Source organism: Schistocerca americana, chromosome 10, assembly GCF_021461395.2.
Source record: "Schistocerca americana isolate TAMUIC-IGC-003095 chromosome 10, iqSchAmer2.1, whole genome shotgun sequence".
NCBI classification, from domain to species: Eukaryota; Metazoa; Arthropoda; class Insecta; order Orthoptera; family Acrididae; genus Schistocerca; species Schistocerca americana.
Genome location: NC_060128.1, coordinates 127,214,275 through 127,358,453, shown reverse-complemented (window position 1 = coordinate 127,358,453; position 144,179 = coordinate 127,214,275). Strand labels below are relative to the sequence as shown.

Genomic DNA, 144,179 nt, shown 5'->3' with positions numbered 1-144,179 from the left:
TCCACTTCGCTTATGAAACGCCAGAGGTACTTATGAGTAACCTTGTGTAGCCATGACATAGGATCATCTGCAACGGAAGCTAGAAACTTCGGGAAACATCACTGGGACTTGCTATTGGCGGAAGACATTGGTAGGAACGAGTACGTTGAAAACCGTGTGGGATGCACTGGTCCATTTCGAACAGGGAGCCGTTTAGGCCAGTGCTGTAATTATTCTCAGATGCGGTATTTATACTTGTGATGCAAAGAGTCTCCCCCATACAGTAGATTTGCTCAGGAGAGTAACACAGTTGAAACAGAGGGCGGAAACAGTCATTTCCCTCCCTCCGTTCCAACTCATAACTGCCCATGGTATGTGTTACAGGCCGCCCGAGAACTATTGCGTTGATACTGTAGATGTCACTGTCTGCATTGTCGTGATTCGTTGCTGAAGTTTATAGCCACCCATTTCCTTTTATTTTGTATTGCCAAATCGGTGCCGAAATGGCTAATTCTACTGAAAAGTGCGTGCAGACATCACATCCCCAGTGTAAGCAAGAAAGGACGAGAGAGACCTGCCGTTGGCGAATTTTTAACTGGATACACAGAAATGTTTGTCGTGATGAAAAAAACACATTTCATGCATTGCATAGCCAGTTCCAGTATTAATAAGCTATTTATGCGGCGGGTGCTAATATCACGCGAATACATAAACAAACAAGAAGAGAAGCATAATTGTTTTACCCGTAAAGGAGTGCATCGTGAGGACTGTGACTGATAAGTGATTATAAATAAAATAGTATTCTGTTATACCCATTTGTTCATTGTAGTATCGAAACGCGTAGATGAATGACAATGTACTGGCAGACGTACAAATCTGTTTTATTCACGTAAGAAAAAGCGTTGCTGTTGCATAAAAACATCTATTTCCACTATTTGTTGCGAAGATAAACATGTTTGTATAGAACTTGACCTGTTATAGAAGTGAACCTGTCACTTACCCAAGTAACAACAAATAATAGATGGAACAGCTTTGAAAATAACAAAAATCATAAATATTCAGTACAAAATCCATAGTAAGTTTGTACATTACAGTCCTTGATTGGCCACAGTTCTGTTGGAGCTGACGTATATTGGTAGTCATCTGGGCAAGTTTGCAAAGGAGCAAGCATAAGGTACTATTTAACGTGGAATCCGAACCACGTTGTTTTGTGATAAGTTTAACCATTTAACAAAGAACAGCCGGAGATCTGTGTGTCCGTAAGTCGTGGAAAATACAATAGGACCAGGAAGGTATCGTGGCGGAAATTTTGGCTTCGTTATCTGAAACGGCGCCACTAAGCTAATATGCAGAGAACCATAATTATTTCGTCCGTTAAGGACTGAATCACTAGTACTCACTCATAATTAAATATATTACTCCGAAGGTATCATTACGCTGAAGAGATGAGTCGGTTTGACATGCTAACATTTGTAGATATTAAAAACCGAAGTTCTCCGTCGTGGTTTGTGTTTGTACGTGAAGACTAATCTCAGGGACTACTATAGGGATTTTGATTCAGGGCACAGGTTCGATTCGCAGTAGTGCGAGGGAGTTTTCCTTAGTGGGAGGACTGAATCGAGCACCACTCAGTCCAGCGATTCCAGCTGAGGACCTGTCTGGTTCAAAGGTAGCGATTCCATGGAAGAGATAAAAAAAAAAAAAAAAAAAAAAAAAAAAAAAAAAAAAAAAAAAAAAAGGTCTGCAGCTAGGGCCTCCCGTCAGGTAGACCGCTTGCCTGGTGCAAGTCTTGTTACTTGCCGCCGCTTCGATGGGGATGAAACAATGATGAGGAAACTACTCTTCCGACTGATGACTAGAAAAACATCATTCTCAATCTGTAGTAGTCGATCACTGAACTTTACGTAAATAAACAAGTAATCTGTATTGGGGACTCAACCACAGCTCCTAAGTCGGGACGGCCGTTTATGTGGCCTTGTGACGTTACTCGCACAACCTTCTCTCCCGTCCCCCTTCTCTTTTCTGCCCCCCTCCACCCCTCTTCCACGGTCCTTTGTTTGTTTGCTTACGTTGCGTGCCGCATCCTGGACCCACGCGTCACCGCGTATACTCCGCGTGCGGTTGACGCAAGCCTAATGAGAGCTACGAGGTGTCTGTCCCAAAGTGGCGACAACAACTGTGCAAATATTTTGGAGCTGTTCGCTGCGCAACTGCTGTAAGTGGAGGCACGGGGCTAAAGGCTTAACTCTATACGTGAATAGTGTTTAAAAGACTGTGTTGGACGACGTAATGTGGAATCAGGTGCTCTAGATCGTGGCTTGTGATTATGTGCAGTTTGAAATTAGAAAAATATTATTTGCTTCAGTCTGTATACGACTTTTATTGTGCCTAATGAACAGCGGTTTTGGAACGAAATACCATTATCAGGCTGATTGAGATGGCCCTCCTTTCTCAAGCTTGCAGAATTTGAAACCTATTATCCCAGACAAGGTCTTAAGCCGTACTCCTAAGGGACGAGAGAGCTAACGTTAACGTGGGCATGGACGGGACATCACAAAAGACAGCGCCGTCGCCATACAGGATGAGAATGTTAACGTGATCTGCACTCTCAGCGCTCTCCAGCGGCCTTTGTCGGCTTTATTTGGCTCGCAAACCATGCTGTTTCTTTATGAAAATGGACGCGCCTAAAATAGCTGCGTTAACTCTGTTAGCCATTGTCGCTGAAGAGCGGAGAAAATTGCGAAGAAGATTTTGGACCCGTCGATGCTTTCTACAGCGAATTATTGGTACAGAAACGCTAGATAGCGCTGTACAACGATCGGAGATACATATTAGTAGTAATTAATCCTTAACCCAACTCAATTTTCATCCCATTTACCTGTTACATTGAATGTATTAGGGCTATTCGGAAAGTAAGGTCCGATCGGTCGCGTAATGGAAACCACTGTGAAAATCAAAAATGTTTTATTTGCAACAATTACCAACACATCCCTGCATAGCCACTGCTACGACTTAGATATTTGTAGTAGTATTGTACTAGCTCTCCAATACCCTCGTCATAGGAGGCAGCCGCCAGTGCTTTCCATCAGTTCCCTACACTAGTGTGTAGTTCGTTGTTTGTGACATAATATTGTCTTTAAGCCAGCGGATCATGTGAGCAGAGATAGTGGAAGCCAGTTACAGGTTGTATTGTGGGTCATCAAACACTTCCCATCGAAAACGCTACAGCAGGATCTTCTTTGCCCCTGCCGAGTGCGGCCGAGGAACGATGAACGTAACACGTGACATGTATGTTGTGTGGGCTGCATAACATCAGGCGACATCTCTCACCACGCCCAGATACTTGGCGGGAGACACTCTTGTTCTAGGCCTCGTTACGTGCTCACTGAGCACTCAGAGCTGAAAAGAGCCACGTGACGCAATCGATGGGCATACTAAGAGACCTGCCCCACACATACACGCAAAGTTTCATCGGATTTTCACTATGGTTTCCATTTCGCGTCCAGTTAGACCTTATTTTCCAAACAGCCTTCTCAGTTAAGGTATAACGTCTACATGTGTAACATCCATATTCTTGATTTTGCACTGTTTGCCAACATACTTAAATAACGTATTTCATTAAATTTTTTCACCATCGATGTTCGTTTGCAGTTTCACTCCAATAGATTTTTTTAAAGCTGCTCACCATCACTGAAAAAGGTATTTCAATCGGCAAGATATAAACATGACCAGACCCAGAGATAGGGTACATATTTTACAGAAAGTTTCATAATAGTACAAATGTCCTAAGTGTAAACTTGCGTTTACTTTCAGAGGCAGACTGGCGGCCACGTTAAGATTTCTGGTGGCTCAGGAAACATTGCACTCATTGACCTTTGCAATAAGAATTACTTTTAATAAATAACATTGACTTTTGAAATAATGGAAATGAAGTCCAATGCTTCTTGACAGAGCGTAGGGGAAAGATGCGGGCCACCCGCACCGCCGTACTAGGCAAGGTCCTAATGGAAGTAGTTCGCTGTTACCTTCCTCTGAACGTAATTGGGATGAATTATGATGATGATGATGATGATGATGATGATGAAGACAACACAACACCCGTTCATCCCAGGGCAGGTGAACATCCCTGACCCGCCGGAAATCGAACCCGGGACCCCATTTCCGGGAAGCGAGAACGCTATCGCGAGACCACGAGCTGCGAACTTTGAGATTATACTTTTAGTAAATGAATAAGAAAAACTCAGTAGCAAAATTTGGAAGCAAGTGGCCGAGAACCAGATTCTTTTCCCTTCGTAACTCGTGAGCTCACGACACTGTCAGCTGCTCTAAGCTTCGGCACAGCAATGTGGTATTCCTATATGGCTTAGTTTCTGTACATACTGTATCTACAAATGTTGCTTGATATTTATTATGCTAATCGTACAAGAAATACGCCCTTTTGACAGATCATCATTGTGCCGTAACACGGAAACGGCATACTATCGTAGCACACCAGCTATAAGCTTAAAAACATCAACTACAGCAAGCCTTCACCTTCCGACATGTAATTTCCTGTAATTTTATAATAGAAAATCGTAGCTGAAACCACGCGTTTTTCCGAGGATCCTCAATTTTCCGATGCTTCGGAACATCTTGTATTCGTACCACATACTGTATGAAAAAGAAAATCCACCAAATACGGTGCTTACCGTCATACAATACGGGGGACTTGTGTTATGCTTATGAAATAAAACGATGTCGTATCTCACGGCCGATTTCGTCCGCACGCGGCAAAAATCTGACAGGTCAGATTGTCTATTTCATCCTCTGCAGAGCAGCGGAACGTGGACTTCACTCTGTGACGTCACCAGTTCCTCGTCCACGTCCGTTATGACGTCCCGTTTGAGTACGGCCTTACGATAGGCGCCACGTTCACGGGGGGACTAGTATTTTGTGTGGTGAGACTACGTTCTTCAATTTTATGGCTGCGTACTTCAATCGGTAAAAACAGAACACCTATAACATCACTTCGTTGTTCGTCCGTCTGTCTGTCCGTCTGGAAGCGTTTTTCTCAGTAACAGGCAGAGATATCAAGTTGAAATTTATGTCAAATACGAAGATCCACGGCCCATTTCGGCTGTAAAAAAAGCTTCTAAGTACCCAAAGATACGACAGTTACGCACATTATTTGACACTCGCAGACTCAATCATCAAACGTGTAGATCAACTATCCACGTATATACATAATGAATGTTCTGCGGAATCCTCATCGGGTTATTCGGACTCGCACTTGTACTTTTTTTTTAGTTTTCGCAATGTTGCAGGCTGAGTTTGAACGGAGAAAATATCTCTACTGTACGCCGAATGCTTCCTGATTTCTGATTGACTCCAACCTTTTTTAAGCACAATGGACAGCCCAGTTGACGAATGGGAGCGCAGTTACTATGTGGAAGCGTTGTAACTCAGTCTTGTTCCAGATGTGGGAGGACAGTTGGTAACATAGACTTTGCCCCATGTCATGGGTTACGTCCCAAATCTCTACTCAGCATCTCTTGGAGTAAGAGCATGTGACACTGCTAAAGGTGAGCCGTACGTCTGTTGAGAACACTAAGCTTGGAAACCCCATTGGTTCAAGAGCACTATATATCCATTGAGTTCATCGTTTCCTTTCTTTTCCTTCATCACCACCACCAACATCATGATCTTCTTCATCACACTCATAAATCTATAAGAGGAGATTGAAAAAGTTTCCCTTTGAGGACATCGCTGTAGCGTATATGCAATGCAGTGCGATGCTGTTTGGGGGTGTGTAAGCACAGACATGTATGAAAAGAATTACTATGGCACTGTTATCTTTTCGACGTGCGTTCAGTGAATCCAAATACGTGAACTATGGTGACGTTATTACCAAATGCGTCCAAACACGACCAACGTCGTGTTACTCTTTTCTCGGCTCCCGAAGGACAAACACCAGTCGACATCCATCAGAGAGTGAAGAACGTCTGTGGAGCACGATGGCTGTCGGAAACAACCGCTGTGGAATGATGCGCTAAACTCCGTGCTGGTCGACATTCGACACAAGACGCTGGTCGATCCCATATCGCAAATGTCGTAACGCAGAAGTTAACGCTAACTAAAGTGGGAGACACTCGAGCATCCGCCCCATTACCCTGATCTCCCCCACACGATTATCAATCCTTATCTCCCTTAAAAAAAGCCTTGAAGGGGGGACGATTCCCTGGGACAAGGATGTGCAGCAGACAGTTACAGATTTATTCACGCAGTAGTACACAGTGGTTCACCGAACTGGTATCTTGAATCTGGTGCGCCGGTGGGATGCTTGCCTCCATGTTCACGGCGATTTTGCCTGATTTTCATACCGGTTCTGGACTGTATGGCCTTCGAAAGGAAACCTTTTGATCGTTCCTTATGCGACACGACAGCATAATCAGAGCTTTCTCCGATACTTCACGGTTACACAACCAACATGTCGGACAAATAAGAAGCCAGGAGTACGTGTATTAGAGAGGCTTGCAGCAGGCAAGGACACTGCATTGATGCGTCAGCCACAAGAGTTAACATGCGCCAAACAAGCTTTCTTTATAACGTTTGATATTGCTTAGATTGAGTCACTTCCTTTTAGAACTTCATAGCTTTCGAGTTTTGCTATTTTGGGTCCAAAGTAACTGATTATGGTCGAAGTAGAGAGGATATAAAATGTAGACTAGCTATGGCAAGGAAAGCGTTTCTGAAGAAGAGGAATTTGTTAACATCGAGTATAAAGCGCTAGGAAGTCTTTTCAGAAAGTATTGTGTGGACTATAGCCATGTATGAAAGTGAAACGTGGACGATAAATAATTTATATGAAAAGAGAATAGAAGCTTTTGAAATGTAGGGCTACAGTGGATTGCTCAAGATTAGATGGGTAGATAACGTTAACTAATGAAAAGGTACTGAATAGAACTGAGACGAAGAGGGATTTGTGCCACAGCTTGAGTAGAAGAAGGCATCGGTTGGTATTTTCTCGTTCTGAGGCATCAAAGGATCACGAATTTAGTACTGGAGGGAAGTGTGGAGGGTAAAAGTCCTATAGGGAGAGCAAGAGATGAATACGCTAAGGAGATTCTGAAGGATGTAGGATGCAGTGGTTACTCGCCCGATGAAGAGGCTTGCACAGGATAAAGTAGCATGGAGAGCTGCATCAAATCAGTGTTAGGACTGAAGAGCACAACAACAACAACAACAACAACAACAACAACAACAGTTTTTGAATAAATTACATTAGGTGACTTTTATAATTTGGGCAGCAAAATAAGTAATAATGGTCGAAAGAGAGAGGAATAAACGTAGACTGGCTGTAGCAGGAAAAACACTTCACTTCAGGAATAGGGGAATTTGTTAACAGCTAATATAAATTTAAGTGTTAGGAAGTTTTTGTGAAGGTATTTGTCGGAGTGTAGTCTTAAACTGAAGAGAAACACATGCCGTAAGTAACTGAGACAAGAATAAAATCGTGGTGCTACAAATGAATGTTGAAGATTAGATTGGCACAGTGTGTGACGAATGAGGAGGTACCGAATCGATTTGGGGAAAAAAGAAATTGACTAAAAGAAACACCCTAAGGCGCGAAGGAGTCGTCAATTTGGTAATGGCTGCAAGTGAGGGGACTAAAAATTGTAATGAGAGGAGCCAAAAGGTTGAATACAATAAGCATTTTCTAGCTGACATTACGATGAATAAATTATTCAGAGATGAAGTCGCTTGCAAAAGATACAGTAGCGTGGTGATCTTTATCAAACCGGTCTTCTGATTGAAGACAACAACTACAAACAACATGGTTTCCTAGAGAATCAGTTGTGCCAGCCAGCTCCGCATATTAGACATCTGGCTGCACTGAGGTGGGTTATCTACACTGTTGCAGTAGCTCCCTTTATGCTTAGAGGTATGAAGATAATTGATCTGTCGTTTAAGCTGGCAAGAAACCTTCCCCTATCGCTAGACAGGGATACGGTGCTTTCATATTTATGACGGATAGCTGGAATGCAGTAACGATCGCCTCCCGACTCACTCATCCCTCATATTGCTGTTGACTTCGCTTCCCCCTGTTTCTTCCACGGCAGTTGGAACTGACAGTTCAATGAGTGCTGCGCCGACTTGGCAGCGCACTTTCCGTCTGACGTCTGCATAAACACTTGCACCGATAGAGCCGAGGAATGACTGAGCTTCTATCGTAAAGAAAACTTTGCCAACCGCGCTCAGTTCTTGTAATGTCTCTTTTAGTGGCCGTCTCGCCGTGCATAACGTTTTCTGCATTGTGTATGAGTGATATGTTAGCAGCTGCGCCACACCTGCTATCGGTACCAGCCGCAGTACCTCACAATAGGAGCTCTCGAACCGCTTGTTATGCCGCGGCTGCAAGCAATGTTTATGGGCAAATCTTCAAACTAAAACTTAATTCGTGCCGTCTGTACTGCCGCATCTGCAGACGTAATGTATTTACGAATAGTTTTCACCATGTGATCTTGCAGTCGTAATGCGGCAGGAAACTGCATATGAACTCATATCGTCTGCAATCGAATTTTCTGAAACTTCTTTAAAGCGTGTACTGATTTATTGGCAATTTTCTGGAAAAAATGATATCCTACACCCACAAAGTAACAGATTTTTTTCTTAAACTAGTGTGACATGATTCAGCTCGTCACTAAGCACGTTGCAATAGAAAACAGTCATTTTTCGAAGATGTGTCATTGTTGCAGGGATTAACACCGCACTGCAAAAGTTTCACCGCAGCTGGAAACTGCCGTCATCTTATCGTCAAACCCACATAAAATTTATAAACTAGACGTGTAAAACCACGTGGAGATGAACCTGCCTGTTGCAAATAAGCCCAACTTCAGTTTTAATATTATTTTCATTTTATTAACACAACTAAACGTAGTTAGTTAAATAAGGCAATGCTGAGGAAGTTAGATTAGAAAATTTGACACCAAAAGCAGTCGACGAGTATTACTGGGCACGCATACAAATGATGATCGTCGAAGTAGAGAGAATATAAAATTGAGACTGAGAATAGCAGGAAATGCGTTTCCGGAAAACAGAATTTTATTAATAGTGAATGTAAGTGTAAGTGATGGAAAGCCTATTCTGAAGGTACCAGTAACCAACTGAGCTCAGGTTCTCTAAAGAGTCGAACCCATACAGTCTGAAATATTCGATTCAGGCGTCTCTACAGTTATGACGTAACATCTCCTGAACTGTATCTGTAGCTCGTGGTCTAGTGGAATGCGTTGCTACTTCTGGATCGCGGGGTCTCGGGTTCGATTCCCGGCGGGTTGGGGATTTTCTCTGCCTGGGGACTGGGAACTGGGTGTTTGTGTTGTCCTCATCATTTCAACACCATTATTCGTGACAGTGGCTAGACTGGATTGGTTAAAGGAACTGGACTGTGTAAGAATTGTGACTTCTCACGGGCGCTGATGACCACGCAGTTGAGCGCCCAACAAACCAATCATCATCATCCTATATTGTGTGTCATACCACGACGTAACTCTACAGGCACATCGAGTGATTTCGTAATTTTGCGTGATATTTTACAGCCCTAAAATTGAGTGTTGGAGAGAGCGGTATAGAATGCAGCGGTTAGCACGATAGCGTGACCTGCAGAAGGTTGTAGGTTCGAATCCTGTCAAGTCTTTTAAAAAAATTTTATTTTTAAATCATTATACGAATGTATGAATGCAGAGTCTCGCGGCGGTAACATTGAATAAAATGTTCTCGGATTTCCAACCGCGCCAATTGCTTAAAACTGCACGAGCTTTCGGCCAAGCACTCGTTGGCCATTGTCAAGTGGTATTACTGCCAGTGAGCTGTTGGTGCGCCCTTATATACGCTAGCTGCCGGCTGTGGCGTCACTGGTGCCCTTGACATTGCCATATATGGGCATGTTTTGAGTCGGCGTTTGATGTGCCCTCTTCTACTACGCGATCGCTGGATCCCACGCAGCGCTGAGCTGCAAGCCACCGTCTCTATTCAGGGTGTTTGCGGTAATTTCTATTAAAATGCTTCAGAGGCCGTTAGTGCGAGCCATGACAGAGGTATCGTCAAATATTATGTGGTGACCGTTTTCTAACGCATGCTCAGGTAACGCAGATTCCTCTGGATAGCGTAGGCGATTATACCTCTCATGTTCTTCCCTGCGTTGTTCCACAGTGCGCACTGTTTGTCCGATGTACTTCTGGCAACACTCATAAGATATTTCGTAGACTCCACCTACTGCGTCTTTAACTGGTCTTAGTAACTGACGGATTTTCGTTGGAGGCCTGAAGATTGATTTGATCTTCTGTCTTTTCAACAGGCGGCTTAGCTTGCCCGACACAGCCACCGAATGGGAGCAAAGTAAGTTTCTTTTCCTACTCTTCGTCGGTGGTTTTATTCTCATATTTCCCAGAAATCAATTCTTTCACTTGATGGGCGCTGTAGCCGTTATTCCTGAAAACCTTGCGTAGGCGGCTCAGTTCGTGGGGCAGGTTATTGTCGTCTGATATTACTCTTGCACGATGCACCAATGTTTGTAATACTGTGCGCTTCTGTGCTGGATGATGATGGCTGGTGGCGTGCAGGTACAGGTCTGTGTGGGTGGGTTTTCTGTAGACGCTGTGGCCAAGGCACCCATTATGTTTACGGTGGACAAGGACGTCGAGGAAGTGAATGCATTATCTTTTTCCACCTCCATGGTGAACTGGATATTACTGTTGATGCCACTGAGGTGCTCCAAAAACTCATCTAGTTTCTCGCGTCCGTGTGGCCAAATAACGAACGTGTCGTCAACGTATCGAAAGAAACACTTCGGCTTCAATGGCGCAGTATCTATGGCAATATCCTCAAACTTCTCCATGAAGAGGTTTGCAACAGCTGGAGCCAACGGGGTAGCGGTGTAGCAATGGGTAGCCCCTGCAACTGCGACTGGTTTAGCTGTTTAATTTGTCTGGAGTGTAGCCTTGTTTGGAAGTGAAACGTGGACGATGAAAAGTTCAGACAAAGAGAGAATAGAAGCTTTTCAGATGTGGTATTGCAGGAGAATGATGAGCTACTGAGTCAACTGGGGATATAGCAAATGTATGGCACTACTTGATCAAAAGAAGGGATCAGTTGATAGGACACATTTTGAAGCTTCAAAGCATTGTGAATTTGTTAATGCAGGGAAGTGTGGGTGTTGGGGGAAAAGCTAAAGAAAGCAGATTCAGATGAATGTAGGGTTCAATAGCGACGCAGAGATGAGCAGGTTTGCACGAGATTGGCATGTACAGCTGCTCTGAACAATAATGATAGTAATAATAATAAAAATAGTAATGTTAATAGTAGAAATAATAATAACAATCGGGTTCTCCTGCGGTGCTTTATGGCCTGTGGAGAGGTGGCTCCTGTACAGTGTCCTCCGCGGCTGTGGCGAGTGTTTTCGTTTGTCGAAGCTACTACGTGTGAGGGGAGGGGAAGCAGCGACGGGACGGAAATAAAACTCTTCAAAAATAAGGCGTCGCGTCACGGTGAAAGCCGCCGGGCCGACCCGACTGAGACAGCCCCGTGCCGTGGTTCTGTTGCTGGCGAGGAAAACAGTAACAGCTCGAGATGAAGCGCTGTCGAGGCAGCGGCTCCCGTGTGAAATAACAGCGCATCTAATGTCATTACGTTTCTGGAAGTTCTGGTGGTCTAATAAGCCTCGTGTCTTAGAGGCCTTTCCAAATGACTATAGCATACTGAGAAGGATGTACACCAATCAGCCAAAACATTATGACCACCGACCTAGTATCTATATAAGCCCGTCCAGGCGATAGTAGCGTCATCTGGCGAGGAATGACCGTTAGTTACACAGCGGCCGGAGGCTCGGCACGAGCGTTTCGGAAACTGCACGACTTGTGGAGTATTTGAGGAGTGCTTTGGTGATTGTCTAAAACACGTGCGACACCTGGGTGAGACCACGACCAGGCGTCGTGGGGTTGGGCGGCTACCCCTCATTACATATGTCTGACGTCGTGGGCTGGGCAGACTGCTAAATCAAGATAGGCGGCGAAATGTGGAGGAGCTATCATCAGACTTTAATGCTGGGCAGAGTAAAAGTGTGTCTGAACACACACTGCACCGAACACTCCTAAAGATGTGCCAATGTTAACACCACTATATCGACAACTCTGACTGAAATGGGCAGCTGACCATCGGTACTGCACGTTGACGCAGTGGCAGAGCGTTGAACAGTCTGATGAATACCGGTACCGTCTTCATCATGCCGACGGGAGTGCGTGAATCCGTCGTCTTCCAGCGGGAGAAATTCGTGTGAGACTAGCAATCCTCCCTCTGCCGTACCCCTCCTCAACCCATGATTCCTTAAAAAAAATCGAATTTCCGTGTACAGAACAACCTCAAACTTATTTGTTTCGGGCTATCCCCAAGTAGACTGACGGAAAATTTTATAAAAGATCTGAAATTCCTTTTGAAGTTTGTTGAACGTCTGTAAGTGCTCTCGTTATTAGGTAAATCACGTAAAAAAAAAGCTAGTGAGAAATAAACTTTTATCCTTGGATCGTGTGTGTGTGTGTGGGGGGGGGGGGGGCGATGAATGCGAGAAGAAGTTTCCTAAAAATCTGGAATTATATCTAAATTTTGTTGGGAGTCGCTAAGTCCCCTCATTCTCAAATACTGGATGAATATAGTCTGGGTAATTTGCACGTCGAGAGCTAAACTGCCTCGAGACATAAACAACGTTTCTAACTTTAATACAGGTATTATTGTGCTACGCCTCTGACGAAATATTACACTTTTCAATGAGTAGATTGTAAGGGCGTTTTATTTTATATTCGGTCAATAATTACGTAAAATGCTAAAAATCAACCTAGGTAGATAGTGCAGTGGTTAGCACACTGTAGGCGTATTCGACTGGACGACGGTTCAAACCCGCCTCTGGCCATCCTGACTTACGTCTCCTGTGATTTCCCTATATCGTTTGACGGCAGTGGTGCCCGAGCGGTTCTAGGCGCTACAGTCTGGAACGGCGCGACTGCTATGGTGGCAGGTGCGAATCCTGCCTCGGGCATGGATGTGTGTGATGACCTTAGGTTAGTTAGGTTTAAGTAGTTCTAAGTTCTAGGGGACTGGTCACCTCAGAAGTTCAGTCCCATACTGCTCGGAGCCATTTGAACCTATATCGTTTGAGGTAATTCCTTTGAGAGGGCACGTGCCGCTTACCTCGTCCATCCTTTCCTAATGCGAGCTTGTGCTCCGTCCCTAATGAAAACCAAAATTTTTGTTGCCCCTGGAAACGGTCAGACAGGCAAACTAGGCAGTACACTGTGCTACGATTTGGTCGTTTAGTAACACAGGTATTTTACATGACGCACTTCTACATTCGGAAGAGTTACGTTAAGCCACTGTGGAAGCGTTATGTTATTGCGGTCGATCTTCAAAAAAATGGTTCAAATGGCTCTAAGCACTATGGGACTTAACATCTGAGGTCATCAGTCCCCTAGACTTAGAACTACTTAAACTGAACTAACCTAAGGACATTACACACATCCATGCCCCAGGCAGGATTCGAACCTGCGACCGTAGCAGCAGCGCGGTTCCGAACTGAAGCGCCTAGAACAGCTCGGCCACGGCGGCCGGCAGCCAACCTTCGCCTCTTCATTCTTGTTCAGGGGTGAGGCAGTCATTTCTTGATTAAGGGAAGCTTTCGCTCATTTTTGCGGTACGTGCACTCGAATTTCATTATCATAGGCTGTTCCAACGGAGATAAGAGACTATTCTGCTGGAAGGAGCGGAATGGAAGAGACGCCCGTGGGAAGGGTTGGCGTTATCACTTGGCGCGCCTTCCTCCCCATCGGCGCCCATACGATGGCGCGCCACGTCCTTTCCCGAAGGCCGAGATGGGACGTTACGGGGTGTGTGGGAGGCGGGGGCGGATAGCGGATACTGCTGACCAGGCGCGGAGCTGCCGCGTCCGCAGGTCCACCACCACGCCTCAGGAGCCATTATTAAAAATTCCTACAGCCCTTTTACTGGCGGGCCGGCCGGCCGGAATAATGCGTGTCTCCGCAGCAGCGCCGCCGGGAATGCGAAGCTACCAGCCGGGGAATGCGCATTCCGGCGGCGGCCCTTTCATTTAGGTCTGCAGCCGTCGTATATCTCCGGCGATGCACGGTCCGGTCACCGGCGACGTAATAAACGGCCAGCGCGCGATTCCGGAGGGGTCACCACCGCGGCGGGCGCTGGATTCACCTCGGTCACACATCCCCGTGACGTCACTGTGACGTGTGCAGAGACAATTTGGACGTCTTTCGACTTCCGTGGTCGTGTCGAGTCTGAGAGCTGGGAGTCATGGGATAGTGATATGCGCATGGCGGTAGTATCGCGTACACAAAGTATAAAAGGCCAATGCACTGGCGGAGCTCTAATTTGTACTCTAATGATTCATGTAAAAAAGTTTCCGACGTCATTATGGCCGCACCATGGGAATCAGCGGACTATGAACGAGGAATGGTAGTTGGAATTAGACACACGCGACACTCCGTTTCGGGAGTCGTAAGAGAATTAAATCCACAGCGTGTGCCGAGAAAACCAGACTCCAGGCACTACCTCTCACCACGGAGAACAAAGTAGCCGACTGCCTTCTCTTAACGACCGAGAGCAGCGGCGTTTGCGTGCAGTTGTCGCTGCTAATAGACAAGCAATACTGCGTGTAATAACTGAATGAAGGAATGTGAGACGTACGACGAACGTATCCATTTGGACAGTTCGGCGATATTTGACGGCCGGCCGTTGTGGCCGAGCGGTTCTAGGCGCTTCAGTCTGGAACCGCGCGACCGCTATGATCACAGGTTCGAATCCTGCCTCGGGCATGGATGTGTGTGGTGTCCTTAGGTTACTTAGGTTTAGTAGTTCTAAGTTCCAGGGGACTGATGATCTCAAATGTTAAGTCCCATAGCGCTCCGAGCCATTTGAACCATTTTTTTGATATTTGACGTTAATGGGCTAAGGCGGTAGGCGACTGACTCGAGTGTCTTTGCTAACAGCACGACATCGCCTGCAGCGCCTCTTCTTGGCTCGTGATCCAATCGGTTGGGCCCTAGACGACTGGGAAACTGTGGGCTGGTCAGATGGGTCCCGATTTTAGTTGGTAAAAGCTGACGGTACGGTTCGAGTGTGGAACCCCCGAAGCCATGGACGCAGGTTGTCATCAACGGACTCTGCAAGCTGATGGTGGCTGCATAATGGTGTGGGCTGTGTTTACAAGGAATGAACGGAGTCCTCTGGCCCAATTGAACCGATTATCGATTTAAAGTGGTTATGTTCTGCCACTTGGGAATTATTGGCAGCCATTCATGGCCTTCATGTTTCCAAACAACGATGGAAATTTTATGGATGACAATGCGCTATATCACTGTGTCACAATTGTTGGCGACTGGTTCGAAGGACATTCTGGACAATTCAAGGACGACTCTAGAGGCAGCATGGCTGAATATTTCTGCAGGAGACTTCTAGCGACTTGTTGAGTCCATGCCACGTCCAGTTGCTGCGCTACGCCGGGAAAAAAGGAGGTCCGGCACGGTAGTAGGAGGTATCCCAAGACCTTTGTCACCTCAGGCTAATGAGTAACTTATTTTCTGAAGTCCTCTTGCAGAAGCCAGTGGACACACAATGGTTCAAATGGCTCTGAGCACTATGGGACTTAACATCTCAGGTCATCAGTCCCCTAGAACTTAGAACTACTTAAACCTAACTAACCTAAGGACAACACACGCAAATTAAATTATTTTTCATGCTAATTACGGGTACTTTGCTAATTTTCTAGTTTATAACGGAGTCACATTCTGACAAAAGTGTACTTGGTAGAAGACGGAAAATTGTCATCTGTAGATTAAGCTCTTACGTAATAAAAACTAATCAAAATTTATTTTTCCTTCGCCTGTTTACTGAATACTGGTTAAAGATTCCTCTGTCAACGGGAAAAGTGAAAAAAAAATGATGCTAACGAGGATTCGCAACAATATGTTTCACTTCTGGTCAGTGTATATTATACAAGATATTAGTTGGAATAGGATCCACAGCAATGAGAAAATTCTTGGATGAAATCTATTCTTAGGACTGAACCATCCTTTAATTTAAAAGTGTTCACTACTTGATACTGTCGGTTGTGGACTCTTTCTGAAGTGTCGCAATACGTATCATAAACCAACTATTGGTTGTTTAGTCGTTCAATATATATTACACACTTTTGGTATTGTAAGCATCGTTTCGACTGCCCCCACAGGCGAAGGAACAGAAAGCTCATCGTTTTCCGAGCAGTCAGATAGGCAAAGGGCAAGAGTTATCGTTTAGACGGGCGTTAAAACCTCAGTCGCCCGCGTAATCTGGTTACGTACGGTGGAACTGGGCCATATTGGGGAACGGGTTCGAATCAAATGAAATTGGATGCGAAATGGATCGTAAAATACGGCGATCAAACACAACGGCACCCTACACCCATTCATGGGCTGTAGTTTATCTCTCTTTTCCACTTGCTGTCCCTTTCTCTCTGTCTGTCTGTCTCTCTCTCTCTCTCTCTCTCTCTCTCTGACAAACGCGCACACACAAACACACACACACACACACACACACACACACACACGTGAGCGCGCTCCACACTCTTTCCTTGTTTTCTACACTCGCGCGCCAACCAGCCCTTTACCGCTCCGGAAACAAACTGAAGTAGATTTGTGTCTTTCCTGCTCGTTTGTCTTCATCACTACTTCCCCGTTTCCTACCTTCCCGCGCGCTCTTAGCTTCTCGCCGTCACGCATTGTTTACTTCTCTGCTCCTGTCTTCGTCTCTTTTACGAGTCGTCCGAGATGCGGAAATGGACGTGTAACTAAACAGGCCCTATACCTTTGACGCTCAGCCTCCACATCTGTAGTCCGCCATGCACCGTAAGAGACACATGAGCGTTGCGCTGTCTTCATTCCATTCAAGATAGCGGTCAGGTCATACTTCGAAGTGACCTGCGTAGTGGTTAAGTTTTTTTCCCTCTCTTTCCATTTCATTTACTCTTTGCTATCTTACGAGGGTTTAATGAAAAGTAATGCCTACACCTTCGTTAATTGAGATTGGATGGGAATATTTTAATAAATCAAACGTAGAAATAATCCTCAGAATGTGATCTTTAATTACCAATATTCACATTTCCACATAATCACCAGCCAATTGCATACATTTCTGCCAACGATAAACAAGTTTTCGGAAGCCGTCACGGGAGAAGTCGACACTTTGTTTCCGCAGCCACAGTCTCATAGTTCTCTCAATGGCTTCATCAGAAGCATAATGATGTCCCCGCAGATCGTCTTTCATTATCGGGAACAGATGGAAGTCAGACGGTGCTAAATCTGGACTGTATGGAGGATGCCGTACGGTGGTGAGATTCACTCTCCTTAAATTTCCTTTCATTTCAACACGCTGTAGCAGAAAATATAAATTCTGTACACTTATAATTTCTTTTTATATCTATTATTATTATTATTATTGTTATTATTGTCATTACTGTTATTAGTGTCACTATTGTTATTATTATCATCATTATTATTGGAAGCAGTAGTAGAGAAGCACTACCAGTAGTAACTTCATTAGTTCTTAGGCAGTATTGTTTTTCCACTTTCTCTCTACAGACACTCAATTCATTTTATTACTATACGTCTTATTACAATTATTGTTACTTCTTAAGTAACTGTAACGTAAAAAAAGATACTGTGTATGTGAAACCCTGGTGTGGTGTAAGAGAAAGCTCTAAAGTGTTCGGGTTAAATGAATAAAAAAATCATCATAGTGATAAGCAGACTGACGTCTCCCTTCTCATTTCCATTCACTGTACTTCTTGCTCACTCCTCGAATCTAGCAACAAATGTTCAGTTCAGTAGCCACATGACATAACTACTTATGTGAGCTGTTTGGAATGTACCAATTAAGCACTAGTGTGGCGATAATTCCATACACAGCGAACACAATAAGGGGCGGCGTTGAATGAGAACGATATTTATCTGCCACAGGCTGGCTACTGGAGAGTATCCACTGGTAGCTGTCGACGATGGTGGAGCCAATAGATAAGGAACAGAAACTTTAATCATTTGTCAGGAGACGTGATACAGTGCACAGAAAGATCCTTCAGTTGTACGCCTCCATATTAGTCTCAAAGTTCTGTCTTAAACCACACAGCAGTCAGACATATGCAGAACAGGGTGCTAAAGTTGTGTCGAATACTTTTAGAGGTGGTAGTATCCATCGAAGCAAGAAAAACAAGTCCGGATCGTATACCATCTGAAGTATGAACACTTTTTCATAGTATGGGGCTCGATGGGGCAGGAACGCCGGTCCCCGGCACGAATCCACCCGGCGGATTTGTGTCGAGGTCCGCCGAGATGGCCATTCTGTGGATGGTTTTTAGTCGGTTTTCCATCTGCCTCGGCAAATGCGGGCTGGTTCCCCTTATTGCGGATATGACCACAGTCCCTGCATTGACGCTCCTTCAGCAGGGTCAACAGAATGATTTGCTTTCTCTAGGTACCTGCTGGTCTGAGACTTAGCTATCTTCTGTAGGTGCGTTGTTCGAGTTCCGCTGTGCTCTGCTCGTAGTTTCAGTCGTGTTATTGTATGCTAAATTACTTGAAACTCTGGGTACATATCTTGGAGTCTTACTACTTACACAAATTCCTCTTTTGTGTTTACTGCCTGTTATCGTGCTGTTTGCACGTACGAACGGATCAGCACGTTTTCCTTTCTCTTTTGAACCAATTGTTAGCAACGGAAGTGTGTTGTTGTGGTTTTCAGTCCAAAGCGTGTTACGATGCAGCTCTCAACGCCTGCCTGTCCTGTGGAAACCTCTTCATCTCTGCGTAACTACATCTACTTGAGCCAGTCAAACATTGGCGTCCCTCTACAGCTTTTACCCCACACAACTCCTTTCATTACCAAACTGAAGATTTATTAGGAAGTGTCCTATCAATCGACCCCATCTTTTACTCAAGTCCTTTCACGAATTTATTTTTCCTGTTCTATTCAGTACCTACTCATGAGTCATTTTAACTACCCATCTAACTATACAACATTCTTCCCCAGAACGACGGTTCGAAAGCTTTTTTCGTCTTGTCTGAAATGCTCGTCGTCTACGATTTACTTTTGTACAAGACTACAATTGAAACACATACCTTCACAAAATGCTTCCAGACACTGAAATTTATTACACACAATTCTGTACGAGTGAGAACAGCAGCCATATACAGGCATCTTAAATAAAACCAGCTTGTCTGCTGTTATTGTACATAATATTTTTAATGGGAGATTCCTTAGCTTTGAAAGAAGCCAAATCATACTGTTAGATATGTTAAAATACGAAAGTGTTCGCTACAACTGTGGTCTGTCATAGTTACAATCAATACAGAGAAACAGAGCAGATTACTTACATATTAAATCGTGACAAACTTGCGACATGGGCGGACCGAACATTCCTTGTCTATGAGTAAATTACGCAATAGAGATTCGTGACGTAAGCAGATTTTTGGGCAGATTTTTCTTGATTATTATTATTATTATTATTATAGTTTTTAAAAACTTTGGGCACGCTTGGGAATTGTGGATCCATGCTTCCTGCTCCATTTATCAATCGCTAACTGCGTCGTTTATTCATAGGCAAGGCATTTTCAGTTCACTTCCATGTCGCAAGTTCAGTGTCATGATTTAACATGTAAGTATTTTGCTCTGTTTCTCACTGTTGATTGTTATCTTAATGGACTACAATTGTAGCGAACACTTTTTCTTATGTAACAGATCTATCCTGATGATGATGTTTCAAAGCTATGAAACCTGTCGTTAAATAAATTATTTTTAACAGCAGCCAAGCGATAATTATTTAGTATGTATGTCTACTTAAAGGAGCGAACAAATTTCTCTTTTTCAGTACCACTTATCTTACCATTGCCGGTCTGTATTTTATATTCTCTCTACTTCAGCCGTCGTCAGTTCTTTTGCTGCCCAATTAGCGAAACTGTCGACAGTTCTCAGTCTCTCTTTTCTCAGTCTAATTACATCAGAACCATCTGATTTAGTTCGATTACATTCCATTACCTTGTACTGATATTCGCCTTATAATTTCTTTTCAAGACATTCTCCATTTCATTTAACTGTTCTTCCAGGTTCTTTCCCGTCTGTGTCGGAATTATGATATGAAGTGGGAACCTAATACTAAACAAAAAGTATCACCTGTTAAGCTATTTGGCAAGCTTTCCCAGCTTCTTATAGACTCAGGTTACCTAGCACTCCGAAATGGAAAATGCTGAAAAACTATTAGGCTACAAGCCTGAGATGGAAGAGAGTACTGTACATTTAGTTGACGAAAAACTATACAACAAGTCGCATCACGCAGCTGACTACAGATCACCCAACCCTCAAGAATAATATGTACCTAGAGCGCTGTTATACAAAAAGACATTATACATACTGTTGACTCTGTTGAACGAGCCTCAACAACTATTCTCATATTCACAACCAGACGCCTCTCAGCCCCCCGTAACAAAAGGTGCTCATACCTCAGGAAGTATGCGCCTTGTTCTCCTTGTTTCGATGAGTGCTACTGCTTCTCAAAATATTCGACACTTGTTTATCAGACTAATGCTGTCGATAAAGCATATGCATATGGAGTCGTAATATCGTCTTTCATTTTTCCCTAAGAGAACCGGATGCGATAACAGAATGTCTAAGATCTGATTTATATCGATGCGTTTCGAAACGGACGCGACAGAATAACATAATGGCCAGTTCGTTACCATTAGCTTGTGATAGTTTCTACGAATTCAACTCGCAGCAAGTGGAAGGAAACAAGAGAGAAAAAAACTTGGAAATACTTGCGTGGTGAGAACCATCGCCTGACAGAGACCATTTCTATTCTTTTCCTTTTGCCTTTTCCCGTCTCTCTGTGGTATTGGCTTTGTCTTATCGATTTTGGCAGTAAGAGTCGTAAATCGTGGTCCGATTAGCAACAGTGAAGCACAGAGAAGATGGTGTTATGTAATGGGGATGTTTCTCGTGGTTACGATGTGGTCCCTCTATTGGGCTTACGAAAACGCTACGTACGGAAGGATATAAACACATTTAACAGAATTTTGTACTTCAGACAGTAGAGCAACATTTTGGAGAAGATGACTGTATCAGCCTGACGATGTACCCCGTCTTAACGCAGCTGGGGCGAAGTTCTGTGGAGAATAGTATCACTGAAATGATGTCACCTGCCCATAGTCGTGAATACCTTTGGGATGAGTTAGAAGGTCGACTTCACTTCAGACCCCAACGTCGAACATAACTCCCTGTTTGTTTATTAAATTATTTTACCAATAAATAAACAGTCACTGCCAATCACTGCCTTCTCTGGTTTCGGTTCTTGAGGAGAAATGGGCTGGCATTCCCCCAGACACATTTAGAAAACTCATTGAACGTTCCACCAGCAGATTTCAAGCCGTCATAAACGTGATAATGATTATGATGATGATGTGTTTGTGGGTCATAAAGGTGAAGGATGGAAACTATCTACACAACTGCCCATTAAAATTTCTACACCACGAAGATAACGTGCAACACACACGAAATTTAACCGATACGAAGAAGATGCTGTGACAAGCAAATGATTAGCTTTTCAGAGCGTTCACACAAGGTTGGCGCCGGTGGCGACACCTACTACGTGCTGACATGAGGAAAGTTTCCAACCGATTTCTCATACACAAACAGCAGTTGACCGGCGTTGCCTGGTGAAACGTTGTGATGCTTCGTCTGAGGAGGAGAAATGCGTACCATCACGTTTCCGACTTTGATAAAGGTCGGATTGTAGCCTATCGCGATTGCGGTTTATCGTATCGCGATGTTGATGCTTGCGTTGGTCGAGATCCAATGACTGTAATACGGAATGCCGTGGTGGATCCCAACGGACTCGTATCACTAGCAGTCGAGATGACAGGCATCTTATCCACTTGGCTGTAACGGATCATGCAGCCACGTCTCGATCCCTGAGTCAACAGATGGGGACGTTAGCAAGACAACAACCATCTGCACGAACAGTTCGACGACGTTTGCAGCAGCATGGACTATCAGCTCGGAGACCCTGGCTGCGGTTACCCTTGACGCTGGATCACAGACAGGAGCGCCTACGATTGTGTACTCAACGACGAACCTGGGTGCCCGAATGGCAAAACTTCATTTTTTTCGGATGAATCTAGGTTCTGTTTACAGCATCATGATGGTCGCATCCGTGTTTGGCGACATCGCGGTGAACGCACATTGGAGGCGTGTATTCGTCACCACCATACTGGCGTATCACCCGGCGTGATGGTATGGGGTGCCATTGGTTACACGTCTCGGTCACCTCCTGTTCGCATTGACGGCACGTTGAACGGTGGACGTTACATTTCAGATGTCCTACGACCCGTGGATCTACCCTTCATTCGATTCCTGCGAAACCCTACATTTCAGCAGGATAATGTACGACCGCATGTTGCAGGTCCTGTACGGGCCTTTCTGGATACAGAAAATTTTCGACTGCTGCCCTCGGCAGCACATTCTTCAGATCTCTCACCAATCGAAAACGTCTGGTCAATGGTGGGCGAGCAACTGGCTCGTCACAATATGCCAGTCCCTACTCTTGATGAACTGTGGTATCGTGTTGAAGCTGCATGGCCAGCTGTACCTGTACACGCCATCCAAGCTCAGTTTGACTCAATGCCCAGGCATATCAAGGCCGTTATTACGGCCAGAGGTGGTTGTTTTGGGTACTGATTTCTCAGGATCTATGCACCCAAATTGCGTTAAAATGTAATCACATGTCAGTTCTAGTATAATATATTTGTCCAATGAATACCCGTTTATAATCTGCATTTCTTCTTGGTGTAGCAATTTTAACGGCCAGTAGTATATTTTGACGTCCGCCTTTAGGTGTCGGGTACTTTTGATCAGGCAGTGTAATTTGAAGACCCAGATGAGAATTATCAAAGAGATGACAAATTTAGAGTAATTATAGTGAGTATAGAGACATTTAAATTTGCAAATGAGCACGGAGAAAGACTAATACATGGCTGTACCTTAGTACACGTACTTGAGAGTGGTCTACAGACTACGGAACTGGTTCACAAAATACAACAAGCAACTTTTGTGTGTGTGTGTGTGTGTGTGTGTGTGTGTGTGTGTGTGTGTGTGTGTAAGCGCGTGAAGATATGAAGGTTGTTCGAGATTTTTCTTTTCTTTCGATGTTTTTTTTCCTGTTACTGCTGATAGCAAAAGATGAGCGCAGAGAAAGAGAGAGAATTATTGTGACGGAGCAGAGCAGTAAAAACTGGCGGACAGATTAAAATATAATAATGGCCGACATCGACGGGCGCTGTGTAGCTGTCAGACGTTGACTGCCGCTCGTAAAATCCTCCAAGCCCACCGCTCTCGTTTCTTTTTTTTTATCTTTTTTTAGCTGATGCCGTAACCGATGCGATCCCATCGCACAACATCCCGATCGGCAATAATGTAGCGGGAACCGTTCGCTATCTGCATATATCCCCGGCTTCCAATCGAACGCAACCGCCCGCGCCCTCGCTCCACCCCGGTAACCCGTTAACTGCGCGCTGTTGGCCGGATCCGTACCCCTGCGGCGCCGGGCCAGTAAAATCGCGCGAGACGCCACAGTAAACGCGGATTAGCCCGGGCTCGGGTAATTGCGTGGAAAAGCGCCATATTTAGGCGTCGGGCCCGCGGGGCGACCCTAAAATTCTGACTGCGCCGGCGCGCGATTTGCGTTGCAAATTAGAGCTTATGAAACGCCGTGATAACGCCGAACCGTAATCGCAGTTGAATTTAATAAGTTTCGGGGCCCATTCGGCGCCCCTGTTTACATTAAACGTGACGCGCAAAGTCGGCCATTTTCGTGACAAAACATTTCGGACCGGGCAATGTTTGCACCGGAAACGAGGCTATTCGCTAAGCGTGTGGAAACAACGCTCTTGAAAAGTGTAGCGATTATTGTAGTGTAAATAACATTTGTCTACTATTTCACGGGTGAACAAAACACGACGAAGCGTAAAACTGCGGCGTATGACATTGTACGTCGAGTGAAATTGTGTGACGTCATGAGGTGACAAATAGCCCCTGTATGTGTGATACCGTCATTGTGTCACGTATTATTGATAACACTTGATTTTCATTTGACAACATCATAAAAAGCACTTCACAACTGTGAGTGGTGACAAAACATAACCGTGCCATCATCAAGCATTGGTAATGGTTTGTCATACTTCAGCAGAATTTGTAGCAACAAGTCACTGTTCAGGTAATGAAATATATTGTAAATGAACTGTTCAAAGTCTCGAACATCTGTGACGTGTATATGCAGACTGAAGCCACAAATGAAAATTTTTACGAAGGTCGAGATTTGGACCCAGGTCTCCTGCTCAGTCGGGAGATGCGCTAACCACTACGCCACCCTGCCACAGCAGGTTCGCACAACTGCACGGACTACCCTGGAGCGCCTCCCTCCTCAATCCAAATTCTCATTCGCGCCTCAAACCATTCGCATTTCCCCTAAACTCTAAAATATGTTTGAAACTTGAAAAGATCTCTGGAGTCATATATAGCTCATTAAATAAAAGCACCTATGCCTGGGGTCCGCAGCTCGTGGTCGTGCGGTAGCATTCTCGCTTCCCGCGCCCGGGTTCGATTCCCGGCGGGGTCAGGGATTTTCTCTGCCTCGTGATGACTGGGTGTTGTGTGACGTCCTTAGGTTAGTTAGGTTCAAGTAGTTCTAAGGTCTATGGCACTGATGACCATAGATGTTAAGTCCCATAGGGCTCAGAGCCATTTGAACCATTTTTGAACCTATGCACGGGTTTCACCTTGGATTTTCCATTTTTTAGATGTTGACATACAGTTGGCAAGCCCTGCAATGCTGTTCGAGTTTAATGAGAATAGCAAATGAGCTGAGGCGTAAAGGGGAATTTGGATTGGAAGAGGGAGGCGTGCTAGTGTTGTCCGTGCAGTTGAGCGCAGGCACTGTGTCAGGATGACGTACTAGCGCAGCCGATCTGGGTTCGAATCCTGCCCTTGGTACAAATTTTCATTCATCGCTTCAGTCTGCATATATACAAATTTATTTAGTCACCCTTTAGCACTTGCGTCCCACCCGGATAGCCGTGCACGTTAGCACGCCACTTCTGGGGTTCGGGGAGAGGCACTGGCCACGGATCGAATCCGGCCGGAAGGTTAAGGACGGGGCCGGCCATCCTGGACGTCGTTTTTAGGTGGTTTCCCACCTACCGGTGTGATACCCAAGTCCCATCTCAGTTACATGATTCGTAAACGTATCGAAAAACCTCTTACACTTTCACATAGGATAACGCTAGACACAGATAGATGGGATAGGCAGATTCCGTCCTAGGGGCAGAAAACTGCCGACCCCTTTAAGATGTCAGGGAAGGTCAGGGAAAAGACAGTTTAGCAGCCCCACTGTTTTCACGTCGTTCCTCTCTGATCACCGGATGGAGGCCGGAAGTTCTGAAACAGGGTCGGGTGTTAACATGCACTGTTACTGCACTCTGTTTCACAAGTAATGAGCGAGGCTGCTGGTGGCAGTAGGCGATACGTGTTATTAAATAATCTAATACATAAAAAAGATAACTAAGCAATATAGTAAAAGTTCATGGTGATCGTGGACTCAATCCAGAAATTTTACTTCCACTATCGAACAAGACAAGCAAACGAAAATTTCGGTGGATGTTTTCGTTCTTGACTTTTGTCAAAGATGTATCTTAACTCAGGATATTAATAAAATAATTTAATTTTAATTGAAAATATGAAAAATGAGAATGACTTGGCAATGAGAGACCCATTCCTTGCTTTTTCTTTTGAAATGCCTCACACGTCGTTTTAGAACATCTGACAGTACATATCACTGCTGATGTAATGTGCTTGATGCTCGAATCTTTTCCTCAGTGTTTTGGGTAATAACTTAGTATCTACGAATGGCCACTGCTCTGTCTTTCATCGGGCTTGCCGCTTTTCCTCGCCTGAAATTCACGACTACAGTTTGCTGTCTTTCGACGATAGGTAGAAACGTAATTTCGACTGAATTCAGCAGCAGTTTGGGTTACTTGTTCCTAAAGCGAATTACATCTCCATCTTCTCATTTAGCGAGTATAGCAATTGTCACTGCTGCTTTTCATTTTATTTCAGATTACAAGTATTCCAGTCCGAACAATTGTCAGGATGTACTGCAGGTAGCAAAGGGAAAGCAAATGTCACCAACGGTTAAAAGGAATAGACTTATTAATTCGAGGATACTGACTTACAATTAGCCCTTAAGGAGCCCTTCGCCAACCGAACAGTCGTGTATAAACCTGTCTACATTTTCTTCTCCAAAGGCTTCTTCCAGTGCATTTAGCAGAAACTATTTAATGAAGTTTCGTCATTCGAAATGTCTCATCAATTTTCTAGCGTATTGTTTTTCTGTTAGTTTTTATTTGAAGCGGTTATAAAACATACCTCTAATCCTAGAAAATATCTCCTTGCGATATTACTTTTTAGACAAGTCGCAGTTACACAGGAGAAGCGTCAAAACTTAGTGTCCGCAACCTCTGATTCCACATACTTTCTTGCATAGTTCGTAGGAATGTTAGCAAGTCTGTACTAGATTATATTCAATGATACACGTAAGAACTCAGTAAATAACTATCTATGTCATCGTGATGACATTACACTACCACTTTAAAAAATACTGAACAACAGTTTACGTTTGACTAGGTGTGAATTTGTAGGTAAGACAGCGAAACGGAACATCTACGTGCAAATCTGTTCTCAAGCTTGGCCTACACAAAAAATAGGCGTACTTGTACCCGACACACAACGATGTACTTGTTCAGTACAATACCTATTTTAAAACGAAGACAAACATGCTTTACCGTGAAGAATGAGTTTTTTGTATGACAGAAGCCACCCCTGAATAACAATGGGAACTCTGCACTATCAATTGCTCTTATTATGGAACCGAGTAAGTCACACAACATTTTCTGCATGCAAACAAGAATACTTGTAGCAGATGGCTCCAATAAAGCGAGACTAATTAAACAGTTATTACTTATAATCTTTCCAGTCCTCTGTTTCTATTTTCTTCTTTTTTTCTCATCCAAAATTTTGCAGCTACGTATTGCTACGGAGTGTATCATGCATACAAGAGGATAAAAAATTATGGAGTTAATGCTATTGTTACAGAGATGAACAGAATATCTGTGTGTTAATAATACTAAATAATTAGAACAGTTAAAAGAAATACTACAGTTAAAGCGCAGAACAATTCTCTCTCCACATGCACTGGACAGAGAGAAGTTGGAAGTTCACGAAAATAAAGCAACAATGCAAGAAAGTAGATTCTCAAGAGAAAGAAATAGTGAAAGTAATTAAAATTTTGTACTCACCACAGACAACGCGGTCGAATGGGCTCATCCAATCTAGGGAGAAACATAAAGTAGAGTAACATGTATTGAGAGTATACACTCAGGATCCCTTAATAGCTAATGCTGCGATTAAAGCGAGACAAATAAAACAGAAAAGAAATCAGACTTCGCGGTGCGCCAGTCTTCCAGTCTCAAAGCAACTCCATTTAAGATAGCAACATTTTTGCACTTTCTGCCATGGAGTTCATACGAGAGCTAGTATGGCATCCTAGCTCGCTCGCACACACACACACACACACACACACACCACACACACACACACACACACACACACACACACACACACACACAGGCGCGCGCGCGTGCTGTGTGAGTCACTATTCAGTTTTTTGAACATGATCAAGGAAACTGGTTCATTTGTGATCCGGATCTTGCACCACCAGGGGACCACACCACCAAAAAAAAAAAAAAAAAAAAAAAAAAAAAGTCTGCAGAAAGTTTGGGCACGAAGCGCACCTCAAGGCTGGAGAATTTGTCAACTAATACAAAATGTTTGTGCGTTCTTTCACTCCAATGCTTGCTCGCTACGAGATACGGAGTACGTCTTTCCCTACTAACAGCCCTTTATGCAAATTCGCATCCCACCAAGTCTAGTGTGTGAACCCACAAACATTTCACAGTGGCTCGATTAAAGCTCAATATTCAGTCCTGTATGCAGCCAGCAACCTATTATACAATGCAGTTTAGTTTAAAATGTCAATAAACCGTTGATAGGAAAAAAAATGTGGTAAGGACTATGGGACCAAACTGCTGAGGTCATTGGTCCCTACGCTTAAGCACTACTTAATCTAACTGAAATTAACTTACGCTAAGGACAACACACACAAACACACACACACACCCATGGCCGAGGGAGGACTCGAACCTCCGAAGAGGGGAGCCGCACGCACCGTAACAAGACCCTTTAGACCGCACGGCTATCCCTCGCGGCCACACCGTTGTTACGGAAGAAGTATTTCAGCAACTCGTTTACATAGTTCTAGGGATGGAGTTCCACATGCCATTAAGGTTTGGACCCGTAAATACTACTGCCGATTGTCTTCTTCATATCTTTCCTGATTTAGGTACGTTGTAAAGGGCGTTAGAAAAATGCTACAGTAATTTATATCACTAGAAACTGCGTTACGTCAAAGATAGGCGAATATTTTTGCTATCAATATGACTGACCACGTATATCTCAATGCTAGTTGCCTGACAGAGCGCGAAGCTAAATTGTAACTGGAATTACGAATTTTCCTTCTGGAAATCTCCTCCTACACAAGAACTCATTTGAGAAAAAAATACGTTTTTCTGTTTCTACATGAAGTAACTTTGCTGACGTATGTCTTCTGGAAAATTCATAATGAAGCCACATCTATACTTGTTTCTAAATTAAAGTCTCTCGCCGCGTTTTGCTGTTAGTATGTGAAGGGTCATTTCATCACATAGTGTAGCGATTTTTATGCTGTTTTAGTAATAGATTGATTCTCGAGGAAAATTTGCGTGTATAATTTATGATTATGTAACGATCAGAGTGTAACATAAAATGGTGTACAAAACATAAGGACGAAAGTAGCTTACGCACGATGCGTCACTGCCAAGTAACGTAGCTAGAGGAAACGTGGACGATATGTAGGAAGGACTGCTGCGTTTAGTACACAAGTAAGTGAAACAAACACTCAAGGAGACTAATATAATAACACCTTTATTCAAACACAATAATTACTCGGAAGTCACCGCGTTTTCTGCCTGTATCTGAAGGCTGAAGTCAGGATATGCTGTAGCGATTTTGATACGCAGAAGGTTTGTGTATACAAGTCTTTACCACTGCGCCACACAGGTCGTCAGGTCATAGATACTTAATACAACCTCTACGAAGATAAGACAAGGCGCTAGTTGAAATACAATAGGTTAATCACTAACGAAACTATCTCCTTTCACGTCGCTAGACTATATACCGTAACATCTACGCAACAGTGAAACACATATCTTCCTCTGAAAAAGAGCATTTGTTCATGAGCATTTGCACTGTGAAACACAACTCTTCCATTGAACAAGTGTTCACATCTCTTAAGGTATGCGTTTTAGAGCGCATGTTTACTTCAATACTTTTTGTTGTTTTGGTTCGTACCATATCCTCCAAATATTTTGAAAGAAAACAGCTTGCAGTAGAAGAGGTATCACAACGATTTTCGCTCCTAAGTTCCGACTCGGTCGTTTCCAGACCAGGTTTCTGTATCTTAAATGACTACATTTACCCTTTTCCAGCATCCGAGAAGGTTTGTAAGGTCACCACGGAATCACCGGCTATACACTGGGATGCCAAAGGTCATGGGATACCTCCTAATATTGAATCTGACCTCCTTTCGCTCAGCGTTGTGCAGCAACACGAAGTGGTATGGAGTCAGTATGTCGTTGGGAGTCCCCTGCAGAAATACTGAGCCATCCTGCTTACATAGCCGTCCACAATTGCGAAAGCGTTGTCGTTGCAAGATTTTCTGCACGAACTGATCTCTCGATTATATTTCCTAAATGTTCTGTGGGATTCATGTCGGGCGATCTAGGTGCCAAAATGATTCGCTCTACTTGTCCAGAATGTTCTGACATAACGCGTTGTGCTCCATAAAAACTCCATTGTTTTTTGGGGGAAAAAATCCATGAATGGCTGCAAATGGCCTCTAACTAGCTGAACATAACCATTTCCAGTCAATTATCGGTTCAGCTGTTCCAGAAGACCCACTCCATACCGTGTAAACACAGCTAATACCGTCATGGACCAACCACCAGCTTGCACTGCATCTTGACAACTCGGATCCATGGCTTCGTGCGGTCAGAGCCACAATCGAACCCTAACATCAGCTCTTACCAACTGTAATCGGGCTTCACCTGACCAGGCCATGGTCGTCAAGGTTCCCACCGATATGGTCGCGAGTCCACGAGAGACACTGCAGGCAACATCGTGCTGTTAGCAAAGCCTCTCACGTCTGTCGTCTATTGCCACAGCCTAACAACGCCAAATTCTGCCGCCTTGTCCTAACGGATAAGTTCATAGTAAGTCCCACAATGATTTATGCGTTTATTTCACGTAATGTTGCCTGTCTGTTAGCACTGACAATTCTACGCAATCGCCGCTGCTCTCGGTCGTTAAGTGAAGGCCATAGACCAACGAGCTGTCCGTGGTGAGAGGTAATGTCTGAAATTTGGTGTTCTCGGTGCACTCTTGACCCAGTGGATCTCGGAAAACACATTACGCTAACGATTTCCGAAATGAACTGCCTCATGCCTCAGGCTCCATCTACCGTTCCCCGTTCAAAGTCTGTTAATTCTGGTGGTGCAGCAATAATGAGGTCGGAAACCTTTTACATGAAATACCTGATTACCAATGCCACTGCACTCCTTGCATATGCAATGTTACCGCCATCTGTACATGTGCATGTCGCTATCCCGTAACTTTTGTTAGCTCAGCGTAAGCCACACAGCCGCAACAGGCTTTCCGAACGATGTTTTTTGTGTGAGGTGCATGGCCCCACCGAAACATTTTTGACTGGTGCGGTTGGCCGACCCACCGCTGCCTTTCCTCCGTACCTCGGCAGAGCTGCATCCTTTAGCGGAGTGCAGCACCGGGTCTGCCGCCGGGAGACAATTTTAAATCATCGCAGGTGGCGCGGGCGAGCCACAGTAAACGTCAGACCGGAGTTGCGTAAATTACGGCGGAGCGCCGCAGCGCGCAGAGCCGCCCGAATTCCACAAAGCTGCTCCGAGACGGCGCCGCCGCCTACGCAAACACATAAATACTGCAGGTGGCCACGTCTGGGACACCTAGGCTGCGAGGCTCTGCCGCACTTGGCCTATCCAATAGGCAGCAGCGACTGCAACAGACTTATCGATAACACGTGCTGGCAGAACGTCTCTGTCCTATCGCTGCTCTCTGATTCTGCTTCTACTTTGGCGAAGTAGAAAACACAAGTCACTCGGCAAACCGACAAAGGCGTCTACGCTACCAATGGCGTTACGTCTCTCCGCTTCAGCGGCACGTGCAGCACATTTATGAGATCGCGACAAGTAGAACTGTGTCGAGAAACATAATTGGAACGGTGCAAGGGCTGGGAGTACGGCTGTGGGCGATGAGGGGCAGGTATATTTTAGAATTACAATGTGACTTTACTGTACCTAAAAATGTGTTGTCTGCTTCACACTCATGTTTAGAAACTAAGTACGAATTCCTTGACATCAGCTGCACCCATGAGCGACTTACGAAGATTTCTACTGGACCGGGACTTTAACTAGGGAAGACAGTAATCACTGAAACATCCAGTTTTCGTTTAAATCGATTTTCTTCCATGCCAGTTTAACCTGACTGTTAAAACCTCTCAAAATAACCGGTTGCCCAAGTAACCGATGTTTAGTTCTTTACCGCTATTAGTTCCTGTAACCAACGTCGAAAATTATCAGAAATTGAACAATTTTGACTCTCTCTCTCTCTCTCTCTCTCTCTCTCTCTCTCTCTCTCTCTCTCTCTCTCTCTCTCTCTCTGTCAGGACATATAGAATCAAAATATTAAATTAAATAGGTAAATAAAAGAAATCATAGTCCGTCGACGGTTCGCTACTTTTCTCACAAAGTGATAAGCGTTGAATACTAAACAAAAAAAAGTTATTTTCGAGTAGCCAGTGGTAAAGGATGAAAACCGAGGTTGATGAACTCTCTTTTTCGTGTTAGTTTGTCTGTTTCCAAAAGGCATATTATGCAGAAACAGGAAGCAGATCAAATGGTTCAAATGGCTCTGAGCACTATGGGACTTAACTGCTGAGGTCATCAGTCGCCTAGGACTTAGAACTAATTAAACCTAACTAACCTAAGGACATCACACACATCCATGCCCGAGGCAGGACTCGAACCTGTGACCGTAGCGGTCGCGCGGTTCCAGACTGAAGCGCCTCGAACCGCCCGGCCACACTGGCTGGCAGCTATTTCCTTTTATATAGTACGAATTAGGTTTTGTTGCGATTTTAATTTATTAGCGTTGCCATAATTTCCATCCTTCATTATTATTTCATAGAAATGGCAAACAAATCTTTAATCTTTTAAGCAAAAGAAGCAATGTACGTCACTTCGTAACAGCATTTCCGTTCTAGGATTGGTGCCATACTGCAGTACAACGGATGTCCGGCGACGACAGTGAGATAATACAGTAGAGACCAGGTGGGGGCAAGTCTTGCACACAGCACGCACACGCGTACCTTTAGCCACGATACAAGTCTACACTGACAGTATTGTCTCACTATTGCTGCACCAATTCTTATACCATGTGTTGATCGCCCGTTTCTTTAGGCATTGTTATTAAAACAGCACTGATGGTTTGTACCATACTGTATTGTAATGCAATACTTCAAACCAACGCAAATTTTACGAATAAAAGTTATTCATTTCTTAAAAAAGTTTATTTAAAAACGAACTGACATTTCAGTCTTTTTACTCGCTTATTGGTAAAAAAAATATAAGAACACCTGTTATAAGCGAGACCAAACAAATACCGAAAAATACCGGTTATTCAGACCTAAAATACCGGTCGATTTTTCCTATCCTTAGCTCGAACCCTCACTCCCCATTATCGCGAACGATCGCCTTCACTACCTTGGGCGCCTCCCCGACCGACCCAGACTTACGTATGGCTCAATAGCCACATCCTCATATCGCACTTCACTGAATTCATCGCCTAATGCTCACAGCATTACTTGGATCCCCGCAGCAGAGAGAATGCGACACCGAAGAGTCGTCACGGATGGCCGAAGCGTTTTAGGCGACCGCTCGTGATCAGCGTGAAATACGGGTTCTCGTACCGGTGACTACTGAGTAGTGACGTCAAAGAATTCGGGATCAGCGAGTTAATTTCGAAGTACTGTATTTCGTACAGGTGTGGATCGTCAATAGTGTCTGATTCTTTGACACGTGTATGTAAAATAGGCCTACTGGGGACAGTCCTGCAGTATGGGCCGGCTTACAATACCCGCCACTACTGTGATTTCTCTTATCCCCTCCAAATGGCAGGAGCAAGCTTGTGGATCTGTGCGCACTGGAGTCGGGTATCATCTTCCTCTCCTCAGTGCTTTGCCTTTCATGAGCGCTTGATGATGTTACTCTAGCTCTTAGAACGCAGTAGATATTTTGAGGTCTGTGATATCCCTTAAAAAGGTAAGTGATTAATTTCGTTGCTATATTTCGGTTATCTATGTTACATACGGAACGGCATCTAAAAAATATCTCATGATATTTTCTCTGAAAAAACGTGTAATATGTCTGGAAGATAGTGCGTGTTTGTCGTGCAGTCCCGACCAACCGATTGTCTTTGAAGGCCGACCGCGTGCTGGATATGCGGACCAGGAGAATTTTTTTATTTGCAGTCTCTGTAAAACAGTGAACTAAACTTTGGTGAAATAGTAATAATAGGTTCCCATACCTCTGTGCCTTATTATTATACATTAAGTATCCGTACAGTGTATGATTAACAACCGATATTATCACAGAAAAAACAAAGTCCGATACTGCGAGACGCTTTCTGCATGCCCTGTAATTACAGTTCTTTTACTTTCGGTATCAGGAAGTGCTATGAATCCAAAATAAAAATCATTACACTGCTCTGTTCACACAACATGTCTTGAGATAAGAGAATAGTATGTTAATATTTCTGTTAACTACCCTCACAACATGTCTTGAGTTAAGAGAATAGTATGTTAATATTTCTGTTAACTACCCTAGTTACATAGCAAAGTCACGAGACGTAAGCTGGACGATGTTGCACGACTCTCCTCTCCTCGTTTTCTCCAGTTTCTGGAAAGCGTTCGACACAGTTCTACCGTGTCAACTAGCCAACAAGATAACACTCAAAACTGCAGAATATACCGCGGATCCAACACGGCCGCGAGAGAGCCCAGGGAACGACAGACACTGGGAGACCACTGTCAGCACTTAACAAAGGCCGAGGAGGACTCGGTGGAAAGCTACTACGTAACGAGATATTTATCAGTTATAGAAGTACACTCTAAGAGGAAAAAAAGCGACGTATCATGAAGAAATTATCCAAATGGATGTAGCGCGCAGACAATTACAATCTCAGAAAAACTGGATGATTTACTGAAGAGAAAGAGCTTCAAAAAATAATGGGTTGGGCGTCTCCAAGCACGTCTTCACTCGTCATCGGGGGTCAGTCAGAAGTGTGCGGTTCATCACTGAAGACAATCCTTCTCCCGTCAAGGCGATTCCAGGACGACGACGTGTCTGGATACGCCTCGGACAGCTGTGGGATACCAACTTGACTGTCGCCCGCCATACCCTGACAACTAAGAGTGTGCCACTTCTTTCCACAGCAGGACCCCTTTGGTTGTCATTCGCGACACCCTTATAGCACAGATTCACCGCCCCGTTCGATTCCAGGCCGGGTCGGAGATTTTCTGCTCCCGGAGACTGGGTGTTTGTGTTGGCCTCATGATTTCATCATCATTCCAGAAAGTGGCGAGACTGGACAGTTAAAAGATTGGGAATTTCTACTGGATCTGATAATAGCACAGTTGAAAGCTCCACAAATCAAATAAATCAAATATCATCACCTACGCCCTGTTTTGTTGCCCTTCACGGCAAACAATCCTGGGCTTACATTTCAGCAAGATTAATTCCCGCTCGCACACGGCGAGATCTCCTACGGCGTTTTTCGAGCTCGCAAAAGCCAATCTTGAGCAGCAACGCCGTCTGATCTCTCCCGAACTGAGAACGTTAGATGTATTATGGACAGGGCCCACCAAGCAGCTCGGGATTTTGACGACGTGACGCTCCAGTTGGACAGAAGCTGGAACGAATTCCCTCAGGAGGGCATCCCACACTTGTACCAACCACTGCCAAACCGAGTAAGTTCTCGCATAAAGGTCGCTAGGTGGGCCAGCGGGTCATTAGCTTGCTCAATTTGTGAAGCTCTTTCTTTTGAATAAATCATGCGATGTTCCTTTGTTTGTCTGTGCATGTACATCACATCTACCGACTTCCGTTCCATAATTCCTTCATGTTGCGTCTTTTTCTCGTCTTAGATTGTTCAAAATGGTTCAAATGTCTCTAAGCATTATGTGCGTTAACATCTGAGGTCATCAGTCCCCTAGACTTAGAACTACTTAAACCTAACTAACCTAAGGGCATCACACACATCCATGCCCGAGGCAGGATTCGAACCTGCGACCGTAGCAGCACCGCGGTCCGGAAATGAAGCGCGTAGGACCGCTCGTCTACAGCGTCTTAGATTGTAAACCAGAAAATGAGCTTTAGCTCGTATAGGACAAGAACAGCAAAACACTATTGCATTCGCCTTAGCTGATGTACAGAAACCGCCAAAAATCTAAATACTGATGCTTCGACTGTTATATAAACTGCGTTCTTCCCAAATGAAAAAAAAAAAAGCAAGACCGACGAGGTCATCAGACACGGAGCAACGGGTAGTGGTGGGCAGTAAAACGGCCGTGCCTTTTCAAAGGAACCGACACAGCATTCGCCTGAAGCGATTTAGGAACATCACTCCCGAATGCGAGTCCTGTGCCCTAACCATACTTTACTTGGTTTGGTGGACCGTAGCATCTACACGAATCCGTGGAGGACGTAAACGATGATTCGACACGCGGAGGTTTCAGTTCTGCTCTTCCCGAGGTCAGCGCCCTGACAACTGGACCAGTTCTCTCCCTGCTGCCGTATACGACACGTTCACGCACGTGTTACCGACAGTAAACGACATTATCTTCCAATCGAATAAAGGTCAGGCGAGGCGGGGGAGCGAAGCGCCTCTGCTGCACCCCCTTCGCCCACGACAGCGCCCTGTTCCCCTCCCACGCTCATAAAATTAGGAGCGCGTAAATTCCGCGAAACATCAGTCAGGGCGCAGGACGGGCCGTAAACTGCGGGCTTTACTGCGACAATGGCCAGCACGGGGTACAAGGCACTAATTCTGCCAGCGCTGCATTTCCATTTTATCTCGCCCCCTGTACACCGCCTCCACCCCCCCAGCCTTCTTGCTTTATGCACGTTCTCTTCTGTTTTCCCTTACTTTCTTTTTCTTTTCTCCTCTTGCAGCCCATCCTCGGACAGCAGGTACATACGGGACCGGCGCGTGCGGAGACTACCTACGGCGAATATTGCGGGTGTCAGCCGAGGCGCAGGAATCCAGCCACCACGAGACTCGAGATTGGGCGTCGCCACACGACGGGTGGCTGCACGGAATCGCTCCTCCCACCAGCAACACTTCAAGTCGGGCTGCCAAGAGGGAACAGTGTTTTCAAGCTCCAAGGCCGATCAAAGCTGTGTGCCAAACAGGGAGACGAAGAGCAGTCGAACGTATTTTACCTTGTGGTTCAGCAGATACTTGTAGTTTCGTTTTTTGCAACGTGTAGTTAGACCAAACAAATAACTGTTCATCACCTGTTTCATGTGGCTCTCAGAGTCGACGAGAAGTTTCTTTTCAGTGACAAACAAAAACTGTCCAGATTCGAGTAGGATACGCGCTCCGAGGCTTCCTTACGAACTTATGTATACAGACAGTTCATCCATCCCAAGAATCGAGAACAGCGACGATTTTTGCCAGTTATCGGCATCGATCCTGGCAAGTTATCGGTCTCGATTATTCCAAGACTTTCGAAAATGTTTAAATGTGAAGTCGGATAAAAGATGAGCAAAACATTTGGTTTCTTTTTCGTGTTATATGACTAAGAATAAACACATTCCTGATTTTTTTCCTTTAATTGTACTGTGATATCTTGCTTCTTGTCAAAGTTCATGGTTCAAGGTCAATGGGAAGAACCCTAAAGGGTTTAGATGAGTTAGTTCCTAAGTATCAACATATGTGACATAAATGGCCTTACCGACCGCATTGATGCACAGGGTGAAAAGTATTTAAACCGCCAAACTCTCGGAGGTTGTAGGGGACATCGAAACAAATGTTTTTCCATAGTGTCATTTTTTCCTATGAGGAGTATTTAAACCGGTAGAGGAAGATTTCTCTGGCGGCAAATTAATTAAACCAACAAAAAATTTTCCATTTTTTTATGACCAAGACACAACACATAAACACAACCCAATTTCAATTACAGTAGATTTTCAAAAATGCCTCCATTGCCACGTAAACAAAGGTTACACCGTGGGATCATGTTCTGTCTGACACGGGCAAAAACCCCAGGAGTATGCTGAATTGTTCCTGCTGCTGCTGCTAACCAGGCAACCAGATCCTCTTCTGATGCAACAGGAGTTGCGTCAACAAGGTTGCGCATCTCTCCCCACACAAAAAAGTCCAGAAGGGACATATCTAGGGATCGAGCAGGCCACGGTACAGGACCACCTCTGTCAATCCACGTTTCTGGAACCGTCCGTCCAGGAATCGACGCACACGACGACTGAAACTGTTTTCATTTTTATCTAGACAATCGATTACGGTCACAGGAAGACCAACGTCGACCCATAAAAGACGTAATTAACTGCGCATTTCCTAAATTCCTGAAATGTACATGTAAATAACACTTTTGTTGTGCGAGAATGGTCAGATTTTGACCGAAATCTACTGAGTGTTAAAAAAAAAAAAAGTGTCGCGTAACCTACGTGGCATGGCATTGGTCAAACGCACAAGAAAATGTCCTATCATGAAATGTACGAAAACTAATACATGTTGAGATACGGGGCAATCTGTCCTCTCAATCCCAGCTGGCTATTACGTCAAAGTAGACAGTATAGGCAGTGCTGCTTGTGCTTACCACGCAAACCTGGACACATCCTTTGTAGTGAATCACGCACTCTCTCAAATACACCTTGCTCCATTCGTATTGAGTCTAGGGCACTGGTAACGCGCTACTGTAACGAACGTCTTCATATTGTAGATAGGTTGGACGTACACCAATGTCCTTAAATCTCCCCATAGCCAGGAATCCAAAGGATTCATGTCTAGGGAACGAGGAGGACATGCTACCGAACCTCTTCGATCAACCTATCGTCCATAAAACGTTGCGGTGAGGTCTTTTCGAACGATCTAGAGAAAATTGGCTGACACCCAGTCGAGTGCACACTGGGTGTCTTACATAAAACCGGTAAATCATCTCTAGTCGAATTGCTCGTGTAGTGGCGATACTGTCTCGAAAGTTGGCTACACTGCATTTTGGCGGAAACTTGAGTGCAGGTGTGTTTCGTGCGTCAGTTGTTGCGAGAACCTCGTACTGTTGAGTTGTTATACAAATGGGGCAGTATGCATTAAAAGAGCGAATTGATATTGTTGAGTGTTACATAAAGACAGGCTCCATCAAGCAATGTAAAGGAATGTTTCAAGCGAAATATCCGCGTAGGAAACTCCCCACGACCAGAAACTGAAAGCTGTAGGTTCAAAAATGGTTCAAATGGCTCTGAGCACTATGGGACTCAACTGCTGAGGTCATTAGTCCCCTAGAACTTAGAACTAGTTAAACCTAACTAACCTAAGGACATCACAAACATCCAGGCCCGAGGCAGGATTCGAACCTGCGACCGTAGCGGTCTTGCGGTTCCAGACTGCAGCGCCTTTAACCGCACGGCCACTTCGGCCGGCAAAGCTGTAGGATCCGTTCAGAATGTTGAGAGGAACAGGCGACCAATAGTGAGGACACCTGAAACTACAGACAGAATTGGCGTGGACATTACGAGAAGTCCTTGCAAGTCTGTAAGGAGGTTTATACACCACGTAGATGGATCTCGTACACCGTGTCATCACATACTAAGATATATGAAATTAAAGACCTATCGTGGAGTGTGGTGCAGGAGTTGAAATTTCAGGATCAGGAAAAAAGGAGTTAATTATTATAACTGGATGTTAATATCAACTGCTAACGGTTCCTTGCACCCCTTGCTGTACTTCACGTCAGGTGAGGCCTGGTTTCATTTGTCTGATTAAGTAAACTCCGAGAATTACAAATACTGGTCGCAGAACAACCCACATATTCTGCATGCAGAACCTCTCCACTCAGAGAAGAGAGGTGTTTGGTGTTCGTTGTACAGCATGCACATTACTGGCCCCGTATTTTTCAATTATACCTTACACACTGCCAGATATATAGCCATCTTTGACTCCTCCTACGCACAATTAACAGATGCAGAGAAGCTGTATGCAGTATTCCAACAAAATGGAGCAACTACTCAGGCATCCAACCACAGTACGGCCCACTTCACCACACTGTTCGCTGAAGAAAGACTTTCCAGTAGAGCCCTCTGTCCTCCAGGTTTCCGGACTTAACATCGAGTGGTTTTTATTTATGGGGCACACTAAAAAGCGATGTGTGTGCCAACAATCCTCGTACAATAGACGATCTTAAATGGAACATTACTAGAACTAAAATCACGCCTGGTGTGGTTACGTCACCACACGAAATCAGCGATGCCTGGATGCCCACGGCCACCACTTCCAGTGGCTCTTGGAAACTGGGAACTACATGCTTTCTACCGTTACTTTCATCTCTTCTTTTTAGTTAGTTCATTGTTGCTTATATCTCGGGCTTGAGGTCTGATAGTTTCATGTGGGACGCTCTGTACCAGTCATCTCTCTGCCATGGTAACGTCCGTCAGTAGCACTGGTAATTCAGCTCGCAGAAATCTGTGATACACAGCACTTGTCAATCTGTTTGCTGAAGTGTTGGCTCGATGGGTCTCTTACCGACAAATCCTGCCCATACGCTGATACTCAAGAGATCCTGATACCAACCATCGATAGAGGATTTGGATCTGCCTAAAAGTGCGTATTGTTGTAATTTACTAAGACATCACTTGTGACTCCTAGCTCACAATACACGTTACTTGTCACAGATCACAGGTAAAAATGGGACGTAACTCAATAATTATTGGCTTCCGGATACACGATTATTGGAACTTTGTTTCATGTTTTGACCAGCGCTGCCTTCCGTAGGACTGTATGACACATTGCAAACAGCCAGCATTTCAGCATTGTCCACACACACACACACACACACACACACACACACACACACACACACACACACAAACACAATCATACAAAGTGAAAGGCTTTCACGGTCGGCGTCTTCTTCAATTAAGACTTCTGGACTGCTTCTTGACGTTTCGTGTCCAACTGCGGGAGATATCCTTCCGATGTAAAAGGCCTACCACCACTATGGCTTGAGGAGCTCTCGCATTTATAAAGCACACAGAGGGCATTACGATACGCCACGTGATGCTGATTGTGATGATGATGATGATGATGATGATGATGATGATGATTCATTTGTCGGGCGCTCAACTGCGCGGTCATCGGCACCCGCACACATTTCCAATCAGTATACAATCCAGTTCAGTCATGTTCATGAATGATGATGGGATAAAGAGAACAATACAAACACCTAGTTCCCGGGCAGAGAAAATCTCCAACCCGTTCGGGAATTGAACCCGGGACCCCGTGATCTAGAGGTGGTAACGCTAGCCACTAGACCACGAGCTGCATAAGTTGCCGATTGTGTGACCATCTCTGGATGGCGTCATCATTCTCGATTAAAGTTAATCGATTGTTATTCTGTTGGTGCAAAGTCGACGCCCAATTTTTACCTAACTTTACACCTTCTTTTCTTCTATTAAAATTATTGTGGTGTTTACGAATCTCTATTGCTTCTCTGCTACATGTGGGCGTCACAGTGTGGCGTCCTTACCAAAACGCTCGTGTCAGTGAATTTTATTTAGTGTTTCGCATCGAAGAATCAGCCATAGCATATTTCGAGATGGGAACCATGGAATAAAATTCATTTAGCAAGGACATCGCACTATCATGCTCGCATATACAGAGAAGCAACAGGGATTCATAAATACCATAATAATTTTAATAGAAAAGGAGGTGGTCTGAAATTAGATAATATATGGACAGCCCCTCAACTCTTAGTAGTAGTAGCCGCTTTACCTTGGAAGATGTCTCCCGGAGTTGGTGACGAAACGTCACGAAGCGGATTTATACGATGACCACGGCTTCTTGGCCAGGAAGTTTTAACTGAGGAAGACACTGTAGAGCGTTTGCTGGTTTTGGGACTAAGCTAAGCCAATCGCCATAATTCAGAGCGCGGCCTTCTTTCCAATGCAGCGAGGCACCTTCACATTCTCGTGGTGGCTATGTAACGTTTCCGTCGACGCAAGCTCCAATGCGGCAGAGTTTTATGAGGGCTACTGTACACCAGGAACCGGCGGCGGATGGGGACAAAAAACAGCGCAGCGACTGCCGACTCCTCCTATACAATCCTGCTCGGGATGACCGCCGCAGACCAGAAAGCGTTTACGAGCGTTTTATCTCCCCTTGTTTCATCTCGCTGCCAATTACAGCTTCCGCTACGCGCGTTCTTAAGTTATTTTAAAAATCATTTTTCAAATTTTGCGCCTTATCGCCGCGCGTAAAGTTACTGTGGCGTCGTAATTGCCTCTTATACTCACAACGAGGCTCTTTGATAGCGGTAATGGCTGTCACAGCCCGTTGACCTTCCGCAGTGTCTGGCCCGCGACGAATTGTGCAGTGCTAAACGTGGACGCACGAGTCCCCCTTAACTCGTCACTCAAAGTGATCGACAAGCAGTTTCTGCTGTAAAGACTCGGCTCAGGTGATCGAATGAAACAAGGAAGCTGCTGACAAGTGTATGACAGAACCTTCAGCTTGAAAAGGTGTGGGTCAGAAATACGATATAGTCTCAGATGATCCAGGAAAATGTCCGTGTCTGTATTCCAGTTTTCGATCATAATCTTATATAGTAGATAATTCATTTTCCTCCACGACGATCATCTTCAAGAAGTCCGCTCCCGGTAGCTGAGTGGTCAGCGCGACAGAATGTCAATCCTAAGGGCCGGGGTTCGATTCCTGGCTGGGTGGAGATTTTCTCCGTTCAGGGACTGGGTGTTGTGTTGTCCTAATCATCCCCATCGACGCGCTAGTCGCCGAAGTGGCGTCAGATCGAAAGACTTGCACCCGGCGAACAGTCTACCCGACGGGAGGCCCTAGTCGCACGACATTTACATTTACCTTCAAGACGTAAACATAAACACTACTTGGCGATTATGCCTTGCACTTGTCACGTGAGCTACCTTCAATTGCATGTACCACATGAACGCTGATGACCAATGCTGTCTAAGGGCAAAACCTGTAAACCTCAATACAACTATCGAGAACTCAATACCGATCTGTGTACTCTATCAGAATGTGCGCAGGATATAACGTCAAAGCTCAGCCTACCCAAAACCCATGTTATACCGGTTGGCCATTCTAGGCTAATTATCCCGAAATATCGGGAATTCTACCATATTTAATCCTAAATGGCACAATCATCCACTTCTCTCCCTCAGAAAAGACTCTAGAAGTAATAACAGATGAAAATCTAAATTGGACTGAGCACGTAACTGTAATGTGTAAGAAGGTATCAGCATCTCTCCGTGCCCTATGAATAGATAAAAACCTGTTCCCTCTTGACCTGAAAAAAAAAACCTTGTAAAAACACTGATACTTCCAATTATTGAGTACAACGATATCATCCCGAAAGACCTTTCTAAGGAAAGTTCACTGCGCCTGGAACTGGTTATGAGTGCCTTTGTTCATCTCTTTGATCATATGCACAGCTATTCTGGTTGCATGCAGAGCAGCGCAGAGATTTCTATACCCTCTGTCTTCTCTACTGTCTTATCAGCGCACACTATCCCCAGTATCTCTCCTCGACCTTAGCGTCTTTGTCTCAGCAACACAGCAGAAACACCCGTTTCCATCGGAGCAAAATCCTTTCCGTCCTACTCCATCGTTCAGCGATGTTCTCGAAGTCATTCTCAGTAACAGGAAAATGACTCTGGAACAACCTCCCGCACTATATTAGAGAACTAAATAGCATCTCCTGTATCAGAGGGCAGTTACTAATATCTACTAAATCAGCAGTAAGATTACCATTGTCCTTGCATCCACCCATTAGGCTTGTACATCCCTGTTTCCTACCTGATCTTCCTCATTTTCCAGTATTCTTAGACGATGTAGTCTCCTTAAGTTTCTTTTCCCAGAATTCGTTATACTAGGAAACATCTATTTTGCAGACCTATAAATTCTTCTTGGATCTGTCACACTGATATTAATTTCACAACTGTTGTCATTATTATTATTATTATTATTATTATTATTATTATTATTATCACTATTGTCAGCGGCTGCAGTAGTACAGTTAATGTCAGTATTGACTTCGTTAGATCATTAGTCAGTACATTTACTCCCACTGCCACTTCAGTCACTCACATCACTTTAATACTGATGAAACAGTATAGTAAAATAGTAAACATGCTTCAGCCAGGAGTGCCCCTTTCCCTGCGATAGTCTGTTCTTTATGGCCTCGTTGTGCCTTCTGTCACGTGTTATTTTGCTTCCACGTTAGCAGAATTCCTTCACTTCGTCTGCTTTGTGGTCCGAAATTTTTATGTTGAGTTACCGGTAATCTCATTTCTCCTACTCCCCATTACTTTCATCTTTCTTTTGTTTGCCTGGGACGCATTGCAAATCAGATTCAAGGAAAAGAAAGGAAAGTTCCATGAATATCCGTATGATCGGACACGCGTGTCTGTTTAGTTAGCAGCCGAACGGAGTGGCCGAGCGGTTAAAGGCGCTACAGTCTGGAACCGCACGACCGCTACGTTCGCAGGTTCGAATCCTGCCTCGGGCATGGATGTTTGTGATGTCCTTAGGTTAGTTAGGTTTAAGTAGTTCTAAGTTCTAGGGGACTGATGACCTCAGCAGTTAAGTCCCATAGTGCTCAGAGCCATTTGAACCATTTTGTTTAGTTAGCAGGAGTACGTGGAAATTCTCAACAAACTACGGTGGGAGACGTTGCAAGAAAGAGGATGCGAAAAATCCCTATGCTTGGTGCTCTGCAGCTTCCAAATATTTGTTAATGGATATATCGTAAAAATGCACGAGCAGGATTCAAAATATAGCTACGTAGACTTCCGCAGCCAGAGTCAGTTGATTAGAAGACCCAGGAGAAACCACTGCAACCATAGCCGAGACGATGGTTTCTCCAGTGTAGCTGTTTTACAGCGTGAGGCGGTACCATACTCAAAACATTTACCTGAGCTTTTAAAATGTTTAACAGGCAAACCAGTATTCGGGTGGGTAACTGCTGCCACTGACAATAGGTTGTTCACCCGAGTCTCTGTCTGGCTACTAAACATTCTAAACGCAGCTCATGGTGTTTAAAACATGTCTAATAAAAGCGGCACCTATAATCATTCTTCCCGTGTGTCACCTGCGAATGAAATAGGAAAAGGTGGTATCGGTGAGGGAGGTCGGGGTGGTAGTGGGAGGTGGGGGAGAGGGGGGTGGTTGATACCGGTGCAGAATATGCCCATATCACACACCGTACGGTAGCTTATACAATTATTCAAGGGCGTGCTGAATCGCAACGCCTCAGAATTTTATATATTAAATCACCTAAAGCATTTTACATAAAGAAACTGGGTTAACACTACACATGTTTATCCTTCATGTCTACATATTCATTCCCAACATAGTCGCCCTGGTAACGAACGCATTTCTCCCAACAAGACACGAGTTTGTTGAAACCGTCACTGTAGAATGTTCAACTTTGTTGACGGAACCACAACCTCATCTATGTTTGCACCGTTCACCATTATCAAAGTGAAGTCGTCGAAGGTGTTCTTCAAGTTTTGGAAACAGATGGAAATCGGATGTGATCAAGTCGGGACCGTGTGGAAGATGATCGATGACAGTGACCACGAACAATCCAAAGTCGACATTACTGATATCGATACAATCTTCACCGTACACAACACTCATTATTCTATGGATATCAATAGGAGGAACGTTTTCTGAGGCTACAAACTCTAGTACAGCACGCTTTTTCTGACGCACCGACGTACTTACGTTATACACCGCCACGTTGCACGGTACAATTGAGGCAATACGTGAACAGGTGCACAGTATCATATAAACGATCCGCATTCACTTCTTTGGGCAGTCACACAATGTACGGGTAATATCATGAATCATATGGGGAATGGAAAATGACATTACAAAGAGGGAGAGTTCTGAACTTAATCCATTCACTACCGGATTCTTTTCAGAGTGGAAGGTAGTAATGAACAGTGGATTTAATTAACGTCTTAGTCAGAAGTCAACCCTCTCCACTTAGTTTTCAACGTGAGAGGACGTGAGACGTACAGGGAACACATGCGGCGTTTCAGAAAGCGGCTGAGTAAAAACTGCATGACATTCAGCAAAATGACACACGTCAGTTGATAACTGATCTCTCTAAGGTTTTAACTCAATATGGACTGCATTTGCAATGCGGGAAAATATCCCTTTACTATTGGGACACTGATGCATAGCAATAACATGCAACAAATTCCCACTGGTTCTCTCATGTTTTATTATGGGAGCCAGTAATAACAGTAGAGGAGAGTCCCGACTTGATCCCATCCGCTTTTCATCTGTTTCCAAAACTTGAAGAACACCTTCGACGACTTAACTTTGATAATAACAGTAGAGAAAGAGTTAAGCCATTATAAAGGGAAGTGATAAGGTAAGAGAACTTCAGTAAGTGGACATGTGTAGTTCCGTTAAAAATGTGTGCTGCAGGCTGGAACCAAGAAAAGAACTACAGGTAGAGGTAAACACGTTTCAAGGGCTACAGTAAATTAATCTGTCATCGGAGAGATACAAACAGTGACAATGCTACAGAATAGTCGGATTAACAAAAAAAGAAGTTTTATAATACCTACATTAGGAAAACATGTGCATTTAAAAAATTTGAAATACGTGAGAGTTAAAAGCAAATGAAACCGTTAGAAACAGTAACTTTACCATCTATTTTTTGTTACCACTTTGGATGCACGAAAATATTCACTTCAATAAATAACATACGGAACGTAGCTCTACATACCATAAGGATTTATAGTAATTTACTAGTAGGCTTAGAGAATTGTCCTGCAGTATATCGAACGCCGTTGTAACGTCTCGAATATGCGTCTGCGTGATAGGTAGCAGACCTCACGCATTTATGTTTACTGAGGAAATACAACCAAAAATTTTAAACAGGATATCTTAAACATAAAATAACCATTCCTTTTAGTTACATTAAACCATGGGTGTCGACCCTTTTAGCTTACCTGGGCCACACTGGAAGAAGACGAGCATTTTTCGGTCACACGGTTACACATAATAACCGCTGAGGGATTGGGGTGGGGAGGAGACGGAATGGAATCGTAACTTTACGTAAACGGATTTTTTTTTATTTTTTATTTTTTTTTTATTATGATCGTGTGATAGATACTCGCTTGGGCCGCACTGATGCCTGCTTAGGGGCCGCATGCTGCCCGCGAGCATCGGGTTGGACACCCCTGCATTAAACTGAAGGTATGAATGTGATAAAGAGATTATATATTCTGAAACCAGCAATAATCCAATAAAAGACACAGTAAAGGTACCGATAGTTATCTGGAAAACAGTTTGTTTTGTCCCATGTATCTAAGTCGATACATCTACAGAACCACATCACTGCATCGGCATGGTGAAGAAATGAAAAGAGACATTGAGCAACAGTAGGCTAAACGTTGACAGAAAAAAAAATAAAGAGGGAACACAAGATCGCAAGTGCAGCATTAAAAGACTAAAGACATCTTAAATCACACAGGTGTGCACTTAACTCGGGACATAGAAAAGATTAAAAACTGTGCGGCTGAAGTTGTGACAAGGGAAATCGCGTATTTATATTGACTGGTGAACGAAGTTTTATGTCTGTTGTTATTGCAGTATATTAAGTGCTGCATGCTAAATAGATTTAGAATAATTTACACCTGACAAGTCGACTAGATCAGTACCTTTCAAGCTTTTATCACACGAGCAACACAGGTAGTACGCAAACTCTCAAGGCCTTGAGGTTAGCACACTACGAGAGAAAACTTAGCTCGAAACATCCATCTCACCTAGAAAAAGCTCGAATAATATTACATCTGAATCTGATTCCCCTACGCCGTTTCGATTTCCCAGGTGTAACTGTCTGCAAACACGGTGCAAGGCAGCATACTGCGTTACGTTCTAGGTTATACCTCGTAAATCTACGTGATGCAATGTCTCACATTTTAAGAATACCACAATTTTAAAGGCGTTATCACTTGCAGTCTTAGCACCATGATTTATTTTAAATGCTGTATTATACCGCTTCGACAGTTTTCGTCGAATTACTTTCTAGTTCATTGGTTCTCAACCTTTCTTAGACCATTACCGCTGAGTACAATCACACAACAGCTAGTACCACTGCCCCCCCCCCCCCCTCCAAAACACTCCACGCTGTCTGTTGTCCCCCTCTCCCACAGTATCAGCAACTTTAGCACCTAACTGTAGGATAAAATACTTTTCTTCGAACACTTTTGTTTTTAAAATGAGAAAAGGTGTATGATATTTAGTTTGTGTGTGTGTGTGTGTGTGTGTGTGTGTGTGTGTGTGTGTGTGAGATTGAATGACCAAGGAATTCGTGGTGCATCGCAAGTGCTACCCACAACTCCTTCTCAGAAAAGAAAACTACTACCCAAAGTGAGGGTACAAAAGATACATCCCCTGTATTACTTCTCTCCATTGCTACACTTGCATGACCCTCACATTGCAACTTCACTTAAAATCAAAGAACTTCAGATGTGAGCATTATACTTGCTGTTCGTAGATCACTTCATTGCTAAACCCCTCAATTCTCATTGGCAGACATTGGACGACTTCAGGCTGTTGATGCTTTGTGCCTAACCACTCTAACAATAATAGTAGTGATAATAATAATAATAATAATAATAATAATAATAAAACTGTGTACTGTACTGTAGTAGCTCTTATGTAATTACTACTATTAATTAGTTTGTTTATTTCTGGACTACTGCGAGTACTATCTACAGCTTGGATAAGACATTTTCTCGAGATATTTAGTATTTGTTACGTCTATGACGTACGGGACAAAGCAGAACACGTGTGTAGGGGGTGGACTATGTGAGGAACTATAACCTCCACCAGATTACTGGTACTTATTGAGAAAAATTAATATTAGTGTTACAAAATAGTGATAATAATAATGATCTTTTGAAAATAATTTAGCTTTGTGACTGAAACAGCATCGAATCGTTTAGATTTTACCCCTCATCAAATTTATTTTACCCTCAGTATGTAACTACCCCGAAGTTGGGAACCACTGTACTACTCGTAGTTACTGGCAAAGATTACGGAGACACATGTTATACATGGGCTACGATCTCAAGGAGATGTCTGTTTAGTAAGAAACAAACGTCTCTCAGAACTTAAAAGTTGTCATGTAGAAGCAGGCACAGAAATACGCCACGCTGCTTGACAAGTGGACCGAGAAGGTTGGGGGGTTAGGAAACGTAATTAATGTCCATGGATTCATAGAGCACGTGATGTTCTTTCAGTGATCTAGCGATCTTGATGGCAACAGGAGTACTTCAGCACTCGCAGACAGTTCATGGAGACACGATTGATGTCTAGACGAGCATGGGCTTGCTGAAAAATGGCAACGTGATAATGTCGCATGAGAGGTAAGATATGACGACGCAGCATGTCCGTGACGTCAGAGTTCCCTCAGTCACTACCAACTGTGACCTGAAGTCGTATCAGATGGGTCCCCAAACCACGATGTTAGGAGTAACACTGCCGTGCCCCTCCTAAACAATGGAAGAACCGGACGTATCCCAAAGTCTCCACCATACTGGCCGAGGATGGTCAATGGGCAGTGTAGAGTCATGATTCGTCGCTGTGTTCAATGCGACGCCATTCATCAGCAGTCCACGTGTCCAGATGACGGCACCACAGCAAACGCAGCCATTTGTGTTGTGGTGTTAGTGGCGGCCAACACATGGTACGCTAATTCCGTAGTTCGACTGCTGCTAGCCACCGACCAATGGTGTGGGATGACAGACTATGTTGCCAGGATTCCTACTTATCCTTAAGGCAGGCGCAGATGTGAAGGCGTTACGATGTGCCTGGTGCGCCACCCTCGTGGTTGTCAGAGGTGGTCGTCCGGAACCTCCACGTCGATTATGTCTACCCTTACGTTCCCATACCGTTCAATTTCGGTCGACTGCCACATCCGAATGCGAATGCCCCACGAATCTGTGTAATGGACGATTCGACCAGCCGGCCAAATGGAGAGCAACAATGAGACACCTCTCCAACTCCGTCACGTTCTGATAATGCTATCTCACACGAGTGCACTGCTTTTTCTGAGCGATCATTCACCATTTGAAGTGTTGACGCCGTTATATACACTATCGGGTCTAGCAACAACACTAAACACGGACAGCACTATTGCACTCTGGTACCGCTCTACGTGTCACAGATAACAACAGCTCTAATCATTTACATATTCGCCGATGGTGTGTACATCCGACAGTATCTTCTGTGTGTTTCATGGTTTATTTTCTGAAGCAATATAAAACTTTTAAGCAGGAAAGTTTTACGCGCATTCAGGTGGAGGGGGCTCCAATTCATGCTAGATCATCCAGATTTAGATGATAGACGTGACTGGAACCTTGAATGTTTTCTCCTATCAGCCAGTTCGTTTCAAAACCGCGCCGACTCCGCTGAAAAAATGACACTCATTCGCAAAATAGACCCCTGGAGTTAAACAATGCTATATCCTTTCTTCCAGACCATTGCTAGTCCAGCAAGGTAAGGAGGAGAATTTCTGTGAAGTTTGTAAGTTAGGAGAAGAGATGCAGGCCGAAGTAAGGCTTTGAGGGCAGGTCCTGAATCGTGCCTAAAATGGTTCAAATGGCTCTGAGCACTATGGGACTCAACATCTTAGGTCGTAAGTCCCCTAGAACTTAGAACTTCTTAAACCTAACTAACCTAAGGACATCACACACACCCATGCCCGAGGCAGGATTCGAACCTGCGACCGTAGCAGTCCTGCGGTTCCGGACTGCAGCGCCAGAACCGCTAGACCACCGCGGCCGGCAATCGTGCCTAGATACAAGCTTAATACAAGAATATATCAGAGCACTTTTCATTACATACCTTGGGAAAGACAGAGAGGAGAAGGTATTCTCTGATTAGTTCGCTGATATTATGGAACGGCAGATGCTATTACTACTTCTTGCAACTTTTGTTTTAATTTGTTATATTACTTATTATTTTTCTCAATAACTGGGATAATTCACTGTGCCTAACGGGTTATTTTGGTTTTGTTTTCAGGCGGGAACATGAATTTTCCTTTGACAGACTGCACATACAGATGACAGGAAGTATCTAAAGAGCATAGCTATATTAGACGTAAGTATCAGGTAAAGATTTTTCTTTCACATGCATAATAATCAAGGAATAAGAATATCTTAGGAAATCAACTTGGGAGGAAAATTTCTTGAGTCAGCTGCTAACACTAAAAAAGTCATTTTGTGTGGCCGTAAGGTAAATTTCAATAAAAATAATTAAAAATAAAGTAACAACCAAAAAAATGATTCGCACAATGGGAAAGAGGACTTGTTTTCTTATCCAGTTCTCAGTTGTGATGTGCCTGGAAATCTCTTAACCGTTTGCTTCTGTAACGTGCCTAATTTTAAATGTACGATCTCTACGGAGTAGATAAAATGGAGACCGAAGAATACTCGTATTTTCTGCCCTGAAATATAGTTGAGTGTCTGCAATTAGAATTTTCTGAAAACGTCTAACTCTCTGTCCCCAATCGAACTAGCCTATGTACATTCGACACTATCTCCTTTCAGTCAGACCTGGTACGTAGTAGATACACTTCAGCAGAAATCAAGTGTGAGCCGAGAAAGTATTTTGTATGAAATATTTTCGGAGACAGTTCCACAGTATCCCACTAGTTGTGATTTTAACACGCCTGTGGGGATCGTGAGGCATTCAGTCTACACTAAGAAGCCAAAACATTATGACCGAGTTCGGATGTCACCTAAAGGTATCGCGGGCATTTGACGCGCTAAAAAAAGTACGCTCAAAAGAAAGAAAAGAACGACGCGCCACGAACGAATTATCCAAATGGGATGTAGATCGACAGACAAAGAAATGACTACATTTTCTGAAAAATTGGATGATTTCTTCAAGAGAAAGAGCTTCACAGATTGAACAAGTCAGTAACACGTTGGTCCACCTCTGGAGCTTATGCAAGCCGTTATGCTGCTTGGCATTGACTGACAGTTGCTGGATGCCCTCCTGAAGGATATCGTGCCAAATACTGTCCAATTGGAGCGTTAGATCTCCAAAATTCCGAGGTGGTTGGAGAGCCCTGCCCATAATGCTTCACACGTTTTCGGTAGAAGAAACATCCGCCAACCTTGATATCCAAGGTAGGGTTTGGTAAGCAGGAAGGCAAACAGTAGAAACTTTCGAGGGTGGGCATTATTTTGCTGATATACAGGACCAGGATGAAACTTCCGAGACTCGAACTCGGGACTTTGCCTTTCGCGGCCAAGTGCTCTACCGTTTGAGCTATCCAAGCATGACCCATGACCCGTCCTCACAGCCTCAGTTCAGCCAGTACCTCGTCTCCTACCTTCAAAACTTCAAAAAAGCTTTTCGCAACCAGGAGCGATGGGCTGGGGGCCTTTTCTTTTCATAATAGGACCCCTTTAGTTGTCATCAGCGGGACCCTTACTTCACACAGGAACGTCGACGATATTCTACAATCCATTTTGTTGCTGATCATGGCAAGCCATCTCTGACTTACATTTCAATAAGATCATTTTCTACTGCTTGTCTTCGCGCTTGCCAAACCCTACCTTGGCCAGTCAGCTAGCCGGGTCTCTCTCCAATTAAGAATATTTGGAGCATTGTGGATAACGCCCTCAAACCAGATCGGGATTTTGACGATCTAACGCGCAAAGTGGACAGAGTTTGGCACGTGGACATCCAAGAGCTCTGTCAACCAATGCCAAGCCGAATGACTTCTTGCATAAGAGTCAGAGTTGGACTAACGCGTTATTTTCTGAAATTGTAAACATTTGTTTTTCTGCAGATATATATCACATTTAAAGCTTTTCGCCCCACTCGCGTAATTTCTTCCTGGTGTCTCGTTTGTTTTATGTTGTCGCAGCGTGTATTTTCGATCGGGGAAAATGATAGAACAAGAAACGATTGACTTTAGTTCTGTGTAACTGCGTGTCCTCAGAAAGTGCAGAAAATTACTCTACTTGGAAGAATAAAGCCGTATTAGTGAGGCATATCGCTGGCGCGTCTGTTTCTATTGAAATAGTATAGCATAATTACGTTTAGTTAGACTTGCCTTCGATTTTCGAAGTGAGGCTAACAACCCGCCGCCATTAAAGAGCGGTACAGAATTTTATGTTGGTTTGGAGTGGAGAGCTAGAACTGTCAACAATGAATCGAGCAAGAAAATACCTTAAAAGTGACCGGACATTTAAACCGGATTCTAGCACATTTAAGTCTCTTGCTGATACACGGAAAAGGTCGGTTCTTTCGATAAATTAAAACTAGTATAACTGGAGTTGTGAATAAGTCCTTTTCGTGATTTTGTTTTCGCTGAAGACTGAGACACATTTCGGTGATTGCAGATGTCGCGCCCTCATTGAGAGGACAGCAGGGAGAACGTCGACTAAAGGGCCACTGCGAGCCCGTATCTGCACTGATAGCCGCCGACCCGGAGATGGCGTCCACTACACGGGCCCTAATGACTACGTGCGGAGGCGTCCTAATCTCTACGACCCAGTCAACGCGCGGCACTCCATCTTCACGCAGGTATTATGTTCTACCCGACTTCACAACTTGTTTCACACACGTTCAGCTGTTTCAGACTTAAAGGGTTTGGGGCGCCGTTAGAAGTTGATATAATTATCATATTTTTATTCACTGTGGCCTAATAACTTTTATTATTTGAAACTAACTCGCCCCTTGGACAGCAAATATGTGTACTGTGCGCGCGCGCGCGCGCGCGCGCGCGTGTGTGTGTGAGTGTGTGTGTGTGTGTGTGTGTGTGTGTGTGTGAGAGAGAGAGAGAGAGAGAGAGAGAGAGAGAGAGAGAGAGAGAGAAGATTGCACATGTGCAAGTATCTTGGTTTGACGACCTTAAGGAATTGCAAGAAGACTTGTACAAAATTTCCACTTGGTGTAATGAATGACAGCTCTGTTTAAATGTGAACAGATGTAAGAGACCTCCTTTAACAGAGAGGAAGACTCGGCCAATATCTGCGTACGAGATCATTGATGTAAATCAGGAGTATGTTACATCTTGTATATATTTAGAAGTAATAATTAGAATGGGACGATGACGCAAATCAGTGTTAAGCCTAGTTTACAAGACGACAACGGGTTGCCCCATTCGTTACGTGGAATGAGTTGCACGCAAATGGTTTCATATTTAACTGTAGACACGGCGAAACCAGTATATACACTTCAGTTTCGTCGTTTTGTCGGTTCCTGAGTCGTGTCTGAAATGAAAGTTTTAACAGCTCCAAGTCGCACGAGTTGTAATGGAGTTAAAGCTTGTTGCGTGGAATCACTGCATAAGAAAAAATAAGAAACGTGTTTCGATTCGTGACTGAATGAAGAAAAGACGTCAGCTCACTTGCTCAGCATCCTTGCTGAAATAATTTGTGATGGAAGACCCAAGGTATTTTTTTTTTTTTTACGTATCTTAGTATGTCACCAGAACTATTAACATTTATCCTAAACAGAGTTCATTATGCGATGAGTAATAAAGATATTGTAATGCATGAAGCACTGTCACCAGAATTGAAATTACATATCACATTGCCGGCCGGGGTGGCCGAGCGGTTCTAGACGCTACAGTCTGGAACCGCGCGACCGCTACGTCGCTGGTTCGAATCCTGCCTCGGGCATGGATGTGTATGATATCCTTAGGTTAGTTAGGCTCAAGTAGTTCTTAGTTCTAGGGGACTGATGACCCCAGAAGTTAAGTCCCATAGTGCTCAGAGCCATTTGAACCATTTGAACATATCACATTGCATGCATTACAATCGAGAACGCTCGGCATGCTACAAGATGCGGTTTTAATTGATGACGCTTTTTCATTAACACCAATATTATTAACAGTAATACTTCTTAACATTAACACAGCAGTAATTATTCGAAGCAGGCCGCATTAAGAAGAGAATGGTTTGCTAATTACTCTCTTGAAGAAATGGCAATATTTCAAAACTCAAACACATGTGAATGGGGAGCACTGCTGCGATGTTTGAAATGGATGAATATTGGAAAAATATAAAAAGTAGGCCAACTCGAATTACGGGATTTTAGTCTTTTAGGCAAGAGCATTTCTACAGCTAGAATTACATTTGCTTCTATTTATCTTACTTCAGTTGTATATGTGCTCCTAATTGAATAAATTTTGCCCTGCAGCACAGATATTGTCGAACTACCTATGTTCGGATCGCACATGACGGTCCCAGCAGCAGCAATGTCACTTATTTTTGTAAACAGCATCGCTGAAATCCCACAAACACCGATGCAAAGCATTGATATCCAAAAAGCGAACATTATTCTCCGTTCCCCACTTCATACTTCAGTTTGTCTACACTCTACGAACACACACAACCTCAAAACTCGTGCAAGTAGTGTCGCCAAAGTTGGGAACACGACGAAACTATTTAGTTTCACCGATGAGTTACGCAAACACGAGGCGCCCATCCGCAGTAGTCGGTAGCGCAGTTTCGTGTAAACTAGGCCTTAGGAAATGTTCTGGCGTTACCACAAGCGCCGGAACGAAGATGAAGAACGCAAGAGAAGAGAAGGCGGTGAAAGGACGTCGGCCAATGGTGCGCTTACTAGGACTGTACCACGACAGGAGCGACTTCTACAAGAGGAGAATATAAGCCGGCGCTCCTGCCAGCTTCGGCCGCGCAGTATTAGCACGGCCCTGCAGAAGGTGCTACGATAGCAGTGACGTGTGATCCATATCAATTGTTTGCATGAACACTGCATATAGCATAGGATATTTATCTGCATGTAGCCCATCGCTTGCGACCAGTTGTTGTAAATACAAGTAATGTCATTCTTCTCATTTGAAATAAAACATATTAATGCGATTTTGCTTGAATTCTTGTATAGCATTCCGATAACGCAGCATTCCTTAGGCACCCTATACGAGACGAGTGAGCAGGACCCCACAGGAAACGCGAGTGGAAAATATAAATTTGTTGAAAGGGTTTCGGGAACTAAAGGAAATCGCAAACGAAACGCCAGTGTGAGCAGTTTTAGAGTATTGTTCCAGTGTACGGGGACCCTAACTGTACGGTGGCTTGCAACTGCTATATATTGGAGTCGTTGTACGTCTGTAAAACGATTCTATCTCTCTACCTGTCCCCCTCCCCCTCGTTCTCCACTAGCCCTCGCATGTCATGGGCTCAGTTTATTTTGCATAGAAACAAAATAGGAAAACTTACTTACTGGGCGAACCACATACAGCTCATGTGCAGAATAGTTCTGAATCACAAGACGATACTGAAACATCAAAAGTCAAGCCTCACAGTTGTCACTTTCATAGACTTCAAAAGCCTCTCGACTCTATCGACTGAATCACTCTCTTTAATATACTTCATGAATAAGAAGTGTATAGCGAAACAACGATGTTAGTCCAACAGAACTTGACAGACACATACTATAAATAAAAATTCATGGTCGAAATCTCCCAACCTTTTCAAATTAGACATGGGCTGTCCCTATTCCTGTTCAGCCTAGTACCCGGTACGATCATTAAATCTGGGGAGTAAGAAATACCTGGAATAACTGTAGCAGCATAAACTAATCAGAATTAAGTGCCTTGGTTTTGCTGACGACCTGGTAATAATTACCCGGACTCCTCAGGAAGCCAGCCACGCCATCGAGAAGCTTCATGATACCGCCATCATGGCCGGACTCGAAATCTGTTACGAAAAAACACAATACATAGACTCCAAGAGCCCAAACCTGGCATCACTTGCTACTTAGCAGCGCAACATCACATGAAGTTAAACAATTCAAGTATCTAGGTGAAATTATTGGAAACTCTAGCGACAAAAGAGTAGCTAACGAAACAAGCGCAGAAAAAATGCGTAAAACCCACACAATTACCTAGAATATATGCAACAAGAAATCGCTGTCCATCAAAGCCTAACTTCTACCACACAGTCGTTGTGAAAGAAGCTTTCTACGTAACGGAGACTTTCTCATTAACTGTCAACGTCGAGGACATCGAAAAAATGGAAATAGTGAGAAACATCATGGCCCAAAACGCAGCATGGTGTGTGGATGCGCAAAAGCTCAGAAGAACTCTATCCGCGTAGTTCACCTCACTCGCAAAGGATCAGACGTATGAAATTCTATGGTCATGTAGCACGAAGGGACGACTCTCATTTGAGCAGGAAAATCGTCCACATCATCAATGGAACCCGACAATTCAAGCTAAGTCGGCTGATACACACCATCTGTGACCTCACAGGAATCGGTACTGAAACAGTGACAGGTACACGGGCAGAAAATTAATACACTTAAATTCATAGCGAAGAACCCAACAGGAGGAAATTTAAACCCAGAAACTCAAGGACGCAAGAAACAAGAGAGGATCAAAATGACAGGATGTGGAAATTTTGGAAAGATAAGAAGAACAAGAAAGCCAGAACAAAGAAATGTTTCTATGTGTAAAAAACGTGATTGTAAATCCTCGTCCGGACATCCTGATTCGTGTTTTACGTCTTTGCCTAAATCATTGTAACCCACTGATGGGATGGTTTTACTTTGAGGTATATTGTAGGAGGTGGCATTGTTTTCAAAAGGTATTTTAGCTTTTCAGATGCAGCTTTGAGAACGTAATGTACCAGTAATATCACCCCCCCACCCCCCCCCCCCCCCCCCACCACACACACACACACACACACAAACCCGATTTTTTAAGGAATCAAACTTCCAATATTTACAATTATTAATCTACAAATGACATAAAGACTGATGCAATGTTGTCCAGTACACCATCCTCAGATACGAACAGAAATATTTGCATGTATACGCGTTACTCCTTGAATAAACAAGCGGTCGTTTTACAAGTGTTCTACAACTGCAGTTGTTTGGATAGATATTTCATTATTTGGAGCGTGAATAACAGGTAACGAGCAACATGCTTTTTAAGACAGGTCTGCCATTTATCCTTATAATGTTGCTAACTAACCAAAAAAGTAGTCCTGTAACATCCAGTTAAGTGACTGTCTCAATAGAAAATAAAATTCACTATTTTCTCTATATGAAAAAAAAGAGCACAGATTTTCTGAAACACATTGTTGAACAAACCTCCTGTATCAGCATTCTCTTTAGAGTATTTCAAGAGTGATGTCACATCCCCAATTTATACAACAGCATCTTTTCAATTAGTTATTCATCCAGGAACGAAGTTACTCTTACAATAAAATAAAATAAAAATATAGTACTTTATAGAGATGAGAAGAAAACAGTGATTTTTTCCTAATTTCAACAAAAACTTTATTTCAGTCCTTAGGAAATGCTACTGCTCATAGTCTAGAAGAGCAAGTGAGATACTGTCGTTGTGAGAAATTGGTGTTATGTCTTCTTCTTAGTCACCTCTATAGTTACTCCTAATTTACACTGCGTTTTATCGATGCATCAATTCCTCGTCTAGGATCAATTGCAAGCAGTATCCATGTTTGTTCACTACGATTCTGATATGGTTTGAACATGGTGCATCATCCACTGTAGATGTTGAAAAATAGGGGTACTATACTATCTACATTAAAAAAAGGAATAATATACATTTTAACCACTAACTGATCGATTAGCAGTTGAAGATAGGAAAATCCACTTACAATATAGTACTTGAGAGCGACGATGCAATGAAGTACGGCACGAAAGACGGCGAATTTCCATCGTTAAACGTCCGTACATTGCAGTTAATTCTGATGTTTCCACAGTTAGTTGGAGAGAAAAGATGGTTTCTCCCTGAGCTCATATTTCGTGGTAACTGCTTATTCTGTCTATGCGTTTTGTTTGATGTTAGGGACTAGCCTCGGGGAAATTCTGTCTGGATTAATTCTTGTGGTCCTGTGACAGTTCGTGCAGCGACAGTAAGTCCTGTCGACAATAAAATGCAGGGCGTGGTCCCGTTTTTCTAGGCCGAAGACGTTAGTCACCGTGATATTCGTCATGGGCTTGTTACATTCTGTCACGAATGTGTTTTGCATGCTGACAGCGTCCGGAAGTGAAGGTTAGTTAATCCCAGCGAATGGTGAACAGATGTTCTTCGCACGGACACTGTTAAGCGTACTGCAACAAGAAGCTGTGTGCCAATAAATGTAATTGTACAACACGTCATCAGAAGAGCATCTTGATATGAAACACACTTCTGCGTCCAGTACGTGAACGTCCGTGATAAATGACATTTTTATTTATATTAAAAATTTCATTGATTTATTTAGTTATTTTATAACAAAAAATTTGAACGATTCTAATCGAGAAAGTTTATTTCCGTTATCGGTTGCTCGATTGAGGTTCCACAGGTATTACGACAATGCAAGTCTACGCGGAAAGAGATTGATATACAAATCCTCGTCGGACATCATGGTCATCCTTATTCTAGTTTTCCGTCTTTTCCTAAAACATTCCAACCCACTGACGGAGTATTTTCATTCATTCATTCATATCATTTATGCCCTTATGGACAGTATTTGAACTCAAATATCTCATGATGACACAATTTTCACATCTCCATCCTTTGACTATGCTCTTGTTTCCTTTGTTCCGTTCATAATGCTCCCGTCTTACTCTTCTCATTTACCATAAATTATGCGTTCCTAATTTTGTTCCTAAATTCCTTTCTGTCTTTTACCATTTGTTTGTTGATCCCCAGCTGCCTTATGTCTTCCTCTACTTCATGATACGAATTTGTTTTAAGGCTTGAATGTTTTACAACATCAAAGATTCTCTTTGTAAATCTGGTGTTGTCCATTCTCTGTATGTGTCCGTAGAAATTTAGTCTGCGTTTTCTGATCATCTGTTGGTATAACTCATTGATAGGTATTTTCATCCATATACCATACCATCTTTGTGTATTGGTCCGAATATTTTCCTGAGAATTTTGCGTCCTATTTTTTCTGATGGGGTATTTTATCTTTTATAATATGGTTTCCTAACAGAATGTACTACTAATGCTGTCCCTGATACTTTAACAATAGAACTCCCACGTATGAAACATTATGCATGTACAGTCAATTGTGCATATAGATACAGTCTGAAAAATGTACAGTAAATAAATAACAAATTAAACCATCATACCTCATGCTGAGGTTTTGGTGCATGAACAACAAAACTGTAGTAAGCGATAAACTTTTCTCCTTTCACTGTTTCGCAGGTGGTATCAGCGAGAAAAGATTCGGAATGCTTTGAAATTAAGTGTGAAGTTTGTTGGAAGTCACCACGTGCTGTCGCTCTCAAATGATGGATATAGTCTGGGGAACATGTGCGCCATGAGTTACGCTGTCTCACATGTACACCGTTTCTGACGTTAATACGTGTATTATTGTCTTATATTTTTAACTTAAAAGTACACGTCTTAATAAATATATTATGACGGCATTTTAAATTTATGCAATTGTTATGTGAAACTCTAACCAAACACCAACCGAACAGGCCTCAGAAGACCCAGCGGTACCGCCCGACCGCCGTGTCATCCTCAGGCGATTAGTCTCACTGAACGCGGATATGGAGGGGCATAGGTCAGCACTCCGATCGGCCGTTGGCATTTTTCGCGACCGGAGCCGCTACTTCTCATTGAAGTAGCTCTTCAATTGGCCACGCAAGGGCTGAGTGCACTCCACTTGCCAACAGCGGTAGACAGACTCAGACGGTCACCCATCCAAATGCTATCCAAGCCCGAAAGCGCTTAACGTTAGTGATATGACGGGAATCAGTGTTACACTGCGGCAAGGCTGTTGGTAATTATTATATGAGACAATGAAAAATTCAAATTTTGTTGCCCCTGGAAGCCGTTAGATGTGCAATCGGAAAGTGAGGCCTGATGATTGGTCTAACCGTTTAGCAATCCCCAAAATTAGACTCGTTATTTAATAAATGATCGTGTTACTTTAGAGTTGCTCAGTAGCCTAAATTGTGGTCGTAAATACAAATAAATATGTATGAAAACAGTCCAGGCTTGAAATGAAGTTATTTCTAAAATACTGCAAGATTGTGGAAGCAAGTAAACATAATATACGAAGATGTTCTACATAAGTAGTCTCTTCAGCCCCCTCCCCCCCCCCCCCCCCCTTTGAGTGGCTGTGAAAATTTCTCAGCTGTTTTCTACACTTTGCACTGCACATGCAGAATGTATGTAGGCTACAGAAGATAGGTGGGTAAATATACGCAGCATTAACTTGAGCAATACGACACTTTTTTTGTTTTTCTTCCCATTTCCCGCAAAGTTGTTCTTCTAACTCCCAGAAACGCAATAATGTTGTTTGCAAATCTCATCAACCACACACAGCATCACATACTTGCTCCCTCCTTCCATCCGTTATCCCACCCCCAGTATTATTCCTTTTTGTTTCTCTAATGTTTGGTGTGTATTGGTAACTCTATCGCGGATGTCTCGTCCGTGCACATAGCTGCCATTCCTCCGCTCAAATGTTGTTCGCCGAATGCGGGCTCGGACGCGGATTTAGGTAATACAGGAACTGGACGACAGAAGGGCGAGTATTTATGTAGCTCGGCAGAATGAACACGGCCCTGTCGACAGAGCATATCTCGTGGTAGGACGCCAGCTGTGGTCGGCCATTAGTTTTCGAGAGCGGCAGCGTCCACAAGAATGCGCCAGCGACCGGCGGACACCACCTAGTAAACTCTCGTCGCAGTTTACGGTGGCACGGGTCCGCCTTCTGATGCGCCGAGCTACGAGCCAGAAGTCACGCAAACCGTATCCAAATTATTCTCCACCGAAATAAACAGCCGCTACAGGGTGGTATTCGAGAGTTTACTGGGCCTTTGTGTCCGAACCGAGAGGGAGAGACAAACAGAGGAACATGGGTTTCAGTTATCCGCGATTCAGTCAGCAAGTTGAGTCCTGACGTAAACATTTATAGGGAAGGTTTTTGTGTGTGTGTGTGTGTGTGTGTGTGTGTGTGTGTGGCGGCGATGAGTCGATGCAGGGCGCTTGTATGTGTAACCTGACATGAACAATATTTTGTTAGCTTGTTGTTTCATGGTTCACCATATAGTGATGCAGCATCTCTCAGTTGTCACATCTACCGGGTGTTGCAGTTGCAGTCATGGACGTCCAGTGTGGGATATAATCATCGTATGGCAGCGAAACTTGGTAGATATGCTAATTCTTTAATGCGGAACCTAATTACGATGGCAAAAAAATTAGTTCAAATTTTGGCCACTAGGTGCAAATCCGAGGCCGTAAAGCATCTTGTCTACCTTACTGGTGTGCACTTTGAACAAATTGTGTAAGCCACGATTAATAATAAAATCAACGTTGTGCCTTTCTCAGTTGTTTCTCTTTTTCTGCCCACGTCCCGTTCCTAATCCACAACACCTCTTTTTTGCTTTCACAGCGCCAGTGCCAACCTGGTGGCCAAAATTGTAAATAATTTTTTTTTCAGCGTAACTCGTTGTGCATTAACGCGTTGGAATATCTAAGAAGTTTCGTTGCCATACGATAGTTACAGTCCACAATGGATCACTATGAGTAGCTGCATTTTATTTATAACCACTGGGTATTTTATGGAGCGCACACACACACACACACACACACACACACACACACATATATATATATATATATATATATATATATAACTGGAGAATAATGACAGTTGCTGGTTGCCTATGTAATAATGGCTTCCAAGGGTACCAGAAATTTTATGTCACTACCTCATATAGTTATTGACTGAATTTAATATCCTGTCGTAGTCTTCTCATTTACAGGCATAATCTTCCGCTAAAAGTTTAAAACAGTGAGACCAGTACTGCAGTTAGAATCTGTGTAAAGATCTTTGAGGCAGCGAAACTCACGGCGCGCATATCGCCGAAGCTATATTCATCCACTGTTTGAAACTGTGAAACTGAGAGCGTTTAGTAACTTCTAACGAACTTCACGCGTAATCTGGAAGGTTTTTTGAACCTTTCTCATTTACACCACTCACAAAATAAAGAGAAAGTTCATCGCTTCCCATATTTTCGCTGTTCATGCAGTTAACCTTAAGCGCCAGCCATTATGTTTTAATTTATTGCTTCATTAGCACTAGTTCAACTCGCAACACATTTTGCATGCAATCTCCAGATATATCACCAAATACATTATGTCTATAGCTTTGCTTGCACAATTTTTTTTTGTTTTTTTTTGTGAAGTTCGAGGCCTTACTGTGAAAACTTGCAAAAAATATATGACTCGAAGTATAATACATCAGTGGCTACCACTTACACTGATCTTTCGGGTAGCGTAGGAATCCCGCTGCGGAACAACTTGGAGTCTTTTGAGTACATCCATGTATGAATCGACCCAATTTAGCACTTGTTCATTTGACCGGATATGCTTGTGAGCCAGGCCCTAGCGTCACTGATCGAAAAACGTAGTAGTCTGAGAGATTAATGTCTGAAGAATACAGCGGGTCGGGGCTTCACTTCGCATTTCAACATTTCCAAGTATTATTTGACGGGTTTTACGAAATGGGAGTCGAGCAGTGTCAAGCTGCTAAATCAGCTTTTCATGTCTGTCGCTGTATTGCAGCCGTTTGTCTTTCAGGACTCCCCCCCAAAACGCGTCAATTGCAGTCGATAACGATGTCCTGTGGTTCTTTCCGTCGGTTTCAGTAGCTCCGAAAACCTTCTCTCTTGCACCGCCATGCCAGTCTACGACGTCAAAAATCACCGTTCTTGAAGCTTTGAAACCATTCTCTGCACGTTCTTTCACTAATAGGTGCCTCAACCATAAATCTCACCCAGCAATTTATGAGCCCTAGCCGCAGATTCGTTCACCTAAAAGCAGAAAATTAAGACGACCCGCAAATGACGAAAACTGGGCTCGTAATTTGACAATAACTTCTGGATGCAATCTAAAATCGACAAATAGGTTTATGGCATTTTGTTTACAAATACCTAAGCTTATTGAGGGCCACTTACGACCTACCATCTGCACCATCACTTGCCGCTACTGCCATCTATCGCAAAATGGCCGAAGCAAAGCTGTGGATCTAATACTTGCAAAATTATATTATTATAGTACACGTACTTCAGGAGATATGTCGTCGCAAGTAATGAGATACCTAAGAAATTAGTTTTTCTTGAAAAGGGAGCGCAATTTACGCAGATTATACTCGTCCACTTTTCCTTCTGACGTTTTCATCGCTTTGTGGCTGAATAATCCTAAACTAATAAAACCAACATAATTTGGCTTTTGCGTCTTCATTCATTAAGGTTCAACATGACTTTCACAAAATATTTATCACCCATTTGTAATCTGACGTTCGGAGCTATTTGATACATGGCAGTTACATCCTTGAAAAAATCGGCGGTAGGGCTTACTGACTAATGCTACAACAGACCCTCTGTTCCGCATGAATGGCAACCCACCTGGTGAGGACGCTTCAGACGTTTCATGAACAGTTTATGATGCCGAAACAAGATTTTCGGCAATTGATGGAGCGCTTAAGGGGGCCGAGTATTTAATCGCAATAGAGCAGCCCTCTCAATGGCCCGTCCGCCTTCCTCAGAGATAGGAACGCAAACGAAAGTAATTTAAAAAATTTAAAAAATCGCTTCGTAAGAGTTCGCACCTTTTTATCTGCCAATATAAAATGTCACTGTGTACCCGCCAGGACAGCCGAGAGTGCTAATGCGCTGCTTCCTGGACTCGGGTAGGCGCACCGGCCCAGGATCGAATCCGCCCGGCGGATTACCGACGTCGGTCGGTGTGCTGGCCAGCCTGGATGTGGTTTTTAGGCGGTTTCCCACATCCCACTAGATGAATACCGGGCTGGTCCCCACGTTCCGCCTCAGTTACACGACATCTGAACACGTTCGCAATATTCCATGAATTTCACTAGACGCAGACAGCTGGGGTACACTAATTCCGTCCCGGGGGGGTATGGAGTGGCGGCAGGAAAGGCATCCGGCCACCCCTTCACACTAGCCTTGCCAAAATCCGTTCCTAACAATGCCGACCCTGCATCAGTGAGGGACATGGCACCAGTGAAAGAAAGAGAGATAAAATGTCACTGTGTGTTTCAAAAAGGAACACGCCATTCGTCTTCAAAAGCTTGGTAGCTCTTTCACTTATATCCTGTTTACTCACTGCTTTCAACACGATACTGGAAAATTGACGAAGGGCGAAATTGTATATCCGTGCAAAAACAAACAAAAAATTAACTTTTCTTACGATTTTAAATCATTCAAATAATTCAAAAAACTGTGGGCCCATGTCAAAAAAACAATTTCCAGTGTTAACAATCGACTGCCTGTAATGACATTTCGGCAGGAGAAATGTAACCCACAGCACCATACTCAGGAATGACAAGCGTCGTCCTTGAGCAATTTTACGTTTAAAATCGACATATCAACATATGAAAGAAGGAGAAAAGGAAAAGTCCGCTTTATAAATCGTTTGCTACGGTCGCAGGTTCGAATCCTGCCTCGGGCATGGATGTGTGTGATGTCCTTAGGTTACTTCGGTTTAAGTAGTTCTAGGTTCTAGGGGACTGATGACCACAGCTGTTAAGTCCCATAGTGCTCAGAGCCATTTGAACCATTTATAAATCGTTACCTTCTTAATAATGTTTAACAGAAGACTAAGACCACAAAAAAGGGAAAAAATGCTCCGTTTCGTTCTACTGTCGACGCAGTGTTCTCGTAATTCTAGATTTTAGCGCAACAGAAATGGAAACATTGGTTTCAACTATAATTCCAATGAGATACTCATTGCTAAATTTTCCCAATAATACCACTGAAAGACGTGACTTTACCTACGAAACTTTGATACGTTTGGATATGGTCAGCTTTACTTCGAATAGTGTTTCTAGAGGGACTGTTATTATTCGTTACTCGAAACGATAGATGTGTCTTCTCATGTCTGTGTGTAATTAGTGTATTTTGTAAGTATTATCACATGCGCTTATTAAGCAGTACGACAAAATGAAATGAGATTTTGTCGGGAAGTTTTATGGCCACAAGTCTACCAACGTCCGTTATGAAAAGAAGTACGTCTATGTTCACCTGCAGGCATAAATATATTAGACATAATTACAGCTGAAATGCAAGTTGTAGCATAAGCACATTCTCACGGGCAATCGAAGAAGCAGTGAACGAATGAGCAGGTAGGATATAACGCTTTCTGACAAAAAATGAATTAGGCATTGGAGAACTAAAAGGAGAAAGCATCGAGGATATACGAGTTTAGCAGAACGAAATAGCATTGAAGCGTGAGAAAAAGGGGAATGGTGGTTTGCTAAACAACGAAATCTGAGGACATGGGGCAAAAGTAATTAGAGAACCCTCTTTGCCAAGAAGCAAAATTATGTAGAGCGGCCGCGGCTATTAAGACATCAAAAGTAAAATAACCACAATGGATAAAGTTCTCCATTGCAGAACTCGTAAGATCTCTTCATAACGAATAAATAACAGCGAGCCAAACTTTGCGAGTAAACCATTAAACGTCACCACGTAAAACAAGTTTAAAAATCGATAGTTGCTTAAAATTGAGATGATTAGACTGCGTGATTAGAGCCAAACGTTTTTAGTTTGACAGCCAATGGCACGAGGATAGTAGACTGAAATATTACTTTAGCAGCAGTCATAAACGGTAACAGCCTCACCGATAAGATGTATTCAGCGAAAAACACACACACACACACACACACACACACACACACACACACACACACACACACACACACACACACGTACGTGTATGTCAAGCTAAGCGCTGGATGATAAAACGGACTAGTAACAACAAAGCAATACCTAATGCATGTATGCGAAACAGTACTTAGATGTACCACGTGGGAACAGCAGCGATCATATAAGAATTTCCGATAGTAACAGTTGCCGGCATCCGTCACAGGTGTCTCCAATTAAGTTTACATACACTATGTGATCAAAGGTATCCGGATAATTGGCTGAAAATAACTTACAAGTTCGTGGCGCCCTCCATCGGTAATGCTGGAATTCAATATGGTGTTGGCCCTCCCTTAACCTTGGTGACTGATTCCACTCTCGCAGGCATACAATCAATCAGGTGGTGGAAGGTTTCTTGGGGAATGGCAGCCCATTCTTCAGGGTGTGCTGCACTAATGAGAGGTATCGACGTCGGTCGGTGAGGCTTCGCACGAAGTCGGCGTTCCAAAACATTCCATAGGTGTTATATAGGATTCAGGTCACGACTCTGTGCAGGCCAGTCCATTACAGGGACGCTACTGTCCTGTAACCACTCCGACGCAGGCCGTGCATTATGAACAGGTGCTCGACCGTATTGAAAGATGCAGTCGCCATCCCCGAAATGCTCTTCAACAGTGGGAAGGAAGAAGGTGCTTAAAACATCAATGGAGGCTTGTGCTGTGTTAGTGTCACGCAAAAATGTTAACGCTCCTTACACCGAGAGAGGCGTCATTTGGCATTTACAGGTGCGATGTGTGGCCTATGAGTAGCCGCTCGACCACGAAATCCAAGTTTTCTCACCTCCCGCTTAACTGTCATAGTACTTGTAGTGGATCCTGATACAGTTTGGAATTCCTGTGTGATGATCTGGATAGATGTCTGCCTATTACATATTACGACCCTCTTCAACTGCCGGCGGTCTCTGTCAGTCAACAGACGAGGTCGGTCTGTAGGTTTTTGTACTGTACGTGTGCCTTCACGTTTCCACTTCAGTAACACATCGGAAAGAGTGGACGTAGGGATGTTTAGGAGTGTGGAAATCTCGCGTACAGACGTATGACATAAGTGACACCCAATCACTTGACCACGCTTGAAATTCGTGAGTTCGGCGGAGCGCCGCATTGTGCTCTTCGCGATGTCTAATGACTACTGAGGTCGCTGATATGGAGTACCTGGCAGTAGGTGGAAGAAAAATGCACCTAATATGAAAAACGTGCGTTTTGGGGGGTGTCCGGACACTTTTGATCACATGGTGTATTCTAAATAAAACCATTATTTACATAACGAACAAACAAAAAATTTAAAAAATGGAATAAATGTGTTGTCAGAAACTTAGCAACAAGTTCCTCACAGTGTACCTCTGACGCACAATGCTGCATAAAATTGGAAAGTTAACGGTGGGTACTTGGGAGATGAAGATACAGGATGATACTAAATGTAAGATAAATTCTGAGCAGAGAAATGAGGTAGTACGAGTAAATATGGCCGTGCCAGAAAGAATAGGGGATGATAGAAATACAGAGAACTCACACTAAATGAAGAAATAGGTTACTGGGATGTGAACTGAGACATAAAAACTTATTGCCAGGAAGAGCAATGCAGGGCGAGAATTACTGGCGCGAACTAAGATTTCACTGTCAAATGGAGAGTATTGAGGAGCTAGGGTGTAGTTGGTACACAGAGAGCAAGAGAAGAGGAACAGATGGGGACGCAACGAAGTAGTTGAAAAACCTGTGGCGCCTTTTGCTTTAGTTGAAAAACCTCTCACGCCTTTTGTTTTTAATGTTGATTTAAATGTCTATTATGTTCTGCAGTTTGATTATGAAAATGCAACAATAAATTGGGGCTCAGTACGCTAATTCAGGTGCAACATCAATTAAGTCGTAATGTGTGATTGCTTGAGATAATCGAACTGTATTGTTGTGAATACGTTCTACTTCAGTAATGCTTCTGCGTTTTTTAGTCTCGCGAGGAAGTATCGAGAGACACGTGCGGTATTAGCTGGCAAAACATTTTCCCAGCCGCGACTGCCATTGAGAGGTTACAAGTGATTCTTTAGGCGGAGGGGCTGCCCACGGCGAAGATGTTTTATTTTCTACATCGCGCGTGGCCGCGTTGTCAAACACCGTTCCTCTTCCCTTGTGATCCCCATGGTTCATGCTGTTTATTATTCCTTGGGTGCGCTATTAATCTTCCGGATAACACGCGAGGTTAGCAGTTAATGTCCTCTCCCCATCCGTTCTGCACGGCGTGAAGTAAGCAGTTTGCGTTATCCGAGTATTTTCGCCGCTATAACGAGTCTCCCTGCTTTATACTTCCTGCCTCCCCATCCTTCTGTGGTGTCACTTACACACAAAATGCGGTGAAACTGCCAAATCTGTACCGTCTCAGATATGTGCGATACCCGAATACGCCGCGTCATCACGATAATACAAAAGAGAATTTTTCTCAATTCCGAAGTTTTGTTTAGGACCCTGCAGTACGTAGAACAATTGGATACTCGATAAATGTAGAAGAAATGCATTTTGTGGTTGTTACAAATGAAGGATGCACGATGTGTGAACCTCATAGTGAACACGCGGGATAAAGATTTTAAAAAAAGATAATGATGTCACGTCATAGTAAGAGACGCAGAAACGTGCACTATTTTCCAGAGAACCACAGGTCGTAAATCTGACACTGTACGGCTAGAGACACAAATCGGTTACCGGTGTGGTTGATAGACAAAAATTAAAAATTTACTGATTTACTGAGAATTGTCTGGCCAAAGGATTTGCTGAGCTGAGGACGAGGTGTGAACACAATAATATCTTTGTAAACATTAAAAATTATCTTTTTATTGTTATCTACAGCTTTTAACCTTTTTTTTACTGCTAATTTTTTAGCAAAACTTGTTGCATGTTGCAAACTTCAAGTTACAAAGAATGCGTGATTCTGCTTTCACCATATCGATATAAAATTTGTTTCTGGCGTCAGACCATAAATAATTCACGTGACTGAAGACGCTTCCTACACAGCCATCGCTATATGGAATCACCATTATCCTTTTGATGATTTAGTGATCCGAATGGAATTCTAAAAATACCGAACCACCCATACTTCGTTAACTAACACCGAATAGGTGGCTGAAATAACGGGAAGTTCGATAAAAGAACGAACACATAGCACCTTGGGTTTATCAGCTAGAATCCAGTGCGCGGAAGTCAACATCCGTAGAGAGCTCGTAGCTGAAACCTTTCAGGCGCTTTTCTCACGGGCCACGTTTCAATTGCACTCAGTTTCGAGCTTCAGACTTTCCAGAAACATATCTTCTGATTCTACATAAATTTCTAATGCTAGTAAACGTCTGTTGTTAATGAAAGCTTTTTTTCCCGTGCATCAGTCTGCTGTTCTCCCGAAGTACACTCCATAAACAGCAAAATTCTCCCAACTATTGCAAGGGACTTCATCAGTTTTGCTCTACGGTAAAGCACTGATTTTACATATCCTGTCTTTTACTCTCCACTGATTTCGTCTTCGTTTACTTAGAGTAGCTATGTCGTGTAGCGAATGATATAGAAATAGCTTGATACTACTCGCGCTAGTCTGGATATTGGAGACGTGTCATCTGCTCGTTTGACCAAAAATTAACCAACGCAGTTTAGGACTAGAAGCGGCTGGTAGCAAGAATGATTTTCCGAGCACAGCGTAATCTTGTTTAACCTGACTAGGAGGGACCTTAGATCATCGGAATTAACGAATATCCGAATAATTCTGACATTAGAAAAAAAAGATATTAGTATGACACATGTTAAATGCCATAAACACACACGTTTTATTTACTATTCACATTAACACATAAATTGTACACTATTACCGGAAACTGGAAAAGATCATAGTGATGTTTGCACACTGAAATAATCAGTATGTTATTTTGTGTCGGATTTTTACGTCGTTTATGTACAGAACGATCAATAGTTGTACCGGAGTCACTTCTTCATGGCTTTCCAAATAAACTATTATTTTGTTCAGTTGCATTGTTGCCTATGTATGTGCCATAACGTCTTCCGATGTTAGCGTCAACTTCGTTAGCTAATCCTTCCTCACCCATCATCAGTCTCTGCAGCCGAGCGTGCCGAGATGTCTTCGTGATCATTTCGGAGCCAGCCGTTTACTGTGTCTGTGCATACTGGAATGTTTGCAAAAGCTCCATGGGTTGACGTTGTCAGCAGTGTCTTTATTCAGTGGACCAACTGTGTTAGTGCAGTCACAAATGGCTGGCCGTACTGCATCTAACTTTTCGTCTTTCCGCGTTTATGTCATTTTATAATGCTCAGGGTATAATAGCTGCAACAGTCGAAGACGACAGTCATTAAATTTAAAATAATCCAATCGCCGTACGCTGAACCATACACTATCGGTCAACTAGTGCAATATAGGACTGCACAAAAACGTTAACTGACAGCGTATCAGGTTCATTATATGGCGATTGGCTTAGTTTAAATTTAATGATTGTCGTCTTCGACTGTGGCAGCCATTACTACCTGAGCGTCAAGTGCATCGCGATCATATGAAAGAGAGATGCGGATTAATGAACACCGGACAGACGAGGTATTAACCCAAACTAACATTCGTGAGAACAGGTCTCGGAACGCCCAACGTTACTGACCGACCGCCGTGTCATCCTCAGATCATAGGCGTCACCTGATGCAGATATGGAAGGGCATGTGGTCAGTAAATCACTCTGCCAGTCGTTGTTAATTTAAGAGACCGGAGCCGCTACTTCTCCATCAAGTAGCTTCTCAATTTGCCTCACAAGGGCTGAGTGCACCCCAACTGTCAACAGCGTTCGGCAGACGGGATGGTTACCCACCCAAGTGTTAGCCAAGTGCTACAGCTCTACGGATCTGACGGGAACCGGTGTTACAACTGGGGTAATGCCACTGGCATAGACGAAGTACTATTCCAATAAAAATTAATCGTCTGATGTGTAGAAGCAGGTGAAAGTCTCACTTTATGTTTTGATGCCTCTAAAAGCACTAGTCGACGATTGAAGACTCACAGTTCACTGTACTGGCATTAAAATCTTTCATTTCTGAAGCCTGGTGTAAAACATTGTTATTTAGAGATCCAGATGACGTCTGCACAAAGCGACTAACACGTTCATTTGTAGTGCAGGGTCATATAGAGAGGCATCTACTGCAATAAACTATTTTTAAACGTGCAGAGGCGAAGCTTATTGAAATGGAGGTAGAGTGACGAGGCAGTCCATCGCGTGCTAATATGGTACACATTGTTACGGCACGTCCAAGAACTTGGGTGCGGCTATTGTATGTAGACCGCACGGAGTAATTAATTTCCCACCGTTCGATGTCTGGTACATGAAAGGGCTTATCGTCTTCCTGCACTAGTCGAATGGGTAAGATTTATTGCAGCACGAGCTGCTGTAATGGCGCATGAGAATTCGTTATGTGATCGAGAGCCATTATGCCGTCATTACAATATTTACTATTATTGTTATTACTCATAATGCACGAAGCTGCAGCGCTACTTTAGTATTAGTGTAACTACTTCCTCATTTTCCGTTTCTACAGTTACAGTAATCAAGACCGGAGTAACCAATAAAATTACATATAGAACAAAAAAAAAAAAAAAAGGACAAAGGCTTCCTCTCTCTGCGGTGTGAACTATGCAAGTTTTAACATTGTGTTGTTTACATAGGCTGGGCATCAGGTCAGACAAATGACATCGGAACCTGTTTCAATTTCTTAAGAAGTCACCAGCTGATCTGTTTAAGATCACAGAACTGGGATAGTAAAATAATAGGAAATTAAATTACAAAATCAATTTAACTTCACACAACAACACGCACTTGAATACGTTTCACAGTCACTCGTCCATACACTGCTGAAAAGACACTTCGCAATGTACACATCTGACTAGTGAAGAAGAGAACAGTTGGTCATTAAATCGACGCGACAAAAGTTACTTAGTGAGTGACCAATTATTATTACTATTTTGTATAGAGATGGTTAACCTCCTCATCCATGTGAATTACGTTTCTTTACGAAAACACCTGCGTGTTAGCGCTACGGAGATTATGGCGTACCAGGACTCGAAATGTGTCATTTATCTAATTTTAAAATGCAACATGTTTCGGTCACACATGATCGCGTTACCAAATTCTTCAGGTTTAAGAACTTGATAATGGCATCGTGTCTTCCCGAAAAACGTTCTGTTTTTAAATTAAATAAATTACACACCTGGAAAAATGGTCCGTGCCGATATCCTGATGCAGCTGCACTATGCCTTCGCAACAAATAACCTGTGTGTTTGTCGCGTAGTTTTCCACTGCAAACACATCACTCGATAAAAACTCTCATTCTTTCAGAAAAACAACTCGTTTGGGTAAGAAGACGTAACCGTACCTGCAGCCGACATCTCACGCACGTTCTGGAACGACGAATCTGGTTATAACACCGTCGTCATCATCATCTTCACTTTCAGCGACCAGGCGTGATGGGTTTTCTGTCATCATGGGTCAGCCATTCATGCTAACTCTTGTGAGTATTACGATACTTCTTTTTCCATGAAGTACTTACACCGAGACTTCAGAAAGTGTGTTATATATGTCGTCTCAAGTTTCCTGCTATTAATTGTAAGATTGTAATTTCCGCATCGTCATACCATTTAACTCTATATTCATCTAATATACCGTTTATTGGTTCAACTATTAGCTCTTTCCTAATACCTTAAATTCTGTACAATACAACAACAGTCATGGTTCTATAAAATTTTAGTTTAGTGTCTTTCATCAGATTTTTTCTTAGTTCATTTACCATATTGGAATTTTACAAGTTCTTTTTTACCTATGTCTTGATCTCCTAGATACCTTGTTTGATTTTCAGGATAGTTAAAATTACTGTGCATACAAGTTTTTAATATGTCTATGTTCCTCCAAAAACCGATGCAATATTCCATAAATTTTTAAAACTCTTTACTTCTTCTATTAACCAGTCATAAATGACAATTTTAATACTTGTTCTGTTCCTTTAAATGTCGTTACTTCTGTCTAATAAGTAGAGGTAGTAAGCTCCGTTTGTGGACAACTTTCCTGAGTTTATCTTCTTAATAATGTATAATTAACTGAACATCAGCAAAAGTTTTTGTTTAGTTTGACGTTTTAAACCAGGGAGAAATAAAAGTCGCATCTTTCTCGAGAGGTCATCATTATAAATTCAAAAATGCGAGCCCAGAATAAATCCTTATAATTCAGCTACAATTCTTTTTTAAGTTTGCCTGGCATCTTTGTGGTTAAATTATTTTCTTGTAGGATGAGTCCACAGCTTTTTTAAAAAATTTTAAAGGATTTAATCTTGGTTTCAGCTGTTATTTTATTCTGCGATTGTAGTTTCGGCATTAAGCCATTTTAGAGCATAAATGGTTCAAATGGCTCTGAGCACTATGGGACTTAACATCTATGGTCATCAGTCCCCTAGAACTTAGAACTACTTAAACCTACCTAACCTAAGGACAGCACACAACACCCAGCCATCAAGAGGCAGAGAAAATCCCTGTCCCCGCCGGGAATCGAACCCGGGAACCCGGGCGTGGGAAGCGAGAACGCTACCGCACGACCACGAGATGCGGGCTTAGAGCATAAAATTTTGGTAGACAGGCATATATTACGTTCTATCTCCGACTATCTCTCTAAATCATATGTTTGAAAATACCTTATTGCCGAAATTGCAATCGCAAAATAAAATTCTATCAACTGAAAGCAAGATCAAATTCTATATAAAGTTTTGTGATAAGAGATACGGCAAAGGTCAAATGCGTTTCAGCCCGCGCATCAACAGGCCACAACGGAGTTTTTTGTTGTATAATTCTGCCTGCATAATATGACCCAGCGCGAATGTGACGGAAACAATCATATAGCGTAGTTCGATCCGGGATAACAGAAAAATTCGAGACTTACGGTTCTTGCTGAGACCTACGATTTTCGGGCCGACACCCGGAATGGCCAGTTGTCGGTGCCAATTAAACATGACGAACGCACTCTACCTGTGCGTGGTTATTTCCCCTCATTAATGGCGCCTACCTGACTGGTATACGGTGACCCGTGCACTAAATTTTTGAACTTCGAGCACGGGAAAAGAAAAAAAAGGACGAATTATGGGAACACGGCCCCACCGGGGACGCCGAAGAGTGGAGACCTCCAAGGAGCCCTGCAATAATTCCTGATAAATCTTGACCATTCGGAATTCTAAGACGCAGCAGAAGTGGAGATTACGAAGGGCGGTGCGGTGGATGAAGTGGGTTTTATCGCCATCGCCCCGGACGGGGGCGGCTGGACCGGTAGTTACGGGCACTGCGGAGACGACAACTGACCAAACTATATCTGCCCTTCGCGGATCAAACACGCGTAATTAATAGCGTCGTACAAGGTTCGTCGTGGCAGTAACGGTCGTCGGATTTCCACCACGAATTTTCTGCGGTACTGATCTACGGATGGGAAAAACCGACCGGTTAATACCGATACCGCTATTTTAGTTCTCAATAACCGGTATTTTTCGGGATTTGTTTAGTCTCGATTATAACCGGTGCTTTTTTTAGTTTTTACTAATAACCGAGTATAAAAACGAAATATCAATTAGCCATAGCAGCAGTGAAATATCTTTTTTTTAAACAAACATTTTTTTTTATAAAAAAAGGAGCGTCTTTTATTTGTAAAACTGGCACTCGTTTGAAATATTGCATTCTTATAAAAAATAGGAAAGTGATCAGTGTTAGGAAAATAACAATGCCGACAGAAACGAGTAGCATGGCATCGCTGAGACAGTAATGTCATCGTTGCGGTGTATCCCGACTTACGGCACGTACGTGCGTGTTGCGTACAAGACAAGCCTCCATCTTGTCTACACGATCGTTTCTCACGGTCGTTGTCGGACATTTGTTGTCCTGGAGAATCGCACCAACCCTAGTGCGCAAATGCTTTTACGACCTAACGTAGCAATGAAGCACGATGTTCATTCGCTTTAAATATATAGTCCACAATCATCATACGCAAGTCTTAAGTTGTGAAAGAAATTTCTAGGAGTCAACGTCTGGATCAAGGTATTATACGGAAGCGCATCGTGACCCAGGAAAGTAAGGGATCAAAGAATTTGAGGCGTAAAGACATAATGAAATAATTCCCATGGTACCAGCAACAGCCGGCCAGTTTGGCCGAGCGGTTCTAGGCGCTTCAGTCTGGAACCGCGCGACCGCTACGGTCGCAGGTTCGAATCCTGCCTCGGGCATGGATGTGTGTGATGTCCTTAGGTTGGTTAGGTTTAAGTAGTTCTATGTTCTAGGGGACTGACGACCTCACATGTTACGCCCCATAGTGCTCAGAGCCATTTGAACCATTTTTGAACCAGCAACAGCCGTAGAGAACAAAAACCGTGGGGGAAGGAAGAAATTTAAATATATCTGAGAAAAAATCGTGGATGTAGGGTTGCAAGTGCTGCCCTGAGACGAAGAGGTTGGCAAAAGGGGGAGATAACACTGCTTCCATGAAACCAGTCAGAAGTCTGATTGCCAAAATAATTTTGATCGCGACTATGTTATGACTATGATTTCTGCAGCGTACTGTTGCCTAATTGACACACAAAATTACGTCTCCCTGTATGATAAAGGGAAGGATTTTATGGTTTAACGTAACGTCGATGACTTTATTGTTCGAGACGGAGCGTTAGCTTTGATTGGGAAAGGCGTATCCTTTCCAACGGATCCGCCAATGGGCTTGCCTTAAGCGATTTAGAGAAATCACGGGAAACCTATGGAGATGTATTGTCCAGGAACAGGGATGGCTGGTAGTGTAATTCTATCAGTACTCTGGACAACAGATGACATTTCATTTCAGTCTGTTTTACGAGCTGACAGTAATGTGAATGTACATCTTAAGATGACACGGCTGTAACGGGAATGACCCGTTATCTTAATGTTCTTATTTATATTCTATTTTGATCGCTATTAGAGGCTAGGCACTAAGATTTGAGTGGGTTTTTTTTCATCGTAAATAGGTGGTTGAGGCGACATTTTAATGCTGGTTCCAACCGCCACGATCTCGTATTCACAATGGATCAAAGGAAGCGGGAAGCCCAAAGCCTAAATCTGGGTGGGCGAACGGAGATTCAACCGTTATTCTCCAGAACACCAGTTCTCTGTCTTAACGCAGCACTGCTTCCCTTTAAGTCACACCAAGGGCAGTGTTATTAGTTACACGAAACCTTTATCGAATAACATTTCACCTAAATATAATTTTCATACCTATGAAGTGTGGACAGCAACACAGAACCGGCAAGATGTACAGCAGCAGATTACGAATGATCGTGAAGAACAATGAATTAATTACTCAATCCTGAAACGCCTGTTGTGATCAATCCGAAGGCTGGTTTGATGCATCCTATCCATTTCTGAGTATCTACTGCAACACATATTCTTACAAAACTGCTTGCTATATCCATCTGTTGGTCTCCTCTACAATTTTTACGTCCCACTCTTCCACATAGTATTTAACTTATGATCCCTTGATGTGACCGAATGTGTCCAATGGAGCCCTTCGTGTAGTCAGGTCGAGTCACAAATTTATTCTCTCCCCAACTCTATTCAGTACCTCCTAATTAATTACGTGATCTATCCATCTAATCTAAACATTCATCTGCAGAACCACGTTTCGAAAACAATTCTGCACTCGTCTAAACTGTTACCGTCCACACTTCACTTCCACATGGGCTACAGTCCACACAAATACCATCAGAGAGAGTTCCTAACACTAAAATTTATATTTGATGTTAACAATTTTCCTCAGAAACTTTTTTCTTGCCTTTGCCAGTCAATAATTTTGTATCTTCCCTACTTCGACCATCATTAGTTATTTTGCTTCCCAAATAGCACAACTCATCTACTGCTTTAAGTATCTCCTCCCCAACCTAATTCCCTGAACATCACCCGATTTAATTCGAATACATTCCATTGTACGTGTTTTGCTTTTACTGATGTTCATCTTATATTCTCCTTTCAAGACACTGTCAATTCCACTCAGTTGCTCTTCCAGGTCATTTCCTGTCTCTAACAAAATTGCAGCGTTGTCGAAAAAACTGAAAGTTTTTATTTCTTTCCATGAACTTTAATTCTTACCCCAATTTCTCTTTGGTTTCCTTCACTGCTTATTCACTGCACACATCGAATAACATCAATGATAGGCTTCTACCCTGCCTCACTCCCTTGTCAACCACCGTTTACCTTTCATGCCGCTTTACTCTTGTAACTGCAGTCTGGTTTCTGCACAAGTTGTAAATAACCTTTCGCCCCTTCTGTTTTAAGCCTGCTCCCTTCCGAATTTCAAAGAGAGCACTCCAGTCAACATAGTCAAAAGCTTTCTATACGTCTACAAATGGTATAAACATAGATTTGCCTTTCCTTAACCTATCTCGTAAGAGAAGTTGTAGGTTCATATTGCCTCGCCTGTTTCTACATCTCTCCGAAATTCAAACTGGTCTTCCCCGAGTTTAGCTTCTACCAGCTTTTCCAGTCTTTTATAAATAATTCATCTTAGTTTTTTGATCCCAAGGCTTGTTTCTGAAATAATTAAAATTTCAATTCTACCAGTCCATGGGGGATGGACCTATAATAGAAATGAATAAAAATGGAAATACGGTTTGCTGGAGGTGGCTCCCTTCGTATATTTTTTTTTGTTTTCCCAGTACCTGTGAAACTATTCCCATTTAAAATACCAAAAAGAACCATCTTTACTGTTGCTGACAAGAAGAAATTTTCTACCGAATGCTGATGTAAAACTGAAGTACTTTTGATTTTCTAATCGCAGTTGCCTTAAAAGGGTCCTGTAGCCACCTTTCATTAGTCCGGTAGCCCATTTTCGTTATCATTTCCCTTTCTTTTCCTTGTTTCTCTTTTCTCTTTACTCTCATAGTGGCGTGATTGAATAAATGTGGTTGTGTGTCACGTTGCTAGACGGTGGCGTAGTCTGCTGCAGAAAGTCTGCGATAGTCGTACAGATTCAGCAGTTGTACAGAATAGCTAACTCGCGTAGTGGTCAAGTAGGCAAAGAGGTTTTCGCTACTTGTGAGAAATCCACCTGCGTTAAGTTGGTGGCGGAAATGGCATCTTTGGGTTTTCCGGGCCACGCGGAGCGTGGAAGAAGCTGGAGAAGAAGCGGGAAGGCAGTCTGCCGCCGGTACGGGAAGCGTCCACAGTTGTGCTCCAGTCGAAGAAGGGTGAGTTAGACTGACCGCGTGGCGCGTTGTTACTTGGCGAGGGGAGAGCTGTTAGCTTTTGGTCTCGCTTTTCAACTCTGAAAGATTGCTTTTGGTCTCGCTTTTCAACTCTGAAAGATTGCTTTCCCTTGTCGCAGCAAGGAATGCAAAACTTTGGCAGATGTTTCACTTAGTAAATTTCTATAGCAAACTTGGAGTCACCGGAAGAGCACCACACAAAGGTGTCGATAAGAAGTGAGCACTCGCTTCTGTATGAATGTCTGTTTGCCTTCAGCTGTGCCTGTATAAGCTTTCACTTTTCTAAATATTAATAGCTTTGCCTTTTCGTAAATTTTCCTTGCTTTATGTGTCTTTCGTCCGTGTGGAGCCGACCACGTGGTTGAACATTAAAGTTTTGATGGGCTACCGTCATTACTAACTGTCCGGTCTCATGTTTGTTTTAAAGAACGTTAACCGCTCATGATTGTGTGATGTGATATTGTTGCAACTTGGACACGATACTACGAAGTGCGTCTCCACAAACCACGTAGGCACGCGGGTGTACTGCGAAACGTGTACCGCTTTACGAGTTATTGCGATCAGGCAACAGCAGTGGTATGAATGATTCACACCAATGATTTTAGGTGTAGATTATGACGGTGAATGTATCGATGCTTTTCTTTAATGTCTTAGGAATAAATGATTTTATCCACAATTTTCTCTTGTGTTGCGAGGTTACGTTTTTGCACTTAAGCCACTCACCTCATAACTTTCCCGTTAGCACATCAAACGCGTTTCCTTACGCACAGGTCCAGTGATTAGTTTCCTCTTTTATTTTAAAACAAGTGTTTTAGATTACGTCTTATTTTCAGGTGTGTTCTGGGAGCTAATCTTATGCAGTGTTCATGCATTTTCTATTTTATTTTAAATGTTTGATTGTCGTGAACAGTGCGCGGGCAATACTATTAATTACATTGTATCCGCTATGAGCGACATCACAACGTATGCATTTTTGTGAGTTTTTGGTCTGTGATCAAATTAATTTATTTTCCGACTCGACCAAACCTTCGATTAGTTGTATGGTTAGAGTCGGTGGCGACCCTAATCTTCTCACGTTAACTTCCCAAGCAATAAGTATTTACATTCCCAATAATAACGTAATAATCCGTAGAAACAGGTTAGTTACAGCCGTTCATAAAACATGTTTTCTATTAATTGATCTTCGAATTCTTAGTCCATTAATGTGTGAGTACAATTGCTTCCTTCATGCTTTAACCTACACTCTACATGCTTCTGCTGCAACCAAGTATGAGTTTTACACAGAGCTTCCGGTTCCAGATTGTGTTATAACACGTTAAGCTTTTTCAGGTTATATTTGAAACACCGACAAACAGGCAAACTGTTAAGACTACAATATTTGTTTGCCTTCATTAGCCGTGTCATCGCATATCGTATTCGAATCAGTAACTCTATGCCTGGTATACGACCACCTTAGCGGCAGTTAAACTGTCAATTTGAAAAATCTGGCGAACGGCTGCAATCCTCCCCAGCGTTGTGGCCCATGAAAGGAAGTACACCTTTTAAAAGTACATGTGGTATTTGTCTTACGCTTCTTATATCACTGTGCACGTAGCGCTTCGCTCCTTGTTATCGAAAGTTACGGTTAATCGAAAAGTAATAATATCCCACACGTGACTTCCTGGTGGGAGACGATTCAAGCTGCCGTTTATGCATATTTCATGAGTTCCTGAGGCTCTACTAATACGAAAAGATTCGTGAGGTCATACAATTTCGTAGACACTCCTTTTATTCATGTTTAAGCGTTACATTTAGGTATGTTTATACGCGTTTTCAATCGAAATATTCGTCATAGCCTGGTTTTCAACTTTTAACAAACGTCATTTTTTGAATCTGTAATACATAGTGATTCTGAACTCAAAGTACACAAATTAAATTAAATTCTACAACTTTTAAGAAAATGTTCGTAACTAATGTTTACTTCCTGGCAATGAATTTTTTTTTAAAAGTAAGGAAACATGAGTTTCCCGTACAAAAATATGGTAGAAAACCAACGAAATTATAAAGTACACCAAGCTTCAGAAAAACTTCTGTATATGAAACTCACCTAATGCTGAACACTTCGAGGAACGACTCCTATAAAATTTTATTTTCTATGTACCAGTGTTTACGTGGTACAATTTGGTAGCTGAGCCGTCATTAGGTTTCATCAACATTTTCACGCGTTTCGTGTTCCGAACATCAAAGTTAGCTTTCAGTCTTAGGTAACTTTTAAAATTATTAATGCTACAGAACTTTTACAGAAAGAATAAGTGCCCTTTGAAAGACATGCGAGCGACATTACAGTTACTGTTATTACCAACAAAAAATTTTGCAGTGTGCTATTCCTGGCCCTGTGAGTAAGATTTTGATTGTCCATGATTTTTGTAAAATGCTGGAATAGTTCCTTCGAAAAGCGAAGCACCGATTTTCTTGTTTATCCATCACAATCTGACCTCTTAATCCGTCTCTGGTGATATCGTCATCGATGGGACGACAAACCCTTATCTTCCTTACTTCAGTTTCTTTTCGTTCCTTATAAACGACACCTCGCTTGAAACAAACCTTTTTACTGCGTGCATTTCTCTTTCCTGCTCCAAGATAGTGCATAATTATGGAAGGTGGAGATCAATTTCTTTTCCTCTAAATATCTTGTTTATAAAAATTAGCCAATGGGCCAAGGACAGTTGTAGCTAATCATAACTAACCGCCCGGTCTTCGCATGTGAGATAACTTATTGTATGCATACCCAACGAAACCTTAGAGAGAAGTATACGTGCTGTGAAGGATACGGCGGAGGTACCGTCTAATTTTGTGTGCACGGACCGCTGGTTCGCAAATTTCGTAAGAGCAGGTGTAACCTCGGATCTTTATGAATGTGCACCCGTTAAATTACGCACAAAATTTAATTCATTCAGCGGAACGGATTTCGTGTTTAGTTTATGAGGCAGTTAAAGACGTCGAGAGACTCCCGCTTTAATTCTCGGTTAATGAAGCGCCTCGGTAGATATACTCCTATTTCGGAAGCGTGGGTCGCACAAATTCCTGCTACTTTCATGACTCCCTCAAGACTGTTCCCGTCTCTGACACAAATTCCTGGAAAATGGAGACATCCTTATCTTCCAGTGCTCGTAAGCGGTGTTCTTTCAATTATCTTCAGTTGCTCGACGTGACCAGTGCGGCAATTATAAGATGTTACATCAAAATTTGTGCGATAATAGTAATTACTTTCTAAATACTACTTACAAGTACTCCCTGCAACTATTTACTATGTTGCGACACGAAAAATAAAAATGGTAAACAGCTTCTAGTCTTCTGTATTAAGTTTTTGGCAATGCGTCTGCGCAAATAAACATGTAAACTCGCGAGTTCGTCTGAGGTAGAAGCGAATACGAGATTTTTGACAGAGCTTTTCGCTGCCTTCGTCCTGAAGCGTCTTCATCGACGATACCACTATTCATAAAAGTTCACACTATTCTCAATGCTGATAGAGGTCAAACACTCTCTACTTAACTCCCCTGCCGTGTAAACTCGCTTTCACTTTCTTTACAGCTTCGTTCAGAAGGTGCACAATAGTCAGTGCGGCACATATAGAACTGTCCAATTTAGGAAAACAACAATCACAGACGAGGGAAGCGAACCAAAGTTTGAAGCTGAATGATGTAATATCTCTCATCTGTAATACACGACACAGTCGCGATGCTCACATAACCCACCACAGAAAACAACTATGAAGTACAAAATGCTGGAGGCGTTCGCCTGAGAATAAGATACTGCACACTGTATGCCACCCTATGGAACTACAAACAACATAACGAGTATCAATTTATAATGGTCTTTAATACAGTACGCAAATTTATTTTATTGGTTTACTGGAATATTTTACTTATGACACTTTGCACCTTTTCGCACACGTAAATAATATGTTTCGCCCATATATCCGTTTCCAAAAAGTGTAAATGTGGTCCCTTACACAGTGTCATATACCGTTATCAGTTGCCACATTGAAGTACTGTTGTCGTGAGAAGTTTTAGTTTACTATCTTTTCAGTTTTGATTTAGAAGGACGTTTTTCATTTTTATTTTGGAATTTAGGTATGTACTAACAAGTTGTGTGTGATTTTATTAATGTGAGGTACCTGCAGAGAGACACTACCTTTCAAATCCCACATATTTTAATGTCCAAAAACTTAAGTTTACAAACACATAATAACTATAAATCATTCTTATATTTGGGAAAATATCTGCAGTATTTATAGCGATTTTCTTGGGCGATTTGTGGACATACATGAGAAATCAGGAAGTCTAAGACTTCCAGAAACATCAATCTGGTGAATACTTAATCACTACTATATAAAGCTTTATAATTATTTTCGTTAGCTGTTCAAATAACGTACACTTCTTTTAACAGTAACGACAGTATGGTGTTATACATTCATAATTCTAAATGTGTTTTAGAAGTAAATGATTTAGATACCTCCTGCTGTTCTTTTTACCAGCAGTTTTGTTTGCCGTTTTGTCCATGAGGATAATAAGGTAATCTGGTATCAACTGCACATTATCAGCATTAGCCTTTTCGTCCATAAATTAATTCAGTTGATTCGACGACAATCCACGTGCAAAATTTTGGCAAGACACCTTTTTCATTATAGCGGTTTAGTTGCACAGGTAAATTAAATTGTGTTATGCAGACGTTTATATAAAAGAAATCTTGAACATGTGAGACTCTAATTTAATTTTTAAAGTAATTTATTTCAATTGACCTTCGGGCATTAGATTGTAGGTCTGAAACTAACTTGCTCTCCATTCGAACTGTCTCTGCTAGCAGACCTCTTAATTAAATAACTATACTAATAAAATTTTAACAACAATTACATGCTGCTGCTGATCGAAAATTGTATTTACTATAATTTTACGGTAATATTTCGTGTGTTTCACAACTAATGTAATATATAATCAAGTTAATTGTTATTAAGATTCTCATTGAATTACGTCGATTAGGTACTGAAACTGGCAGAACTGGCCTAGTAACAGAATGCTAAATAAGAGTTCCACAAAATACAACAGAGTTACATAAACCAATATAAAAAAAAAGAAAACTGATTATTTTGCTGTGTGACGACCACATTATAGGTTCATACAATGTTGACTTCAACTTAACCGGCTTGTATCTCATAGAGCAATATCAAATTGCTGATAAGTAATAGTTGAAAATTTCCGTAGCGTCCTCCTCGATTATACGAAACAACCAATTTCTCAAGTTTTCGAAATTGCCAAATTCTTCTTCTGCTATAGTTTTAAAAATTGTGAAACGCTATGCGCACCGTGGGTATTATCAAAACACACAGAATATTTCACAAAGCTCTGGAGGAAAGTTCACGTAAGAATTTCGTAGATGAACGAGAGAAATGTTCATTACTGTTTGTGACAAGTATGCCAAAAGGAAGCAGAAGGAGAATAACGGATCACGAAGTAAACAGAAGGTAGGAAATTCACATCGCAGGAAGAAAATACTAATTAATGATCAGCGCCCTATAGGGCCAACTGAGAAACAAATAGATTCATAGAAATAAAAATCGTTACTTGACCAGGATTAAGCAACAGGTATCTCCTCATAGGGACGGGGGGGGGGAGATTACTATTTTATTTTTTTCTCTAGGAAATCAGTCTAATGGAACCCAGTAAATAACTGCCTTTCTCTCTGCCGAGGACTATTTCACTTTTCAAACAGCAAACTTTGTCTTATTTATGGCGGTCCTCACTGTATTGATTACTTGAAATTATGATCAATAGCTTTTACTTAGAAAATGTGGGTATTATTTTGCAAAACTGTTTCAATATCGTATGGGAATGGAATCACAGACGAGCAAACGAGAAAGAAAAATGTTAGCAATATCATGAAGAAGAAATGCTGTCGGAAAGAGAGTTTCTGCGAAAATAGATAAAGCTGAGCTAAATCTATGATTTAAAACTTTACATTTGGCTGTTTTGCGATCTATACTCACACAATGTTTTGTACAGTGGTCTCTACTACTGATACAATAACTCAAACAGTTCCTTCACTATGCGACAAGCACACGTACCAACCACGTTTGGTAATTATTCCATATTAAAATGGAAAATTTTGTACAAACATTCTAGGTGATTTCCGGAGCCTTAACTGCACAAATCATAAAAGTCCCAGAAAATAAAAATCAATTTTTTTTCATTTAGATCCCAAATACTGTGGTTTCTCCATCAGTGTCCTACTGAGGGGCGCAAATCGAAATTATATTCTATTTTAAGCAGTAGCAGAAATGCGAAATTTAGTATGGGCTCTCGCGGACTTCATGGTCAACGATTTGAGCTCAAATGTTCGTTTCTTTTACACTGTACGACGTAGGACACTTGGAATCTTCATGGCCGAGAAATTTGATCCCGTGACGTACCACATGCAAACAACAATATAGCAAATTGTTACTATTTTGGTATTTTTCCGTACTGTTGATAGCATGCGTATTGTTGATAGAGTAATTTATCGCCTCAAGCATTAACACTGATGGGATAACCATTACAGAGTCATGTGTTAGTACTGCTGCGTGCTATCACTGCATGTAGATAGTGAGAATTGCTTCTCATTATAATGACAATATGCGTTGCAGTACACGCGTCACAAAATCAGATATTTCTAGTTTTTTAATTTAACAAGCAGCTTTTACAATGCAAATTCATGATTGTGGTTAAACAAATCGATTGGAAACAACTGCATACTCAAGTGAATTACATTACTTACGTCTGATCATTAACTTTCATAATGAGACTTCGGTCCACATTTACGACCTAGGTGCTCAAAAGTAGCAGAAAGCGTGAAAAAATCGTTACCGGTAATCTAAATATACTGTTGATTAGCGCGCATTTCCGTTCTACAGAAAGGAACATTAAAAAATAGTACTGCTGTAGTATTATGCCGGCACTAGCGGGGACAGAAGACAGTCTGTGTAAGTATTCGCAGTGATACATTTCCACTTACATTCCGCCCTGATCAATATTTATGACTTGTGAGCAAGGATGCTACCGTAAGCGTGGAATATGTGACCTATGGTGTCAGAATAGTGTACTGCGCAATTCTCCAATATCACATCGGAATAATCACGTGACGTGAACATAAAGCTGTTTGCTTATATTTTGCATTAATACTGCAACTTTGATCTTACACTAACTTGCTGCGATTTCACACATTCATTAATTTTTAACAGCAATGAAGAATCATTGTTACTGAGATAAGTGAAAATAATAAGTTATCTCTCATAAAGAAATAGCGTCAAGGTCCGATTACAATTATCATATTAGTAAAAGGTACTATGTTGAAAAATACTGCAGCCAATAATTAATGCCGTACGGTAAATTTATATGACGCTATGCACATACTTATGCGAAAGTACTACATAAATTCGACAGTGAGCTACCAGTCGCCCCCCTGAATGTATACACATTTCGAGCAGTTACTATCTAGAGATGAGAATTACATCTGACATTCTGTGTCATTACCTCTGGAATATACAGTCTAACCACTGAGCGTATTTCAAAATAGACACAATAGAAATTTGCAATAATGGTTCTATGAAGCGTAGGCCTAGCAGTAACACAAGTTTTAGTTTCTCTGAGGATAAATTAAGATTAACCAGAAAATTAAAACGGAAGAATTTTGTCCCTAAAAAATTTTAAAGTGTACACATTTCTAATTCGCTGCATGTCATAGCTCCAGATTTGTTGTTCTTCGGGGCATTTTCATGCTGACGTCATTTTGACATATTGAATAATCATTTCGCAACGTCATCGAAGCGTAATTCATTAAAGCGAAGACTCGACAAAACGAACAAGTGAACTAAAAAAACTTGAAAAAAAAACAGGTTTGGCTGTGTGTCCATTCTTATCCTACAATAAAACAGTTAGCGATAATAGAGAAAATAACGCAAATGCCTTACCGTGCATTTTTGTCTCGAAAGTCTCAAGCGAAGTTCATTCCAGATACAGAACTAAATGATGATGCTTACGAAACTCGTGTACCAAATCTACTGTACTGAAGAACGGTATGTGTCTGTACTGGCGACGTAATGACATGCATAGTCTGCATAGCGCTTACTGTCCAACATCACGGCGTAGAACAGTGAGGTGAATTTAGACTGAATGTATCTTGCCGACAAAAATTCTATTTTGCAAGTCTGAATGCTCGCTCCATAGACATTCTTGATGAATTGGTCGCAGGCAGAGATACGTCGATGGATCGTCACTTTCATTTGTCATAACCGTAGCTACAGATTTGAAAGGGAACTGTCAACCTTTTGCTGATTGTTGGTAATTTTAAGTACCATTTATTTTGATCTTCGTTTATTCTGACTTAATACGTAACGCCACATCCTCGGCTGACGATACGTTTACGTACATGTTTATCTTGAGTTGAAAACACTTCACTGCCTCCTAGAACTCGATCGCTGTTCAGAAAGTAAGTTTGTATAATCTTTGGGGATAGCTGACGATTTGGTTTGGAGAGACCGTACTTATTGTGTTTACTGTGCTACAACTGCTAGCAATTTTTTATGCCTACTAGCACAAATCTGATGAAATCTAAGTAATATATTCTCCTCATGCACCTCGTTTGTTAAATATGTAGTTTTTACTTATAAGACTGAAAGGAAACCGAGTGGTACGTTACAGAACCGTATGGCTGTGTGTGTATTTTTCGTGTACTGTTACACAATCGAACTCTTAGTGTGTTACTTTCTCTGACGTCTTTCTGCTACTTTTTGGTTTTGTCGGTCTAGTTGCATAAAGGCCACACTCCTTTTAGTGTCAGCTCGGTTCTCATTATTGTAAACGTTGCTTCACAGAAAAATACCATTTTTAGTGAGTCTACAGTACGAACAGATGACGAAATTGTAGCTCTTCTCGAAGATTTGCCGGATGATACATTACAGAGATAGAGTACGATGATGATGAACTGATGCTAAAAAAACCTGCAGCTGTAGCTTTTTAAGCGACTTTTGAAACATCTATAGATTTTGATGCAATTTTTGACAGAGCTTACTAGAATGGGCACGAGAGGAGCTCGAAATCAGTATACCTGAGACTAGAGAAACGCGAAAAGCAGAAGGTAAATGGTTGCTTACATAAATAGTGGTGCAAAGTACGAAGATGCCCGAAATCGAAATCGACAGAACGTGGAGGAAACTTGGACGACTCAACCATTTGCTACAAAGTTTAACTCTCAAACACAAGGCGGCAGTAATCAGCCAGTATGCATAATTTTGACTCTTAAACACCGTACTATTCGGATTATAAGACAAACTATACTCCTAGAAAATAATTATTAGTTGGGCTACGTGATTTAATCACTGAACTCTCTGGATTATCTTGTGCTTTATCTGTTTTATTCTGAGCTTAGTCAGCCGGGGCTTCCCAAAATCTAATCGTTATATCCTCAAATTTTTATAGGTGTGTGGTGAAGTTCAGAACTGACTGCATGCACAGTTTCTGTTAAGTTAAAAGTGAGCCTCGTATTTCTGCAGTGCGCTTAAGAAACAGTTGGCATCTTTTTCCATCTGCATCAGCCGGCACGTCTGTTTACATTGAGGCGGGTGGCAGCTTCGGAAACATTCAGTGCCACCTATCGGCGAAAAATATAATAATGAACTAAGGAGGAGCCGCCTTTTTGCAAGAACATAATTTTTATTTTGTTTAATCTCCAGACGTATTTCACGTCACTTCTGGCATTTTCGGTGTGTTCTTTTTTGTTGTCATTTGTACCCTGTGGCCGCCAACAGAACTCAACTGTAAGTCTAAAATAATACAGCGTGTCAACATTGCTTTAGTCCACATGTCCAGAGTTGAACCTGGTTTTTATTTGCTTGCTAAATGTAACTGCTTTTGCGTTTGGAATTATGTCTTTTCGCGTTCATTGCCGAATTAGATGTTACATAGTTGCTGTGGCTTAGTATACAAACTTTTCGCTGCACATTTAAGTTTCGTGTTGTTGCTTTTTTCACCGCTTTGACGTTCGCAGGCGACAAAGCCTTCAGCTATGTTAGTAATAATTTTCAACGACGTTTAAAAATTTCTCCCCTGTTTTCTAGTCAGGTGTTTGAGCAGAGCGAAAACAGAAATTACGCAATGGATTTTTGTCCGAATTTTCAAAGCCAAACGAAGAGTGGGAAATGGTCAAATGAGACATTAAACCGACCAGCGTGAGGTTTAGTTTTCCAAACAAAGGATTTAACTGCTTGAATACTGTCAGGCTAACTAAGAAAAACTTAAACAGTATTTGAAGAAAAACCGAAATATTTTGCGTACGGCTATGAAAATGACATGTCATAAAATCAAATCACAGCTTAACTGAAACTTTTCTGCGTCCTCTTAATAATACCATAATACCGATAGATTTTTGAACGTATTATATTTCATGCTTCCTGAACAAAACTTGAAAAAGAAACTGAAAACAAATAGGTCAAATATTTTGTGAAATGATTTGTCTAAAAGTAAGGAATAAAACAGTTAGACGAATATTCGATGCACATTTGACTGGTGCATGAAATCACGTACAGCGTGTGAAGAGCCGAATGAGGATTTAAAGTTGAATGTTGAACACAGAGACCTCGTATTTTGAAAAGTAGTAGACGGAATATTTGTCTGATGAAATTTCACTCGGTGGTCTCCTTATGTCGCTAACGTATGAGCATCCAAGCTCATGTGTATGATTCCAGGCATCTTTCGAATCGGTGTCAGATGCTTCTCTGATCTACGTATTTAATTCGTTACTTTTGCACAAAACATTTTGCCTTTTTTCAGTTTTTATATTTGAACAGGTGAATATTATTAGAGGCTCATATAATATTTCTCTCTGGTATTCTGGTTGTGGTGCAAGCGGTTGCTTTTGCGTTTTCCAGCAATAGATGATACAATATCATTATTATTATTATTATTATTATTATTATTATTATTAGTGTGAAGAGGCACTTATGTCCTTCAAACAAGGCGATTGTTTAAACGCTTTATTTGTTCATCATAAATACGACGGATCGCGACCTATATGAAAATCAGTAGTTTCAGCGAAATTGATGTTTTGTTTCCTGCGAAGAAGAAAGCGACAACGAAAACTACACAAGACCGAGAACTTTTTTAATTTATTTCCACCGACTTCCAATTACAACAAGAATCCAGAGCCGCCAACAACGAGGAACATGACACGTTTCTTTTGTTGTGCCCACGTACACGTATCCACAGTTGAATGGTATCCTGTAAATTACTGTCATTCCCAAAGGCCTGTTTGGGTTCTCCAAGAAATTAATACGATCATTGCGTCAGAGGTGTGGCATTTTCGGTCGTGATATTTTGTATTTTTCAGATGCAATATCGGACCGTGGTATAGTCATTTGCTTCAGTGAGCTTCGTTATTGATTGAACAGAGAACAGTGTGAAATGCTGCCGTGCCTTTGTGCTTCGGCAGTGCAGCGCACGCCACTGTGCTAGGCGGTGACACAATGGCTCGCTTTGGAAGCCGCGCACGGCCCGCCCACACTTAACCGGCGCCGACTCACAATGGTGACAGGCGCGAACACGGAATAATGGCCTGTTTGACTGCTACAGTGTTTCCAAGCACACTCCCCTGTGTCGCGATGTATGTACACAGAGCACTTGTTAACTCGTTCTCCTCCGTGAACCCCCCGCGTGCAGCGTAAACCGAAACCTCGGTACAGTGTAAGCAGTTACTGCTTCAGTAACCTCTGCGAAATCTTTTACGCTTCTACGAACATCAAAAATTCACCTGTCGCTTTAATTGTTGATGGTGATCTGAGCTTTTGACAGCATCAATCATTGCCGTCGTCAGGGACCGAACGTAAGCAGTATAGGAACTACAAAATTTAACTATGGCCAAATATGGCATTAGCGCAAACAATGTAACTCGCAGTCACTTTATTTCAACTGCGGTATATAATACCGCACTTTTACCTACGCTGATGTGCACACTACATACAGTAGGAAGTACGTTATCTGGAACAGTTAGAGACTAAATCTGTGAAGAGAGGTGCTTAATAACTTTCTCCCATCCTCGCTAAACAATGAAGTGCAAAGACGTATCGCAACTTCCCCGATGAACCCTCCCACATAGCAGGAGTTAGGAATAGAGTTAAGCGAGAAAACAATTAGAATTAGGCAAAGACAGACAACAAAGTGGCATGAGCCAGGACAAAACTATCAAACAAAGTAGGCAGGACTCCTCCAAGAAATAAATAAATAGTGTCACAACAGCATTAACTAACCCAGGCTCAGAAGTCCTTGAGTCCTCAACAGCCACCACAATCCGCGAGGGTGTGGCATTCCTTAAAAGAAAAATCATAGTATCCATAGTTACTACAACGGCCAACTGACAGACTATGTAAGCGTTAACTGATCTTTCCTCGCCGAAAGTGTAAATCTACTCAGCGCAGTCAGAGGCCCACAACCGTCCATACAGCTGACAGATCGGTTTTCACGCGCAAAATTAGACCGCACGACACAGAGCCAACGTATCTCCATTGCTGTATATAGAACAAATGTACTTCAGTATAAGCCAGTTTTCTGACAAACTAAATTGTAACAATTTTCATGTTTTCAATCAACTTTTATTACATGTACAAATTTCTAGTATCAGAGGCCCACAACCGTCCATACAGCTGACAGATCGGTTTTCACCCGCAAAATTAGACCGCACGACACAGAGCCAACGTATCTCCATTGCTATATATAGAACAAATGTACTTCAGTATAAGCCAGTTTTCTGACAAACTAAATTGTAACAATTTTCATGTTTTCAATCAACTTTTATTACATATACAAATTTCTAGTATGAACATCTTATTTCTTTGCAAGTTTTCTTCTGTCCATTTTGCATTTTATAAAATACTAAGAAATATATGTACAGGGCGAGTAAAAATTATGTGAACAGTCCTACTTTCGTTTCGTTTTCTATTCCAGGCTGTTAGTGCACATAGCAGACTCAAAATTATGTGAGCAGTCTTAATTTTCTTTCTGTCTCTATTCCAAGTTGTTAGTATCCATGGCTGACAGGCTCACACTGGAGCAGACAAGATGAACGTGGTGCAGTCGGCGATAGAGGGGCGTCGAAGGTTTGCAGAAAGATTTCCATATAGATGGCCACCAACTCGTTTGCCAGTTTATCACATTTACCAGAAGTCTGTAGCAACCGGTTCGGTAGCAGACAATTATGACTGAAATGAGGTGCGACCTAGAACTGGCAGAAGTAAACATTGCTACAGTGCAGGAGGCAATAGTACAGAGTCCATCAAAATCAACGAGACGTTTTAGTCGGGAAGCAGGGATTATTCCACATGCTTTCTCTCAAACAGTGTCCACATAATTTTAACTCATCCTATAAGAACTTTAAACAAAATACTGATAACAGTAGCAGAAGGTTTACTTGCGGAAGAATAGACCGAATTTAGAAAGGTACGATCAACGACTAACGCAGTTTTTATTTTGAGACAGCTTATTGACAAGCAGCGAGAGTTTAATAACAAAGGGACCCGTATTGTGTTCATAGATTTTGAGAAGGCCTTTGATTATTTGTAGTTCTGAAGAAGATATTTGGTAAGTTTTCCTTGGTTATCTCGTAAATGCGGCAACTGGTTAAGTCCTTCCTATTTATTCAATCCAAACTGAGAATCCCTCCTCCCAATAACACGTCACCTGGTAATTTACTGAAAAGAACCGCGACTCTATGATGGGCTAGATCTAAAAGTGCCTGCTAAATTGGAGACCTAAAAGTGTCTCTTAATTCTTGGTGAGGTTTTAGAGCGGTTTCCCTGACATACAAGGCGACTGCCGCAATTATGATTTCCCCATCAGAACCAAAATTAAATCACATCAAATAGACAATAAATTGAAAATTTTTATTTCTCCACATTTATAAAAAAATGGCTGAAAAAAGCATAAGCTCTATTAGAATGAAGAGCAGCTAAATTTGATCATCCTAAATCATCAAAGGGTTATAACAATAATACCGCTGTTAATTAATTAACCCGCTCTCTCTATTCGGGAGTGAGAATGAAAGATTTATATACTAATATATCCAATCCCACGGTTCCGAACAAGCTTTTTCGGGAGGTTTCCCTTGGTGTCTTGTGCATTTGGTGCAGCGCAGCTTGGAGAAATCGTAAATACATCATATTAATAATTCGACTTAAGTTGCTTTTTGATGGTAATTTCGCGTGTTTTTCCTATCATCAGTAATACGTATCTCCATAAGAGAAGAGAAATATTTCTTACAATATGTTATTTATAGCATACATGGTATCTGTGAGAAACCCTTATTTGAAGCAAAAACTTCTTGTGGACATATGCCTTATTCCGAATAATTTTCGAGATAGTAAAATTTAGTGTACATTTTGTTTTTCTCGGGCTGGTCGTGCGCACGTATATGTCTTAAGCAACCAACATCTTTGATGTTGGATTCTGGCCCAGCCGACCTCGCTGCATTCAACCTCTTAGCTCGGGTTGTCTTTCTGCCATTAAGGTACACCGTTGAATGCGCAGTCGTGTGTTGAAAGAAAAATTGTTCGAGAACTGAGAAAGTGTGAAAAGATTAGCATCGGGCTAGATGCCATTCATCTAACTAACGACAAATATGCATATATGCTGTATGTTACAGATTCGGCGATGGTAGTGCTCCTGCTGATGTCTAAGAATACTGTCCGCGCTTTCAGACACGTTGAATTCCTGATCGTAGAGTGCTTACCGCAGTTTTCAATTCACACTCTGCAAAACGCTTGTTGTAAAGTTCACCAACTGTTACACATAGAGCAAACATGGCACTGTATTTATTAATACAGAAAATAAATAACAATGGACGTTAAATGTGTTCTGTCTCGGAAAAGCCGGCCGGGTTGGCAGAGCGTTTCTAGACGCTAATGTCTGGAACCGCGCGACGGCTACGGTCGCAGGTTCGAATCCTGCCTCGGGCATGGATGTGTGTGATGTCCTTAGGTTAGTTAGGTTTTAGTAGTTCTAACGTTCTTGGGGACTGATGACCTCCGAAGTTAAGTCCCGTAGTGCTTAGAGCCATTTGAACCATTTTTTTGGTCTCGGAAAATATATGGAAATGGCATATGTGTATATGAAGTTCTTCACTTAAAATGATAGTTCCTGTCATATCCCTGAATATTTACCAATCCTTCAGAGACACCCGGTGTAGAGTTTTATGAGTACATGGTTTTCTATATTATCGAAATTTGAGTTCCGTTATATGTACTGGTTTTTATCGTGTGCTGAAGACGGTATTCCGTAATAATCATACAATAATATGATTATATGATCTACATATGCATTTGTGCATTTATATGCCATCACCGTACGACACTCACTTTTTACGATAATACATATTTGTCAGTGATTACTGCTGTCCATGCAAGGTCATTATTTGTTAACATCACAAAATGTTCAAATGTGTCTGAATTCCTAAGGGACCAAATTTCTGAGGTCATCGCTCCCTAGACTTGCACACTACTTAAACTAACTTACGCTAAGAACAACACACACACCCATGCCCGAGGGAGGAGTCGAACCTCCGGCGGGAGGGGCTGCGCAGTCCGTGACATTACGCCTCGAACCCCACGGCCACTCCACGCGGCGTTAATATCACAAACTATGCTAAAGAATACTAGTCAAATTTTCTAGCATTTTTTTTGATTGGTGCTGTTGTTTAACATAGTGTCACAATGTTTCATCAAGTAACTGTAAATTTCTAGTTCCTTCAAGAAGTCATTACCATAAAAAAAGCATCTTACGTGAAATAAATTATTATAAATATGTCTTTGCTGTTCCCCTAGTTACGAGGTGAATGATAAAAATAACTCGGCATGAAATGCCAGCCATTCATCACTGCAGTCCGAATCCCCTATCTTTATTTAAACTGTTCACGCACATTACGATTTCCTCAGCCTGTTTCATGACGTAGTACTAGTAGTTTGAAGTGAAGATAAAAATTCCTATCTGCTCAAAACAGATTTTCTGCTGGTGCTAACGAACAGGTGCTAAATCTTAAGGGAGCTTATGATTGTTGAAACAGTTTCACTTTTGCGTTTTTAAAGATGTTTCTAGGAAAAAAGTCAGTTATTTTCCGGAATACAAAAATGTGCTAGGAAAACTAGGGAAATGAGAAAATTTGGCAATCTGAAATCAAGATCTCTCTTAATGAGTGAAATATAAGTATCAGCACTCAAAATTGTCTTTGTTATCTATACGTTTATCGACCTTTCTACTGCAAACACTTTTTTGAATTCGCCTCGGCGACATTACACCCCCCCCCCCCCTGCAGATTCCAGCGTTTGTATCTCAGTTTGCTCAGCTTTTTCATTTTTTGACTTCGTATAACTGATGTTAGAGATCAGATTTCCTTTCTTGGTTTTCCATTTTAACTTTTGTGTAATGCAGAAATGGAATAGGAACAGAAATACATTTGACATCTATTACATTATTTGATTTGTGTGTTATATATCTTAATGGAACGGGATATGTCTGTGTTCCTGATACAGAACCAAATTCTCTATTTCATCTTGTGTTTAATAACATCTACTGCTATATTTTAGATATTGCTGATCGTACTAGCATGCGCTAAAGAAATATAACTCGTGAAACGTCATTGGTTAGAAAGCTCTGAGAGCATTTCCAGAGCTATCCTTCTAGTAAAAACTGTGTAAATAAATTGGATGTTTATGCTACGGCAATTCATTTTTCTGTCGAAAATTGCAGCTTTCGCTGTAATTACTTAACAAACCAGATCTCACATAATTTTTTCAGTTGCCAAACCTACTGACACAACACCACTTAATTGCTATGAAAGTATACATGTTATCGCGTAGAATAATTAAGAGGAATAACGTGGGGGACCAGTAGAAAGACGAATAAGTATCAAGTGTAAAAAATATCTTTTACGAGTTGGAAGATGTATCAGTGTAAATTAGGGTGACTAAGATTGTGGCAAAAACTGAACTGGCCTTTTACTCAAACCAATAACTTACCGTTTGCTTTACTGCACACCAAGTGTTTCGAAATACAGATCCATTTGGCGTGTCCCTAAACTCATATATAAAAATACTACACTACTGGAAAGGACCTTCGGGCTATCTACGGTAGCGTATGTAGTATTTTGGTGTTTTTGATTTACTACACAGAAATATTGCATTCCAAGATGTAATTGTAATTTTAAAGTAATTAAAATTATGTTGTTGGTAATAACAAGCTCGTGTGAAACATTTTTCGCTTACAGTTACATAAAAAAATTACTTTAGCTTATTACTACCAACTATTTAATTTTAATTGCTTATAAATTAGATTTCTATCTCTTAATATGTATCTGTCCTGTGTGGTAAATAAAAATAGCATTAATGAATTATTACTGCAGTTTTCGACTAAAAAGTGCATTTTATTTTCAGAAAAATTGCCTACTACTTGAGTAAAAAAACCACCTCTCTTTCAAACACTGACCCATTTTACACTCTGACTCATTATAGTACTAAATAAATATCAGTTTTTCGGATGTGGGGTAGCGATGGTAATACTTTCTTAGTAATAATTATTTGCATTCAACTACGTTAATAGTACTTCCTAAAATTATACTGTATCAAGTAGGCCTACTATTGAAGTGGTTGAATGCAAATATAACTGCTCCTCTAGAGGTTAGTACTTAATTGCATAGAGTAATAAACGAGAAAGTATTCAACCCATAAACGACAGACTGTGCCAAGAAATTAATTTGTCCGTTGGAAATTGGGAGAATTGATCCATTTTTCGAGACTGCTTCTTGAAATTCAGCGGGAAAACTAGGACCACATGAATTCGAAAAATGGAACTTTGTGTCTTTCAATAACAGCTGTACCATATCAGTGACGTGATAACTGTGAAAATCCATCATATACTGGTTATCAGAAAACTTTCCGATTTTGTTTCAAAGATGTTTTTCTTTTCGCAGTTAGTTCACAATATATGTAAACAAGAGAGGAGAGAGTAAAGTATAATTGTGTGCTACCATGTAAATGTTTCGGTGAACCGTAAATCTTGAGATTTTTGAATCCTTAAGAGTTATATCCTAAAATTTTACTGATGTGTAATACTTCTTTAAGAGACAAACTTTTTAAAAAAAAAAAAAAAGAAATAAAGAGCATTGACGTTTTATCGCTTTTTTAGTAACACTTAATGTGAGTTGATGTTTGCTAGGAGATGATATTCTTCCCAATGATGACTATGATACTTTTATCTACTTATTACGCAAATTGTGCGGTAAAGTAAGCTTTACAGCGAATGTTCCATCGCATAACGACAGTAATTTGGAAAACGTCCTGTAGGTAATAGTGCTTACTAGAACACTGAGAAGTAATGTTTTATTGGTTAAATATACTTTTAGTAATGAATATGTTCAAACTACATACTTTTAAACAGTATATATATATATATATATATATATATATATATATATATTACGTGGTGCAATGTCTGGAACTTGAGCGCTGTTGGAGTCACATGTAAGTTTTAAATCGGTGCCGCCCGCGGTGGCCGTGCGGTTCTGGCGCTGCAGTCCGGAGCCGCGGGACTGCTGCGGTCGCAGGTTCGAATCCTGCCTCGGGCATGGGTGTGTGTGATGTCCTTAGGTTAGTTCGGTTTAAGTAGTTCTAAGTTCTAGGGGACTTATGACCTAAGATGTTGAGTCCCATAGTGCTCAGAGCCATTTGAACTATTTTTTGAATCGGTTTTTGGTGCCTGCTGAACAGAGGCATAATACTAATCTGCATTCCACTTGGGAATTTCTGTGTTAATTATGCGCAATATGCGTTACATCTTTAGAAATACTGTTCGAAGCTAGAACCCAATTAAATATTACATTTTAAATAGGCTCCAGGTACCAGCTAAACGGCGATGCTAAAAGAATCTGCCTTTCTCCCGAAAAAATTCTGAGCTAGCTATATTGGTATCCGTTGTATGTTTGCAAATACTACGAACAGATAGTTACTGAATAAATATGAGCGTTCTGTAGGCGATATTGCTCGAAATGCAAGTTTCGAGTGGTTGTGCAACTATTTCTGGAGACAGCTAATGAGGAGGTACTTGGATATGCAAAGGATTGTTTTGAAATGCATTGTAAACAGAGTAGAAGGAATGAATATCCTTTTTGACCAACAGAAAATTTCAGGCGTGGCTTCCCTTACACGGCTGAAACCCAAAGTAACTTATTTTGATTACGATCGTAGATACGAGAATTGTTGAATCTTTATAACGAGGATTTGACAACACAGTCTGGGCCTCTTTCAAAGATGTACTCTTGTTTTTGTATTACTGAATGACTTTGTTAACTACATTGTAGCCAGCTGTGGAAAATGTCGCTGCCTGTTACAACTTCATGTTCTGTAACAAACAAATCATACTGCCTTATGAATATATAATTTATGGAGAATTGAAACCCAGCTACTGAACTATTTTTCCGGTAAAACAAGGCTTCTGTAATTTCCAACAGAATTCCGTCAAAATCTTTTGTTGCTGAGTTTGCGGCAATGAATCAACGGTTCAAGAACCGCATTCAAATGAAACTTATGATGTGATTTCAGTCCAAATACTCATACAGCCTCAATCTGAACGAAGCCCTACTGTATATAGGTCACATTCATCATCATTAGTTGTGATGAAAAAAAATCGTTTACCGGAACACTGAAATTTATGATACATACATTTTTGCTGTATAATTCGCCATTCTGCAGAATTTTTTTTGTCAATTTTCATTTTTCCTTACCCAAATTTTGCCATATACAGAAATGTAATTTCGTGACGGTACGACGAAAGAAACACCTGCTTTACGTAAGGGATAACTCGTTTACATTTAGCGACACACTGCTGGCACTTCTTCGGTGATTTATTAAAAAATGTTTTGACATAATTAGTAGATAATAAACACTACCGGATTATCTGTTTTCACGTCTGCATTATAACTCCAACAGAAAATACGGTGTTCTAATGAACTTCAAGCTTTGTACGTCAGTTGGTCCCAAACCAGTGTTTTTCTAATCCAGCTCTTCAAATTTAACTGTATAAATTTAAAATAAGGAAAATTTTTTGTACTCCTTATGAATCTGCAAGATATTAAGACTTGTGTTTTGCATAAGACAGATCATAACATTCACCTTAATACTATATGCCAACATGAAATATATTGCAATTCTATTGGAAGTGCTCAGGAATATTTACCTGAATTTTTTTTTACCAGTTAAACAATTTTTAAGATATATTTTAAAGTGACAGACTTTGTCAATGCAATATTTGTGTTCAAACAATAAATATGGCTGCATTGTGTGTTACTTTATCAAAGACAAACTGAAATGCACTGCTGCAAACAGGACTGATACAATAGTCAACAATACGGGACATATAAGAAAGATGTTCCTGCCACAGTGGTTCCGCTCTGCTTTGCTAACACTGACAGGGCATTTGAGGTAAAAATAAAATAAAATTTCCGGGTATATTAAATAGATCTTACTATTTCTTTTCTGCTGCGATTTGTAAGTGGCATTACGAAGGAACAAAGTACCTGAAATTGGAATAATTCTTTAATATGCCTGTGTCTGTAGGGACCGTTAAAATGGCCAATCATCGATTGTTCCATATGTTCATTATTAGGGGATTAGCATATTAGTTTTAGAGCTTATTATACGTATGCGTGTTAACAGTTACAAGGTACGAAAAGAAGAAGCTATTACTCATTATGCTTCGAGCACTACTGAACAGAATGCAACGGGCGAATTAAGGCAGTGACCTTTCTGTAAGAGAAACGTCGACACCGAGAATAGTGAGCCATGAAAAATTAACAACTCATTTCGATAGAGAATTATGGAAGTTGCTAGACTAGGTCACATTATGATACTCATAAACCAGTTTGAGTTTTGTCACAAAGTTACCACTGTGAACGTGCACGGTCCGTCATGTGGTTTAACAGTTTGATGAAAGAACAAGCTTCATGCTACGGTACTGGAAATTTATCGCAGTACGAAAAAGATCTTTAACGTTTTTTATGCAGAAACCATGTCTTAATCTTATACAGTATATCTTTCTGGAGATCTACCAATTATGGTAGAGCAGAATTAAGAGAAAACTCCATTTCTTGACTGAAAGAATAGTATTTGAACTTAGCGTGTAGTTCTGTAGTTTTTAGCATCATCTTGCAAAACAATTTGCACTATTTATTGCCAAAAATGTGTAATAACGCACGTAAATACGTAACGTTTTAATACAAAGAAGAACTGGATATTTTATTTAAAGAAAACTACCTTTCAGCAAAGACGAGAATTTAAATGTGAATGTCTCGAAATGTGTAGGAGAAAAGTAAGGACGGAATGTTGCAAATAGAACTGACAGAAAGAGGCGTCGCCAATGATTACTCTACAAAGAGCAGTGTAAACAAAGAAGATGAACATAATTAAAAGATAGTTATTCAGTAACCATGTTCTGGAATATATTGGAAACACTGAAAGATACGTAAAGAAAGGTACTGAGAACGAGAAAGATTAACATAAATTTAAAATAACTCGATAATAATAGACAGACAGGATGGTGAAGCAGAAGGTACAGATTGGCACTTTGTATTAAGAGAAATTAATGATATATTTGTACCAACAAGCGTACGGACTGTATCACATGCTAGGTAAATATTTGATATTTCGTGTAATAAAAGCTATAATAAATAATTCACCCGATACAACATAGTTTTATATGGACATAAGTGTTAGTTTGCTGTTAACAGAATCATGGCTTTTTGCAGCTGCTGATAGCGTGTGCAATGGGAAAATTTAAAATTTTTCAGAACAATTATTCCTGGACATCGTATCATAACAGGCAAAGTGAAAAGATTTTCTGGAGGTGAGCAGTAAACGTGCGTATTATATAGATCATTATCGTGCAATTTATTGTAAGGATACAGAAACAGTTTGGAAGTGGTGAGAAACAAACAGTTCTGTAATATTCAAATTTTACTGTGCAAGTAATTTTTCGGTGTTTTCGGAATTAGATCGTTATCTCGCTGCTGCACACAGAGTGGGATATTTTCTGTATTCCCTAAGAGCGATGCCCCTACATGATCACGATCGTTCCTTCTGGGCAATGAAGTGAAATGAGTTTGTCCATGAAAGCAACAATGTGGAAGTAATTTCCGTAGCTTCGTAATGAGGATGGTTCTCTCATTGCCTTGATTCTGTGGGCAAAAAATGAAAATGAGACGGCGATACAAGAGAAGCATATGAATGTCGATTGCTTCTTCCGTCCCCGTTTGGTAGAATAACTTCATTTATAAACATAAATAACTATAATCTAATTTCCAGGTCTCCTTGGTGTAGAAATTACACGCCGCTTAGTGAGTTTCGATGGCCGTGTGAACAATGGAGCCGATTTGAAGTCTTTTCCCCGTATTTATGTATGGTTTTTAGCTAAGACATTTCTCGCATACTAGATTTTTATAAACAAGTGCGCACTAAAATTATTGTAGATGGATTTTCTATTTAACCTGGTCGGAATTTATGTGCCGTATGACCGTGAGGGCAATTATTTTTGGATTCTAGATATACATACAATTCGGGACGTAGTAGATAGCGTGACTGATTTTCTACTGACTGATAACGCGTACAATTTAGGTGACTGCCTTACCATTTAAAAGAAGAAATATCAAGTGGGATGGGAAAATAACGTGATATAAACAGCAGTCTGGTTAGCAGATTTAATGGTGGAGTATTTTACTAATGTCTCCGGAATTTATATGACTGGTCAGTAAAGGAGTTGATTTCTATAACCTTGTAATGCTGATGTAATGTAATTTCTCTAACTTCCAATAACAAATTTATAAACGGATGGGCATATGTTATGTATTATATTGATATCGAACCTCACAATTTAATGGTTGACCAGTATATTTCTTTTTATTGTATCTTGTAGCAATGGAGAAGTAGCTTTGTGTTATAGTTTTTCCACGTATAATTTAAGATGGTACCGTCCGTGGTATGAGAAACAAAACAGAAATGGGATAAACTATGGTGTGAAATAATGTAATGTCCTTATTAAATAACCAAGACATTTACCTTTGTATAGTGAGGACGGAAGTCAGATATTTACCGCTGTATTGTGATCACTGAAGTGAGTCTGTATTGTCATAATCAGCGTTACGCTACTTTCAGTATTTAACAGGTTTATTGGTTAAGAAATGTATCATTTCATAGGGAATTCAGACGGCCAACAGCAAAGTGAAATTTATGCTATGTTTGTTAACTCAGAGTTCAGAGAAGTGCCTACTTATGATACTCATAGTTGAGAATTATGCCTGTCATTACTGATCCACTGGCTATGGAAAGTCATATAGTATACCAGATGCCGACAACAGCATACAAAATTTAGTAAATGGGCTTATACATTGTATATTTATGTCTGATTACGAAATTACAGAGAAGGTTGAGACATTTTATATATATTACAGATTAATAATAAATGTCGCAAAGCAGAAATTTATTGTTAACAGTTCACACAGAATATAGAGACGTGTATTTATTGTTTACATGGTTGAGGTTTTTCCTAGATTTTTATGAATCCAATGTGGAAAAAATTGCACTTACACTGAATATATGTTGATGTCAGTTTCTGTAATATTTCTTATGTACAGAATATAGTTAACCGTTTTCTAAAATATGTTCAACGTTGAGGTGTATTTCACAACTTTAGAGACTGGAGAGCATTCCATGTGCCTCTTAGCAGACAGAAATATTTGTGTACGGACTTTGAACCAATACAAATTGTTTGAAACGTAATAGCGTTCCACAGCTTCCAGATTTTATGTCATTTTATTCGTGCTTACAGTTAGTTTCAACGGTTAAGCTAGTATTACATAGTTAAATTACTTCTCTCAGAACAAAGGTAAGTTCTCACTAATATCTAAAACCGTGCAAAATTATTTACTAACAGAGATCAAACGTGAACTATAAATGAACTACAAGAAATAAAAAGACGATATAAAAACAGTCAGTTGTGGAACGATGTTACGCTTCAGAAAACATACGCCCATCTGTTGATACACAGTTTCTACATAAATTTAACGAGTGATACTGTTCGGTGCATGGCAGAGGGTACTTGATATCAAAGTCAGGAATTTTTAGTCATATTAAATCCGCGTATTTAGTGAGGGAAAATGATTATGTCTGCACTCGCGATAATTTCTCTTACATTGTTCTCAGGATCCGTACGTGAAGTGTGTGATTGTGGGAGTAGAATGTTTGCAAGGTTTAGAGATGACCAATTGATTGTTGTTACCGTGAACGGATTTTCTACGTTTGGAGGGTAACAATTATCATGCTGTGTCCCGAAAACAGAGTTCGCGTGTGATTCTATTACCGAGCGCTACCGTTTGCCGCAAGGGCGGCAGTTCTTGTACGTCAACTTTTCGTGATGTTCTTAAACCTGTTGAAGCGCTTGTCTGTCGGGAGAAACCGGTGATGGTGAATCATTTTAAGGAAGTCTTTTCCTGCGTAGGCGTTTATCTTATTTTGAAACAAAGATTTTATTTCATAATTTAACGATTAGCTCATTTCGTCTCCGTCGGCATTATCAAACTACATCACAATAAAAACTGTTACGTGTACAGTATGATACATTCGACACACCCGTGTCCGTACAGTCATAACGGCTATGTGCACCTATGTGTGGAATATATCATTCTGTATACGTAACAGTTTTTGCTGTGTTGTAGTATAATAATGCCCAAAGCGGCGAAATTAAGTAGTTGATAAATTATGTAATGAAGTTGTTATCACTGAAGAAAAAATAGTAAACAATGATACTTTTTGAATGAATGATTTATTTCAGCGTAACAGCTTTCATGCTCGGACCAATCTTCAGAAGGCAGCGAGAATTTCTAGCACAAATTTCTCATTTTGTCTTGAGGAGAGATTATGCTTTATACAATACAGCACAGAAGGATGCATCATTGATACGTGGCATGCTGTCTCGCTAATGCTGAGCACGACACGAAAGAAACGCAAGCTGTAATCTATACGGCAGCAAAATCATTTCACAGAGACAAATGTGAAATTTGTGCGAGAAGTCAGGTCGAGGCCCGAAACTTGTCGCGATGAAATAAATCACTCCTTCATAAAATTTAGATGCTTGCAGTTTTGGTCTTCTGTGATATTTATGAAAACAGCCGGCGTGTTCCGGAATCATCATGCACAAAACATCTTGTTTCTTTCAATGCGAAAGAACAGCACTATGGAGGAAAATGACTTCCTTCAAGAAATTCACGGCAGCTGTGGCAACGGGCATACAGAAAGACTAACAGAGAATCAAACTGTGCACGACTTACGACTGTTTTATCCGAGATCCATCCCTGACATAATATTTGCATTTGCTATGAATACAAACGGCGTGTATTGTAGTCTTCTATTGAAAACCAGTTTATTTGCAAATATCACTATGTTGATACAATTACTGGATTACTAGTTTCGGCAAAATGTATTGCCACCCTCAGATCCATAAAACTGGGCAGTGGTAGTTACATCATACAATGCTTACACCACTCTGGTACATGGGACTATACAATATGCATAAAAATGTTTCGGCATTACAATGACATGCGAGGTGTGCTATCATGAAGTATGTAGAACTATAATAGTACTTCTGACATGTCATTCTAATGCCTCGAGTTTTTTATGCATGTTGTACAGCTCTCAAATGACAGAATGGTGTGAACGTTTTATCTTGTAACTACGACTGCCCGGTTTTATGGATGTGATGACGGCAAATGGCTATATGTTTCCGTAGCTAGTAATCTAGTAATTGTGTAAACTTAGCAATGTTGGCAAATAAATTGGTTTTCAAAAGAAGAGTTCAGTACGAAATTATATACCGTTTGCTGCACTGAATGCTTATGTCGGATTACCCTAACAAACGGCTTTCTTGTACGAAACTGTTGAGGTTTCCAGAAAAACTTGTCGACATACTGCATTTTCGCTTTTCGTTGTCAGTGTAAAAATCCGCTACAGCTATAAAGATTATTCATGTCCACACAGGAGAACACTGCTCGGTTTCAAGACATGTGTCCCATCTTGAGACTCGTGTTAAGCTACCAGTCCACAAGGATGGATAATTAAGCTTAAAATAGGTTAAAATATGTAAAAAATAATGGTGTACCACTGATTCATTATTTTAACATATTTTAACCTGTTATAACGTTAGCTGGGCATCGTTGTGGACTCACATTTCAGTATGCACCTGAAGATGGGATACATGTCCTGAAACGAGGTAGGTAAATAATTTTTACAACTGTAGCGGATTTGATGATTGACAATAAGTAACAGGTGGGGATGTCCCGTGGAGAGAAACGTGCGGATTTTCGCTTTTGTCTCCGGATCTTCGGTACTCGTTTGTTTGTCGGCACTGCGCCACCAGCAATGGATGGTGAGCCTTTGACAGTGTCAGCCACTCGGGCTGGGAAAACATTACAAACAAACGTCGGCAGAAGATCGTGAGACGAAAGACGACAGGTTTTAGGTTTCCCTCGTGTTTGGCAGGGCGGAAGCACTGTGCGGCAGGTGGCGGAAGCGGCCAGCGCGCGGCCAGCTGGAGTTGGTGCTCACCAGTTATGGACATCCAGGGGTAGCGCGGGATGTCCGGCAGGGGCTGCGTGGCCGCCGCCGCCGCCGCCCCCGGCTGCGAGCAGGACGTGCCCAGCGGGTCGGCGCCCGCCCCCGCAGCCGCCGCCGCCGCCTGGTGGTAGAACTGCGCCGCCGCCGCCATGGAGGCGGACGCCGTGGCCGCCGCGGCCGACGCCGACACGACCGCCCCCGAGGGGCTGGAGGCGGCCGCCACGGCCCCGGCGCCGTTGTGTTGCCCGGCGCCCGAGCCGCCCCCGGCGCCGCCCCCAGCTGCAGAGGCGTGGTGGTTGTGGTGGTGCGACGCGGCGGCCGCCGCCGCCAGCGAGTTGTAGCCCGCCATGGCGTCCGCCGCGCTGCTCGGGGGCGGCGCGCCGCCTCCGCCGCCGGAGCCGCCGCCGCCCGCGCCGCCCCCGCCGCCGGTGCCGCCCCCGGAGCCGGCGGTGTAGCGGCAGCTCTTCTCGGCGGCGGCGGCCGCCACCGCGTCTACGGCCGCCGCCGCCGCCAGCGCGGCCGACGGCGACGTGAAGGCGCCGGGCGGCACCATGCCGCCCCCGGCGAACGCCTGGTGGTGATGGTGGTGCACGGCGGCCGCGCTCACGTACGGGTACATGCGGCCCGCCGCGGCCGCCGCCGCGGACGACACGGCCGACGCCGTCGGGGGCGGCGGCGGCGACGACGAGCCGCCGGAGCTGGGAGAGTTGTTGCTGGCGACGGCTCCCGAGTAGTCGGGCGACGGCGAGAAGAGCGTGGACGCGCCCGGCGGCGCCAGCAGGTGCTGGTGGTGCTGCTGGTGCTGGTACAGCTGGTGGTGGTACTTGGGCAGCATGCTGTCGAGCAGGAACTTGGAGCTCATCGTCTGTGGTGCTGGTTTTGCTGCGGAGCGGGGCTGGAGCGCCTACGCGGACGCCATGGCCGGCGCAGACTGCAGGGCCGCTACTGCGACGCGACGCGACGTCACCGTCAGCTGAGGCCACGCCCACCGCTCAGCTGGCCCGCGCGCCACGCGCTGACGGACTGACAGCGCCCGGGACCCAGGCGCCGACTCCGTACCCGCTGCTGCTCCCACTAAATCTAGCCCCGAAACTGAGCCGTTCGAAAATCTTCGTACCTAGCAACACTACGGAACTCTCCCACGAGCTGGTTACAAGCTTCTTTGCAAATCTCCACAAATCTACAACAACCTCTCAGTGCCACTCTCTCTCCCACACTCCTCCTATACAGTTTCTAACACAGCCGCAACAGTCCACCACACCTCTCGATGCCCACTACGGTTCCTCTTCACTTCCTGTCACCTCCTTTCGGCTAACAGTTTCTCAAGCAACGACTCCACTGCCAGTCCTCCGAAATCTTCCACGACAGTCAAAAAAGTTGTAAGCGGCCTCTTCTGTCCGCAGTTCCACGGCAGCGAAGACACTCACACACACGCTCGCGCACAGAGGGCACACCGCCTCGCGAGTCGAGGACAATAATAATAAAAAAATTACGAGGCGCAATCGCGTGTGGCTGGGGCGCGCCGGTTTCCCGCGGCGGGGCCGAGCTTCGCTGCCGACTCTTCCCGCACTGTGCTCGCTGTAGGCGCCGGCGGTCGCGAAGCGCCGCAGGAAATCCAGTGACGGCCCGTTTACGAGGCGGTCGCGTGTGCGCTGGCTGCCGGCCGCTATGACTGCTCTATAACGCCCAGTTTTAACGTTCGGCCGCTGCCGTGGCCGGGCTCATACAAGCGCCACTACCAACTAAATGTAACCCCTTACAATAATGGTCTGCACGAGCTGTTGGGAAGCTAAAACCCGCCCCCTTTCGGGTCCTCCCCTACGGCGTACCTTGGCCGCCCCCCTCTCTCGGCGCCTCTCTGCTCCCAGCCTCTCTCTCTCCCGCTCTCTCCTCTTCTCCCTCTCCCACTCCTCCTCCTCCTCTTCTTCCAGTTACCTGTCCGGTTGCCTGCGCCCCTTACCACTCCTCCGACGCCGCGCTCACCGCATCACCTGCACAGTAGCTCCTCAGGCGCGCGGGTTGGTGCGCACCGCACACGGCCCAGTCTAAAGGGGCAGCAAACAACCCTTTTGGGTGCTGGACTGCTGGATATAAAAAAAAAAGAAGAGCAACCACCGTCCGGCCACCGGTTTACCCCCTCCCCGCGACTACCCCTTCCCTCCCCGACCGCCGGTCGAATGCGCATATGCCGATGCGCACACTCGGCCGACGCCTGCGCCGAGTACGTCACACACTCTATGTCGCACACGCAACCCACGTGTCCTCCACACTTCACCACACGCCGTCAACTAATGGCCACAATAGGCTGCCGGACGAACACTCGCCAGAGAACAGACAGCAGCCCACGTGGGCTCGCCGTCGACTTCTGTGCCGTCTGCACAGTAGGCGTCGACGGGTCTTCCCCCTGCGCTAGTTCGGGACTTCCCCGCCCGAGCGCGCGCGCCGAGTCCCGCTGCTGGAAACGGGTGACTGGCAAGGCGCAATAAAAATTTTTAGTGCGCAGTTACAGGGCGCAGTAAAAGCCGGCCGAAAGCGCGCATAAAAGCCCGGCCGGGCCGTATGAATGGGCGGCACGCGAACGCACGCCGCTCCGGCCAACAGCTGATGCCCGCCGCCGGTCACCTGTTCCCTCCACCTCCACAAAAACGCCCTCTGTGTGCGTCCCGTGTTAGAGCACGACTCACGCCCTTTCTGGATACGAAACCTGCTGTGGGAACTGTCTACTGATTGTATCGTAGGGGCTCTTCACACATACAAACTAGAGATGGATAGGTGTCGACGATCACCAGACAAAGACTTTGCGAGTGACTAGTGCTCGTTTCGCGCGTTAGCGCGGAGGTTATGTGTAGAACCTTGTGCGGCTAGTGGTAGGCGATATTCTGCTGTTCCTGTCGCGCCGCACTTGATGCCGACTAGAAGGGGGAGAGGGGCGGGGCGGGGGGGAAAGAGGGGAGGGGAAGTGGAAATAGGGTGGGAGGTGGAGGGAGGGTGAGGAGAGGGGGAAGGGCTGACACGAGGGAGGGTAGGCCGACAGACGGCACAAATTGCCCCCACCGCGCAGCCTGACAAGAGAGGACGCAGGCAGGCCTCTCTCCCCCTCCCCCTTCTCTCTCCACGCTCTCTGTCGCCATGTCTGGCTCTGCCCCACCAGCTCGGCTCTCTCCCGCGGCACGCAGCATCCCGGACCTCCGAGAAAAGGGACACTGGAGCCGAAAAACAATGTGCGGAGGAACGAAGCACGACGCTAAAGGAGAGATTGCGATAGGGAAGGATAATGAAAAAGGGGAAAAAAAGAAAGAGAAACGGGCCAGGTTCGGAATAGAAGACGGTGGACGTACAACGTCGTCCACGGGTTTCCAGCGCCAAACCGAACTTGCCGCCGCTAGGCAGCGCTGAAGTCGTCCGATGGCGCTGCCACCTGTCGGTTGAAGAGAGAACTACCACCTGCGCCGGTACTGTGCGGCATGAGATTCGGACGGTCCTCTCCCTTTCTATCCCCCATCACGCTTCCCCCTCCACACTGTTTTTTTCCAGCGTGTTTCCAGACTCAGGCTTTTGCTTTCCACCCTCTCCGCACGAGTGCAGCATAATCGCTGTAGGAGGGTGTCTCGGTTTTCAGGGGTGGGGGTGTGGAGAGATGTGCAAAGTAGGAGAGGTCAGATTATTGAACACGTCGAGAGGCAGTCCGGAATCGATTCTTGCCTGTAAAACCAGCGGCAGTGCGTAATTGGAAACTACCATCGCAATTAGTAGCTTTCGATTTTCCTTGTAGACGGTATTCTGCAAGGTGAACACGGACTGCAAAGAGACAAAATTTCCGTAGTCTTTCATGGATATTTTCGCAGTATTTTGATATAAGATCGCCCTTCGACACTGGTGGCTCGTTACAATTTTACGATTTATCCCGTTAGGTACCGAATTTATCATTTTGCGCGCAAAATACTTCCACAGCTCTGGAAGAGCTGGTAATATTCAGTCGCCAGAACACACCCGGGAGGTACAGCACTCGATGCAGCCACAAAAAAAGAGTAATTCGTGTTATTAAATAAAATCAAAAACTAATCTAGCGGTACTTGGAATGATGCGATTCGCATAAAACAGTAAATCTACATCTTCCATTCGGCTCTCATCAGCTGACAGCAACGCCAGACGGATTCGGTTAGGGAAGTAGCATAGACAGTCCGAGCTGAGTAAATGAAGTCTAGTGCAGTCATTCACTGAAACAAATACTTTATTTCACCATTCAACCTTTGCTTTCATTATACGAAATGTTAAAAATACTTTTGTTGTTATATTAAATGATAATGTAGTGGTCATAGAACATAAGTTTGACTGATGTTTTGAAATTAGGAACACTGCTGATGAAGAAGCTGGGAGAGGAAAAAAAGTGATAGAGTCACTGGTGCAAATCAGTAGCAGACTGGATTTGGGGAATGTCGTAGCGGTTTACAAGAAAGTTGCAGTATTGTTGTAAACACGTAGTGCATCATTGACAACAAGTAATTCCAAACAGGCGCAGGGCTTTTCATCTCTTCTCCACTCGCGATGTTGCACCTAGAAGTCTATCAATAACTTAAAAAGTGACAATTTGGTGGTCTTACCGTTATGAGAAGAGCATGAGTCGACCGTCGGAGCCTGATTCGTTACGTAAACGGTATTTGCTTGTCACTTACCTCAATACAGCTGCCAGCAAAACCTGAAAAAAATAGAAAAAAATAATTACACGTCTTTCTAACAAGTTTCTTTCCTGCTATTAAATATGCTAGCAACTCAACATTTTCACCATGGTTACTAGATCTCTGTACGACGCCACAGACTGAATAATTATCATTTACTAAAGGGTCCGCCCCGATAACTGAGTGGTCAGCGTGACGGATTGCCGTCCCAAGGGGCCCGAGTTCGATTCCCAGCTGCATCGGGGATTTTCTCCGCTCAGAGACTGGGTGTTGTGTTGCCTTCATCACCATTTCATCCCGATCCGGAGCGCAGGTCCCCCAATGTGGGGTCGAATTCAGTAAGACCTGCACCAAGGCGGCCGAACCTGCCCCGTAAGGGGCCTCCCAGGCAATGACGCCGAACGCTCATTTCTAGTTCCATCTATTAAAGGAACATGGGAAACGTTTATTCCCAAAATAATGTACAGGTAATTTAAATAACTTGTGTATGCGCGATGTTGAACAGTTTTAATAACAATTAGGAACTGCTTCATGCAGTACACAGCTGTACAGATTTTTCTATTGACAATCGGTTTCTATCACAATATGACCAAACTTCGGGTTTCCATTTATGGAATATTTATAATGCACAGTTAAATACGTGTTTTATGGCTCGAGTTTGGTCAGATTGTGACAGCAATCTACAGAATGTTGAAAAACAAGTTCACATATTTGTACGGGAGGCGGAACTGCTCAGAGCTAGACGAAAGTTCCTATAATTGTACGCGCGGCTGCCTGTAGGTGCTAAGATGTGCGTCAATCGGTTCACTCGTTTGCATCTCTTTTATGTAGAAGCAGACACTGCAGGCAATGCTTCATGTGGTTACCACACACCCTGATACATTCTGCAGACATTCCTCGCAGTGATTCATTCACTTTTTCAAATACACTCCTGGAAATGGAAAAAAGAGCACATTGACACCGGTGTGTCAGACCCACCATACTTGCTCCGGACACTGCGAGAGGGCTGTACAAGCAATGATCACACGCACGGCACAGCGGACACACCAGGAACCGCGGTGTTGGCCGTCGAATGGCGCTAGCTGCGCAGCATTTGTGCACCGCCGCCGTCAGTGTCAGTCAGTTTGCCGTGGCATACGGAGCTCCATCGCAGTCTTTAACACTGGTAGCATGCCGCGACAGCGTGGACGTGAACCGTATGTGCAGTTGACGGACTTTGAGCGAGGGCGTATAGTGGGCATGCGGGAGGCCGGGTGGACGTACCGCCGAACTGCTCAACACGTGGGGCGTGAGGTCTCCACAGTACATCGATGTTGTCGCCAGTGGTCGGCGGAAGGTGCGCGTGCCCGTCGACCTGGGACCGGACCGCAGCGACGCACGGATGCACGCCAAGACCGTAGGATCCTACGCAGTGCCGTAGGGGACCGCACCGCCACTTCCCAGCAAATTAGGGACACTGTTGCTCCTGGGGTATCGGCGAGGACCATTCGCAACCGTTTCCATGAAGCTGGGCTACGGTCCCGCACACCGTTAGGCCGTCTTCCGCTCACGCCCCAACATCGTGCAGCCCGCCTCCAGTGGTGTCGCGACAGGCGTGAATGGAGGGACGAATGGAGACGTGTCGTCTTCAGCGATGAGAGTCGCTTCTGCCTTGGTGCCAATGATGGTCGTATGCGTGTTTGGCGCCGTGCAGGTGAGCGCCACAATCAGGACTGCATACGACCGAGGCACACAGGGCCAACACCCGGCATCATGGTGTGGGGAGCGATCTCCTACACTGGCCGTACACCACTGGTGATCGTCGAGGGGACACTGAATAGTGCACGGTACATCCAAACCGTCATCGAACCCATCGTTCTACCATTCCTAGACCGGCAAGGGAACTTGCTGTTCCAACAGGACAATGCACGTCCGCATGTATCCCGTGCCACCCAACGTGCTCTAGAAGGTGTAAGTCAACTACCCTGGCCAGCAAGATCTCCGGATCTGTCCCCCATTGAACATGTTTGGGACTGGATGAAGCGTCGTCTCACGCGGTCTGCACGTCCAGCACGAACGCTGGTCCAACTGAGGCGCCAGGTGGAAATGGCATGGCAAGCCGTTCCACAGGACTACATCCAGCATCTCTACGATCGTCTCCATGGGAGAATAGCAGCCTGCATTGCTGCGAAAGGTGGATATACACTGTACTAGTGCCGACATTGTGCATGCTCTGTTGCCTGTGTCTATGTGCCTGTGGTTCTGTCAGTGTGATCATGTGATGTATCTGACCCCAGGAATGTGTCAATAAAGTTTCCCCTTCCTGGGACAATGAATTCACGGTGTTCTTATTTCAATTTCCAGGAGTGTACATCTGGCACAGCCCAGACTGCGTCTCATACATTGTCCACACGTTCTTGTAACGTCTGCAGACTGTCGGTGGATTGGGCATACACCAATGTCTGTAAACGCCCCACTAACCAGAAATTCAACTGCGGCGAACTGGAAGGCCGTGCTACAGGGTCTCCACGACCAATCCATCGCCCATGACTCGTTCCGGTGAGGTACTGCCGCACGAGCCGTAGAAAAATGGGGACTCGCCCCGTCGTGCGTAAACCGCTGTCGTTGTCTTTCTGCAAGGGTAACGTTCTCTGATAGTTCTGGAAATTCATTACACAGAGATTGCTGACACACAGCACTTGTTAACCTGCCTGGTAAACTATTCGACCCTTCGAGTCTGTCACCGACAACTACTGTCCATGCAGTCATACTGAAGTTGTTCTAATGACTCACCTCCATGACTGCTCTGCCCACACATGTCATGGTAATACGTTATGTCATCTCTTTTGACGGCCTACCGCTCCCAATACTACGTTTTTCTTGTCACAACGGTCGGTATCTCAGCAAGTATTGCTTTGTGGTCATTTATTAAACGAACTTTTCTTCTAGTTTTGGCCAGTGCTACTTATTGCAGAAACTCGTGCCTCTTTTCTAAACAGTCTGTATTGTATCAAATGGCTCTGAGCACTGTGGGACTTAACTGCAGAGGTCATCAGTTCCCTAGAACTTAGAACTACTTAAACCTAACAAACCTAAGGACATCACACACATCCATGCCCGAGGCAGGATTCGAACCTGCGACCGTAGCGGTCGCGCGGTTCCAGACTGTAGCGCCTAAAACCACTCGGCCACCCCGGCCGGCAAATTAAAATAAATATAGCTGTGTGTTGCAGGACTCAGTTCTTAGCAACTAAAATATCAAATTTCTTGCTACTTAAAGTAGAAACAAATTCTACGAAGAAAATGAAATAAGGTGAATTCATATGGCCATGCGCAGGTGTCCAAACTGGCGGACACTGCTGTCCATACAGAATGGAACTACCAGACACTGGGAACACCAATTGTGCTGAACATATTCTATGGAAGTAAGATAAAAAAAGAGTCCATCAGGGTCCTTCTCCAGTTTTGGAACGGTTAGTTGTGCTGTGCCGTGATCACTGTGTTTCACGTATACACAAAAACGTAGGTGTGAACATTTGAGGGATTCAATAGAACCTCTTCAGCTGTACCACTTCACAAACAAACGTTCCCTCAGGATATTAGGACTATTCAAAAAGAAACAAGCTGGAAGCTGTAAAATGAAAAGATAATGAAGGGACTACCTATGGAAGAAATTATGACCCCTATAAGAGCAGTAAAGCCCCAAATTTGCTGCTAGAGGGACATGGATGAACACAAACATGAAAACAAAGGGTGCAAGTGGATGTGTCGACCATCTACTGCCCTCAGTTGTGCTAAAAACAAATAAATGGGGTCTTAAAAAGAAGATCAAAGGGTTGTATAGTGTTTCCTAGCAGCAGAAGGAGTATGGGGAATGGAAATTCGTTGAAGAATGGCGCAAGTGTATGAGGAGCACTGCATGTCTCTTGCAAGGGTCAAGGTACGGCACGAACACTTCGTGGAAGGACGGATGTCACTGGTCGATGACATGTGAGCTGGAATGCCACACCACACTACTGTGCCATTGTCCAGCAGGTACATGCCATCACTACTGATGACAGGCGAGTTACGGTGGCAAACTGTGTCCCACAGATCAGAGCGAGTGTTGGAACTGCAACACATGTTCAGTGCTCTCTGTTCAGGTGTGCCTTTATTTGATGAATTTCTGTCCCTCACACTACTCCTAGTGTCACAAAATACACTATCCTCTTCGCTTTTGTTTTGGAGCCTCCATTCCTCTGCTTTCAGGTCTACTGAGTGCAGTGCATGGCTGATGTATGAAAATGTGTGGCTACGCGACCACATCCATCTGGTGTGGAACCTGGGGCCTCAGTGCTTTTGGAAGGACCACATCTTCTTCCACAGGCGATGGCATTACGATGCCTTCACACGTTTTCATTTTACAGCCTCCAGATAATTTATTTTTGAATGACAATAATACATTACATCAGGGTATCGGCGAGATGGTGACCTCTTCAATAACTCCATTTCACTTACGAAACTTCCTTTAAGACAGGATGGAAAGGTAAACGTTAATCTTGGTCTGGTACACTGACCAGCCTATCTGTGATTTTAGGCGATTTTTCACGGTAGTTTTGGCAGACGCTGGGCTAGTCCCTAGTCTCTGCTTCAGAAAATATGCGACACTAGCATTTAAAATATCAGAACACACAACTCTAAGTTTACACGGATCGCAGACAGGTGGCGCAAATGACTTTCCTCCCTTAGGAGTAACTGTCGACTGAGGGAATGGAGTGGGCACCGGGACATAAAATTAAAATAGATTTTCCAAATCATAAAGACAGAGCATCCCATACGATGGAAAAGACGCTAGGATGGAGAGAAGGGTAAGTTTATATCGCAAACTTTTTGGAGATGCATACTTGCAGTAAGGTACTACATTCAGTCACCTATGCCATCATCACAAATCCACACATCTGCGGAACTATACATCACACCGTTCAAAACCAAGCGAGGTGGCGCAGTGGTTAGACACTGGACTCGCATTCGGGAGGACGACGGTTCAATACGGCATCCGGCCATCCTGATTTAGGTTTTCCGTGATTTCCCTAAATCACTCCAGGCAAACGCCGGGATGGTTCCTCTGAAAGGGCACGGCCGACTTCCTTTCCCATCCTTCTCTAATCCGATGAGACCGATGACCTCGCTGTCTGGTCTCCTTCCCCAAACAACCCAACCCCCCAACCCAACACCGTTCAAAGCGACAATACACGCGGCAATGCACCTGACGGAACTAGAGCACACACCTTCTCACTTCTCGAGCTCAGGCTGATACCCGAAGTAGAAAGCTCCGTAATATTTAACGACGCATGGGAGGTTTATCGAAAGGTGAGATTGGACGCCACAGTAAGGAGCGCGTTCATTGTTATCGACAAAAACGTAGTGGTGTCTAACGAATGCAAAATTTAGTCTGAGTGCGAAGTTATCTGGACGCGAGTATCAGGGCTAAGTCAATTTAAAGTTAATCATGGGATGTTTTCACGGCCGGGAGAGCGGTGTGCTGACCACATGCCTCTCCATATCCGCATCCGATGACGCCTGTGAGATGAGGATGACACGGCGGCCGGTCAGTACCCCTGGGCCTTCCGAGGCCTGTTCGGACCGAGACGGAATGTTTTTACTCGCCATCTGATCCAGCCGTAACAGTTGTACACTCTTTCAAAGGAAGTCTACAATCAGAAGCGGGGAAATACAGATCGTGAAATATTAGTTGAAGGTGACTGACTGCTACCGAGGATAGACTGGAACGTCTATGGATTCACTGCAGCCGGCCGGGGTGGCTGCGCGGTTCTGGACGCTACAGCCCGCAACCGCGCGATCGCTACGGTCGCAGGTTCGAATCCTGCCTCGGGCACGGATGTGTGTGATGTCCTTAGGTTAGTTAGGTTTACGTAGTTCTAAGTTCTAGGGGACTGATGACCTCAGATGTTGTCCCATAGTGCTCCGAGCCATTTGAACCATTTTTCACTGCAGGTGGTTCGCACGAACAGTTTTGTGAAGTACAACACGTTTGCCGAAAAACGTCTTGAAGACCTAGTTAGACAACCCACACATAAAGGAAAGATTTTGGATTTTGTAGCTACATACCGACCTGACCTGGTGACCAGTGTTAGTATAAAGACAGGGACTTGTGATCGCGATGCCTTCGTAGCGACAGTGGTTACCGGAATTAAGGAATCCATCAAGGAGACTACGACAGTATTTATCTTAGAACGACCAGATAAGCAATTGTTAACGTCCCACTTAGAGAACGAATGGACATCATTTAGTTCCAACACGATGGGCGCAGGGGAATTGTGGGGAAAGTTTGAACTCGTTGTAAATCGCGTCATGGGTGAGTGTGTGCTAAGCAAATTGATTAAGGACGGAAAGAGCCCACCGTGGTTTAATAATAAAGTTCGGAAATTCCTGAGGAAATGAAGATTTTTGCTCTCTTGATTCAAAAAATGACGCCCAAATGTTGACAGGTGAAAGTTTGTAGAGATTCTTGCCTCTGTAGGAAGATCACTGCACGAAGCATACGCGGTCATACCTTTGCGAGAACCCGAGAAAATTGTGGTCATACGTGAAATAGACAAGCGAGTCGCAGGCTTCTACCTACGCCCTCATCTACCAGTCGGGCTAACAGATGATAGCGAAAGCACCGCTGAAGTTTTAAATTTCGTGTTTAAGAACTCATTCACTCAGAAGGATCGCACAAACATAGTGTAGCACGGACTCCCGTATGGAGGACATACAGTAGTAATAGACATGCAGGACGTGGAGAAACAACTGAAGGGGTTGAAAACAAGTAAGTCGCCATGTCCGGATGAATACCAGTTCAGTTTTACAGACAGTACATGCCGCATTGGCCACTGACTTAGCTGCCGTTTATCGCGCACCTCTCGCCCCACGCTAAAGGCCGGTTCCCACTAGGGCTGCCGCGCGTCAAAACGGCGCGTCAGCGGCGTGGTTGCCATGGAAATGGCGTCAGCGGCAAGGCGCGGCGGGCTCTGCGTCGCGGTTTGACCATGTCGAACCGCTTCCGCTGCCGCGTGCCGCGCACCAGGTGCGCGCCGCCAATCACAGAACGCGCTGAGCGTGACGTCAGGTACGGACTCCCGGGCCACACGAACTTTCGCCGAACCGCTGGCGTGGACGCGGCGGCAGCTATGAAATACTTATCATCCGATTCCAAGGAAACTATTCGGTAGAAAAATTTGATTCTTGGGCATGTTACAGCCTGATATCTTCTCTCGATAAAGGACCGAATTTCTTTTCGTTATTCGTCGTGGTTACTTGCTGTATCGCATTTACGTAAACCTTTACACGAAATTTTAATGAGTGTGCAGAGGTAAAAACACATTGCGTGGACTTTGCGTACAGTCCATTTTAGGTAATACATTATTGCGTATGAAATTTAGTCAACATATCGAAATTGTTTTTAAAGCTGAGAGCAGATCGATAGCTATCACCGTTCTCGAGATATTGTCTGATATGTCGGCGGACGGGCTATGCCGTGACCGCGCGCGGGTTGCTCGGCGACGCGACCGGTACTTCGTCCTGCTCGTCGTAAACCATGTGGTTGTATCAACCGCAAATTTCGTAAACGGTTCAAGAAATCGAATTTTTTTTTTTTTTTTATAGTTTTGCAAACGATAACTTGTGAAAAGTCATGTATTTCGTCGCATGATAAATATCCTAAATCTGTTTATCTACCAAGATATGAAAGTAACTGCAGTTTTTCAGAAGGGATAGATGAATTTTTTTAAACGGCATTAATAGCATGTCGAATGAGAAGTTAAACCGAAACTAATTTGCTGGTATGTCATAAGATGTAATTTACTAAATATGTAGAGCTATTGATTATTTCCTTTCTTTTTTCTTTATCCAGTGTACTTTACTGATTCAAGACGCGTTTCGCCTTTTACTTTAAGGCATCTTCGGTGGAATCTAGAATGATTCAGTTTTGTTTTGATATGTGATACTTGGAGATTATAAAACAGTTCACATCTTTTTTTACGTGAATGACTGATTACTTTCAGTGAATCGAATTTTTGGCGGACATATACGTTTCCCCTCACCTGGTCACATGCTGGAGGTTGAACTAAAACTTAGATTATGGAACATAAGCACATTTTCATGTTCGCTCTTTTTTTCTTCTGTCACTAGCAGTAGACGTTTTACTGAAAACTCTGATTTGACGTCGTAACTGCAGTGTGTTCACCTCATGTCCCTTCCTGTCTGGTTTGTTTATGTACATGTTGCCAAACCGCAGAATTATATGCTGAAAACTAATGTTTGTTTATTTTCGTTCTCCTTATATCTGTATGTGTGTGTGGCTAGCCGGTGATAGTTATAGAAAGTTGAAAGTGAATCCAGTAGTTGTCAGACAGTGGTTGAAAGATTTGGTGTTCAGCTGATTTCAGTTTTGGTTTAAATGTTTTGTGGAGGAGTGCATGGAAGAGTAAATTCACTGCTTACATTAACAGATAAAATAGTAGAATAGTATTTCAACAGATGATTATTATCAGAATAGTATCAACCAACCCCTTTGTCCTCACTCTTTGACGCCCCATAATACGTCCTGTCAACTAACCCCTATTGTTGTCAAAGTTGTGCCATAATTTCCTCTTCCTCCTCTATTTAATTCCGTACCTCTTCTTTAGTCACACGATCCTCGTATCTAATGTTCAGCATTCTTATGAATCACCACGTTTTGAAAGCGTCTATTGTCTTTTTGACAGAACTGTTCATCATCCACGTTTCACTTACGTACAAGGCTGCACTCCACACAAATACCTTTGTAAAATAGTATCCAACCATTAGAATTTATATTCGGCATGAACAAATTTTCTTTTTCAGAACGCTTTTCTTGCTATTGACAGTCTTCAGTCAGGTTTGCGTCTGCATCAGGAAATGCCTTACAATTTAAAATCTGGTTTCGAAAACTGTTCGAAATATATATTATTCTTTCGTGATTCTTAAGCAAGGTGCTGGCGATGATTACATTATGCTCTGTGGGAAATTCTATCAGGTGGCTTCCACTTTCATCCCTTCCCCCTAGCCTTTGTGTTCTTACTGTTCCGTGTACCTGCCACCGTATCACATTTTAAATTTTTGTCTCGCTTAACTATCTGAATAATTTCTTTTGTCGTACATTGTTTCAATGTGTTAGGAGATAGTGAACAATCGTGAATGGTAGTCATGAAATCTGTTCATGGTGAAATGAGAAAACATGAATAATGAAATATGTGAAAGAGTACACTGCACAGAAAATGAAAAATTGGTATGTCTTCACCCAACTTCGTCTTTCCTTCATGTAGGTGTAAGATACAGTTAATCAAACGCACCGCGCGTTTCAGTGGGTCCCGCCCCGTACCTCAGTGGCTGTCCGTCATTGGCTACCGCTAACGTCTGCCGCTTCCAGATGGGAACGCCAATTCCGCGAGCCGCCGCGTCAACGCGGAAAACGCTTGCCGCTGCCGTTGCCGCACGCCGCGCTGCCGCGCTCTAGTGGGAACCGGCCTTAAGTCTCAAACGACTGCAACGCACCGCTTGAGACTCCCGTATAAGATGAGTAAAAGAACGGACCCGCTTAATTACAGACTAATACCGTTAACGTCGGTTTGCTGCTGAATTCGTGAATATATTCTCAATCCGAATATAATAAATTTCCTTGAGACAGGAAAAATACTGTCCATAAATCGGAGAGGATCAAATGTACGAGTAAGTCAGCTTGCCCTTTTCTCACATGACCTTCTACGGACCATAGATGAAGGGTAACAGGCAGATTCTTATACCGAGATTTGTGGACGGCGTTTGATACGGTAGCCCGTTACGCACTGTTTTCGAAAATATGAACATAGAAGAGGTTCCCAGATACGCGAGTGCCTCGAAGGCATCTTCAATAATACAATCCAGTACGTCGTCCTCGACGGCGAGTGTTCAGACGAGAAAAGGGTGTATTCAGGAGTGTCCAGGGAAGTGTAATGGGACTGTTCTTATCCCCTATATACATAAATGACCTGACGGACAGGGTGACCAGGAATCTGTGGCTGTTTGCTCATGATGATGATGATGAAGATGATCTGATGTACGCGAAGGTTTCATCATTGAGCGATTCTAGGAGGATACAAGACGACATAGAATTTCTAGTTGGTGTGATGACTAGCAGCCTGCTCTAAATCAAAAAAAAAAAAATGCACAGTATTGTACAAATTATTGGGAACAAGCTCACATTTTACAAGGAATTTAAGTTCATGAGCTGTAACTAGTTATGTCCGGCCAGTTGTTGAACTTTTTGGAAGAGTATTGTTTACTTGGCTACGAACAATAATTGTAGGTCCCATACAGTCCAGTTGAGTGCTTGTATGTGTAGCTACCGTGTATGTATTTATGTATTATCAACAGGAAAACGTGGTGTCGATTTTAAAATGTGCTTATCGCCTAAACAGCTACCAAAAATAATTGCTCTTCATAAACAAACATCTGTGACTGTAAGAGACATTGCATCTGTTGTTGCCGGCCGTGGTGCCCGAGCGGTTCTAGGCGCTTCAGTCCGGCGCTGCTACGGTCGCAGGTTCGAATCCTGCCTTGGGCATGGATGTGTGTGATCTCCTTGGGATGGTTAAGTTTAAGTAGTTCTAAGTCTAGGGGACTGATGACCTCAGCTGTTGAGTCCCATAGTGCTCAGAGCCATTTTGAACCTCTGTTGTTGGTTTGCGAAAACAGTGTTTCAAAACTTCTCAGGGCATATAGAGATATTGCCGCATTGACTCGAAAGAGAATGGCGTATGTGGACGAAAACGAAAAACTACCCTCAGAACCGAGAAAACTCTACTTAGAAACAAATCAATTGATCCTTACAAGACAAGCAAGAACCCGCAGAGAGGATTATTGGCTACCGGGGTGGAAATAGTCTCTGCAACGCTACGGCGTTGCCTATTTGTGTGCGGAAGGCACGAAAACCAATGAAGAAGCAGTGGTTAACATCCGCCGCTAAGAAAACCGTTTGGCATGGGCCAAAATATATAATCTTGTACTTCCAAAGACTGAAAACTTGTAATTTTTAGCAATGCATCACATTTTATTGCTCGAGGATCCAGAGCCAGGGTTGTCAGGCGAAGCACCCATGAGGCAGTGAGGGCTGAGTCTCTTGAAAAGTCTCTATAATACCCTGCCAAATATTTTTTTGTGATTCTTTCACTGCAACTGGCCGTGGGTACTAGTTCCAGTTGATGATATGATGAATTCAGCCAAATTCGAGGAACGGTGGAGGAACATTTCAGCACGACCTGTCCTGTGTCACACTTCTAAAGCAGTCAAAATGTTCAAGGAAGAAAACGACATAAATTTGCTTCAGTGGTCAGTTAATTAAGCAGACTTAAATCCAATCGAGAATCTTTGAGTACGGTGAAAAAGAGTCTTGGTAAAATGGACTGTTCAGCAAAAGAATGCATGTCAGTAAATGTGATGGAAGTGTGATTTCATAACGACGAATTAGGAAACATTTGCTGTAACCTGATCGAATCTATGCCACAATGTGTTCTGAAGCTCAAAAAGCAAAAGAACACATCAGTTCTTACTATTCAGTAAGTTACTGACTATATTGTACTTTTAGTAACAAATGTGCACAATTAAAGGTTAATGCTCTTGTCCCAATTTGATTCGCCCCACTACTGTAACTTAATGAAGGTGAGTAAGAAAAACGATCCCATACTATTCGAATACAATATTACTGTACCGCTAGACAGGGTCGTACAGATTAAACACCTGTGAGTGACGTTGCTAAGAGACATGAGATGGGATGAGCATGTAACGATAGCAGTAGGGAAGATGAATGGTCCTCTTAAGTTTACTGGAGAACTTCAGGAAAGTTTAGCTCATCCTTAGAGGAGACAGCGTACAAAACTCTAGCCTCACCCATCCTTAAGTACTGCTCAGGAATGTGGGATCCCCACGAGGTCGAATTGAAGGAAGACATCGAAGTAATTCAAAGGTACGCTCCTTGATTTGTTACCGATAGGTTCGGTCAGCACGCAGACTGCTTGTGCATAGTTGAAAGTCATGGAACTCTTGGTTGAGTATGAGTTAGACAACGACTTGTCGCACCTGTAACACTGCGAGAGAAAATTAAAAATTTTCATTTTTCTCATATTTTTTTGAAAATTTTTTCGGTTCGTATATTGTGAATTATATAGTACTATATTCTTTTGTGATGCCGAACAAGTAAATAATACTTATGTCCCAAATGAGACAAACGTTCTCCGTTACGGAACGATTTATTAAATAATTCAATGAGTAAGTACAATTAGGATCTAAAAGCAACACCAAAAACGGATGTATAGGGTGCAATGTGCACAAATGCAGATGTTTTTATATGTGGTAACTTAATATGTATACACAGCAGTGTTTCCTTGTTTTTTCTCTTCGTCGATCACTCTTCTCACAAACATGCCGTAAACTTTTAGACATGATGTTTTCTGCGCGGTCGTAACTGCAGCACTAAATACACTACGTCTGTCAGTAGAGACTAACGTCTTGTGTCATGTATTAGTATTTCAACGCCTGACCTCCTTTCCAGGTGAAAATAAACATTAATGGTTTGCTCTTTCCACGTGTCTTTGGAGGTACAGATCAACGTAAAAACACTCGACGTTTAATAATTTGTAATAATTGTTAGTCCGTAAATGACGTAAATACTGATGTAATGTTGTTCAGTACACCGTCCATAGTGAACAGCAGAAATATTGGCACTTATGCCTACTACACCTTGTGTTGATCATGTAGGCCATACATACAGGTGGCACATCGCATCAAATGACTACCAAGAGGAACTCCTCTACAGAACACATGGAATATCATAAAATAGAGACTTTCAACTTAAACTTCAATTTCTGGGCTTCATCATTCACATTTTATACTTCTGAAGGACGTCTATTGAGAACTGAAGCTGTAGAACAGTGCATACCTTTTTGTACAGTGGTTAAAGAAGTATTTCTCAAATGAAAATTGTTTTCTGTCTAGTGACCACCGAGTAAATGTGACACTTGCTTGCGAGTTAGTCCATTTTGTTAAACGTAAATGCATTTGAGGGGTGATATGAACAGTAATCAGAGAATTCCGAGACCTTGAACTAAGCCCTGTACGGAGTTCGTGATTGCTCCAATCGCCATTATAAACTAAAAATACTCTTTTTCGTGTACAAAGAGTTTCTCCAAAATTTAATATGATAAGAAATAACTGAATAACCTAGTTTTCCCGCTTCAGTGTCAAATACCCAAGACTTATTGTTGGAGAGAAGATAACAGCGCTTATTTTCTGAAAAAGATGAAGAATATGTTGTTTCCAAGATCAATATGTTTTTACGATGTTCAGCTACCATGGTTAACGTCGCTTTTGCGACAGTACTGTCAGACACTGAGTACCCTTTGCTCTTTTTTCAGATAGTCTAGAATATGACAGCTGTAAGCAATGACCTGATGTTACTAATTACCACAGTTGCTACATCACTTCTATCAAATTCCGCATATTAACACAGAAACTTGTGTGACCCTCTAAAATAGTCTGGCATGTTTATTGGCACATCAGTGACGTGCATTAAACAGTGTAGCTAAGACAGAACCCTGAGGCACTCTTCTGTACGGCAACTTGGTCGGATTCGTATCTGTTCCCTGACGTTCAAGAACAACTATCTGGTACTGCTCCGTTTTATACGAAACGAAACCACCAGCGAGCTTTACCCCTATTTCCAAAATGCTCCAGCTTACTTTTAATTAAACAATAAGTGAGTACATCGTTTAAAATGTTACCTTTGATACTGTAAAACTGTTCTTCTGGTTAATTATACTTTTTATGAATTCATGGCTCGTATTTTTGACTCATAGTATTTGTGGCTTTTAATGTTTTGCATTTCATACCTCCAAGTACATGGCCAATAAAACATAAAAAACGAACAAACACTTGAGCCACCTCTAGCTTGCCACTAACACCTTTAGAACTGATACACTGCTTTGGTAAAAGGGTTATTGTTTACTGACACTAAATCCTATTTTGTAAGCTCTTAGTTTGAAAGGTACGGTTTTACGCTTTTTATTGGTAACGTATAAATACTACTGCTAATTTTCGTCCCAAGTTTGTTCTTTTTTACGGGGTAGGAAGATGGCACGATCCATAAACTGTACATCAAATAATATAATAACTATTCGTTTAGCGAAATAAACAGCATTAGTAGTAACGTTGGTTCTGACCACGGCTTTATATCGGGAATATTGTTCCTTTATTAGTAATTTAGAAATAATTGTTAAACTGATCACATCAGTACGTAATTGATTTAGCCATTCCATAGTCAATAAATACGATATCCGATCTATATTCTTTTGACCATCATATTTATTATTGGTTTGATGCGGCATAACACGAATTCTTCTCCTGTGTCAACGACTACAACACAGAGCAGCATCAACACTAAACGTGCTCAGTTATTTATTATGGCGGGCGACAGTCAGGTTGGTTCAAAATCGTTCGAATGGTTCTGAGCACTATGGGACATAACATCTGAGGTCATCAGTCCCCTAGAACTTAGAACTACTTAAACCTAACTAACCTAAGGACATCACACACATCCACGCCCGAGGCAGGATTCGAACCTGCGACCGTAGCAGCAGCACGGTTCCGGACTGAAGCGCCTAGAACCACTCTGTCACAGCGGCCGGCAGTCAGGTTGGTATCCCACTACCGTCCAGGGCGTCTCCTGAGACGTCTTCCCTGGTCGTCGGGGTTAAATTCGAATTGGGGCTCATCACTGAAGGCAAGTCTACTCCATGCCATGGGATTTCAGGCCGAAAAAGTGTCTCGAGAGGTCACGACTTGGGCAGCGGTGGATACCAACATGACTGTCGCTCGCCGTACGGCCCGACAACTATGACTGATGGGCAGGATTGCCGTTTCCTTTCACACCAGGACCCCTTGGGTTGTCATCCACGGGACGCTTACAGCACAGCGGGCCGTCGACGATATTCTCATCCACCTTTTGTTGCTCTTCATGGCAAACCATCCTCTGCTTATCTTTCAGCAAGGTAATGCCTACCTGCAGGCGGCAAGTTTTTACTGTATGTATTCCAGCTTACCAATTCCTACCTTCACCAGTAAGGTCGCCAGACCTCTCACCCAATGGAAACGTTTGGAGCATTATGGACAAAGCCCTTCAAACAGCTCGGGATTCTGACGATCTAAGGCTCCAGTTGTGCCCTCAGGAGCACATCCAACAACTGAATCAATCAGTTCCAAGCCTAATAACTGCTTGCCTAAGGTCCAGATGGAGCCCAACGCGTTATTGACTTGTCCAATTTGCAGAGCCCGTTCTCTTGAATAAATCAACAAATTTTTCTGAAATTGTAATCATCTGATAATCTGCATATGTACGACACATCTTTCGATTTTGGTCCTGTTCGGATAATTTCTCCGTGGTGTCCCTTATTTTTCTTTTTCTGTGTGAGAGTGTTGATAAAATTTACTAAGTCATCATTTTGCGACACCTCTAATTAAATCCACTTGACTGCATGTGTACCGAGCTGAGTGTCACTAGAGTCACTCAGTACAGCTCTTTCTGACATCCAGTAGGAAATGTCGAAGGCTCAGCAATAACCTCACACACTTTCGGTATTGCAGTGCCTGTGTTATTCTGATGGCGGTGTACTGTGGCGACCACAGCTTTTACGAAACACATCAGATGAATTCGAAATTGCGAATAATGACTATCGTCAGCTGTAGAATGGAATGACGTCAATGAAAATTCGTGCCGGATCGGGACTCTGACCCGGATTTCCCACTTATCGCTATAAGTGGGGAATCAGAGTTCGAGTCCAGGCCAGGCAAAAATTTTCATTGACGTCATTCCATTCTACAGCTGACGATAGTCATTATTCGCAATTTCGAATTCATCTAATGTGTCTCATACAATTTGATAAAATGTGTAAAAATGTACTATGAGGGGCGTTCAGAAAGTAATGCAACACTTTCTTCCGGCCAGTTTCAACTGCAAAAATATGGTATTTGTTTTGGGCCATCGTGGAATATTCCTGCTTCACCCCTGTGGATTCATGAAGCTTCAACAGATGGCTTTACTATATGTACCCCTCAAAATGACTTCTGCAACGGAGGTGCGTTCGAAGCTGGGAGCTGTCATTGAGTTTCTTTTGAAGAAAAACCAGAGCATCGCAGCTATTTATTGGCGCTTGCAGGAAGTCTACGGAGATCTGGAGGTGAACAAAAGCAAGGTGAGCCGTTGGGCGAGGCGTCTATCATGATCGCAAAAGAATCGCGCAAACTTTTCCGATATGTCGCATGCTGGCCAGCCGCACACCGTTGAGACTTCTGCTGCAGTGATGGAGCGTGCGGACACACTCATTCGCGGTGATCGACGGATCACAGCCAAACACTTCGCTGCTAAATTGGACGCCTCTGCTGGTAGCGCTGACACACTTGTCCAGCAGTTTGAGTACTCAAAGGTGTGTGCCTGGGTTTCTAACGGACGATCATGGTGACATATTTTGGCGGAGATTCTCGAAGGCGATGAAACATGGGTTCACCACGTCCAAACGGAAACATACCAGCAATCCATGGAATGGCGCTACACCATCTCTATTCCGAAGAAAAAGTTCAAAGCTGCACCCTCAGCAGGTACCGTCATGGCAGCGGTCATCAGGGATTGTGAAGGAGCTATTCTGTTTCATGTCTTTCCTCATAGGGCAACTATCAACTCTGAACTGTATTGCGCTACATTCAGAAAACTGAAGAAACGACTTCAGTGTTTTTGTTACTCAACAAATGCGAACGAGTTTCTCCTTCTGGTTGACAAGCTCGCAAAACAACAATGGACTCTTCTTCCCCATCCACCGTAGAGCCTGGATCTAGCGCTTTCCAACTTTCATTAGTTTGGCCCAATAAAAAATGCTTTCCTCGGCAAGCAGTACTAGATGATGGGGAGGTTATTCATGCAGCGACCAGCAGAGTGGTACCATGCGGCCACGCAGTAATGTGGCGTAAGACAATCACGCTGAACGGGGATTGTATTGAAAAATACGGTTTTGTAGGAAAAAGTGTGGGGAATACACTATAGTGTATTGGAATTCTGAATAAAAGCAATCGGCTTAAAAAAAAAAGTGTTGCATCACTTACTGAATGCCCCTCGTAAATGCAGCTTATGGCTTTTTTAGGTAGATGACTTCAAATGTAGACGCAATTTCGAAAATGAACCAGATTAGTTATCGTTTATTAGTTGTTGAGGTAAATCTGCCATCAACCCGAAAAGTGGTTTTCACGTCGCAGAGCTTGATCAGACACGGTCCTGGTGGAGGTGGCGTGCCGTCGCCTTCTTCCGATCTCTGAACTGACTTATCCAGACAGTTTAAGGTGCACCCTGAACCGAGGTGCAACCCACCATTTGTCACACCAAGAAAGTTTGTAATAGGTGAAAGTAATGATAAAGAAAGCTCCTAGGACTGACGAGGAATCGAACCACAAACCACTGCAATTCAACTAGCGAGTCACAAAGCCAATGAACCGAAAGAAATTTCTCTTGAATCCTACTGCTTTAATACAGCCGACATTATCTATTATAACGAAGGTCGCTGGAAGGTGTGTGTGCAGGAGTATCCCTTCGTCTCAGAATCTGTATCGACTCTCTAGCAGCAATGATGATGTTCACTATGTTCAGCGTATAAATTCGGTAATGAGAGAAACTAATGAAACTTTCTGGCACATTAAAAGTGTGTGCCGGACGGAGTCTCGAACTCGGGACCTTTGCCTTTTGCGGGCAAATGCTCTACCAACTGAGGTACCCAAGCACGACTCACGACCCGCCCTCACAGCTTCAATTCTGCCGGTACCTCGTCTCCTACCTTCCAAACTTCACAGAAGCTCTTATGCGAATTTTGCAGAACTAGCACTCCTGGAAGAAAGGATTAGCCACAGCCTGGAGAATGTTTCCAGAATGAGATTTTCACTCTGCAGCGGAATGTGCGCTGATATGAACCTTCCTGGCACATGAAAACTGTGTGCCGGACGGAGAGTGGAACTCAGAGAAACTAATACTTGCGTAACAAACCGAGCGTAAGCGATGCATGGAAATGATGGTAGGAAGAAACACGACAGCAACAGGAAACACACTCCATGATCTGCAACCCGCTGCCACTGGAAGACGATGGTCTTCCTATTGGACGTGCAGCAGAATACATCTAATGTCCATTATACACCTTTGTCACTGAAACTTAGTCACCTCTGCAGGATAGCCGTCACAGGCCAGCATACTTGAGGATAACGGAGTTTAGGTCAAGACTACAAACTTAAGGAAAATTATTGTACCCTATTAGTACGGCAATATGTCATTTATGCTGTTATGCAGTTATCATTGGTAAAATTCTGACAACACTACTCCCATTTCAAACAGAAAACAAGCCATCGGACTAACGCGTCGTCAGTGTCAAGAGGCACGAACTGGGTAGCTAAGCCGCAAGTTCTTAGAAGCACTGGTTTCATCCTCTGTTATTCTGCAGCAGTGCATGCCTCTCCTGTTTGGTATAAATCATCACATGCCAAAACTGTGTACCCACCTCTGAGCGAAGGTTGCGAGCTGGTTGCTCTCACGTTGTGCTTCTTGACGCCTGCTCCTTCTGGTGAGCTAACCTCTTGTCGGCATCGCACCCCGAAATTTTCGACAAGAAGTTGCCGCCGGTCACGAACGACTAATGCAAGAGCGTTGAAGGTCGCCTACTGTTTGGCCAGGTACTAACTCAGGCCAGGCTAAAATTAAGTTTCCTTCCTACAGCAAGATCAGGCAAGACTTTTTCGATGGAAATTCGCTCAAGATCGAATGAAACCGCTCGCACTCTTCCGCCAGCCCACTAAGGAGAATTGGTTGTTTGGCGATCCCTTAACCGTTTAGAAACTGGCCTCGGTCGGGCGAAGTCCTCTCTTAAATTATAGGGTTTCATATCGGAGGGCATGAAATGTGAGTGTGGAGAAAAACTCTGTGGAACCTCTGTGCCTGAGCCCTCTTAGTTCGCTGACCTGTTCAATGCAGGACCTCAGGCTTACAAACGACAGTGCCTTATGTGTGCCTCAGTTTTGGTCAAATGTTATTTTGATTTGGTCAATGATACGACCTTTTTCTTTTAAATATGCGCAGCGGGTTGGCAGAAACACGCAAACACCAAAAAAAGCAACACAAAATGGCTTCTAATACTGTGTAGGAAAACCGCTGTATTCAAGTCATTTCGGAATGGATAAATATCGATCCTCTATGGTTTTCAATGGCGTCTTACACCACTGTTCCAGCAAAATAGTGGCGAGTTCAGATAACGGCTACGAAGGTGGATGGCGATCACGGACCCTTCTCTCCACAGCACACCACAAAGGCTCAATATTACTGAGTTCTCGTCAATCAGGTGGCCAATGGAGATACGACAATCCATCCTCGTGCTCAGAAAACCAGTCCAGGACGATGCGAGCTGTGTGAACGGGGGCCATGTCGTCTTCGATCACTGCATCACCACTGTCAAACAAACACTGTATTATGAGATGGACCTGATGACAGAAATGGTCACATTACCCTTGGCAGTAATGCAACCTTGATGAGTAACCATGGATCTCGTGTAATACCACGATATCGCTGCCCGAATTATCATGTTACGCTCTTTGGACATTATAGCGTCCCCAGTGAAATAATACGAAAAGACTTAAAAACAGTATTTATAAAGAAGAGACATTGAAAAATTGAGTAATATATATTTTTATCATGTACCCGTAAAATAATAATTTCTCTGTCTAAGTTTCGAGGGCAAAGAAATATGACAAAATGATCTAAAGAGACGACAAGATACGCTCTTTTGTTAATTTTGTAGTCGTCTTCACGTCTTCTCTTGTCTTGGTTGTGTGTAGACGGACATCTTGCGATTGCTGGCAAATGTAAGCATAATTGTACTAATTAAGCAGATAATATATTGATTTAATTTTATTGTGCTCTTTTAATTTGTAAGAGGTGATCCCGATTTCATGTCCGCCTTCCCTTAATTAACCTGCATTCGAGTAATTTACAGTGCAACAATCGCAGCGGCCGATGCAGCCAACGACGCCATTACGTGGCGATATTAACTTATAAAAAAATCAGCGGAAGCGAAAAACTCGCCAGCTATTAACATAATTTTCATTTTTCTCCATAGCCGCCCGACGTTGCAACATATACGTACGTAGCTTCAAGATTCTTATTTTCAGCACCATAGCCGAGAGCCAGAGCCAGGACTGCCACTTCAATGCAATGGTTAACGGAGGCAAGAACAAATACTCTCGCACGTGTCTGGGGCGCAATTGTAATTAATAACTAAAGATTTTTTACTTTAAAGTGAACTGACTAGCCGAGGAAATTAATATGAAAAGTTTATTCCATTGTTCAACTTATATGCTCATGTTTTAAGATTCAGCGAGTCTAGCATTCATCAACGTAACAAATAATTTAAGATTAATATTGTTAATATTGCTTCACAAAAGCATTTAATTGTAAATCAAAATAAAATGAAAAATCATTTTTATTAAAGCCCACCACGTAAGTCGGCAACAATCAACATAATAATAATATATTAAATTACTACGGCCGACGGACGCGAGAACATGAATTCCACCAGAAATTGGAAACAGTGTGAAACATGACTCAACCGGCCAACTGACTTTCTTCTATTGTTCTGTAGTCCAGACTTTATGGCTTCGGTACCATGTACTCATGTTACAAGTATTTGCCTCACCGACGAGTAGTTTTGAAATTCCTGACCACCCGTTGTAGAAACCCGTTCATGTCATTTTCGTGCTGACATGGTTAACGAATGCGACATTCACTTCTGCATCGACATTCACAGCTACCGTCCTATTTTTCATCAGAAAAGCTTGACGTTGTCAGGGAGGAGGCGATAGTCTTACTGTAATTTTCGAAATAAAAATTTTAGACCGTATGTGTTTTTTTCCCTTAAACAATTAAAGCACGGTAACTAGTTTCGGTTGCTTTCTACAACACTTCAGATCGTCCAAACCTTAAACAAACAGCAAATGTGCAGTAAAATTATCATCATTGATCGTAATCATGCAATTTCATGCATTCGTATTGTGGGCCAACGAGACTATCAGATACAGTTACTAACTTAATACTGAGCGAGCCACGTTGTAAAGCATAATCTCGCCAGCTGGCGGTAACAAGGGGGAGGGGTGACTGGCCAGTTGCAGAATTCCTTGTTACCGTCATCTTGCGAGACTATGGTTTACAACCTGGCTCGCTACTATTCAACTGAATAGATAATGTCATAGTATTGTTGGCCCACAATACGAATGCATGTAACTACATGATTAGAATTAACGATGATTGTTTTTACTACATATTTACCGCTTGTTTACGGTTTGCACAATCTGAAGATGGTTGTAGAAAGTAACCGAAAATAGTTCAAAATGGTTCAAATGGCTCTGAACACTATGGGACTTAACATCTGAGGTCAGCAGTCCCCTAGAACTTAGAACTACTTAAACCTAACTAACCTAAGGACATCACACGCATCCATGCCCGAGGCACGATTCGAACCTGCGACCGTAGCGGTCGCGCGGTTCCAGACTGAAGCGCCTAGAACCGCTCGGCCACTTCGGCCGGCCCGAAAATAGTTATCGTGTTCTAATTGTTAAAGGAAAAATGTTTGTGCATTTTAAGCATTAAATAACTAAAAAAAATTTTTCATTAATCTCTTATTTTTCGCCACAATCGTCTTCACTGACCACCTATCATGATCACTAAACACCACTTTCGTCCACCTTGTGTCTTCGCGGTGTAAGTCTCTTATAGGGTGGTTATAATTTCGCATCTTACAAGCACTCATCTACATACTTTTCCGTGCCTTACAACCGGAAGTAGGTAGCATCTGATAGGTTGTACATCTTATATATGGATATTTAAAGAAGACTGTCACTTACACCTCGTAAACAATTGTTAACGCTTATTGCATGAAAGGTGACGGAGTGTCTGTATTATCAAAACGGCGTATCAGTGATTGCCTATACTAGTAGAGGTTGGAACGCCAGTGCAAATGAAACGGCAGGGGTAACTAAGGCCATGGGTGGAAAAGCCCGCACTGGTGTGTTGGTCCTGCTTAACACAGGATGTAGCCAAGACGGAGGGTCGGGGCACCTGAGCGCTGAAGCACGATAGAGTGGCGGCTGGCCGGTATTGTAACTAGGGCGGAAGGATAACCGGAAACTCTGATAATCTTGGACGCAGCAGAGAGGAACAAGGAAGCGTTAGCTCTGTTATCACGCAGGCTGGGTTATTTCCGAGAATTTTTACTCTGAGAAGCGAACCACTGTATGAAGTTCTAATTTATGGGAATAGGTATTTCCTGCAAACTTCCCGTGCTGGACGACAAAACACTAAAATATGGTTGCTCGGCGTCCGGAAGACTCTGTAGAGACGGAGAATATTCCGTGGTTTCGAGAATATGATTCACCTTCTGCAGTTACAAGGGACGAGAGCCGAGCTTTGCTGGGAAGCCGGCGGTGGAGAGAAAGAGGTCTTCCGTTTTGAGAGCCCGTGTTTGACGGTCACTTAATATCATCTTTTGTTGGTACAGACGGACTTGCTGTCTTCTCTCAGGAGATTTTTATAGTTAGAACGGTTAGGCACTGTACTGCTGTGAATTTATATGATTCTCGACGCCACCTCCGGGTAGGGACTCGTCGTGGAGTACGCAGAGTTCCGTGATTGACAGCACTTCTGTCTATTCTCACGGAGGCGTTACCTGAATTCCGTCCATATGACTGAAAGTTAGGGTTTCTTGTCTGTATAACACAGAGACGAGAAGACAGTATTAGAGTATACTAGTCAGAGGACCGCCTTCTGCCGTCCTAGTGTTTGAAAGAGTTTATTTTGTGGCTGGAGTTCTTCCATCGTCCCAGAAGTTTACGAAAACCATCACTCCGAAGCACCGAACGCAGTACATACGGCGATATTACTAACTGCATCGGCTTATTAGGGCTATAAGGCTAAGCAGCTGTGATAACGTAAGGTTTATTTCTACTGAGGTTGCACACCACTGTAGATCACCTTTGAAAGTTGTGTCTTCCAGTGTTTGGTACGTAGATGATGCCAGTCATCTCGCGTTATTCATATTAGATCGCGTAGCCATAAAAAGGGGCAGATTTGCACACTTGATCAGTAATATTAGGTAGGAAATGGTATGTTTAAGATGAAACTTCACCTGTGAATGTAAAGAATGACAGTGCTGGAAAATCTCTTACGTTATTTGACTTTCAAGAAGCTGAGCTAAACAGAACGTACTCCGTGCGTGTGAAATCTTATGGGACTTAACTGCTAAGGTCATCAGTCCCTAAGCTTACACACTACTTAACCTAAATTATCCTAAGGACAGACACACACACCCATCCCCGAGGGAGGACTCGAATATCCGCCGGGACCAGCCGCACAGTACATGTCTGCAACGCCTTTGACCGCTCGACTTATCCTGCGCGGGCAGACAGTTTTCTCTTTACTTGTTCTGATCGTGTCTAAACAGACACACAATATTTTTAGTGCAACGCAGTGTTACTTTCAATAATCCCACAAAAGAATTGCCCTGACTAACAATAATCTATACCTTTCACGAATCACTTACCTCAGTGAAATCTTCGTTACTCGAACTATTGCAACACAGCGAGCGCCAATACTGCCAGCTAAATAAAAGATTCAAACTACAGAAGGCACTAACTACTGATAAGCATAGTTAGCAAATGAAAGATTTTGATAGAGAACAATGTATTTACCTTAATAGTGTTCAAAATTCATAATATATATATCAGTTCATGACACCCATTCTTACAAATTTCCTTTTTCTGACGGACACACGTCCAGATCGTCTGCTCATAGTAACCTCTCAAAACTCTGGCATCTCTCTCTCTCTCTCTCTCTCTCTCTCTCTCTCTCTCTCTCTCTCTCTCTCTCTCCACATCCACCACTGCTGGCGGCTAATCCCCAATTGCCCAACGCTACGCGCTGTTCACATCCAACTGCTCAACACTACATTACCGAATATTCCAACAATGAGTCCAACCAGCCACAGACTACCCACAGTGCAGTCAGCGATTTTCATACAAAGCACTACATGGCGTTACCAACATAAAAACCTAAACAGCCTACTTACATAGAACAAAGAGGAGGAAACAATATCACAATTAAGAAGTCCTAAGATCTGCTTCAGGGGTTAGTCAGGCAGGACCAATTCTTTATTTTCGCGTTCAGTACTTTGCGTTGCGCACATTCATTTTACACACGCCTGGAGTAGCATCTAGGATTTTGAGACGTCTCCTCTTGAAACACCGAACACTTCGTCTCTCTTGGTTATGGAGCACCAACAATTTGCCACTTTCGAATTCGGTTAGTTCCGACATAGTGCAGTCACAGCTACACAGAACACGGTTCTAACAATGACTGGAATTTGAAACGTACTGAAGACATTGCACAGATGCCTTTCGTGGTCAAGTACAATAGCGCAACTTGCCGGCTAGGCCAGCATCTGAATTTCTTGCAGTGTTTCTATATTTTTGTCCATCCCCTGAGTATAGCTGTTTGTATTGCAAAAGTGGACATTTGACACGAGCAAATGAAACTATTACTACAGACACAATGAGGTGAAAAGAACAAAAGCGTTAATTGAGAACTCTTATCCGCAGAGACTGATAAGACTATGCATTCAGTCGGGCGAGAGTTAGAACACGAAATTCTGTAGCGGCATTCACAGATACAACGTCCTACACATTCATAATTCGCACAATCCTCATTTAACCTTTCTTTACACTAATCGCGTCGTACCCAGCCACATTCTCACACCTTGCGCAAATGCACTTTATCGCAGAATCAGTATTCCGTGGAGCTGCGAGTAATTTTATTTTTTGCAGAACTAAGTCTTTTTTTTCTTTTCTGTCATAGCCTTTTCTTCTCATTTCTCTTCCTTTTCCCCTCCCAATCTAAGCTTTCTGTTGTGCGAGAGCATTGTTCATTGGAGACGAGGTTTCCTTGTGTCAACTGACGACATTTCAGGTAGAGGGCAGACATCAGAAATTGCCGTGTGTACTTGCACGCTGGCAACAATAAATTACTGAGCTCTCATAGACGCCTCTGGCTGGGTTTCCTTTGTTGGACCATTGTCTCTGGTAGAATTCTTATACTCGATGATGTGAACTACTAGGTAAAATGTTCTGTCGAATAAACATTAGCATTGCATGGGCTGATTTTTTTTCTGCCGTCTCTACTGTTGCTCAGAGGCCCCACGCACTTCTGAATTACCGAGCGAGGTGGCGCAGTGGTTACCACACTGGACCTGCATTCGGGAGGACGACGGTTCAATCCCGCGCCCGGCCATCCTGATTTAGGTTTTCCATGATTTCCCTAAATCGCTCCAGGCAAATGCCGGGATGGTTCCTTTGAAAGGGCACGGCCTACTTCCTTCCCTGTCCTCCCTTAATCTGGTGAGACCGATGACCTCACTGTTTGGTCTCTTCCCCCGAACAACCCAACCCCGACTTCTGAATTAACCACGACAGTAGTGAGTAGTCTCGCTCGTAAGTTCACTAGATGACAAATATATGGTTACGTTCCTCTATATTACAGACAGACCGCTGCTACAGCGTGGCAAAGAGCACAATACCACGAAGACTCAACAGCTGATGCCAAAAATTTAACTGTAGAGACTGTTTAGTTAGAACCGCTGAACTTAAGAGGTGCGTTTGTTACTTTCATTCATAACCAACGCACTTTCTCACCTGAATACCGAGAAATAATATCGGGGAACAGCAAACGTAAGGTCTGTACATTGAGGTGAAGAAATTCATGGGATACCTGCAGACCTCATTTTGCCCAGCATAGTGTAGCAACTCGACGTCCCATGGACTCAACAAGTCGCTGGAAGTCCCCTGCAGAGTTAGTGAGCCATGCTGCTTCTACAGCTGCCCATAACTGCGGAAGTGTTGCCAGTGAAGGATTTTGTACACGAATTTACCTCTCGATTATGTCCCATAAATGTTCAGTGGGACTCATGTCGGGAAATCTGGATGACCAAATCATTCACTCGAACTATCCAGAATGTTCTTCAAACCAACTCCACGCAGAGACAAGCAGAATTGTCATCCATAAAAATTTCCGGCGTTGTTTGGAAACTTTAAGTCCATTAACAACTGCAAATGATGTCCAAGCAGCAGAACATAACCAAGACTGGTCCATTCCATGTAAAGACACTCTACAACATTATGGAATCACCACCAGACTGAAGAGTGCCGTGTTGACAAACTGGGTCCATGGCTTAGTGGGGTCTGCATCACTCTCCAACTCTACCATCAGCTCTTAAGAACTGAAATCGGGACCCATCCGACAGGCCACGGTTCTCAAGCCGTCTAGGGTCCACTTGATACGGTCAAGAGTCCAAGAGAGGCAATGCCGTGCTGTTATCAAGAGAATTCGCTTCAGTTGTCTGATGCCATAGCCCATTAGCGCCTTACTTCGACGCGCTGTCTTAACGCATACGTTCGTCCTAAGTCCACATTGATTTCTTCGGTTATTTCACGCAATGTTGATTGTCTGTTAGCACTGACAACTGTATGCAAGCGCCGCTGGTCTCGGTCGTAAAGTGAAGACCATTGGCCACTGCGTTGTCCATGGTGAGAGGAATATCTGAAATCTGGTATTCTGGACTCACTCCGCCGCGCGGGATTAGCCGACCGGTCTGAGGCGCTGCAGTCATGGACTGTGCGGCTGGTCCCGGCAGAGGTTCGAGTCCTCCCTCGGGCACGGGTGTATGTGTTTGTCCTTAGGAAAATTTAGGTTAAGTAGTGTGTAAGCTTAGGGACTGATGACCTTAGCAGTTAAGTCCCATAAGATTTCACACATATTTGAACATTTTTGAACACACTCCTGATACAATGGATCTCGGAATACTGAATTCCGTAACGATTTCCGAAATGGAATGTTCTTCCCGTCTCGATCCTACTACCATTTTACTTTCAAGATATGTTAAGTCCCGGCGTGCGCCGATAATCACGTAGGAAAGATTTTCATCCGAGTACAAGTGACAACTGCGCCATTGCTCTGCACTTTTATACCTTCTGTGCACGGTAATATGCATATAGCTGTCGCATGAGTTTTGTCGCCCCACTGTATATCGCTAGGAATTGTTACGATGGCCATCAAATACCAGTTTCCTGCCAAGTGCAGCAGACACAGAAAAACTACTGACCGAACTTGCATCATATTGTTTAGAATGTATATTAACAAATGGATATACTTACGCATCGTACTCCTAACTTTAATTTGTACCTCAAACCACTTAATCTTAAGAATTTATTGCGGTTTGATGGGTCGGTCTGCGATTTTTACAAGCTATTGGTTTCCTGCATTATAGTGTCTCATTTCTTTTAGGCAAAATTATCTTAAGACGGGCGTAGACGCCGAAACGTGCTAGGAATAGAAGTATTCCATGGACCACGGCCATATAATCCGAAAGAATTATCAACAACAGTACCATCCGGTCATGAAAAACTTCATTGTATGATTAAACGTGCTAATTGCCTGTGTGAATGCATGATAATGAAGGCCAGGGTGTTCCAAAATGGTCTTTACAACTTTGATAAAGTATGTTTCAGAAATGAGGACTGGCAGAAACGTGCGGTTTGCGCCATGATGTTGAGACACACCTAAAGATTTAGTAGACGTTTAACGGAGATCAATGTGTGTTCGCCGCATATTTAAGCGATATCCCAGTTCGTGCCATAAACCGCCCGGATAGTCCTGCTTCCAGGAAGAGGATGTGCGGCCGTCTGGCGGATTAATTACGAGGGTCGATGTGCTGACCAGCCTATATATGATTTTAGGCGGTTTCGGACATCCTAACTACACTGAAGAGGCGAAGAAACTGGTACACCTGCCTAATGTGGTGTAGGGCACCCGCATGCATGCAGAAGTGCCGCAACACGACGTGGAATGGACTCGACTATTAGTCCAAACTGGTGCTGTAGAGAATTGACGACATGAATCTATAAATCATTACCAGTACGACAGGGTGAAGATCTCTTCTGAACAGTACGGTGAAAGGCATCCCAGATATGCTGAACGATGTTCAAGTTTGGGGAGTTTGGCGGCCAGCGGAAGTGTTTAAACTCAGAAGAGTCCTCCTGGAGCTACTCTGTAGCAATTCTGGACGTGTGGGGAGTGGCACTGTCCTGCTGAATTTGCCCAAGTCCGTCGGAATCACAATGGACATGAATGGATGCAGCTGATCAGACTGTCACCTGTCAGAGTAGTATCTAGACGTATCATGTTTTCAGTCACCAACAGTCCAATATCAGTGTTGATGGGCCAGGCGAGGCGTAAAGCTTTGCTTAGTGCAGTCTTCAAGGGTACACGAGTGGACTTTCGGCTCCAAAAGCCCATATCGATGACGTTTCGTTGAATGGTTCGCAAGCTGACACTTGATGGCCCAGCATTTAAATCTGCAGAGACTTGCGGAATGCACTACACACCGGAAGCAGCTACTAGGGTAGCAGAGTACGTGTGGCGTGCACAAGGGGGTTTTTTAGGTTAGAGGGACCCCCCCTTCGGCGAAACGATAAAATACCTGACGGCTTACCAGAGAGGACATTATCATCGTTGATAAAAAACGTCCGTCCTCAGAGACCAAAAACAGGAAAAGTTAACGTAATATTGGTAAACTGCAGGAGTATCCAGGGCAAGGTTCCTGAATTAGTATCTCTTATTGAAGGAAATAGTGCGCATATAGTATTAGGAACGGAAAGTTGGTTAAAACCGGAAGTGAACAGTAACGAAATCCTAGACACAGAATGGAATATATACCGCAAGGATAGGATAAACGCCAATGGTGGAGGAGTATTTATAGCAGTAAAGAATTCAATAATATCCAGTGAAGTTATTAGCGAATGCGAATGTGAAATAATCTGGGTTAAGTTAAGTATCAAAGGTGGGTCAGATATGATAGTCGGATGCTTCTATAGACCACCTGCATCAGCAACCGTAGTAGTTGAGCGCCTCAGAGAGAACCTGCAGAACGTCGTGAAGAAGTTTCGTGATCATACTATTGTAATAGGGGGAGACTTCAATCTACCAGGTATAGAATGGGATAGTCACACAATCAGAACTGGAGCCAGGGACAGAGACTCTTGTGACATTATCCTGACTGCCTTGTCCGAGAATTACTTCGAGCAGATAGTTAGAGAACCAACTCGTGAAGCTAACGTTTTAGACCTCATAGCAACAAATAGACCGGAACTTTTCGACTCCGTGAATGTAGAAGAGGGTATCAGTGATCATAAGTCAGTGGTTGCATCAATGACTACAAGTGTAATAAGAAATGCCAAGAAAGGAAGGAAAATATATTTGCTTAACAAGAGTGATAGGGCACAAATCGCAGAATATCTGAGTGACCACCATCAAACGTTCATTTCTGAGGAAGAGGATGTGGAACAAAAATGGAAAAAATTCAGAAACATCGTCCAGTACGCCTTAGATAAGTTCGTACCGACTAAGGTCCAAAGCGAGGGGAAAGATCCACCGTGGTATAATAATCATGTACGAAAGGTACTACGGAAACAAAGAAAGCTTCATCATAGGTTTAAGAGTAGTCGAATCATAGCTGGTAAGGAAAAGCTGAACGAAGCGAAAAAGAGCGTAAAGAGAGCAATGAGAGAAGCATTCAACGAATTCGAACATAAAACATTGGCAAACAATCTAAACAAAAACCCTAAAAAGTTTTGGTCATATGTAAAATCGGTAAGCGGATCTAAATCCCCTATTCAGTCACTCGTTGACCACGATGGCACCGAAACAGAGGACGACCGAAGAAAGGCAGAAATACTGAATTCAGTGTTCCGAAACTGTTTCACTGCGGAAAATCGTAACACGGTCCCTGACTTCAGCCGTCGCACGGACGCCAAAATGGAAAATATTGAAATAAACGATATCGGAATTGAAAAACAACTGCTATCACTTAGTAGCGGAAAAGCATCCGGACCAGACGAGATACCCTTAAGATTCTACAGTGATTATGCTAAAGAACTTGCCCCCTTTCTATCAGCAATTTATCGTAGATCGCTGGAAGAACGTAAAGTACCTAGCGACTGGAAGAAAGCGCAGGTCGTTCCCATTTTCAAGAAGGGTCATAAATCAGATGCGAATAATTATAGGCCTATTTCGCTTACGTCAATCTGTTGTAGAATAATGTAACATGTTTTGTGTTCTCGTATTATGACGTTCTTAGATAATACAAATCTCCTTCATCATAACCAACATGGATTCCGCAAACAGAGATCATGTGAAACTCAGCTCGCCCTATTTGCCCAAGAAATTCACAATGCCGTAGACACTGGCGAGCAGATTGATGCCGTATTCCTGGACTTCAGGAAGGCATTTGATACGGTTCCGCACTTACGTTTAGTGAAAAAAATACGAGCTTACGGAATATCGGACCAGGTTTGTGATTGGATTCAGGATTTCCTAGAAGAAAGAACACAACATGTCATTCTTAACGGTTCGAAATCTGCAGATGTAGAGGTAATTTCGGGAGTACCGCAGGGAAGCGTGATAGGACCTTTATTGTTTACAATATGCATAAATGACTTAGTTGACAACATCGGTAGCTCCGTGAGGCTATTTGCAGATGACACGGTTGTCTACAAGAAAGTAGCAACATCAGAAGACTCGTACGTACTCCAGGAGGACCTGCAGAGGATTAATGCATGGTGCGACAGCTGGCAGCTTTCCCTAAACGTAGATAAATGTAATATAATGCGCATACATAGGGGCAGAAATCCATTCCAGTACGATTATGCCATAGGTGGTAAATCATTGGAAGCGGTAACGACCGTAAAATACTTAGGAGTTACTATCCGGAGCGATCTGAAGTGGAATGATCACATAAAACAAATAGTGGGAAAAGCAGGCGCCAGGTTGAGATTCATAGGAAGAATTCTAAGAAAATGTGACTCATCGACGAAAGAAGTAGCTTACAAAACGCTTGTTCGTCCGATTCTTGAGTATTGCTCATCAGTATGGGACCCTTACCGGGTTGGATTAATAGAAGAGATAGACATGATCCAGCGAAAAGCAGCGCGATTCGTCATGGGGACATTTAGTCAGCGCGAGAGCGTTACGGAGATGCTGAACAAGCTCCAGTGGCGGACACTTCAAGAAAGGCGTTACGCAATACGGAGAGGTTTATTATCGAAATTACGAGAGAGCACATTCCGGGAAGAGATGGGCAACATATTACTACCGCCCACATATATCTCGCGTAATGATCACAACGAAAAGATCCGAGAAATTAGAGCAAACACGGAGACTTACAAGCAGTCGTTCTTCCCACGCACAATTCGCGAATGGAACAGGGAAGGGGGGATCAGATAGTGGTACAATAAGTACCCTCCGCCACACACCGTAAGGTGGCTCGCGGAGTATAGATGTAGATGTAGATGTAGATGTAGATGCTTGCACTTCTGTCACGTTCAACGATTCTCTTCAGTCGTCGTTAATCCCGTTCTTGCAGGATCTTTTTCCGGCCGCAGCGATGTCGGAGATTTAATGTCTTAGCGCATTCTGGTATTCACAGTACACTCATAAAATTGTCGTACGGTAAAACCCCCACTTCAGCGCTACCTCGGAGATGCTGTGTCCCACCGCTCGTACGCCGACTATAACACCACGTTCAAACCCACTTTAATCTTGACAACCTGCCGATGTAACAGTAGTAACCGATCTAATAACTGGGCCAGACACTTGTTATCTTATAGAGGGTGGTCCATTGATAGTGACCGGGCCAAATATCTCACGAAATAAGCATCAAACGAAAAAACTACAGAGAACGAAAGTCGTCTAGCTTGAAGGGGGAAACCAGATGGCGCTATGGTTGGCCCTCTAGATGGCGCTGCCATAGGTCAAACGGATATCAAATGCGTTTTCTAAAAATAGGAACACCCATTTTTATTAGATATTCGTGTAGCACGTAAAGAAGTATGAATGTTGGACCACTTTTTTCGCTTTGTGATAGATGACGCTGTAATAGTCACAAACGTATAATGACACGGTATCACGTAACATTCCGCTAGTGCGGACAGTATTTGCTTCGTGATACATTACCCGTGTTAAAACGAACCGTTTACCAATTGCGGAAAAGGTCCATGTCGTGTTGATGTATGGCTATTGTGATCAAAATACCCAACGGGCGTGTGCTATGTACGCTGCTCGGTATCCTGGACGACATCATCCAAGTGTCCGGACCGTTCCCCGGATAGCTACGTTATTTAAGGAAACAGGAAGTGTTCCGTCACATGTGAAACGTCAAACACGACCTGCAACAAACGATGATGCCCAAGTAGATGTTTTAGCTGCTGTCGCGGCTAATCCGCACATCTGTAGCGGACAAATTGCGCGAGAATCGGGAATCTCAAAAACGTCAGTGTTGAGAATACTACATCAATATCGACTGCACCCGTACCATATTTCTATGCACCAGCAACTGTATGGCGACGACTCTGAACGTCGTGTACAGTTCTGCCAGTGGGCACAAGAGAAATTACGGGACGATGACAGATTTTTTGCACGCGTTCTATTTAGCGACGAAGCTTCATTAACCAACAGCGGTAACGTAAACCAGCATAATATGCACTATTTGGCAACGGAAAATCCATAATGGCTGCGACAAGTGGAACATCAGTGACCCTGGCGGGTTAATGTATGGTGCGGCATTACCGGAGGAAGGATAATTGGCCCCCATTTTATCGATGGCAATCTGAATGGTGCAATGTACGCTGATTTCCTACGTAATGTTCTACCGACGTTACTACAAGATGTTTCGTTGCATGACAGAATGGCGATGTACTTCCGACATGATGGATGTCCGGCACATTGCTCGCATGCGGTTGAAGCGGTATTGAATAGCATATATCATGACAGGTGGATTGGTCGTCGAAGCACCATACCATGGCCTGCACGTTCACCGGATCTGACGTCCCCTGATTTCTTTCTGTGAGGAATGTTGAAGGATATTTGCCATCGTGATGCTCCGACAACGCCTGACAACATGCGTCAGCGCGTTGTCAATGCATGTGCGAACATTACGAAAGGCGAACTCCTCGCTGTTGAGAGGCATGTCGTTACACGTATTGCCAAATGGATTGACGTTGACGGACAACATTTTGAGCATTTATTGCATTAACATGGTATTTATAGGTAATCATGCTGTAACAGCATGCGTTCTCAGAAATGATAATTTGACAAAGGTACATGTATCACATTGGAACACCCGAAATAAAATGTTCAAACGTACCTACGCTCTGTATTTTAATTTAAAAAACCTGCCTGTTACCAACTGTTCGTCTAAAATTGTGAGGCATATGTTTGTGACTATTACAGCGCCATCTATCACAAAGAGATTAAACTGGTCCAACTAAAACATTCCTATTTCTTTCGTACTACACGAGTATGTAATGAAAAATGGGGGTTCCTATTTTAGAAAACGCATTTGATATCCGTTTGATCTATGGCAGCGCCATCTTGAGGCCCAACCATAGCGCCCTCTGGTTTCCCCCTTCAAGCTAGACAAGTTACGTTCTTTGTAGTTTTTTCGTTTCACGCTGATTTCGTGAGATATTTGGCCCGGTCACGATCAATGGACCACCCCGCATAGAAGCTGCCGGCCGCAGCGCTGTTCTCTGCCTGTTTACATCTCTCTACATTTCAATAAGCATGCCTATACAAGCTTCTTTGGCGCTTGAGTGGATTAAATATCTTTCTGCTACCCAAGTCGCGCTTCAGTTACACGACTCGCGAACATTTAGAATACCTTTTCACTCTTCCACGTGAACAGCACTATATGCAGACGTCTGGCGTATACCTCGGTCAAAATTTTTTAACAGGTCACCCATCACCCTTATCGTTAAAGGTCGATCGGCTCTCATAACAGTCCACACGCGCTCGAGGTTTTCGTCTGCTTTCAAACTTGAAGGCCTTCCTGAGCGAGGTTCATCTTTAACGTAATCTCAGCATTCCAAAAACGACTTATGCCAGTGAAAAACATGTGCTCTTGACAAGGAATGTTCCCCAGA

General features: G+C 43.0%; 1 protein-coding gene across 1 annotated transcript; it reads right to left on the bottom strand.

The window, feature by feature from the left end:
- Positions 1–27,411: 27,411 nt before the first annotated feature.
- Positions 27,412–106,207, bottom strand: LOC124552293 (homeobox protein abdominal-A homolog). Its single transcript, XM_047126569.1, has 3 exons — positions 105,769–106,207; positions 105,337–105,585; positions 27,412–27,488 (listed from the first exon to the last, which is right to left on the bottom strand). The coding sequence occupies exons 1-3, from the start codon at positions 106,205–106,207 to the stop codon at positions 27,412–27,414; spliced, it is 765 nt and encodes a 254-aa protein (XP_046982525.1).
- Positions 106,208–144,179: the final 37,972 nt, after the last annotated feature.

Bases quoted from the DNA above. Each gene is read 5' to 3' on its own strand.
- LOC124552293 (XM_047126569.1), bottom strand. From the start codon at position 106,207: ATGAGCTCCAAGTTCCTGCTCGACAGCATGCTGCCCAAGTACCACCAC. The intron at 105,586-105,768 runs GCGGGGGCGGCG...GCGCCGGGCAAC, and splicing joins CTCCGGGGGCGGCACCGGCG to ACAACGGCGCCGGGGCCGTG. The intron at 27,489-105,336 runs GTGAGCACCAAC...GTTTCTCCCTAG, and splicing joins CCCCTGGATGTCCATAACTG to ATTGGATGAGCCCATTCGAC.